Source organism: Loxodonta africana, chromosome 16 (assembly GCF_030014295.1).
Source record: "Loxodonta africana isolate mLoxAfr1 chromosome 16, mLoxAfr1.hap2, whole genome shotgun sequence".
Classification (NCBI taxonomy): domain Eukaryota; kingdom Metazoa; phylum Chordata; class Mammalia; order Proboscidea; family Elephantidae; genus Loxodonta; species Loxodonta africana.
Window position 1 is genome coordinate 18034872 of NC_087357.1, and position 144179 is coordinate 18179050.

Sequence of the window (144179 nt, forward strand, 5' to 3'; positions counted from 1 at the left end):
TCTATGTTTATTATGGATATCGGTTATGTAGTTTTGTTGTCCGTCATTGGTTATGGTGTTAGGGTGATGCTGCTGTCATAAAGTTTGTTAGTGTCCCTTCCTTTTCTATTTTCTGGAAAAGACTGTGTAGCATTGATATTATTTCTTGCCTAAATCTTTAGTAGAATTCACCAGTGAAAACATTTGGACCTAGTTCTTTCTATTTTGGAAAGTTTTAAAAATTACAATTTCAATTTCTTTGATAGATACAGCACTATTAAGGATATCTGTATCTTCTCAAGAGAATTTTGCTAACTTGTGTCTGTTGAGGAGTTGGTCCATGTAAATTGTCAAATTAATGGGACATAGAGTTGTTTGTCCCTAGGACTCCTGGTGCTGCAGTGGTTAAGCATTCAGCAGCTAACAAAAGGCGGGCAGTTTAAATCCACCAGGCATTCCTCGGAAACCCTATGGGGGCAGTTCTACTCCATCCTATAGGATCATTATGCATCAGAATTCACCCGATAGCAATGGGTTTGGGTTTTGATTTTTCAGAGCTGTTCGTAGTGTTCTTTTATTATTCTTTTAATATTTATGGGTTCCTTAGTGATATTTTCTTTTCCATTTCTGATATTGATAACTCAGGTCTTTCTTTTTTCTTGGTCAGCATGGCTACAGGTTTGTCAATTTCATTGGTCTACTCAGAGATTCAGCTTTTATATCATAATTAATGTTACAATAAATAGCCCTTTCTTAGGATAGACTTTCCTATGTGAAATTAGTGGATCAAAGGGAATGAATCTTTTTTTTTTTCTGACTTTATTCCAGTTTTATTTATATACCTCAAAAGATTACAGAAATAAAGTAACTTTAATTTCCTGAACATGCAAACATTAAAGATAAAATCTCTTTTGACCACTGTACTGTCCTATCTTACCTTTTACCCTGCCACCCCTTGGGCCTCTTCATTGTTCTCTACTTTCCATTTCTAGAGGCAGGCATAATCCTGACTTTGGTATATATACATCCAATTAATTTTTAAAAACTTTATCTCTGTATATATATATATATATATATATATAAAACATATACACTCATACACACACACACACACACATACATCTTTAAGGCTTTCAATTACATGTTATTTGGAGGTTAATAATCAATCCGCTATGATGCCTGCAACATAAATCCCTCTGTGCATTATTAAACAGAAGGAAAACTAATTATATCACTTCTATCCTTTCCATCAATATTTATATTATATAAATAATCCATAGTGTAATAGGAGATCTGACTCCCAATAAGTGACTCTAATAGCCATCCTAATAATTCATGCCATGCCCTCAAGATAATACCATATTATATTTCAGAAGGTTATTTCAATTTCAAGAAGGGTAAACTGGGTAACTTTCAAGAGGCTACAGATTCAGTATGGGAACAAAGCACTCAGTTTGATTATAGATTTGATAATTCATTGTCTCACTCTTAAACTCCTCAACTGTTACCTAATTGCTGTGTAATTGGAGTAGACAATTAAGTTAGCCATTTAAAAACTGCAACTTTGTGAACTAATCCAGATATGTAATGGGCACTCTGCTTATATTTGGTTGAGTGTGAGAAAATACCTCAGATTACTTAGGTTTGGAGGGGGCTTCTCAGCATTGCCCAAAAGTGAGGTGACTGGTCAGGTTTAACAGGTTTCGGGGCTGCTGTATGAAAGCCAAATGGCCATGATTCGGCATCAATCTCTTGATTTTTCTGGAAAGAAATTCCTTCTCTTCAGATGTAATACCTGGCAGCAGCATTCATCGTTCATATTTTCACATAATTAAGTCTGAGCTGTCTCTTCTTATTTTGGACCTTCTCACTTGAGTCTGAGGATGAAAGTGTAATCCCAGGGCAGAGGCCATTTGGTTATCTCCTGGAGATTTTCATGGTAGCTAATCTGCTAAACCACCCTATGAAAAACTAGGGAAAGGATAGAATAATAAAATTCCATGCCAAGATTATTTTTAAATTTTCATAATTTTAACTCACTCTATTAAAAAATACAATGTTGCCCTTGTAGATCATTCTACCATTAAATCTCCCATGGTAAAATACCATATTAACTTTTTAGAAGAGAAAGAAGTGCTAATGTTTCTTCACAGTTTGGTTGAGTTAGTAACGAGTCCAACCCAAACCAAACCCACTGCCATCAGTAGATTCCAACTCTTAGCGACCCTATAAGACAGAGTAGAGCTGTCTGATAGTTTCCAAGGAGCACTTGGCTGATTCAAAGTGCCAACCTCTTGGTTAGCAGCCCTAGCACTTAACCATTACACCACCAGGGTTGCCTAGTAAAGAGTATCAGAAAGTATATACCAGCTCTCCTTCCCCATCTGTCATGGAGAGATTGGAGAGGTAAAGAGTTGAGCATGTGCATGAAGTAGCAAATGGGCAATGTGGACAGGTACTGGGCTGGTGCAGTGCCCAAGCTAAGAGCTTAGAGGTGGTAAGAAAAACCAAGATGAGCAGTAAGCCTGATCCAGGTTGGATTTATTTTGGATGCTTAACGATCAGTGTAAAAGAGCTGTTTCTATTTTAGCTTATAGTTGGCATCCACAATGCCTTTCTCACAGACCTGTAACCTTCATTAAAAAACAACAACAGCAACAACAACAAAAACACACCTACTGTACGTCAAGTTCTGGATGTGATATCTTGTGTGTCTTCCTCCACCCCTTTAGTCCTCACAATACTTCTTGGAGAAAAGGTATTATCATTCCCATTCTTTAAATGAAGTTTAAAGGGGTCAGGAGACTGTCAAAGATTAGCCAGCAAATGGGGGTGGGGAAAGAGCGCCCTTTGAAACCAGGCAGGCCTGCCGCCTCTGTTCACCCAGAGCTGCGTGCAGAAGACTGTGAGGTGCGACACATGCTGGGCTTCCCTCCGCCAGGCTCTGCCGCCTGGTCGTTGTGTGACCTTGGGCGACCTGGCTGCAGTGCCGGCTTCCCCAGATGGAAAGTCCTCCCACCGAGAAGGAGATGACTCCAAGGGCCCTCCAGGCCGGCAATCTACGACCGTGGGGCCGGTGTTCAGACCACCTCTCAACCCTGGCGTGGGGTCTGTGTGTGTCGAGGTGCCTACTGAGGTCCTCAGGATCTGTTAACCTACTACCACGGCCTCTTTCAGTCTCTTCGTGGTAGCTCAACTAGCCAGGCAGCTCGAGAATGCACTTTATGGGCGGGACAGCCTGATTCGGTCCCTGTCTGCTTTTCGGGGGGCAAAAGGTTCGCCCTTGAGCCGGCCCTTGCGAGCACCTAGGTTTCCCACAGCGCCCCCAGAGCGCACTCTGCGAGAATGGGACAGCCTGGGTGTTTATTGCCCACCACGCCACGCTCTATCTCGGTGGTTTTTGGGGAGCGGCTGTGAGAGAGCGTTCAAAGTGGGGTTCCCAGAGACATTGCGAACCCTAGGCGGCTTTGTCATGAACGCGCGTCTTTGTGTCGGGGCGAGGGGTGGCGGAGAAAGGGGTGCGGGAGCCGCAGAGACCACACCCAGGTCCCCACGTCCCCCCGCCTGCTGCCCTGCGGACCGGCTTCTTCCGCGGAGCCGAGCAGCAGCGGGAGCCGAGGGCGAGGGGCGTCCTGCGGCCCGCAGCGCCCGCCTCGGGCCTCCACTCACGCGTCCCCGACCTGCGGCCCGGTGCCGCCTCCTCGGGCCTCCACCTCAGGCGTCCCGGGCCTCCGGCTGTCCGTGCGTCCGTGCGTCCGTCCGCCCCGCCCGCCCGCAGGTGCAGCCCCGGCGGCGGCAGGGAAGGTGCGCGGGGATGATCTCACTCGCGCGCTCCGCGCCGGGAGGAGGAGGAGCGGGAGCCAATCCGACTTCCGGGTAGCGGAGCCGCAAGCCACCGGCATCTTGCCTTTCCTTCTCCCGCCCCCTGTGCACCCCTCTCCGCTCCCACCTCTCGGTCTTTGCCCGGCCCCACCCGCCAAAATGAACAGCTCGGACGAGGAGAAGCAGCTGCAGCTCATCACCAGTCTGAAGGAGCAAGGTAGGCGGGCGCCCAGGTGCGGGTAGCGCTGCCCTGGTGCAGGGACGGGTCCTGGGCGCTGGGTCCCGGCAGGTGGAAGCGGGCGAGGGGGTTGTGGCCGCCCCGGCCACCCCAGTTGTCCCGCCAGCCGTGGCGCAGCGTCCTCAGTGCCTGGCGCGCACTGGAGACCCCAGGGCCCAGGGTAACATGCGGGCTCCGGGTTGAGTCCGGCCCAGCAATGCGGGAGCGCTCATTGGGGCTGCGTTAGCTAGCGATCCGGGATCGTGGGGAAGGGACAACGATTCGGCGCGGACAGGGTCCCCTGGCACCACCTCCTGCGCGGGAGAAGCGGGTGGGACAGGATGTCTTGGGGGCTCGGCAGCCCTGCTGGCCCTGCTCCCTAGCCTCGGCCCCACCCTGCACGTTTGTTGGCGCTAAGAGGCCTGCAGCGCTGCTTCACAGCCTTTCCAGCTTTTCATTCCGGTTTGTCTAGTTCCTTTCTCCCTACCCAGCTGGGATTTTCAGGCCATAGTGTGTTCTATCACTTCCCATATTTAGCAACTCCTTAGTCAGTGAGTCAACACCCTGCCTGTTTTGGGCTCCCTGAGTTAACAGGGTTGGCGGTGGGCTGCAGAAGGCCAGGCCATGGCCATGCATTTCCACACTTGTCGGTGTGGGGATTATGCCTCAGTAAAAAGCTGTTGAAATCAATCATTTTCATCGGTCACCACACTTCTGAACAAAGCCAGATCAGCGATCAAGTGTGAACCTAACGGACTGTTTTAAATCACCTGATCAAAGGGTGGCCTGGAAATATGGGTCAAGGAAGAGAGGAACCATGCAGATTTAGGAAGTAAGACTAGGTAGGGCCATGTGTTTTTCAGGATGACTTCTGACATGGCCATAGAGTGGAAGGGGCCCTGCTCTGTGACTAAGCCTGGTGCCTAGTTCCAGTTCTCACTTTTCTGGGCTCAGCTCACCCAGTCTGTGAACTCGAAGGGGTCTCTTCCCTTCTGTGGGTCTTGTGGGTAATCAAAGCTTACATGACTAAAGAGGGTTAAACCAGATGATTCCATGAGGTCCTGGACAGCACCTTGACCTGTTGCTCCTTGAAACCATAGGCAAACCATTCCTAAGGGGCAGCCTTCTGGAGTCCATTCTCCTGGAAACAAATCTCAGGTTACTGTTTACTAACTGTGTGTGTGACCTTGGTGGGAATTACTGTACCTCACTGAACCTCTGTTTCCTCGTTTATCGAATGGGTACAACACATTCTCTGCAGTATCCGACATCTAGAAAGTACTGGAGAAATGCTAGTATATTTACTCTTACCAGTACCCCCACCTCCTATCCCAGATTAGCCTAAAGGTCTTAAATTCACAAACATCCTTGAGTGACATCTAGCGAGTGGGCAGAATTTGGAATTTCTCAAATGTTTTAGTGAGGGGCTGGATTCTATTAGTATTTTATTTTTAAGCTCCATCCGCCAATAACAAAGACTCTTGATTTGTTTTCTAGAGTTGTAGAACTTTTGTGGTTGATAATGTCTGTCAGTGGATACCAGATCTTTTGATGGATGGTTAGTTTTCAAATAACAAAATTAAAAAAAAATTTCACCTCCTTTTAATCTGCATATAATTGCAAGGGTAGATTGACAATGCCCATCATCCACAGATTGTTTCCATTTTATTTTGGAATGTGTTTCTTCCCTATGTTGGATTGAGGGCTGAAAAAAAGGGAGGATTCTCAAGTTTCTGGCTTTTTTTTTTTTGTATTGTATTGGAAAGCAAGCAAATCCATGGCATTGATACTTTTTTTTTTAATTAACTTTTATTAAGCTTCAAGTGAACATTTACAAATCCAATCAGTCTGTCACATGTAAGTTTACACACATCTTACTCCCTTCTCCCACTTGCTCTCCCCCTATTGAGTCAGCCCTTTCAGTCTCTCGTTTCGTGCCAATTTTGCCATCTTCTCTCTCTCTCTATCTTCCCATCCCCCCTCCAGTCAAGAGTTGCCAACACACTCTCCAGTGTCCACCTGATATAATTAGCTCACTCTTCATCAGCATCTCTCTCCCCCCCGCTGACCAGTCCCTTTCATGTCTGATGAGTTGTCTTCGGGGATGGTTCCTGTCCTGTGCCAACAGAAGGTCTGGGGAACATGACCGCCGGGATTCCTCTAGTCTCAGTCAGACCATTAAGTATAGTCTTTTCATGAGAATTTGGGGTCTGCATCCCACTGATCTCCTGCTCCCTCAGGAGTTCTCTGTTGTGCTCCCTGACAGGGCAGTCATCGATTGTGGCTGGGCACCAACTAGTTCTTCTGGTCTCAGGATGATGTAGGTCTCTGGTTCATGTGGCCCTTTCTGTCTCTTGGGTTCTTAGTTGTCCTGTGACCTTGGTGTTCTTCATTTTCCTTTGCTGCAGGTGGGTTGAGACCAATTGATGCATCTTAGATGGCCGCTTGTTAGCATTTAAGACCCCAGACGCCACATTTCAAAGTGGGATGCAGAATGTTTTCATAATAGAATTATTTTGCCAATTGACTTAGAAGTCCCCTCAAACCATGTTCCCCAGACCCCAGCCCCTGCTCCGCTGACCTTTGAAGCATTCATTTTATCCCGGAAACCTCTTTGCTTTTAGTCCAGTCCAATTGGGCTGACCTTCCTTGTATTGAGTGTTGTCTTTCCCTTCACCCAAAGCAGTTCTTATCTACTGATTGATCAATAAAAAACCCTCTCCCTCCCTCCCCGCTTCGTAACCACAAAAGTATGTGTTCTTCTCAGTTTTTTCTATTTCTCAAGATCTTATAATAGTGGTCTTATACAATATTTGTCCTTTTGCCTCTGACTCATTTCACTCAGCATAATGCCTTCCAGATTGCTCCATGTTATGAAATGTTTCAGAGATTCGTCACTGTTCTTTATTGATGCGTAGTATTCCATTGTGTGAATATACCACAATTTATTTACCCATTCATCCGTTGACGGACACCTTGGTTGCTTCCAGCTTTTTGCTATTGTAAACAGAGCTGCAATAAACATGGGTGTGCATATATCTGTTTGTGTGAAGGCTCTTGTATCTCTAGGGTATATTCTGAGGAGTGGGATTTCTGGGTTGTATGGTAGTTCTATTTCTAACTGTTTAAGATAACGCCAGATGGGTTTCCAAAGTGGTTGTACCATTTTACATTCCCACCAGCAGTGTATGAGAGTTCCAATCTCTCTGCAGCCTCTCCAACATTTATTCTTTTGTGTTTTTTGGATTAATGCCAGTCTAGTTGGTGTGAGATGGAATCTCATCGTAGTTTTAATTTGCATTTCTCTAATGGCTAATGATCGAGAGCATTTTCTCATGTATCTGTTGGCTGCCTGAATATCTTCTTTAGTGAAATGTGTGTTCATATCCTTTGCCCACTTCTTGATTGGGTTGTTTGTCTTTTTGTGGTTGAGTTTTGACAGAATCATGTAGATTTTAGAGATCAGGCGCTGGTCGGAGATGTCATAGCTGAAAATTCTTTCCCAGTCTGTAGGTGGTCTTTTTACTCTTTTGCTGAAGTCTTTAGATGAGCATAGGTGTTTGATTTTTAGAAACTCCCAGTTATCTGGTTTCTCTTCATCATTTTTGGTAATGTTTTGTATTCTGTATATGCCCTGTATTAGGGCTCCTAGGGTTGTCCCTATGTTTTCTTCCATGATCTTTATCGTTTTAGTCTTTATGTTTAGGTCTTTGATCCACTTGGAGTTAGTTTTTGTGCATGGTGTGAGGTATGGGTCCTGTTTCATTTTTTTGCAAATGGATATCCAGTTATGCCAGCACCATTTGTTAAAAACACTATCTTTTCCCCAATTAACTGACACTGGTCCTTTGTCAAATAGGCATTGATACTTTTAGAAGATATATTTCCTTGACCAAGGGTATACCAGGAAACCCTGGTGGCGTAGTGGTTAAGAGCTATGTCTGCTATCCAAACGGTTGACAGCTTGAATCCACCAGACATTCCTTGGAAACTCTATGGGGCAGTTTTATTCTAATAGTGTTGCTATGAGTTGGAATCGACTCGATGGTAGTGGGCTTGTTTTTTTTTGGTGAGGGTATACCAAAGGTAATAGGACAGTTAGACTTTGAACCTGTGTTTCTTAAAAGGTACATGTTCTTTTAGGATACTGAGTTTAGATCCATAGGTGTTAGGATTTTTTTCAGCACACAGTGTGATTTTTGTGCGTCTTAAAGCTAGGGCATTCATTTGTCATTAGATCATGTACTGTGAAACTTATTTCAAGAATATTAATTGGTATTTGACCAATAGAACTAACTGGAGGGCTAGGGCTTTGAGATGGAAAAACACAAGGTGTTTGAGCATACTTACCAATGTTATGGTCAATTTTGTAAACTGATGGTGCGTGTGCCTCATTTTTGAAAAAAGGCAGTACCTTTTGCTATTTGTTAACATTGGATGTGATAATTCCACTACTCCTATTTACTGTGAATAAGAAGATCCATTATTGATTAAATACTCTCTTTCCCTTTTTAACACTGCATAAATATTCATTCCTTCAACAGATACTTCCCAAGTACCTATCATGTGTTTGACCCACATGCTAGACACTGGAGGGACAGATGGTGAACCACACAGACACAGTCCTCGCTCTCATCAAGTTTACCGTATAGCGGAGAAGACAGTCATTAATCAACTTAGTATTCAAATAAGTGCATGATTGCACAATGTTCTAAACAAGCATTTTTTTCTCTAGGGTAGATTCTTAGAATTGTTGGGTTAGAGGGCATATACACAAAGTTTTGCTACGTGTTGCCAAAGTGTCTCCCAAAATGGCTGTATGAGTTCCTATTCCCACCATCAGTGCCCATTTCCCATGTACTGGTCAACATTGGCTAATAGGAGTCTTTATTAATTTTTGACAGCCTGCCAAGTTTCTTAACTTTTGCCAGTATGATGAGCAAAAAATGATACCTTTAAAAAAATTGTATCACCCTGTTTATTAGTGAAGTTCAAAATCTTTTTTCATGCTTGGTGGACATTTAGATTTCTTCATGTAGTTCCTTCTGTAGGGAGTTTTAAGTCTAAAATTTGAACTCATTCCCCAGGAGGGTATTCAGAAAGAAGGTTCCTATGTGTTCTGAATGGCAGAGCTGACAGCAGCCTTCCTGAATGTGAAGGCTTCAGTGGTGTGGTGAACAAGGTTGCTTTTGACAAAAGTTGTGAAATGTAATGACGGAGTCTGTCATAATATGAACAATCCCTAATTTATACTTACCATTCCCTAGACTCTATGTCTTGTAAATCACACCCACTTCTGAATTACTTCAAAACATTGTATATTCCCTTCTAGTGAATGGTATAATTAGCTATATTATGTCTTTCTAGAAAGTTATATTATGCCCCTTAAAAAAAAAAAAAAAAAAACTAGCCAGTGTGCAATTGCTTATGTTCAAGCAGATGTTGAGGTAATGAGGTAATTCTTCTTTTGTTTTTTGGGGGGACTTTTTTTTTATTTTATTGGACTGATTGACATCTTTAGTGCGTGGTGAAATGACAACGTTGGATTCTATTTCCAATGCATGTTTCCTAGCTGCTGAAGTGGACAGTTCCCTTACAAAACATCTTACAATTTGCTCCCCCTCCAGAATCTTGTTGGAAAATGATAGACTTACTTTAGCATTTGTTTAAGGTACATGATTTTCTGTTTAGTAATTCATTCAACACCACATGCATTGAATATTCATAGCCAGGCGCTGTGCTAGACATCAGAGATAAAGAGATAAATAAGTCCTTGTCCCTGCTGGTGAGCAGTTCTCAGTCTAGAGATTGTGGCAGGCATGTAAATGCTAGGAAGAGTATCTGATTTAGACTAGTTTGGGTCACGTGCTTGTTTCATTTGGCTAAGGGAGGGCAGAGCACTTTGATTGGCAGCCCCAACAAAGACCAGTGGATTGGAGTAGTTGTCCAAAACAGAATAGGGTGCTGCTACCAGCAGAGGGGAAGCATGTTGAACAGGCACCAACAGATGTCCACTAAACTGGTCAGCATAGCAATACCATGAGAACTTGTTGTCATTTGGAACTTGTTAATGAAAGTTATTTTTTTCTAATTAATTTTTTTAACTCATTTTTTTGAGCCAATTTGTTATTTAGCTACAAGGTGACCTCAAGGGTTAGTTTCAGTTCAAAGTTTGAAGAGTATTTCTGGGCAGTCGTCCTCCAGTCCTAACCAGACCGGTAGGTCTGGTTTTATTTTGTTAGGAATTTGAGGTTCTATTCCACATTTTTCTCCCATTCTATCATAATTTGTCTGTTGTGGCCCTGATTAGAACAGTCGGTAGTTGTAGCTGGGCACCATCTTGTTCTTCTGGTCTCAAGGTAGATGACTGATGGAGTTTTGAAGAGAGAGATTGCTGCTTAATGAGGATGCTCTTCATATGACCAAAGGGGAGGAAAAAAAAAACCAAAAAAAACAGAAAATTATGGGCTATTCTTGGGCTAACACTATCTAAAGTGAATTTCCTATGGTAAGATAATTGGTTTTAAAGCAAGTTAACCTCCTTTCATCTTCAGAATTTGTATCATTTTCCCCAAGATTATTGAGATGGTACTTAAGGGTATGATGGAAATTTAGTAAGCTCATTCTTAGAGCTGAGTTAATATTTGAAAGATACTTCCAGTGTTCCTTTGCCTTCTGGGCTAGAAAGTAGCTAGAAGATTAGTTTTTGTTTATTTTTTGCCAGAACATTATTTTGACAAAAGAGGCTGCAGCTGTTGCCCACCACAAGGACCATATCAGTCTGGAAGAGCTGAAGCATTGTCCATCTTAGATCCATACAAAATCGGTCAGTAGAGAGCAGTTTGGAACTAAATAGTTGCTGTAGGTTTTAAGTACTAACCTGGTTTCATACCAGTATTTTTCAAAGTGTGGTCCAGGACCAGCCCCATCTAAATCATCAGCGTACTTGTTAACAGCACGGTTTCCCCCTTAAGGTGAAGATACCAGTTGGGCAGCCTCTGGAAGATGGACACTCAGCATGAGCTGAAGAATTTTGTCTTCCAGGCAGAATTTCACTATTTCCTTAACACTTCTAATAAGTAGACGAATCTTATATTTACTTTAAATAAATTTAATTTTGTAATAAACACATACTCATATTTAAAAATACAAATATATAAAGTGAAAAGTACAAGTACTCATTCCCTCTAACCCAGTGTTTCTCAAATTTTATTTCATTATCACCTCCAAGGAACATTTTTAGGCATTGTCTTAGTTACCTAGTGCTGCTATAACAGAAATACCACAAGTGAATGGCTTTAATGAAGAGAAATTTATTCTCTCACAGTCTAGGAGGCTAGATGTCTGGATTCAGGGCGCCAGCCAGGAAGATTGTCATCAATCTTCCTCTGGTCTAAGAATTTCTCAGCATAGGGTGATGAGATCCTCCTGTCTCTCTGCTTGCTTCTCTCTTTTATATCAAAAGAAATCGACTCAAAATACAGTCAAATCTTGTAGATTGAGCCCTGCCTCATTAACAGAATTGCCTCTAATCCTGCTTCATTAATATCAGAAAGGTAGGATTTACAACACATAGGAAAATCACATCAGATGACAAAATAGTGGACAGTCGCACAATACTGGGAATCATGGCCTAGCCAAGTTGACAACACATTTTTGGGTGATACGACTCAATCCATAACAGGCATTTTTTTCCCTAATCACCCCCCTACATGGAATTTTAATACCAGAGATATACTATATATCTGTTTATGTACTGTGGCCTTTTGGAGGACCAGAAACCATTGTAACATCTAAGTTTTTTTTTTTTTTCTCCTCTGAGGGGATATCATTCTTGACAATGTATGCTCTAACCCCATATGCACTCCACAGAATTTTTCATTGTTAACCTTTTGTTGTATCTCCTTCCAGAAATTGTGTTTGTATGTGCATATATATTTTTTCACTTAATATATATTGTAGAATTTTTCATACGAGCTAAATCATTAAAATTAATTGTACAGCATTCCATCGTACAGACCGACAACAATATATTTAATATCCTCTGGGTAAACATTTCTGTTTCTCTTTTTGTTGTTGTTTTTACTAAAAACAATGCTGCTGGTAATGGATTGCAGTTGGAAACATTAGTGTGAATTCATATTTGGCATAGATACAGATGGTGACATACAGAAATATTTATAGATAAGTGTGTATATACTGGTTAGTATGCACACATATATTTCCTTGCTCTGTCAGCTGAGAGGGTGTAGTCTCACCAATAGCAATGAGCACACCTAGTACCAGATCTTGGTTTCTATGTACCATTCTCCAATAAGAGGAACCAGGGCTCCTTGGAAAAATGGCCAATTCTAGGACTGGGGCAGGAAATACACGAGATGAACATGGAGCATCTTGTAGTGCCAGAAAGTAAGGAAGTACTCAAATAAACAAATGAACAAACCCACAGTGATGGGAGTATGTCAAAGGGACACAGGAGCCAATGGCCAAAGCCGAATCCATTTTAACAGCAAATTAAAGTAGTATTGGATTATAATCCAAATTATAAAATAATTATTTCTGAGTATATACCGATATAATAAATATATGTGGAGAAGAGAAATTGTCACAAAAAAATTCCAAATAGTTTTTGTGGCTATTCTGCGCTCAAGGAGGTGAGGCATAATTTCCTAGTCCTAAAGTGTGGACCGTGTATAGTGACTTCCTTTCAAAGAGTACAGTATGGAATGAGGGGGAAAGAATAACTTTACAAATGAGAAAGCTTTTTAACAAATGCTACCTCAGCCAGGTGATCAAGGTCAATATTAATAGTGATGACTCATATTCATAGTGTATACCCTTGATATGAGGTGATGAAAATGGCACTTTAGCTCTGTGGCCTTCCTCCCCAAAGTCTATCACCTCAGTCTAGTCATAAAAAAAAAAAAAAAAATCAGATAAGTCTCAATTGAGGGATATTCTACCGAATAACCCATTGCCATAGAGTCAGTTCCGACTCACAGCGACCCAACAGGACAGAGTAGAACTGTCCCATGTGATTTCCAAGGGTGTAATCTTTCTCACATGGAACGGCTGGTGGGTTTGAACTGACGACCTTTCAGTTAGCAGCCGATTACTTAACCACCACACCACCAGGGCTCCTTATTCTACAAAATACTTAATTGATATTCCTTGAAACTATCAAGGTCATCAGGAACAAGGAAACTGAGAAAATGTCACAGCTAAGGGATGCCTAAGGAAAGATATTTACCAAACGTAATGTGGCGTCTTGGATGGGATCCTGTAACAGAAAAATAGACACTAGGTAAAAATTAAGGAAATCTGAATGAAGCATGGACTTTAATTAGTAAGAACGCATCAGTATTGGCTCATTGATTATAACAGATGTATCATACTAATGTAAGATGCTAATGGGGAAACCGGATATGAGGTATATGGGAAATTACTATCTTTGCAATTGTGCTATAAAATCTAGACTCTTTTAAAATTAAAGTTTACTAAAAATAATATTGCTTGGACACACATATCCGTAGGAGAAATTGTCAAAATTGGGGTGGTTGGGTCTAAAGGGTATGTGTATGTTAAACTTAGTTGTGTTATAGATTTTATTCTATAAAGTTGTTACACCATCAAGCTTTGCTTTAAAATGTAGTAGAAACAAAATTTTAACCTTTCTCTGCTTCCCATGCTGGCTAAACATTTTTTAAACATCAAAACACCAGTTCTTAAACTTTTGTTCAGTAGCATGAACAGTAATAGGTCAGGATTTTTTAGTTACTTGATTCAGTCTCAAGTCCTCTGTGGTACAAGTCAGGTTATGATTCTGTTATATTCGCATTTTAAAGTCACTCAGTTTCTTTGCTCTCCTGTTGGCTACATTGAAGTCATTAATGTAGTTTGAGAGTACTTTTAAAACATCATTAATTCATTAATACTGGACAGTGTTTGCTAACAAATAATGAGTGAATTTCAGGTTTGCCATAATTTCTTTTCAGATGTGAATTCTGTCACCTTTGTTTTTTGTTCAGCAGTGTTTTCCCTGGTTTCTCTAATGGTTTAATTAATTAACAAGTGAAGTATGAATGACTTTCCTCTTTTTACTTCTGGCTTTAAGAGCGGGACCCATTGGAACGTGTGCTGAAGGGAATAATGTCCTAATGGAACACTATCTTTTATGACTGATGTCCTCATTCTCCATTAATAAGAGGTGTTTAAAGGCTCCATGAGTCTCAAAGATGCAGACTCAGTGGGTGAGAAGCTACATTAGAAGCTCTCATGAGGCACTGTGTTTCTGGTTACATTTGATGGCTATTTAAAGCTTCATTTTTATTAAGTATCCTGAGTAACACCATGTAAGAGACTCCTTTAATGTGGGGAAGGTGGTTTGTTGTCTTGGATGATTTGCTTATGTGAAGACCTAGCTTTGTTCTTCCTTAATTTAACACATGTTTATCAAGTGCCTGCTTTGTTGTCTGGCATTGTCCCAGATCCATCTGGGCGTCTTGGATAGATAAGTGAAGATAGAGTCCTTGCCCAGGTCAGGTGCTTTAACAGATTGCTCACATAGTAGGTGCTCAGTAATATTTTTTGGATGAATGACTTTGGGAATCAATAGACTAGTTCTACCATCACCATTTCTGCCTGTAAGATTGGACCTCCTGGTGGCACAATGGTTAAGTGCTCGGCTGCTAACCTAAAGGTTGGCTGTTCAAACTCACCCAGGGACTCCACAGGAGAAAGGCCTGGAGATCTTCTCTTGTAAAGATTATGGACTAGAAGATCCTATGGGGCAGTTCTCCTCTGTTATGTGGGGTCTTTACAAGTCGAAATCTACTCAGTGACACCTAATAGCAACAACAATGCATTTGTGTCTTCATTTGTAAAATGGGGATGTTAATATTTGGCTTAATTGCTCTACCTCAGAGAACAATTTGATCCATTCCCTTACTCAACACATGCACCGACTGTGCTTGGTATTCTGCTGGGCGTAAGGCATATAGCAGTGAATTCAGTGGGAGAGAAGCCAAGAAAACAGACTTAGGTGTAGATAATTTATAATGCTACGTGTAGATGCTCTAATAAAAATATATGAGCAGTGTACCCAGGTGGTAGCTTAGAAACTTAATTGCCGACTTTGTCTGCAGTGTATGGGGGAAAACTTCTTGAAAGAGTTGACAATTAAATTGCAATGAAGGAGAATGTTGTTGTTGTTGAGTGCTGTCGAGTTGGTTCCGACTCATAGCGACCCTATGCACAACAGAATGAAACACTGCCCAGTCCTGCACCATCCTCACAATTGTTGCCATGCTTGAGCCCATCATTGCACCCACTGTGTCAGTCCATCTCATTGAAGGTCTTCTTCTTTTTTGCTGACCCTCTACTTTATCAAGCACAATGTTCTTTTCCAGGGACTGATCCCTCCTGATAATTTGTCCAAAGTATGTGAGACGTAGTCTCACCATCCTTACTTCTAAGGAGCATTCTGTTTGTACTTCTTCCAAGACAGATTTGTTCGTTCTTTTGGCAGTCCATGGTGTATTCAGTATTCTTCGCCAACACCACACTTAAAAATCGTCAGTTCTTCCTTGGTGTCCCTTATTCATTGTCCAGCTTTTGCTTGCATATGATGTGGTTGAAAACACCATGGCTTGGGTCAGGCACACCTTAGTCCTCAGGGTGACATCTTTGCTTTTCGACACTTTAAAGAGGTCTTTTGCAGCAGATTTGCCCAAATGAAATGGGTCTTTTGATTTCTTGACTACTGCTTCCATGGCTATTCATTGTGGATCCAAGTAAAATGAAATCCTTGACAACATCAGTCTTTGTTTATCATGATGTTGCTTATTGATCCAGTTGTGAGGATTTTTGTTTTCTTTATGTTGAGGTGTAATCCATACTGAAGGCTGTGGTCTTTGATCTTCATCAGTATGTGCTTCAAGTCCTCTTTGCTTTTAGCAAGCAACGTTGTGTCATCAGCAGTGATATCCCTGGTTGCACGTCCTCTTCTAAATGTGGCTTGAATTTCTGGCAGCTTCCTGTTGATATACTGCTGCAGCCACTTTTGAATGACCTCCAGCAAAATTTTGGTTGCATGTGATATTAACTATATTGTTTGATAATTTCCACATTCAGTGGGATCACCTTTCTTGGGAATAGGCATAAATATGGATCTCTTCCAGTCAGTTGGCCATGTAGTTGTCTTCCATATTTCTTGGCATAGATGAGTGAGCACTTCCAGCGTTGCATCCTTTTGTTGACATAGCTCAATTGGTATTCCATCAATTCCCGGAACCTTGCTATTTGCCAATGCCTTCAGTGCAGCTTGGACTTCTTCCTTTAGTACCATAGGTTCCTGATCATATGTTGCCTCCTGAAATGGTTGAATGTCAACCGATTCTTTTTGATATAGTGACTCTGTGTTTTCCTTCCATCTTCTTTTGATGCTTCCTGCATATTTTAATATGAAGAAGGATGAGGTAGGGAATATTATGCAGTAAGTCCTTGTAGGCAGAGAGAGAATTGTTTGCAAATGGATTTAGGTATGAAAGATCTTGGAGGGTTCAGGGAAACAATGGGACTTGGGCATAATGGGGTGAATTGTATTCTCTGAGTCTAGAAGGGGGAGGGATGGGTAGATTATGTTTCCAGGTTGTGAAGCTGAGGTCATTGAAGGTTTTTTAAGCAAGGTTTTTAAGCTAACTAACTACCATGTAAAGAAACAGATTGGGGTAGGGGAGGCTAGAGGGTAGATAGAGGGTTTTGCTGTTGTCAAGGGTCTGAATTTGGGCAGAGATACTGGCTGCAGAAGAACAGATTGGAAAGATATTTTTAAGTGGTCTGAGCAGTTTAATCCTTTGGAGGAGGGGGAAAGCTGGAACCCAGGGTGATCCCGAGTATACTAGCTTGGGGCATGGGTAGATGATGACACCAGTGAAAGGAGATCTTCCAGGCAGGAAGTAGGAGGTTTGGGTGAAAGTGGAGTTGATGAGTTCAATTTCTGCCATACTGCAGGGCATCTGGACAGAACCATCTAGAACAGCACTGTCCGATAGAACTTGCTGCTTTGATGGAAATGTTCTATATCTGTTGTCCAGTATGGTAGCCACTAGCCACTACTGAGCACTTGTAGTAAGACAGTGTGACTGAGGAACTGAATTTTTAACTGTTTCCAGTCGGTCTCTATCCACTTCATCCCTTCATTTATTTGGCGGAGGATAGCAGTACCTAGGGTTTCAGATTTTCCTGTCTGCCATCTTTCGGACCTTGTGGAACAAAAGTAAGCTTGAGACTGAGGGCATTAGAGAGCAGCCTAAGCTATTTTGTCATGTGCACAAGATTTGATGTACCTTGCTGCATCAGTAATGATAGCCACGGCTAACATCTTTTGAACCCTTACATGCCTAAGCACTGTTACACATATTAACTCATTTACTCCTAATGACAACACTTTGAGGGCTGTATAATTATTATTCCTATTTTCCAGATGCAAAAATTGAGAGATTAACTAACTTGCCCAAAGCCCCCAGCCAGTAAGTGCCATGACTGGGCTTACTACTGCTAGTACCCGTTGCTGTTGAGCCGATTCCAACTCATAGTGACCCTGTAGGACAGGGTAGAACTGCCCGATAGGGCTTCCAAGGAGCAGCTGATGGATTTGAACTGCCAGCCTTTTGGTTTGCAGCCATAGCTCTTTAACCATTCTTTGGTGCACTTTTTAATTACTGTGCCATGTGGCCTGACAGTGCAGGGAAATATCCTGTACTTGTAGACCTGAGAGATGAAGTCTTCTCAATGCGTGGATATCTTTCATGTGGGAGCGAATTGGCTAAATTCATCTTTTCTTTTGCATTGGTTACTTTAGGGCTTGGGAGATCTCTCTTATCAAATCATTTGAGCTGTGCAAGTTCACTTTTTTTTTTTTAAACTGTAAGCCAGTTCTGAAGCAGTAAGAATTCTTTCTCTGTGACCCTTTAGCATTGCCAAAAAAAAAAAAAAGTAGCTAAATAAAAAGGCCACATCAGTTTTTTGCCAATTTTAGTGAGGATGGGGCTATATATGTATTTGCTATGATATATATATTTTTTAAATTAATGTTATTTAGGGCAATGAGCTTGGCTTTTTAATTTCAAAGAACTAAAAATCTAAGTAAACCTTCCAGCCCCTTTCTTCCCTTTTATGCCCCACCCCTAAATAGCCCCATCTGGCTACCAAGAGGTTGAATTCTTCCCATACTTCTCTCTCATTTCCCTGTACTGGGGGCTGCTGGGGCTTTATTTATTTACTTTAGGTTGCATATAGTCACAGGAAAGCTTATTTTCTGTGGATTCCATTAAGATATGAAAGGTGTAGCGTTCTTAGTTAATGCTCTTCATAAAGACCCCAGTCAACGGGAGTCTACAATGTTTCATCTGGATTCTATTGGCAATATAATGGAAGAATAGTATTTGTGTTAAAAAAAAAAAAAAAAAGCCTTCAAAGCTGTTACCTGATATTTTAAATGGAAAAAAAAATCTTAATGTCAATATGACATCATAGTTTTATAAGCCTTTATTGTTTGTTTTTTGTTCTCTGTAAAGTAGGTCACCAAGAAGAGAGTGTTAAATCACTCAACTTATTGTTGTCTTTCAGTAAAACATTTATGTATTTATGTTTTGAAACATCAAATATCGTAATAAGATTTGGAACTATTGCTCAAATGGTGTCAGTGTGTATTTTTAGGATCTCTTCTTGTTTCTTTCTGTTAAAAAGGGGGAGGGGGAAATTGTTGTGATTTTTTTTTTTTTTTCCTGAGCCAAAGACAATCTGGCTTACTCAGTGATTGGGATGGGGTTTGAGGGGTGGGCTGGTGAGGAGCTGGTGTACAGAGGGCTTTATGTGTTGTCAATCAAATCTTTTTCATTGAAGGTTCAATTATTTTCAAAAGGGCTGTATCTTTATATGTATACACTCAGCTATTTTATGAGCTGTCTGATTTTAAAGGATTCCTTTGGGGTGTGGCTTCAATAAAAATGATCCATTAATTCTTATTTAAATGGTCATGGGGTGCTAACAAAACTTCTGGGCACTGGTGGTAGAATTCCATAAATATTTGTTAATTTGAACTAAATTTTGAGATTTTGGTCCAACCATCACAGTAGCTATTCTGAATGCTTTGAATCAGTATTGGAGGAAACCAGACATGTACTTTACGATGTTAATTGTCTGGTTCTGGGATGTTCTCTATTTCAGTGATTAGAATCATGTATTTCTAGAATATATATATATATATGGCTACTGGTTTCAGATTTTTTATTTCTATTTTCAGTTTATTATAGGAAGAGGAAGCACTGTTATTCTTTTTTAGAATCTGAGCTTTTTGTGAGTGAATCCCACCCACATTTAAATAAATAAATAAAAGTATGAAAATCCAACGTGACGAGTCATTGGCTCTCATCGCCAGTCCAGGTGCTGTTCCAGGGGGTGGGCAGCAGTCCTGCTAGGCTTACCTCTGCTGGTCTGCTCCATGGGTAACCCTGGGTGGGTCTCTTCCTTCCCATCTAATTTACGGAAAAGTTCCCCTTCTCAACTTTGAGAAGATCTAAAAATGGTGCTTTAGCTCGGAGACACATGGGGGCGGGGGGGTTTGGTTACTTTTCTTGTAATAGAGATTTTTAAGTACAAACTGCTGTTTTTTTTTACTTTTTTCCCCCACATAGTTGAAAATATTTCCAAAACAATTCATGCACTTACCCAACTTGGTAGAATGAGTCTGGTGGGTAACTGGCCATGGCTCGGTGATTGATGATCTTGAAGTGCCTGAAAATAGTTTTTCTGAGCTGAATACCCAGAGCGTAAACTTGTTCCTCTGCGCAAAAAGCAAATGTGTAAGGGTGAGATGGATGTGTGAGCCTACTTTATTTTCTGAAGGCTGGTTTTCAAGTAAACCTTTGACTGTAGCACCACAGGTCAATAGTGGTAGAAGAAACTTCCGGGAACACTCACCTGCCTCCTTTCAGAGACCCAAGTGCTGACCATCAAAGGGGAGAAGCAACATGTCATAGATGACTTATCATGAGCCTGCCCCATAGAGTTTCCAAGGAGCGCCTGGCAGATTTGAACTGCTGACCTTTTGGTTAGCGGCCATAGCATTTACCCACTACACCACCAGGGTTTCCTCATGAGTCCTAGGTCTCCCTAATGACCTAGGAAGAACCGGAATTCAGCTTAGTGGGCCCACAACTGCTGTGATTTCTTTCTCTCCTCACTCTCAAAAGCAGAAGCCCTTCCCCTGTGGCCTCTTCTCCTGTCTAGTCAGTGGACAGTAGGGGTTGGTTGGGTTCCCAGGTTTTCCTACAGTAAACTTTCGATAGTGTTTAATGTTGCTCTCCCTTTTTCTTTTAGCAATAGGCGAATATGAAGACCTTAGAGCAGAGAACCAGAAAACAAAGGAGAAGGTTTGTACTTTACCCTTTTTTAAATTTATTACATGTGTAAAAGCTTAGCCTGCATAGTGCATTGTTCTGCTACTAATTTCAGTGAAACGTAAGTGAGGGTTTTTTTCCCCCTTTTTTCTTGCCTGTGTGGTTCAAGCTAATATCAACTCCAGGTTCCAGATGGTAAAGAATAGGAGGCATGCCACAGTGGGCACAGCTCTGAGGGATTAACTCCATGGCTAAATGCAGCAAGGCACCAGGCCAAGCAACTCAAGCCCCCAAGAATTGTACTTTTTTCCTAACAGTCAGATTTGGTATTCTGGGGATAGAATTGAAGGCCTGAGACATTTAGCCTTAGGACTTAAACATTTTGGATTCTAGAGAGCTTTCTGTGTTTAGTCATTGGTGTTTAGCCTGGATGCTTCCATAAATCTTTTGTGTGTTTGCTTCATCTATCTATATGAGTAATATACTGAAAGTTGAAAAAAGACTGGAAGTTAATATTTTCAGGGGCTCTGGCACTTTTGTTTTTTAGCTGCTAAATAATTGAATTCTACTTACCTTTAAAAATTGTATCTTTTTGTCTCAGAAAATGTTCATTTAAGCTTTGCAAACATTTATTTGTGTGTTTATATGTGTGTGTGTGTATTTTTTTTTTTTTTAAACCACCTGCAAATTTAGGAAGGGGACAAATGGAAGGGCTATAATTATAGACATACTAAGTTGGAAAAAGGAGTCCCTGGGTGGTGCAAATAGTTAAGCACTTGGCTACTAACTGAAAGGTTGGTGATTCAAATCCACCCAAAGGTGCCTTGGAAGGAAGGCCTGGTGACCTACTTCTGAAGGATCATAGCCATTGAAAACCCTACGGAACACAGTTTTACTCTGAAACGCATGGTGTCGCCATGAGTCAGAATTGACTCAACGGCAACTGGTTTAGTTTTTCAAGATGGAAAAAAATACCGTTAGGTGCTGTTGAGTCAGTTTTGACTCACAGTGATGGTATGTGATAGTAGAACTGCCAGTAGGGTTCACTGCGCTGTGATCGCTATAGGAGCAGATCTACCAGGTCTCTCTTCTGTGGAGCTGCTGGGTGGGTTCAAACCCCCAACATTTTGATTAGCAGCTGAGCACCTAACCATTGAGCCACCAAGGTTTCTTTCTTGGAAAAAAGTAGAGGGATTGAATAGGAAGCAAAGAACAGGATTATTGTTTTTAGATGTAAAAAAGATCAATTTATATTAACTCCACAATTTTAAAAATTTTTTGATAGACCAAATATTTCAAAATATAACATCCATGATGAAAAACTAGTAAGACAGGGCCTTAAACCACAAAATCAAACCTGCTACCATCGTGTTGATTCCAACTCATAACAACCCTCTAGGACAGTGTAGAGCTGCCCCACAGGGTTTCCAAAGCTTAAATCTTTACAGAAGCAGTCTGCCACCTCTTTCTCCTGTGGAGCCGCTGCCAGGTTCGAACTGCTGGCCTTTTGGTTAACAGCCAAGTGCTTAACCCCTGTGCCACCAGGGCTGCTAGTGGTTATTAAAGAAGATGACCCTCATCACTGCTGTAAATGATAAAGCTTCATCTTTAAAATTTCAGAGGAAGAGCTGTAATGAAAATTGCCAGTGAGCTAAATATTTGTAAAACTCGTGGCATATTTGTTGTATTTATTTGGCTCTTAAGAACCATGTTCTACTTTTTCACTTATGTTAATTTGACACTTAGATGGCTGTGTTATGGCTGGTGATACTTGTGGTAACTTTTCTAGTTCAAAGCAGAGTATAATGGATTTTTAGATCACTGGTTTTCATATAGTTCGTAAGGCTCCTTTGCTCTGTTGTGAATAAATCCTTGGTGTTCTGTGAAATCTTAAGTGTCCCCTCTTCCCTTCATCAGGCAATCCAGGGAATGGTAGGTAGGAGTGATGGGAATATCCATGGTAGAAGGTGCTTGATGCGTGCATCTAGAATTTCATAGAAAATAATTTGGCATTTCTAACTCCATAACCACCAAAAATCACATACATCCTGAGCATGTAAACAGGTTGGGAGGTTGTGGTTGGATCCTGGGACCTTAATGCCCCCCAAATTTCAAAGTAAAACTGATGGGTGACACTTAGGCCAGATGGCTTGGGCCTCTTTCCCTAAGATACTCTTCCATCGTCCAGCTCTCAGAAGGAGAAAGAGGCCAAGAAGTTATTAGCCAGCTGAGTCTCTTCCATGACAGTTCTTAGTCTAAGAGGGAAGGAGCAAAGCAAGTTGGAGGGGTTAATTCCAGAAAACTCTTTGACTTAGCCTAGAAGATGTGAGGAGGGAAAGCAAACAAGTGTATCTTTGTATGATGGAGAAAGATGGGTGTAGAAGAGAAGGAATAACTTAAGAAAAAGAGTAAATTTTTTTTTGTTTTCTCTTTTTTTCTCCTTCTTTAATCCATTCTAACTTGTAGACCTAGCAGTGTCCCGTACATGGTAGGTGCTTGGTAAATACCCATTATTGGTGGTGATGATGGCCATTTAGCTAAGAGCTTCTTTCTGTCGTGACTTTTTAAGTGAACCATTGTTTTGAAAATGAAATTATAGGTAAGATGCATTTGATAAAAGAAAGATTGTAAATTACTTCACCCCATTAACTGTTTCTATGTTTCTCTATATAGAGTATGGCCTAATACTTTTGTAACAATCATATGCCTTGTTTACCTGCCTCTGTTCTAATTTTTTTAAAATAACTATTAACAGAAATGGGAAATGAAAGCAGTATGGAATGCTGTGTGGTTGGGTCAAACCAAGTAGAGTGATTTTTTTTTAAGTTCACAGCATTCTGTTTATCGTCCATTAAAAGACTAACAGGCTTATTGCTGCAGATTTTTCCCCAAAAAGAGGGACCGTATTACAAATGAGAGAAGCACATAATAAGAGCCTTTTATATAGCATAGAGCAAGTAAGAGCAGCTTTCGTTCTGGCATTGGTAAATGGAGGACACCGTTTTCACTGACAAAGTGCTTTCTTGTGCCTAGCTGGGTGAGTTGTGACCGGTCTCCATCAGTACATGTGTGTGGCATCCTGGCCACATGGTCCCAAGACAGTTCAGTGAATCCACTGAAATCTGAAGACAGACTTCTTTTGCCACAGTTAATTTGATGTGGGGAAATTTTATACAAATGGGGGGAGCAGAAAAATACATTGTAAGTTATTTCTTCCCTCCACACGTCCACATGAAGTCTAGCTATCTTTGTTGCCAGGCCGTGAACCCTATCAGTGGGAAAGGCAGTAGATGGATCCTTCTGGGTAGGATCGTTTTCTGCCATGTTTGGAATGTCATCTGTTGAGACAAGTGGTAGGCTTGCTGCTTCTCAGGTCAGGCATTTGCGTAAGAGGCTGTTTATTAAGAAGAGACTTTGGGTCATGTGCTGTTGGTTGTCCCCTTCACCCAATACCCCAGACAGTCCTGTGTCAGCCATATTTCGCAGATAAGGAAACAGGCCCACAAGGCTTAAATGACTTTCCCCAGGTTGTACAGGTAGTTAGTGGCAGAGTGTAGGTTCAAATATGGGTCTTATGACCACAAAGGTTCTTTTTGAGAAGGTGGATTTATGGGAGCTTATCAGCTCTCTTTTTCCCCACGAAGGCCCTGGCTTTATTTTCAATTCTTTTTTGTAAGCTCATGAATTTTTCATAGCGAATTATCAGACTCTATACTTTTCTATGGAACCCTGGTGATGCAGTGGTTAAGTATTGGCTGCCAACCGAAAGGTTGGCAGTTCAAACTCACCAGCTATTGCTTGGGAGAAAGATACAGCAGTCTGCTTCTGTAAAGATTTGAAGTTTGGAAACCCTATGGGACATTTCCACTCTGTCCTATAGAGTCGCTGTGAGTCAGAACCAACTTGACGGCAATGGTTAAGAGGGGTATACTTTTCTGAATCATTTATATTTATTCCACATTGGTTTGTATTTAAGATCTGAAATTTAAATATAAAGTCCATTTTATATCAGAAAAATTCATATATATATATTGTTTATATGTGTGTGTGTGTATGTGTTGTGTGCCATCAAGTTGATTCCAACTCATAGCAACCCTATAGGACAGAGTAGAACTACCTCATATGGTTTCCTAGGCTGTAATCTTTATAGGAGCAGATCTCCAGGTCCTTTCTTCTGTGGAGCTGCTAGTGGGTTCAAACCATCAACTTTTTGGTTAGCCACTGAATAGTTAACTATTCTGCCTCCAGGGCTCCTTATATATCTATATCTACCTATAGGGTTGCTTGAGTCAGAATCGACTTGACAGCAACGGGTTTGTTTTTTTTGGAGATACATATATATTAAAAAAATGCATTCTAGGGTTTGACAGGTAGGAGATTTTTGGGGGGTGCAGTGTGGGCCATTTTTTAAATTGATCTTTTCCTTCGCAGTTCTCCCTTTTTAACAAAAATGGAATGTTGACCATTTTGTGGTTTTTAATCAGTGACTTTGAGGATGGAGTCAGAGTCCGTTTGAGTTTATAAGGAAAGCTATTTTGAAGGGAAAACTTTTTTCATGAATCCCTTCTGAGTACCAGGAGTATAAAGAAAAATATATGAAGATTCTCCCCTGGAGAAAGCCCACTCTAAGGAGGGACACAGACAGACTAACAATGACTGTGTCGCATTGCGAGTGAGTGCCTAGAGCTGGGGGAGGGATGGGAAAGGACAAAAAGACAGGGTTCCCACTCCTTTCCGTGAGGCAAACTCTTTTTAACCTTAAATGCCTGGCTTAAATGTCGCTTATTTTTTTCGTGGTCTTCTCTAACTCTCTCACGAGCAGAATTAGTTGCTTGCTTCTTCTTAATAGCGGGAGAAAGATGTGGCAGTGTGCTTCCGTAAAGATTGCACCCTTGGAAAGCATATGGGGCGATTCTACCTTGTTCTGTAGGGTGGCTGTGAGTTGGAATCGATGTGATAGCAACAGGTTTGGTTTGGGTTGGTCTCTTTTTAATAAAAACACCTGCTTGTTACTTATGGATGTATCGCATTTTAAACCAAAATTTATTATCAAAATATTGACTAGAGTAAAAGTCACCGGTGTACATTGGATTAAACTGTAAATACTTGAGGTTTTTTTTTTCTTTTTTAAACACCAGGATAAATGGGGATTATGGAAAGAGTTCTACTTTCTGTTATTTTATTCATTTATTTTTTTATTGCCTGGCTGCTAAATGGCATTATCAACAGTATGTTAAAAAATGGAAGATTCTATCACACTGAAGTCAGCAAGCCTTCCGAATCTATATCTCTGTGGTATGGAAAAGTAGAGGACTGTCTATTTTGAAATCGGCCAAATATGCTCTACATTGGAGCACATTCTCTTAGGACTCGTCCAGGACCTTTGTCATAATTGTTTGGGGTTTATTTCCTGGTATGGGGGGAAAAGACTCATTGAATGTTGAGTGGAATAGCTTTCACGGTTCTCAGAGCGGCAGGGTGTATGTGTGTGTGTGTCGTATGCATTAAAAACAGAAGGAAATCTGTATAATAGAAGAGTGTCTGCCTTCAAGTAATAAGTATTTATGTTTAATATTATGTTCTGAGATCGAGTTTTGAAGTGCATCATTGTTTAAGTGGCTGATTAGAAGTCATTTGGGTGAGCGGCTGTAACAGTACATCAATCAGGAGGCTCCGTCAGGTTGCCAGGAACAATGAATGAAAAGGGAACGAGGCAGACCCTTTCCAAGACTTCCGTTTCAAGAAGCAAGATATATGATATTGTTTGCATCTTGTTCATTTTGTCTATTGTTGAAATTTCTTCCTCTTGTGTAATTTTCAGAGGTGAAGGTCCCAAAGTATTTTATTTAAAAGAAATTAATAAAGAAGCCACTTTGAAGAGCAAGATATGCATCCATTATGCTAACTGTTCATGCATAATACATCCACATACATGCCGTTTCTTTGAGACAGAGAGTGGCAAGTGGTTGTGCCAGAGAAAAAGTAATTACTTAGCAGTTTGAAAGTGAAAATGAGTCTCTTATTAACAGCAATCTATCCAGAAACAAAGAGCAAGAATCTCTGTTCTGATGACATGTGTTCCCATCTAACACACAATACCTAGAATTTGGAGAATGCTGCAAGACAGCTTTAAGGGGCAGCTACTACTTCTTTATTGCCTGTGAAAATTGAAGGGAAAGAACTTTGAATTGGAAGAAAGAACACCAAAAAAGAGAAAGAGAGTGAAAGGAATTCCATCCCAGTAGGAACGATTTAATTTATTGTATTTTTTAAGGGTAGCACTTAACCACTACGCAACCAGGGTTTCCTTTTTAAGGGTAAGTATGTATTTTTTTTTTTATGTATAAATCCAGAAAGCCCTGTTGAGTTCCAGCCATACTAACCCAGGTGGAAAAATAGAAGTATCGATCATAATTAAAAATGATTTGATGGTTCTCTCATTGCATCACCAAGGATTCTAAAGCAGGTAAATATGCACAATTCGGACGCCATACATGTTTAAATTTTTAGAATATTGTAACTAGACATAAAAGGGATGAAAAGTACTTGGAGAAAAGTAAAAGTGGTGTGGGGTTGTGCCCTCCTCAGACGTAGTGGTATGGCCTGTGCTATATGTGTCTATAGTGTGGTATTTTTCCTGGTATAGCAGCTGTCCTTTTAATTGCTTCTTTCATTGTTGCTCCTTCTTAGTAGATCATAAGTTTGTGAGCACATCGTCTGTTACATTCCACACAGTGGCTGGCAGGTCTAGGTGCTCTATAAATAATTCGTTCATTGCTTGAAGGACAGAAAAAGATGTTCTGTGGCATAGGAAGACCAATGATTACAGTAGGTACTTGCTTCGAAGTAATTCCGCCCCCATTAGGTACTTGCGTGCAGATAGGTTGTCTTCTCTCTTGGCGGCGTGTGTGCGTGGTGCATGTGTGCTTCTTGGGCCCCAAACTGGCCTTTCAGTAGGATATTAACCTGCCATTGCATCTGTGTGCCACAGAGATAAAAATCAATGTTCATATTAGTGGAAGTTAGACACAAGTTAGTTTTTTTTTTTTTATATAAAACATGAGTAGATCACCCTGCAAAATACAAAGATTTCTTGGTGTCTACATCAGTTACCTGTACTTCTGCTGAGCCCTGCTAAGCAGATACTTTAGTGTTAACTGTAGTTGGATGATATATGGGGAAAAAAGAACTGAGCTACCCATTTTTTAGGGGGGAAGAGGGAAGGTATCAATTCACAGTAGAAGGATTTCCCTCCACAAATCAATCAGCCAGTGCTTTGATATGCTGGTTTAGTTTCAGAAGCCAGGGACCTGCCTGGATGAAGCTCAAGGAAGAGGTCTGGAAAATAGCCAGGGCTTCTAATATTAAGGGCTTTCAAAACCAGCAAGGCCATCCTCCAGTCAATTCACCACTTCATAAAGAGCCAAAACAGAGACTCTAGAGTAGATGTAATATTATCCAGCTCGCTTCAACCAGCCAGCACTTGTGCTGCTGGGTTCTACCCCAGCCTTGAGCCACAGAGAATCGCTGGGCATCATAATTAAGCGAAGTGAACCCAGGCACATCTGTTGCTATTGCAAGGTCCTCACGAGCAATTCTAACACAAAAAGAAGCAGTTTCTACAAATGGTGCAGCTGCGTGGGCAGGGTAGAGAAAGGGGAGGGTGGGTGAGGGGCTCCTGTGGGGCATAAAGATAGGACATTCTTCCAAAAAGGCCCAGAACCCTCGCTGACATTTTTTCTCACTGCTGACCGAATGAGAGAGAGCTTACGAGATATTTTTCTGGGTTCACCTAAAAAAATAAAATAAGTGAGTATTTGGAATCCTGGTTAGTAAATATGTACGTCCTTCATATTTTGTTCAACTCCGGTTTGAAATAAGTAAGCCACGTTTGCAGCATGTGTTGATTCCGTCCCCCAGCCCACACCCCTTTCAGTATCCATAGCAGATGGTCAATTCTGTGACTGCCAGTTCTGTCATAATGCAGTTGCAGAAAATAGAAAGCAAAGCAACATGGAGACCCCTGGTAGAACACAGCTGGGTTTGGGAGACGGTCTGTGAATCTGTTGGTGATGACTACAGCATTAGCCTGAAAGTATGTAGCTAGGCTGTGGAAACTAGTTACCTGCCTGTTGTGATGAACTAAAACCTGCCTACCTGGGCCTTATGAGCAGAGGGCAGAGACAGAAAATCTGTCTTCTGGGTGACTGGCTACGACTACCTAAAATTGTCACAAGCTGACGATAACCAGCAAATGGTGACAGAGTTAGTGGCTTGTGTGTCAACTGGTGGCCTTTTTCAGATCCGAATAGAGATCGACCTAAACCAGGCATCTCTGTTTAATGTTCTCATCATGCAAAGTCTCAGTGAAAACTCTGGCTATTTGAAATAAGTGAGAATTGAATTATCCTCAAATTCCTCCAGGTGGTACTTTGAGAAGCAGAGAGAAGGACACAAGTGGCATTCCATCAGGAGCAATGCTCCCAACTCTTAGATGAAGACAGATTTTCATAGGGCATCTTACACCTTCAGAAATGCCTGATTACAAAACATGAAATTAATTTGAAAGTGAAACACCAAATATATCTCATTTGCAGTCATGACTCAGGAGTTTGTCTAGTCAGAAGGCATGTATTAGGCTCCTTTTTGTGTCCTTAGATCTACTGTGTATTGATTAGGTGAGGTAGCAGGCTGGCAGGGAGGGTGGGGAAGTAGAAAACCAACAGAGGCCAAGTTCTAGAAAACAAGAGGAATAGTCCTGAAACAGCTGGCCAGCTCTGTCATAGAAATTAAGTGCTATACTGTCTGGTATAGTCAAATTGGGTGAGAGGAATGGTCTGGGAAAGCTTATTTGAGAGTCCAGAGTGCTAGTGTTTAGAAATGTAAACACCAAAAAACAAACAAACAAAAAACACTACATGCAATTTTTCTGGTAAATTGGAACTAGAGACTGTATTAGACAGGACTATTTTTTCAGAGTTTGGATTCCCACAAGGAAACTTTAATGCAAGAGTACACCTTCTCCTTTAGGAAATGGCCCTTGGTCCATCCTGACCCATTTGGTGGGAGGTCTGAGTCAGGATTCAGTGGACAGCTTTGCTGCTTTAGCACTGTGTGTACTTGTTTCATGTGCACTTGCCAGAGTGGATTTGCCCATATGAAAGGAGATCAGGTTTTTAAAGTTTCTGTGGTTTTTTGGAAGCCAAAGGGGAAAACAATGAACTATTTAGAAGCACAGAAAAAGGCAGAGAGTAATAAAACAAGTACTCGCCACACAGAATTAGCTGTTATTTTTTTAATTAAAAAACAAAAGCTACAGATAAGATCCTGTGTTGCCCATGCCTGGTCTCATTTCCTTCCATATTTCCTAAGAGACGATCATAAATTTTGTATGTGTCCCTGTATTTCATGATGTTATTTTTCATATATGCCATGCATATCATGAAATAGACATAAATACAGAACAGACACATGAAATATTTTTGTGTGCTTCAGGTATCATTTGATATATGTTCTACAACTTCTTTTACTCAGCATTATGGTTTTTGAGGTTTATGTTGATACACGTAGCTTTAGTTCATTCCTTTTCACTGCTCTGTAGTGTAGTATATGACTATACCATGATTTCTTATTCTTTTAAATGCTGAACCTTTTTTTTGAGTTCATTTTGTCTACAATACTGGAGAGTCTCTCCGAGTGTATACACCTAGGAGTAGAATTACTGAGTCATAGGGTTTGTGGGTTTTCTATTTTGATAGAAATTTATTTTCCAAGTAGTTCTACCAGTTTAGACTTCCACTAGCAGTATGTGAGAGTTTTCAACTCCTGGTATCAGATTTTTTCAGTTTTTTGCCAGTCTGATAGGTGAGACTGTCTCACTGTTTTCATTTGGATTTTCCCAATTACTAAACCAAAGAAAACCAAACCTGTTGCTGTCAAGCCGATTCCGACTCATAGCAACCTTGTGGGACACAGTAGGACTGCCCCATAGGGTTTCCAAGGAGCGCCTGGTGGATTGAAACTGCTGACCTTTTGGTTAGCAGCTGCAACTCTTAACCACTACACCACCAGGCTTTCCCTCCAATCACTAGTGGTGTTATAATTCCCATAAGCCACTAAAATTTGAAATTAAGAATATCCAAATGGATGCAATCCCAATATATTGATCTGGCATGCTAGGAATCAAATAATAGTTTAAAGTTGTACTTTATTCATATGATACCTTGGAGACTGAGGTATTTCCAAGAAGCTAAAATTTCACCCTAAGAGCTAAAATTACTGCTTAAAGTTTTAGGTGTTTTCGATGAAAAATTCTCTAAAATGTATTATGCTTCCCTGTTTTGTGAAATTCAAGGTGTATTGAATTCAGTCCTCATAATCAGCATTCGGTTTTGTTAAAATTCATTAATACCTCCAGGGCCTGTTGAAACGAGAGAGATTTGTGTCTATACCAGGTTTCCTAAAAGGTCTTCGTGCTCCAATAGTTATTTTTGCCTTTTATCATCTTATTTTTTCAGAGGTTTTCCCACCTTTTAAAATTAACAGTTTATATAAATGATACAAGCTTATCATGGGATATTTTGCCTTTAATTTGCTACCTTCTTCTGTTCAGAATGCTAAGGACACAGGGATGATTGTCCACAGGTGACAGAGAGCACGGGTTATGTGGCAGCAGTTTTCCTTCGTCCAGGGGTCTTTCCATTTGCTTCCAAGGTGCACCAGTGTCTGGATAGTTGAAACTGCTGGAAATCTGACCTGCGGATGAGTGAGGTGTTCATGGCATTAGGAAAATACCTGTGTAAAGAGAGACACAAACGCTTTCCAAAGAATGAGTACATTTTAACTCAAGGTTGTTAAACGGGTCTTTTATGGAGGAGATAGAGAACAGTAAGCTGGTTCATTATTTTAGAAGGTCAGAGAAAATTCACTAGGTACCATGCTGGTTGAGCAGTACAATTAACCATGTGACTGCTGTTTTATTTATTTATTTATTGTTTTAAATGTTTTGTTTTCTGAAAATTGCTGTTGCTTATAAGCTTGCTATTCCTTGCCTTTCCAAACTTAAAATTTGTAATACAAATTTTAACATTTCCTTTCTTTTTTTCTAATTTCAGTGTGACAAGATTAGGCAAGAACGAGATGAGGCTGTTAAAAAACTGGAGGAATTTCAGAAAAGTATGTAAGCATTTCAGCGGAATGGTTATAACACACGTAATTGTGTATTGGGAATATGTGGGCAGACACAGGCCCTGTGTTTAGTTGCTGATGCATCGGGCCATCCAATCAAGAAAGCGAGAATTGTCTTCCCATTTGCCCGTGAAATGCCCTGGCATTACTGTGATTTTTAAAGGAAGAGAATGAGCATTGTTTTATGTGTGTATTATTATAAAAGATGGTTTGTAGTTGTTATAAGAAGTTTTTTGCTATGCAGAAAAGAGAACAAAAATTACTGTTTACCTTGACTCCTTGAGAAAAACCAAAGTTAGCATTTTATAGTACATCCTTCCTGGTCTTTTTTCTGAGTAATATATATGCATCTAAGCAGCCCTGGTGGCGCAGTGGTTAAAGCGCTTGGCCACTAACTGAAAGGTTGGCTGTTCGAACCTACCAGTGGTTCCATGAGAGAAAGATGTGGCCGTCTGCTTCCGTAAAGATTTACAGCCTTGGAAACCCTATGGGGCAGTTCTGCTCTGTCCTGTGGGGTCGCTCTGAGTTGGAATCAACTTGATGGCTGTGGGTTTGGTTGTGGCTTTATATGTATCTACAAAAAATGCATTCAGTTTATAACCTGCTTTTTTCAGTAAACAGTATATTGTCATCTTTGCTTGTCAGTAAAAATGTCTATCATTTTTAATCATTGCCCATAGTATTCCATTATATGATAGTACCATCATTTCTTTAGATATTTCTTCACTGATAGATGGATTATTTCTTGCTTTTCGCTATTACAAATAATGCCGTGGCAAGCATTCCTATATATATAATCTTTACGGTGGTCTCATTAGTTCCTTAGGTTAATTCATAGAAATGGAATTATGGGTTCAGAGAACTTCCACATTTTTAAGAATTAGAATGTTTGAAATTGCCTTCTCGCCAAGGAAAATTATATTCCCATGAAAGCTATAGGTAGCTGACTGACTCCCCAAAATCTTTTCTGAATTTTTGCTATTGATTTTTTTATGTGGTGTAAATCTGTTATTATTTTATCCCCCAAGATAGAATATAGCTGCTTACTCTCAGAAGGATCAGATGGACAAATGTCATGGAAAAAAGCCCGGGCCTTAGTAGGGAGAGCAGGCCTTCCCCTGGAAGCAAGGTCTTTCTCCATCATTCTGCAGATGCTGTAGCAGTCAGGCAATTTGGTGATAACATAAACTGTTGACTAGGTAACTACACGACAAAACATTTTATTCTTGTTGAAGGAAAGACAGCCATTAAAAATGCAGCATGGTAGTTAAATTTTAATAGGCCAGTTTATTTTCCAGCATCCATCTATACAAAGAAAAGCTAACGGGAATATTGTTGGTACTACCTGTTTTTGGAGGTCAGTATGCTATGATAGAAATCCTCTTATTGGTGAATGTTGTAATTGCACTTGCAAAGGGCTTTCTTGCTCCCTCATGCAGGATTAATGGAATGTTCTTACACTTGGGCTGACACTGAGTCATGTCTCAAAGCGTTATACCATCAGCATTGCTACCAGTTAATGTGCTTGAATTACTGCTAGCAGATTGGTGTCCTTTGTGGAGTGAGAATAGTTCAAGTTCTTACGCTTAGACTTATCAAATATTTTGGTCTAGGTAGGTAGTTGGAATTTTGCCCCTTTCATTCTGCAAAAATGGAAGCAGCTTCTTCTCAAATCAGCTTACCTTCAGAGTAACATGTAAACTCTACTTTTATCTACCATTTCCCTTTCTTTGTCTCTTCTTCTAAATACCTCGGATAGCTTAAAAATTTTGCATTTTTCCTTATGGGCAGCTCTAATTAAGCCTGAAAGGATCAGTTGAAAGGTTAGTACAACAACCTCAATTGTCGTAGTTGCTTCGTTTTTACCTTTACTAAGTTTGCTTAATTAATTTAAAGTTTGGATGGAAGGAGAACAGAGTACTAACCCTTTACTCAGTCTCAAGAGAACAGAAAATGGGGAATAAGAAGTCTTTTGAAATATTTGTTAAAAAACTGTATCAGGGTTAAATGGTTCACAGCTTTGGAACAGAGGTTACAATTTCAGATTTGGAAAGGAATGAGGCAGTATCCCTGGTGGCATAGTGGTTAAGTGCTACAGCTGTTAACCAAGAGGTTGGCAGCTCAAATCCGCCAGGCGGTCCTTGGAAACTCTATGGGACAGTTCTACTCTGTCCTATAGGGTCGCTATGAGTTGGAATCCACTGGATGACAGTGGGTTTTTTAGTTTTGGAGGCAGTATCTGCAGAGAAGAGCATCACCTGGTATGAATTCATGTAGCCCTGAGCAAGTTTCTGCATTACTAAAATTAGGGTTAATGGCCCTGCCTCATAGGGTGTTCAAGGATTAAATGAGATAATCCATGTAAAAAGTGCTTACCACAGAGCCTGGCACACAGTAAGTGCTCAGTAAATTTGGTTGCTGCTTCCACCATCTCATCTACGGACCCACCCCGTGTCTGCCTGTCCTTTAGTGTTAAAAGTTCCCATCATTTACCTTTAGTGAGTTTGTATCATCTACCTTTAAGTGGTTGCCAGTCTCCATATTTGGACAGTTCTGGAGGAAAGTGTTCTTTTGTGCTGAACTGAGATCTGCCTCCTATAATTTTTATCTACTAGGATCAAATGGATACCCATTTGTAAGTGTCTTAGTCATCTAGTGCTACTAAAACAGAAATACCACAAGTAAATGGCTTTAACAAAAAGAAATTTATTTTCTCACAGTCTAGTAGGTTACAAGTCTCAATTCAGGGTGTCAGCTTCAGGAGAAGGCTTTCTCTCTTTTTTGGCTCTGGAGGAAAGTCCTTGTCCTCCCCTGGTTGAGGAGCTTCTCAGGCGCAGGGACCTGGGTCCAAAGGACACGCTCTGCTCCTGGTGCTGCTTTCTTGGTGGTATGAGGTCCCTAACTCTCTGCTTGCTTACCTTTCCTTTTTATCTCTTGAGAGATAAAAGGTGGTGCAGGCCACACCCCAGGGAAACTCCCTTTACATTAGGTCAGTGACCTGGGCAAGGGTGGTGTTACAGTCCCACCGTAATCCTTTTAACATAAATTTACAAGTACAAAATGGAGGACAACCACACCATGCTGGAAATCCTGGCCCAGCCAAATTAATACACACATTTTTGGGGGGACATAATTCAGTTCATGACAGTAAGGTATGAGTAGGCCTGGCTCTTGACGTGTAGGAAGAGCAGCTGAATAAGGCTCCAGGATGAGCTTTGTTAGGCCGTAGGGCCTTCCTCCCTAGCTCTGCATGTGTTACCTGTAGTTCCACGCCATTCTTGATTCTCTCCCAGCTCTTCCTAAGCCTTTCTCCTGGTCTTTCTGCACAAAGAATGTCACCACGTAGCAAAGCCATGTTCTCTAGAAAGACAGATCCCAGTAAAGGACAAGCAAATAAAGTCATTTTGTGTCTTTCAGGCCCAAATCTTAGATCTTTTGCACTTTTTCTAGGGTACACCAGTTTTCCTGTATGCACGCCAGCTTTCATGGCTCCTTTCTTACCACAGGAAACCTTTCTAAGTGACCTGATGTTGACAAAGAACTCGTGGTATGCTCCCTACATACGCTGGAGAGGCGCCCTGCATCTAGTTGTTGCTGGGAGTTGGCTAGATGGAGAGGAGTTTTGCTTAGGAAGCAGTGTCATTGCTGGTGTCACCTTTAAATATGACAAATTAGAAAGGAGCACAGAATATCGGAGTTACCTAGAAATGGGTTTGGTTCGGCATCACTACTTACAACCTGTGATTTGAGATACGTTACTTTATTTTTCTGGACCTCAGTTTTTTTAAACGTAAAATTGCTGTGGTAATACCTAGCTCATTGAATTGCGAGGATTTATGAGACAACACATAAAGGGTTTAGCACAAGGCTGGACACATAAATGGTGATGGTGGCTGTTTCCTAAGCAATGCTGTACTACATGCTTGTAAAAGGGTGTTAACAGATGAACTTGGGCACTCATTCTGACGAGCACAAAAATGAGCACCTACTTTGTACACGGCTTTGTGCTAGGTTCAAAAGAATCAAACACTAAGTAAAACAGAAGCCTTGCTCTAATGCTCACAGTTAGTAGAACACAGAAATAAGTGAAAAACAGGTTTCCTACAAGAATGCAATGAATGCCACTGAACAGCATGCATAAAAGTTGTGAAATGAGAACCTAATTTCCTGTGTAAGCTTTCACCAAAAACACAATAAAATAGTTAGGAAAAAAATGCAAAAACCAGTTATCTGATGAGATGTGTACTGTGATGGTGCGTATCTAAGGGTTATTTGGGGTCATAGAAGAGCAGAGACAGACTTTGCTAATTCAACTCGACTGAAAGAAGCCATTGTTGATGTGTGTTTAGGATACACTTCTCTGAGTTCTTGAGGTCATTAAAAACAACTTTTAACTATGGAAAATCTCAAACTTATCCAAAAGTGAGAAAATAGCACCTATCATCTGGCTTTAACAGTCACCAATTCATGACCAGTCTTCCATCTCTACGCCTACACACCCACTCTCGCTGACCCCCTCCACCCCAGATTATTTTGAAACTAATTCCAGTCATATTGTTTTACCTGTAAATATTTCAAAATGTATTTCTAAAAGAAAGGAATTCCTTTTCTTGTTGTTTTTTAACAGTAGCTGCAGTAGTAGGGTCACTTGTTTGAGCCTTGTCTTTTTTCTTTTTTAAACCTCCTGTTATCCAGATAGGTCCCTGGGTGGTGTAAGCAGTTTGTGATTGGCCACTAACCTGAAGGTTGGCAGTTTGAACCCACCCAGCTGCACTGCAGAGGAAAGGCCTGGTGATTTGCTTCCATAAAGATTACAGCGAAGAAAGCCCCACTGAGCAGCTCTGCTCTGTAATACAGGGGGTCGCCATGGGTTGAAATCAACTCAATGACAACGAGTTTGGGATTTTTTTGTTGTTGTTTGGTCATCCAAATATGTAAATGGAGTAGGAATAGTGGTCATGGATAATGGATATTATGAGACACGCCCAAGTTCAGGTCCATAAGGGACATCATAAAATGAACAACTAAAGACTAAAAACAAAAACAAAAAAAATCTAGCATCCCTTGAAAGGTGCACGTAAATTCATATGTCAAATAATATTTCTGTTTTGGATCATGCGACCTGAGTTTTGGTTTGGCAATGGAGTCATGTTTTATAAAGATGTAAATGTCCCGTGAAACATAGTCTTACCTTCTAAATCTAGAAAGTTGGTAAGTAGGTTTCTGTGCTACCAATTTAGCATTGGGATAATTTCTTTAACAAAGAAAGCACAGTGTTTAATTTCCATCGTTCCCCCTTCTGAGGAAGAAATAAAACTTGTTCCCAATGGAGTGCGCCATGTCAGCGCTGGAGAAAACGGGGCGGTGCCACCTAGCTAAGTTCGTCAAGTTAAATTACACGGCAGCTTTTTACAAAACGTTTAGAAAATAAATGTTGTTGTTGTTTTCCCTTTTGCCAGGCCTGAACCTTAATTGTGGAATGATTTTTCTTACTCTTCTGTGAGCAAGAATGTTATTGAATAAAAAGTCAAATTCCTCTGAAAAACGCAGAGTGTTTATGTTTTTGTGATGATAGTGGAAATACCAGAGTGTGGCAGAAGATGTCAAGTAGTTAAGGCTAAAAATTCCAAGTAATATTTGATGTTGTAAAAATTGTATAGGTTTCTTTTCTCTTTCCTGCACATTTTTGAAGGACCTACCTTGTAAACATAGTGATAAAATGCCAGGAATATTAGGATTTTAAGGAAATAATAGAGCCTATTATTTAAACTACAATATAAAAGGCAATTATATTGATGAAGAGCTACATGGGCTTTGTCTGTGTGAATAAACTTGGCCTGTGTTCAGCTTCTATTTGTTCTTCTGGCATAAACACATATTGTGTGTGATTCCAGTTTAATGGGGACCCGTTTGTATGCCAAGCAGCTGCATTTTAGGGCCTATTGCGTGATTTCATAGCTCTCTGAAAATTGGTTCTATTCAGAACAAGAGATAGAAGAGGAGGAGGGGGCGGCGAGGAGTTTGTGGGGGGGGGAGCTTCAACACACAATCATTTCTTTTCAATTGGAGCCAGAAAGGTTGATGACAACATGACCATTGTGTTATAATGATAAGACCACTAAGGCATCTGTACCTCTCATCAAGGCTTTCACACAACAGCAGATACAATTTAATTCACTGCTCTGTCAGCACTGCTGATACCATTATGCCGTCTGTCTCCACAGTTATAATCACTGTCCTCTGAGAAATGCAGTTGAAATGATCTTGAGCAGTCAAAGAAACTCTCAATTAAGGCTGCCACTTCCAATGTGTCAGATTGTGTCTTATGCACTTGGTACAATTTTCACTTCCAATCCTGTTTATTTACAATGTCTACCAGTAATTACGCTTAACGTGTCATTTAGTGAGGGGGGCCCCTGCCAAGCCGATTGTTGGGTGCTGCTGTACCACTGAGTGGGAGTTTCTCGAAGTCAATGCCATCAGCAGCTTTTAGGCCCTGATGGGATGCAGTAGTAATGTTGATAATGCAAGTATCGTGCTCATCAAGTCATAATTAGATGCCACTCAAATGTGCCACTTGTAATAACAGTGTTGATTCATGTTTTTCTCGGTGACTGCAACTACTAATTAGTTAAGTGGTTTTTGGTTGGCCTGCATTTGCTGCAGGTTATTATTACCCCTGAAAAAATGTCAAGGTTAGAGATGTTTCTGGCCATTTAGTGCTGCTTTATGAATTTGAATATTAACATAATAAGAACTTTGGACAGACTTAGGAAGTAATATATTTTTGTATTTAATTTGGAGAGAAATTTTTTCCCCTGAGTTTAATCATAATTGCAGGTTAATTAAGCTTAAATGAAGCAAAAGTAATCTCTCTTTGTGTTATGTGAGCCCAGTGCTTTTTACCTAACTTTGTTGGTTTTCACTTTTGGGTATCCTTTAATTTTTTTTTTTTTTTCAAACCAAGCAAATGTCAATAAGTATACATGTCTACAGTAAGCTTTGCAATTCTGAGTTGAAGTATGGATGGGAATAGTTGGCATTTTTCTTACTTGGACTTGAAAACATAATTCAAATTCTCAATAACTTGGTACCTTTAAATCTCAATTTATATAAACCAGGTACCAGAAATCTAAAAAGTTCTCTTTTTCAGGCATTGTTAAAATCTCAAGTAAATCTTTTATGTTTCTTCTAATCCTCCTGAGAATTGATGATGCAAGAAGCAATTGGTTAGCATCCGCTTTCATCAGCATGTGATACCTAAACCTTGTTGCTGTGCTTTACTGCCCTGGAGCTTAGTAAATGCTAGGAACTACCCTCAGTAGAGAGTACTGACCCTGGTGGCACAGTGGTTAAGAGCTATGGCTGCTAACTAGAAGGTCGGCAGTTCAAGTCTACCAGATGTTCCCTGGAAACCCTATGGGGCAGTTCTCCTCTGTCCTGTAGGGTCACTATGAGTCAAAATTGACTTGACGGCAGTGGGTTGTTTTTTTTTTGGTTGCAGTACTCAGCTAAGCTGCAACATCGTAAGATCCATCTAAGATTTTTCTTTTATTTCTAATTAGCTGCTTTTCCTATTAGCTCTGTGTGTTATATCCTGCTCAGAAAAGGAAATCCGTATTTGCCATTTCTCTTTATGTGTGAGGTATTCTTTTGGTTAAATTAATAGATATGTCTATGGATATGCACATGGCTACATGGATAATAAAAAACAAAAAAACTCATTGTGGTAGAGTTGATTTCGACTCCTAGTGACCCTATAGAACAGAGTAGACCTGCCCTACAGGGTGTCCAAGGCTGTAAATCTTTAAGGAAACAGACTGGCACATCTTTCTCCTGAGGAGCAGCTGGTGGGTTCGAACTGCTGAGCTTTTGGTTAGCAGCTGAGTGCTTTAACCAGTGTGCCACCAGGGCTCCTTAGACACTTCTAAAAAGTCTCCTAAATAGCTTTCTTCAAATGTGTGTAATAGTAGTAAAGGTTCTTCATTGTCTTCTTTTTTCTTTCTACGTTCAAATGTTAGCTAAAATTTTATCAGGACGCTTTGAAAAAGCTCTTTTTCAATGACAGCTAAAGGTCTGGCTAGCTAAGGAATTGAAGTCTTCGTAATCACGGGACATGATGCGTGGGCCTCTGGAATAGCTGACTAATCTTTGAATGCTGAGTTTTTTTTGTTTTTTTTTTCCCCTCATTCCTAGTTTCTCACATGGTTATAGAGGAAGTTAATTTTATGCAGAACCATCTTGAAATAGAGAAGACTTGTCGAGAAAGCGCCGAAGCTTTGGCCACAAAGGTGAGACTATTTAGCTGCAAGGGTTTTACCTGAGCGTTTTTACTTCAACTTACTTTTCTAAACAGTGACTTCAATCCTGTTTTGCTTTTCTCTTTCTCTAATTGGTTGTCTGCTTTCGTAACGAGGAAAGTGTTGTGAGGTCTCAGGATCTGGAATATCATTATGTAAATATCTGCCTTATCGTAAAGGTTATTTTGATGATAAAACGAGCATGCATATATGTGTGTTTCAGCATTTGTCCTTTTTGCCTGGGAGATACAGCCCCAGAGGAGTCTGCTCAACTGGACTTGCCAAGTGTCTGTGCGTTTGGTTTAAATGGTAAACAAGTCTCTAACCTGTCGTGGCACAAAACAGTGATGAGTGTTTCATGTTTGAATCAGATGAAAAAGTCTGCCTTAAGTCTTACATTTCAGGTGATTATTGGTGAAAGCAGAGCGAGAGCTTGCTAAAGGTGACCTCCAGGGCTCCACTGATTGCTTCTAGCTGACGAATTTACCAAGTGTGTAATTTTCTAGATTCTGTCTCATCAGAAGTACATTATTATTAAAGAATTTTTTTTTTTTTAAATCTCTGTCTTATGTATTTTGGGTTGGGTAAAATGCGTCTGAACCACTTCATCAGAAAATGGATTACAGCAATTTTCAACCAAAATTCATTACTAATGCTGGTCATATTTCTTCTCCCCTCTCTCCCATCTCCCCCCTCCGAAGTATTTCGTTGGATATGAGTGAAATCCTACTGCCATTAAATGTATGAATAAACAAATCTATTTAATTTGTCTGCATTAGCAGTGTTCGCGCTGGAGGTATTTGCTTAATTGTTTGCATAACGACACTACATTAGAATTCATAAGATATTCAGTCAGAACCTAGCCAAGAAAATAAATGTGTGGATGTAACTTCTCTTACTTATCTGAAGAGCACCTAGTAATACAAGCCATTGCCTTAAAAACAATGGCAACATGGGTATTCTCATGTCATTTTCACTCTGCTGAATATCACAGCACTTCACTGGTCCATGGTATTGTGTGAATTCTCTTTCATTTTCTTCATTTCTTCTTTTGGAACAAGCAGAGAAAATCGTGCTTGGAGCATAATACTCGCTGCTCAGAATCTTCCAGTGTCTAAGGATAGTCTCTGGCTATATTTTCTCTTATTAACGAGTAGTGCAGTGGTACAGCCAGAGTGGGAACACTGACTACCGCTCAGGTGTGGCAGAGTTTATGGGAAAGAGCAATGGTTTGGAAAGCAGTATATGCAGATTTTGTTCCTGGTTTTGTCATTTTGGGCATATGTGACTCTGGGCAATTTAGTTCTCCTCTCTGGGCTGCTGTTGTCTCATCTTAAGTGACAGGAGGGACCAGAGTTAGGACTGGGGTGGGAGTGGGGTGGACTTTTCTTTTTCTGTGATACAGTTTAATCATTGGTCCATATCTGGCCCTCTTTTAAGAACTATTTTTATTCCCCTTCCCTTTTTTTCTAACTAACAGGTGACTTTGGGCAAGAGAATTCTGGGCTGTAATTAATCGTCTTGCTCTAAATGTCTGAGCAGACCCAGACTGGCTCCGTGAGAATACCCCAGACCCAGTGTCTCTAGAGTTGTGGCCCAGGCATGTGTATGTTGACAGATTTGCCTGGTGACTATTATATTCATCCCTGGTTACAAACCACTAAGGCCATTTTTACAATTTAATCTTTGCGATAGGCTCCTCTGACTTATACTGTCACCTGTTCCTTAAGATGCCTAATTGAAAATGAACATGTAGTTTGTCTTTGAGAGCATATTATGGACTCTTGGGCCCTGGAGTAAGAAACAAACAAACATACTCAAACGTTATAGATATGCTCACTGGATATGGAAGACACTGCACCTTTGAACGGAAAATTTGGATGCTTCATTTATATATGTATGATCAATAAATGGTAATTGCATGTCCTGTTTTAGGTATCAGTTGACATTTTTTAAGGTAGGTTCCATTTTTTAAGCAGCAAAGTTTCTATAAATTCTTATATTTCTAAATCTTTGACATCAAATTCATGACAAATGGAATGTTTTAATTCCTATGATTCAGTTTGACCTTACAATAAAAAAAAAACCAAGTGTGGATACTTCGCCTCACTAAAATGTGGAGGTTAAACTCATAAATGTAGACCAACTATTTAAATCATATGGTCCAAAGCCATTTAACGTGCTTATTTTGTACCTTTAAATATTCATTAAAACACGTCCAATATAAAAACTCTCATTTGCATTTGAATGTAGTGGAAGGTTTCGTTACTGTGGGGTTATAAAAGATTTATTTTTGCCTTGTGACTAAAGATAGAAGGATTCCAAAAAACAAGCGGCATGCTCTTAACCTGTAACTCAATGAAAAAATAACTGCAGTGAAATTGCTTAGCCAAAATTTGTGACTGCAGAGTTCTCAGAAATACTCAGTTAGTATGTACATAAGACTTCGTGTGTATATGTGTTATATTTCTTCTTTCAAAATATGAAAATGGTGTTTAGAGAAGACTTAGGAAAATTTCCGGCTGACATTTTCTTGAGCTAATAACTTTGTGGTACAGTGGTTAAGAGCGACGGCAAGCTACGACTGCAAACCAAAAGGCTGGCAGTTCGAATCCACCAGCTGCTCCTTGAAAACACTATGGGGAAGTTCTGCTCTGTCCTGTAGGGTCATTAGGAGCTGGAATCGACTTGTTGGCAATGGGTTTTAGTACCTTTGTTAAACAGGGTAGTTGTAACACAGCCAGGTGGCGCACACAGTTAACGCGCTTGGCTGCTAACTGAAAGGTTGGAAGTTGGAGTTCACGTAGAGGCATCTCAGAAGAAGGTTCTGGCAGTCTAAACTGAAAACCAAACCCAGTACCGTCGGTTTGATTCCGACTCACAGTGACCCTATAGGACAGAGTAGAACTGCCCCGCAGAGTTTCCAAGGAGCGCCTGGTGGATTCAAACTACCGACCCTTTGGTTAGCAGTCGTAGCACTTAGCCACTACGCCACCAGGGTGTCCTACTTCCAAAAAAACCCCAGCTATTGAAAACCCTATGGAGCACAGTTCTTCTCTGACATACGTGGGGTTGCCATGAGTGCGGTCGACTTAGTGGTAACTGGTTTGTTGTAGCCAGATAGCAGCTGGTGGATTCTGGTGTCTAGTTTGATAGAGGCATTAAACTCTCTTGAGGACAGAACTGTTAACTATTTGGTTATCAAGTATTATTGTGATGGTTCCCTGGGAAGTAATATATTAAGCATCAGATGGCAAAAATTAGTATTTATACTTTTTCGTGAGCATCTTGGAGAAAATAAAAATGCGTAGATGAATACCTTGGTTGAAGAAAACTAGCTGATATATGATTTCCAAAGGGAAGTTAATAAGACTCAAAAACTATACCTCTTTTGGTACCATTAACAGCTAAGCTTACTGAATTGTTACTCTAGATCACTGTATTTAGTATTTTATATGTAATATCTCATTTGATCTTCGTATTGCCCAATGAATGGAGACTATTTTTATCTCTAATTTGTTGATGAGAAAACTGAGACACTGAAAGATTGAGTTCCAAAGGCAGAGACAGAATTTGATTACAGAGCTAGATGCGTCACTGTCTGTTGTATCAACGCGATAGACTTTACACTGAAGTGCTCCGTTAGGCTCATCAAGGGCTCTGAGTTTCGACGTGCATCAGAATCACCGGAGAAGCTCTGAAAAAGCACTATGCTGGGCCCCATCACCAGAAATTTTTCCAGTGGGATTTTTAAAAGCTCCCTCGGGATTCTGATGTGCAGTGTTGAGCACTGTTAGTTGAAATTTAAGGAGGCAGAATGATCCATCGTGTTGAGCTTTTTCACTTTGTTCTCAGTTTGGTGTTTTCTCCTAACATTCAGAAAAACTGGTATAGTTCAAGAGTTGACAAGAAGGCTTCCTCGTGCCTCTTGTGCCATGCCACAGCATTCAGGCTTCAGACAAAGACCCCACACGGCATTACTTGACTTTTCCGTTTTAAGGAAGAGGGGCTAGGAAAATCATGGGCCTCATCTCTAGTCCCTGACTCTCTTCATGGAATTTGGGGCTCTGGAAACTGGAGCTATGGGCTGGGAACAGGAGATAAAAGAGCGATGTCTGATTCCCTGAATAGAGTTCCACAGGTACCCTAGGAAGAGTCTACGAAAAGGTTTATAGCTATTTCCAAGAGGTTCTTCCTGATTCTCTAGAGCAGTCAAGGGAACCTCTCATGCGCCAGACCATGCATGCCCCTTGGGATATACAGCAAACCTGGGAAATCCGGAACCTGTGTAAGGTGGAAACCTGTCAGAGAAGGAAAATGCAAATGTTTGCCACGAAAATAGTGATAGAAAAGTGGTAAGACTGTCAAAGGTGGAAAACTTGCAAGACCTGGAAAAACAAGGCAGTCCCGTCAAGGTCCAGCTCTCACAGGTTTCACTCTATTTATGTTTCATATTATTGAAATAAGAATCAGATCACCCAGATTGAAGTTGGCTGGGTTTTCCCTGTGAGAAACCCCAACCAAGAATCCAAACATGTTTCTGTTGAGTTGATTCCGACTCATAGCAACCCCATCGGACAGAGTAGAACTGCCCCACAAGGGTCTCCAAGGAGCAGCTGGTGGATTTGAACTGCTGACCTTTTGGTTAGCAGCTGAAGCTCTTAACCACACCCCCACCAGGGCTCCTGAGAAACCCCAAGGGGCTCTAATTATGAGCACAAATGAACGGCCAAAGCCAGAGAAGCACCTTACATCTTATTCTGATGTAAGATTTGTAGTAGCAAAGAGTAGTTTTCCAATGAATTCTGTTTCCGTTTGTATTTATTTCCAATGTCAGTGATTAAATTCAGAATTTGTCTTGATGGCCTGTGGCCCGTAGTAAAGGGAATGTGTTTGTATTTCTGTGTCTTTCACATGTTCAAATAAGAAAAGACCTTTTATTTTTCAGTCTTGTGAAACATAAGCAAAACCATGTTTTCTTTCTGTGGACACTGGACAGTTTTGTCTTTGTGTGTGCTTCCTACTAATACTTATATGCAGATTTTACACACATAAACTCATTAGCTAAAGACAGTGATGATACTTGAGTAACTCAAGCTGAAAACATTTCATTCCACAGCAGGAAACAATAAATAAATTAATGAATTAGGATTCTTTTTTTTTTCCTACTATGAATTAGACATTTTATAGAGATAATAAGGAGCCCTGGTGGCTCAGTGGTTAAGCACTCAGCTGCTAACCGAAAGGTTGATGATTGGAACCCCCCAACTGCTCTGTGGGAGAAAGATGTGGCAGTCTGCTTCCATCAAGATTACAGCCATGGGAACCCTATGAGCAATTCTACTCTGTCCTGTGGGGTCACTGTGCATTGGAATTGACCCAACAGCAGTGGGTTTGATTTTAGGTTTTATAGAGATAACAGAAACATATCTTGAACTTCCTTTTACCATGTATTAGAGATCTATGTGCGGACAGTAGAAACACATCTTGAACTAGCTTAAGCAAAAAAAGAAAAAATTTGTTAGAAAGGGACATTGGAGTCCCATAGAATCCATTAGAGCAGTCCAGGGATGGACTGGTACCAGGGTAAACCCTTTTTCCGTTGCTTTTCTCTTCCTCTCTCTACATATCAGCTTCATTTTTGGCTTTGCTACAGAGTACCTCAATCCAGTGGTGGAATGTGGCTGACATCAGCTTCTGTATATCCAGATACAGAAAGAAACTCGTTTCTCTGTTCCAGCCTCCAAATTCCTAGAGAAGGGATCTGATTGGCCAAGCCTGGGTCACATGCCCAATCCCTGGACTAATTAGCTGTGTCCACAGGGATGGGATATACTTTGGGGTATAAGGTTGTTTGCATAGAAATCATGTGGAACAATGAAGAGGAGTGGCAGTGTCCAGAAAAGAGGGGGTGCTGGGCAAACAGACTTTTAAAAGGTATTCAGAGCACACCATCAACCAAATATTTGCTTGAAATAAAGTGTCTTAATTCAGACTGTTAATGACTATGAATAAATTGAAATTTGTTTTCATCTAGACTGGTTTGCTTTTTCTTAATTTCTCATCAGTTATAACTAGCATTTTCACATGCTGCTGGCTGTAATCCAGGCATCAGGTCTTACTTAAAATAATAAGTTTAATATTAAAAAGTGTAAATAGGACCTTATTTAATGAATTTGCTAATTGTTATTTCCTGCTGTGAGTGTTGATGGATACGTAAGACAAAAATACACTTAATCTATTGTTTAAAAATCCAAGACACTCATTTGACTGCTGTTAAAATAACCGTTTTTATATTTTGTCTTAGCTAAATAAAGAAAATAAAACACTGAAAAGAATCAGCATGTTATACATGGCCAAGCTGGGACCAGATGTGATAACTGAAGAGATAAACATCGATGACGATTCAGCCACGGACACAGACAGTGCTGGCGAGACCTGTATCTCAGTACAGTGTCAGAAGCAAATCAAAGGTGGGACTGTTGGCTTCATTATTGAGGGTATTTTTGATTCCTGATAGGTCAGTGCTTCTCAACCCCGGTGGTACATTGGAATCACGTGGGAACTTTTTAAATAGTGATACCTGGTCCTACCCCCACAAATTCTGGTTGAATTGGCTCAGGGTATAGCTTGGTTCAGAATCCTTGTGGGAGGGTGTAGCATCTGTGCTTTCTCAGTTACTTTGTTGTGTGGGTTTAGACACTTTTAAAAGCTTTGTCTTGATAGAAATAGCTGATGAAACTATTAACTTCTTAAGAATATTGGCTATGGGTTAAGATATTTTTGTTAAATGAAAGAATAAATGGAAAAAAATGTATTTAGTGAACACCTCCTGTTTATCTGGTTCTCTGTTGGAATCTTTGGGGAAGATTCTTTCCCACTTTGCTTAGTCTCTGCCCTCAGAGAACTTCCCATCTGATTCAGGCAGTGAGCTATAAGCAATATGCAGTATTAAACAGCTGTGTTGGCCAGAAAGCAGTGCTGTCAGGCAAAAATCACGTGATACACCTGTTTAATACACATTAATTTTATTCATGCATATACATACACTCTGTTTATGTTAAAGATGTAGGAAAGCAGTTTTTGGCTCAATAACTATTGTAACATTTTAACTTCGTGCATATGTCAAAAGCAGTATTCCTTGTTTGATAGATCAAATTTCAATTGGAGGTATAAAGAAGAATGGATGTTGCAAGCACTGTCTTTTACCTAGCCCTCCATCCCCTTAAACCTGGTGCCATGGAGTAGATTCCAACTCATAGCCACCATAAGGGCAGAGTAAAACTGCCCCGTACGGTTTCTAAGGCCGTAATCTTTGTGGAAGCAGACTGCCACATCTTTCTCCTATGGAGTGGCTAGTGGGTTCTAACTGCTGACCTTTCAGTTGGCAGCCGAGCGCTTAACCACTGTGCCACTGGGGCTCTTTCTGTCCCCTTAACTAAGACAAAGTAGAATTGGTAGGGAAGGAGAGGAAGTTTAAAGGATTTCCCTTTGCTCAGAATTCTCCCATCTGTTAGGTCTTGAACAGTATGGCCTCTTGTTCGTCCTCAGGATTAGCCAGCCAGTGGAGAAAGTGATTTAGAAATAAGTCTCTGAGAACCTCAAGCTGGGTTCATGTTAAAAGTTGGATTTAATTTATAAATGACCACATAGCGAGTTTTTTATTGCCCCTGGAGAAGGGTAAGAAATTAAAAGCAGTTAAAAACCAAGTAGCAAAACAGCAGGCCTGGGTATAAACTTTGTGTTAATCCGTGTATATTTTTTGAACATTTGAACGGTAGAAGTAACTTTAATCTAAACACCAGAAGCTTTTAAGTTACAGTGGCTAATATTTTCATTCTAGTAGCATGTTTTTCATTAAATCTCAATAATAAAAAATATGAAATAAATTAAGAAACAAAACATCCACAATTCTGGAGAGAAAATTACTGGCATTAACCCTTCTTTCAAACAGGTTATATTTTGAGTCAGTTCAAATAATGTTTAAGGGCTATAAATTGGCAGTAAATCAGGATTTTTTTCTTCAAATAAAAATCTCCAAATTATTAACTGCCAAATTGTTTGTTTATATTGCATTGTGACAAGAGCCCATGGCCGTTACGAAATAATAAAGAAATTAGTACAATGCTTTAATTTGTATGTCTGAAAGCTTAAAATAAAGTCTGCTTTCAAAATGCCAGATAGTTTTCTAGAATATGGGTTTGATAGAATACAAAGAAAACAAGATCTAGTATATTGAATGTAGTGAGATTACCTGACAGAAAATTGCTACTAACCATGGCTAATGGTGGGGAGGCCTCAGTGAGATCCCATTGGCCTTTGCTTCTTCATTTCCCTTTTAATTGTTGAATAATCTTGACCATGAACTAACTATACATGGACTGGCATTTTAAATTCTTCTGATCGATTTGTTTTTTTAAAGATAACTTTATTTCTATTGTGCTCTCCCACCGCCACCTTTTCTTTAAAATGCAGAGCTTCAAGATCAAATTGTATCTGTTCAGGAGGAAAAGAAGACGTTAGCCATTGAACTGGAAAATCTCAAGAGCAAACTCGTAGAAGTAATTGAAGAAGTACGTACCTTTGGCCCAAAGGCAAGACCTTTGGTGTTTTTAAGCTGTTTGGAGACTGGCTAAGTTAAAAACTTTCTACTGGGAGCCATTTAATTTCTGACGTGAGAACCATGTACCAATTTTAATCTTCTCTTTTCCCCCGTTTCAGATATATAGGCGGGTATAGAGAATAAAATCATAAACATTCGTGTACCCACTATCTAGACTAATAAATAAGACACTAAAACAGCACTGAAATGTTCCCTGTTGTCCCCATTTTTGATGATGTGAGGCAAATTTGTGAGAAGGATAGCTGTGGTTTCCGGTCATACACTTTATTGCTGGTGGTGAAGAAGAAAGTATTTTGCTTCTCCAGTGACTGGCTGGCTCAGTCGGAAGGACTTTCCCCTAGCACACCCTCAACACAGGCAGATGTGATAGATGGTAGAATGGGTTCCAGTATTTGGAGAATCATATTTCAGTTCTGAACTATCTTAAAGAGCCAGAGCACATGCTTGCCATTCTTTGCATGAGGCTTCAAGTAAGCTCCATCTCTGCAATCTTGATTTAACTTGTGTCTCTGACTAAATGACTCCAGTGGTGAGCTCGATTTGGATTTTTGCATTAAAAATAGCAATCATTTACATTGAATGGTTAGAATACTGTCATGATAAGGGACTGATACCAATGCCAATTGAAATATGAGAGTTTAAGTCCTGTATCAATTTGTACCTCCTATTTTTTTTTATCTTAAATAGCTGCCTTAGAAGAACTTTAATAAAAGGCTCAAACAGCGAAGCCAATTTCTTCTTTAAATTGTAACTTCATGTTGAAATTTGAACGGCGCTTTAAGTATCACACGTTGCCATATGTTGGATTTTACAATTCTGGGTGTTTTTTCTCCCCTCGAATTCTCACATTTTTAGGTAAATAAAGTCAAACAAGAAAAAGCTGTTTTAAATTCAGAAGTTCTTGAACAGAGAAAATTCTTAGAAAAATGCAATAGAGGTATGTGTTTCTGGTCTTTTTTTCTCAAATACATATGCAATTTGTTTTGTGTATATTTTGTGTTGCTTCTATTGGAAGCCATTTAATTTCTTATAGCAAGAATTTCCTCTTATATTGCTACAAGTCTGTCTCCTGTTATTTTGTCACTCATCTTAGAGTCTGGGGACGTTTAAAAGTGCTTTCATTTGAGGAACTTGGGACCCACTCATTTTGAAACTTCAACAGGATATGCTGCTTCTGTCCTACCTGTATCCTATGACCATGTCCATATTGACTGTCTGCTCAGCATTTGTATGCTTAGTATGTTATTTAGTATATCTCAATCCAGAAGAGGTTAGGGTATTTATACAAATATGGTATGATAAAATTTTAAGTTAAGAGGACGTGGAAAATGGGACAAAGGGAAAGTGAGAATGTAGAGTGATACAGGGTGTGTTCTTGCTCTGAAGTCTTGCACAGTGCCTGCCTGTGTGCCTGAAATCTGGCTCTGAGCTGCCTAGGGGCCAGTGCAATGAGGGATTCATGATCACTTATATGACTCACGCTGAGGTAGGCAACCTCAGAGCTCAGCCCTTCTGAGAGACACCTGCTCTGACTTATCCTCTTACACCAAGCAGAATAAGCTGCCCTTTCTTCTGAAATCGTTCTTGACAAGATAACCACAGAATGGGCCATAGACGGTCTCAACCTGCCTCTGGGTGGAGACTTAACATCCTAATGAAAGAAATTTAACCTCTTTCTCCATCTTGGGGGATCGAACTCCTGTCTAAAAAAAAATGCATAATCATCCCCAAGCTCTGAGTGCTTGCGTGAAGGTCACCCCTGGATATTCATGATGAATTTACATTTCCTTGTGCGCTTTCTATAAAAGCCCACCTCCCCAAGCTGCCTGAGAGCAGTCTTTGAGGCAGCAGCCCCGATTGCTCTTGTCCTTGTACAATGAAATAAAGGTGGCTTTCTGATCTCCCACCTCACCCTCTTGTTTATTGGCTGTGACAAGTCACACAGAGCAAAACCTGGGGTTTTCACCTGGCAACAATGCAAAAACCCACTCATTGGTCAGGAGAAGCTGACTTGGTACCCGAGTGACAGGGAAATTTCTCCCATGGCTACTCCCAGAGAAAACTCTGTAATATGGTCAAAAGTGACCTTATTCTTATCATGAAACACCATTGAGTCTCATAGGGCTGTTTCTTATGTCCCCCACTTTAGACCAAGGGAGTGATGCCCAAGCACAAAAACAGTTCTAAGGAAGGGGACTTGGTACGCTTTTTCTTGTTTCTTTCTCCTTCAGCCACTGAAGAGTGGTTTGGGGTTTAATAGCACTCTCTTCCTCCTAGTTCAGAAGCTACAACCCTAACAGGAAAACCATCAGATTCCAGGGCCTTCCCTGTTGTCATGGGTGGTGGCTTTTACCCCTTTTTGTTATTTAGGAATCGAGATTTTTTTTTTTAAATACATAAATAAATAAAGGACTTTGTGGTTAAGTGTGGAAGATGCACTAGATTGGAACATCTCCTCAGCTCTTTCTTCATTTAAGAAGGTAGAACTGGTGTAGGAAAATTTTTAGTTTTGATGAACCACGCTAGAACAGAGGGATCTACAAAGATTAATCACATGGACCTTGCCCTTAGAGCACCCCCACTCTAGGAGAGAGAGAGAGAACAGAAATAACGAGTCGGTTATCTTGCCCAGGGATTCAGGTAGTCATAGTCTTCTTTGTTTTCTTCATGAAATTTCTTTTTTCTGTTTTTTTTTTCAATAGGGCTGAAAATCATTTAGCCCTCAGGCACCTGTAATTCACCTCACAAACCACTACTTACGTTGCTCTACTTGCGTAAAACTGTTAGCCTTCCGTCTGAGGAGGCAGTAGATTTTCAGAGGACAGAGTTTGAAATTCTATGTCATTATCACACAGCAAACCAGTCCTTAGTCAGTTAGGATTGAAGTGCTCTGGTGGAACAGTGTGTGAAAACAGCCATTAAGAGAGTCTTTTTTAAAGATTTTATTGATGTGACTCAGCTCAGGTTTGAGGTGTTTCTCTAGAAGCTGATGGAGAGGCTAGCGTGCTAGCTGCCCACGTTGTGCCTGATTTCTCACTGCATCATCACTCCCTCTGGCCTGTCTGTATCGTTCGTGAACAAAACAGACCACAAAATGGCAAAAGTTGCAGAGAATTCATGTTGCTCTTGTTTGACAGGACCGTCTTCTTGAAGGTTTCTGTCCCACAGCGATTCTTTAGCTCTGGCTCTTTGGACCTGAATGAATCCATGGCTCTTTCTCTTCTTTGTAAACACAGAGAACATGTAAAAATAACATACTTTCTTTTTTTTCTTTTTACTCAGGTAATGCACTTTTGAGGGGGTGAGAAATTTAGAAGATTCCTACTGTTACTGTTGTTGTTAGGTGACATTGAGTTGGCTCTGACTCATAGTGACACTGTAGGACAGAGTAGAACTGCTCCATAGGGTTTCCAAGGAGCGGCTGGTGGATTTGAACTCCCGACCTGTTGGCTAGTTGCCGAGCTCTTAGCCACCACACTACCAGAAGGTTCATATATGAAAAGAAAAAATAAATCTCAACCTTTATAATCTAGAGATAAACATTGTTAATGTTAGTGTCTGTTCTTCTTTATAAAATGCTTATATATACATTGGAAACCCTGGTGGTGTAGTGGTTAAGTGTTACGGCTGCTAACCAAAAGGTCAGCAGTTCACATCCGCCAGGTGCTCCTTGGAAACTTCGTGGGGCAGTTCTGCTCTGCCCTATCGGGTTGCTGTAAGTCAGAATCAATTTTACAGCAACAGGTTTGTTTTGGTTTTATATATGCATTAAATCTTTTTGTTAAATATGTTTATAATATTTATGGAAGACAAAGAGAATACCAGGAAAAAATATTTCTCTAGCTCCTGGTGCCCTATAGGCCCCTAAGTCTCTGTCCCTGCTCACAGCCTCCCTTGAATTTTTATCATTTCCTCTGTTTTATTTATAGTTTTGCCAAATACGTATTTATCCCCAAACAGCATATTATTTAATTTTGCATGTTTTAGAACTTTATATAAATGGAATCATTTTGCATATGTTGTTCTGCATCTTTTTTTGTGTCTGTGAGATTCATCCACATTGAAGGGTGTAGCTGTGGCATGTTGATTTTCACTGCGTTGTAATACTCCATTAGGCAGCCACACCAGAGTTCATTTATCTACTATTCTGTCGGTGGACGTTTGTGTTGTTTTTGGTTTTTTGCTATTCAGAGTTATGCTGGTGTGAAAATTCTTATACATGTCTCCTGGGGTACCTGTCTGAGAGTGTCACTAAGATGTATGCCTAGACGTAAGATTTTATTTTCAGCTTTACTACATAATGCCAAACTACTTTTTAAGTAGACCTAGTGGTTTATGTGACTATCCACAGTGTGTAAGTTCCCATTGTTCAGTATCCTTTCCAGCTCTTGATATAGCCATACTTTTTGCCGGTTGTGTCTTCGGTGGGTGTGAAAACATATCTCTTTGTGTTTTACTCTGTATTCTCTTGATTACTAGTGAAGAGGAGCATCTTTTCACATATTTGTTGACCTCACGTGTTTCCCTCTTCTGTGAAATGCCTGCTCAAGTTTTTTATATGTGGTTTTTAAAAAACAAACATGGGCTCATTTTGCTCTAATTTTTGCAACTGAAAAAAAAATTTTTTAATATATCATGAATGTTTTTCTGTCCACTAAATATGCTTCTACAACATGCTTTGAGTGGAAGCATGCCATTCCTTGTATATTGAGTAATTTACTGATCCTTCAACGTTAGACCATCTGTATTATCGCACTGTTTTCAGCAATGATGCAGAGAACATCCTTGCAGCTAAATCTCTGTCTGGATTCACAATTTGTTGCCTCAGCGTATGTGTTCCTAGCAGTGGGACTGTTGGGTCAAAGGGTATGAATATTTTTAGTTTTGATTCATATTGCCAGGTTGTCCTCTAAGAAGGTTCTGTCACTTTATATTCCAACCAGCAATGGATGAAGGTATGAAGAGCCTTCTAAACATTTTTTTTTCATCCTCATCTCTGATAATTTATGTGACATATGGTCTGTTTTCTTTTCTTCATCCTCTTAAGTATCCATGCTGGCGGTAGAAGAGTATGAGGAAATGCAGGTAAACCTGGAATTGGAAAAGAACCTTCGAAAGAAAGCAGAGTCGTTTGCACAAGAGGTGGGTATCTTGCAGGGATCTAGGTTTTCACTTTTTTTTTTTTAAATTGCTGATGATGTATCAAATTATTTTTTGAAGTTGGATAAGAACGTATCATTTGGAATTAAGCTGATTTAGGGGGGCAGTTATGGAATAGTATCAAATGTGCTGCTCTTGGAGTCAGGAGATCTGGGTTCAGATTTTGTCCGTGTTAGTTACTAGTTGTGTGACCTCAGTGTAAGTCCCTTAGCCTCTTGGGGCTTCACTTTTCCTTTTGACTTTTTTTCATCTGTAAAATGGGCCATGAGACCAACCTAACTAAATGGATTTTAGAATCAGGTGGTGCAAATTTTAAAACGTATTTTGCAAACTGCAAAATGCTGTATAGGAGAAAGGAATTATATTTAGGGATAACCATAACTTGTGATGGAAAGTCCAGCTTCTGCCCAGATGCCTGTGAGTTTCAAAAAGCCTTAAGAATCTGGGGCACATCTCCGTATGCCATCTCGGATAACAGTGTCATGGTATCAGTATTTCTCTTCAGCTACTGTACGGTGCTCTCATTACGTGAGTTGATTCTTCCATTAGCTGTGGAACATTGCCATGTTATGCATCCATTAGCTCTGCCTGTCACCAGTGTAACGATTTTCCTTTCATCTGAGAGATAAGCCCAGCACTTCTTGTGTTCCAGCTTACCTTTGTTGACATGCAGGCACTGGGTTTCCATGGCTTCAGGGCTGGCTTCCTGGGATATGATGAGGCACCAGTTGGCTCCACTCTAGCATCTCATGGTGTTGAGTTGACTCCATGAGATCTCCATTCTGTATACCTGTTTTGTATCTGTACATACTGTGAGTTGGAGGAAAGTAGCTGAGGAAATGAAAAGCAGTCCTAGGTGGAGGAGTCTGAGATACAGAAGGAAGACAAAGCACAGGGTTATGAAAATGACATTTGGAAATCAGATTATGGTTTTGTGCAAGAGGTCTTTCTGTGCTTCAGCGTCCCTGTGCTATCAATGAACTCTACAAAAGGTTTCGTCAAGCAGATCTGATTTGAAGTATTATGATTCATTTTGTTCACAGAGTTTAATGAAAGGTGAGTAAATATTTTCTCCTATTCTTGGAAGAAAGAATTGAAGTATGTCAGAGTCCTCTGGAAAAAGCTGCAGCGATATAAATAATAGAGCTAAATAAACAGTTGGGAGGAGATGGTGGAGATAATGTGAAGATGTGTTCATTGCAGAACTGAAGAGGTTGGCTGACTTCGACCTGAATGCCAGGGCCTTACTTCGAGAGACATCTTCAGTTTTCCATCTGGTGTTGGTAGAATGATGTTAGAATACAAAGCTGCTTGAAGAAAAACTTGAAGGCCGTATCAACAGAGGAGATAGATGGAAGAAGCAAGATTGCACTGAGAATATGAGCATGAAGATTTACTCTACCGCTCACCTGGTACGGCCTTAAGCCTTAGAGATTGGTGGGAACTATGATGCTGACATGTTAACCGGAATGAGAAGGAAATAGAAGATAGAGGAGGGAAAGCAAAACCACGACACTTAGGTTACTGATAGCATATGTGTTTGCAATGGTGCGCAATATCTAGAGTCAGTCAACACAGAAATGAGAACAAATCAGTTGTTTTTTTTTTTCATACTAGAGCTAGGTGGGAACCAGGGTTTTTCCTTTTTCATGGCTTAAAAATTCTCAGGTTTTTAACAGATAACTACTGCTCAAAGGCGCATGGCTTAGTTTAACAAAAGGGTACTGCTCTCTGCATCTTGTTCCTTTGTGCACTCAGCAAACCTCTTAGGAGTCATCTGCTCTATGCCAGACGCTGTGCTGATACTGGGACTACAAAAGGGAGAAAAGCAAGCATGGTCCCTGTCTTTTGGGAGCTTAGAGTCTAAAAAAAAAAAAAACCAAACCCATTGCCGTCAAGTCAATTCTGACTCATAACGACCCTATAGGACAGAGTAGAACTGCCTCATAGAGTTTCCAAGGAGCACCTGGTGGATTTGAACTGCAGACCTTTTGGTTAGCAGCTGTAGCACTTAACCACTACACCACCGGGGTTTCGGGCTTAGAGTCTAGAGCCTTAGAAATAATTTTTTTTTAAGTTAATTTGTTTTAGGGTTTTAATTTCAGAAGGAATATATATTGTTGTTGTCATGTGCTGTTGAGTCGATTCTGACTCTTAGTGACCCTATATGACAGAGTAGAACTGCCCCATAGGGTTTCCTAGGCTGTAAGTCTTTTCCGGGGCAGATTCCCAGGTCTTTTCTGAGAGCCACTGGATGGGCTCAAACTGCCTAGCTTTTGGTTAGCAGACTAGTGCTTAACTATTGTGCCACCAAGGCTGTTTAGGAATGAAAAAATAAAAACAATTCTCAAATGTGTAAAATAAAAAATGTCCCCCATTCCAATCCCACTTGCTCATTTAAAACAAAAACATGATCCCCCTCATCATGAAGGAAACAGGCGGTATCTTCACAGCTATGCTAAGTTTTTATATTTCTTTGATAAAATTTAAATTTTTAATGACTTTCTTGTATGTCTTGAGTGTATTTCTCTTGCTATTGAGTGTAGTTTTTTTTTTTTTTTAAGTTTGGATGCCTTGTTCAACATGTATCCCAATATGCATGTTTCCCAAACAATTCAGATGATATTTCAGTGCTGTTTTGGAAAGAATGAATTATGCATGAGTGATATAAGATCTTCTTGTTTTCATTCTTCTTTGGTAAGATTTATATATTTTTTTCTGAAATTCTGATACCTATTTGTCTAGTACAGAAATTAAGAGACCAGCTTCAAAATGCCAACCAGTAAGTTCTTATCATAACTAAAAATCAAATTCATTAGTGTTTGGTAACTTTGAATTCTTTTGAAATACTATCTTTAGAAAAGGAATTATGTAAAAGTATTTTATTTTCGTATCATAAAGTTTAGCAAAGGTGGTCTGATGATTAATTTTTTTTTCACATCACCATGCTTATTTATAACAATTTCTTTCCTATATATATTTTTCGTCTTATAGTGTTACTATTTAGGGACTTGAACCCACCAGCCACTCCTTGGAAACTCTATGGGGTAGTTCTGTCCTGTGCTATAGGTTCGCTAGAGTGGGGATCAACTCTATAGCTATGGGTTATTCAGGGACTTAGTTTTGCAAAAGAAATTCACGTTTCTACCATCCCCAAGATTTGATATATTTCTCCTCAAAATAACAAATCTGAGATAATTTATAATCATGTATGGTTAAACACGTTTTCTTGAGTGATACATGGAAAAAGAGCACTAACTGTTTTTCTCAAAGAGAACCCAAGCACAGAGAAGGAGTGCAGTGAGAGTAATAAAGCCACCCCTCATGTTGACTTGGTACAACGTGGCCTGGTCTTTGATGGTGACTTTACCGCCTCTGTCCTGGCCACCCCCACTATCTGCTTTTTCTCCGCCTACTCCTGCTGGTCAAGTGTGATTGGTCAATGGCTTTGCTTGCTGGAAAGCTAGGGACTTAACTTCAGCTGCTGTCCTCAGGCCTGTCATGTTGACTACTTGAGGTTCTTCCTAAGACGCCTATAAGGGACCCCAACTTGTCAAGTTTTAAATGTTTGTTAAAGGAATTACTGTAGTAACCTGGAATGATTCATTTTAATTAGATCATTGGTCTAAAATTTAAGATACTGTGAGCCCTGGTGGTGCAGTGGTTAAGTGTTTGGCTGCTAACTAAAAGGTCAGCAGTTCGAATCCATCAGCTGCTCCTTGGAAACCCTATGTCCTATAGGGTCGCTATGAGTCGGAATTGACTCTATGGCAGTGGGTTTTTTTTTTTTGTTTTGTTTTTGATGAAATATTGATCATTGTTCCCTAATATGCTTAAGCCTCCAGTCTCACTCTTTTTGAGCCTGACATGCACATGTCCACACACACAAACACACAGGTGCTCACACGCTCACTCATAGTCTCCCTTTACCACTCAGTCTCACAGAGAACTGTGGAGTCGGGTGAGAAAAAAGTGTAGATTTCATTTAACATGCTGTTAAGAATCTGAAAATTGAAGCCATACTATAAAATAGTCCTAATTTCTGACATCGTAAAATACTTCACACTTGGATTACCCACTGGCCAACTTGTGTAGCGTTAGGAAAAAGAAATAACAGATAAATAGAAAATAATGTTGTTTTCAATCATGTAACATTGTAAGGATTAAATGAATATGTAAATTGCTTCATAAGGTGCTCAGTAAATGTCGTTATAACTTCTTTCCTTTACCCACCTACTGTTAACTGCTTACACTACTGGGTTGGTTTAAAGCGAAACTTTAGGTCTAGTAAATGGTGAAGGTGATTAGCCAGGTGGTTAAAACATGGAGCTTGTAAATCAGGCGGACCTGGGTTTAAACCTTGGCCTTGCCACTGTGTCCATGGGAAAGTTGCTTAATTCCTCTGAGCCTCATTTACCATATCAATAAAATAGGGGTGATAATAGCATCTACTTACAGCGTTGTGCTAATGATTAGATGATATTATGAATATAAAGCAGTTGTGGTAGTATATCACAGGGAACTGCCAGAAATTTAAGCTGGACTCAGAAGCTGGAACGATGTCAGATGGATCTTGGCTGAAAACAGGGAATACCAGAAAGGTATCTACCTGTGTTTTATTGGCTATACAAAGGCATTCGACTATGTGGATCATAACAAATTATGGGTAACATTGTGAAGAATGGGAATTCCAGAACACTGAATTGTGCTCATGAGGAATCTGTACATACACCAAGAAGCAGTTGTTCAAACAGAACAAGGGGATACTGTGTGGTTTGAAGTCAGGAAAAGTGTCTGTCAGGGTTGTATCCTTTCATCACATTTATCCAATCTATATGCTGAGCAAATAATGTGAGAAGTTGAACTATATGAAGAAGAACACGGCATCAGGATTGGAGGAAGACTCATTAACAGCCCACGACATGCAGGTGACACAACCTTGCTTGCTGAAAGCGAAAAGGACTTGAAGTACTTACTGATGAAGATCAAAGACTAGAGCCTTCAGTATGGATTACACCTCAACTTAAAACAAAAATCCTCACAACTGGACCGATGAGCAACATCATGATAAATGGAGAAATATTAAAGTTGTCAAAGATTTTATTTTACTTGGATCCACAATCAACACCTGTGGAAGCAGCAGTCAAAAAGTCAAACAACATATTACATTGTGAAATCTGCTGCAAAAGACCTCTTGAATGTGTTGAAAAGCAAAGGTGTCACTTTAAGGTGCCCCTGACCCAAGCCATGGTATTTTCATTTGCCTCATATGCATGTGAAACCTGGACAATGAATAAGGAAGACTGAAGAAGAATTTATACCTTTCAATTACAGTGCTGGCAAAGAATATTGAATATACCATGGACTACCAGAAGAAGGAACAAATCTGTCTTGGAAGAAGTACAGCCAGAATGCTGCTTAGAAGCAAGGGTGGTGAGACCTCGTCTCACATACTTTGGACATGTTATCAAGAGGGACCAGTCCCTGGAGAAGGACATCATGCTTGGTAAATTAGAAGGTCAGTGAAAAAGAGGAAGATCGTCAACGAGATGGATTGACGCAATGGCCTCAACAATGGGCTCCAACATAACGATGGTTGTGAGGATGGCTCAGGACTGGGCAGTGTTTTGTTCTTTCATATGTAGGGTTGCCATGAGTCAGAACTGACTTAATGGTTAGGCACCTAACAGTTATTATTAGTATTAATGTATTTTGAAGCAATAATAAAGTAATAAAACTGAAGTATAACTAAATTATTGTGTATATATATCTTGTTGACAGCTGAGATAAAGGTACTAAAGATTGTATAAAAGTTATGAGTGAAATTTTAGCCTTTACTACTTCTAAAACTGTTATACTATATAATTCAGACATTGTCTTTAACTTTTTAATAAAACTCCATGTACTTTTCCTTTTGTTCAAGTTACAGTTGGGTAGCTCTGTGGAATTGTTTGGTTTATACTTTCTCATAATTAACTTTTGTAGATGTTCATTGAACAAAACAAGCTAAAGCGACAAAGCTACCTTCTGCTACAGAGCTCTGCTCCTGACCAGCAGCTTTTGAAAGCTTTAGAAGAAAATGCAAAACTCACCCAGCTCCTTGAAGAAGAGAGAATTCAGCATCAACAAAAGGTACTATTAGATGTTCTTCTGGCATCTCAAAGATACATATATATTCAATCCAGTCGTGTATAATTCCATATTTTGCCTTAGTTACTTATTCCCTCCTGTGACTTTTTAGGAAAAAATCCAGCAGATGAACCTGACTTAATGCCCAACTAAAATTTATTGTACATGATTAGACTTTATCATGATCCTTAAGCTGGTCAAAGGATCAGAAGAAGTCGGGAAAAGAGAGATGACTCAAAAAGAGCTTGGGTAATGCATAGTCCGGAAATCCGTGAGCTGATTGTGTTTTTTGGGAACTGCATACACTAGAAGGGTGTAGTTGTCTCAAAAAGCTTGTTTGAGGGCATAGGTTTTATTCAGAGAGGGAGGAAAAGAAAAATCTATGTTAATAGTAGGTGTTTGCTTGGGAGAATTTCTGATTTTGTAAACTTGTACAAATGTGTATGTTTAAAGACTTCTTCAGTGGTTATTTCAATTTGTATGTGTGGAGCTGTCCCAGCTGACACAGCCTACCTCTGTGTGCTGGGCAGAGAAGGGTAGGCATTCTGGTAGGTGGGAGAGGAGGAGAGGCAGAGGTGGAACAGAGGCTTTCAAATTAAAGAAACCACTTAAGAAAAATTACATCGATATTTATGCTGCTTTCAACGCACCTAGCTTGTGAAGGAGAGGCTATTAGCGGCTATTTGCTATCACCTGTCAAAGTTTCTTTCAGCAACAATATTGTCATTTAATTTTTGGACATTCTGAAGTTTGTTTACAAAGTTGTTGGTGAGATAGAGTTGGGCATTTTTTTTTCCCCCTCCTTTGTAAGAAATGCTGGTTTATGCACAGAGTACCTCTGAATGGATAGGGAAGAAACTGGTAACAGTGGTTGCCCCTGGGAAAAAGGACTGGGGAACAGCGTGGGAGGAAGGGAGTTTCTGCCCCACACCTGCCAAGTGCAAGGATAAGAGCTCAGGCTGCTAACCAAAGGGTCGGCAGTTTGAATCCACCAGGTGCTCCTTGAAAACCCTGTGGAGCAAGTTCTACTCTGCCCTATAGGGTCGCTGTGAGTTGGAATCGACTTGACGGCAATAGGTTTTGGGTTTTTATGTGCAGGAAACACCATTTCAAATAAAGAGAGAAAGGAAGAATGTGTTTTTTATTCAGTTTATCTAAAATTTAGCTTTTTGTTCTGAAAAGTCCAACCACTTGCAGTTATCTCACTTAGTAAATAATATATGCCTGTAGCCTACTGAATTGAACTAAGGTATAGGACTGAATTACTGTGTATACACCTTGTTGGGAGGAACCCTAGTGGCACAGTGGTTAACGTGCTCCACCGCTGACCCTAAGGTCAGGAATTTGAACCCACCAGCTGCTCCATGGGAGAAAGCTACGGCACTCTGCTTCCGTAAAGATTTACGGCCTTGGAAACCCTGTGGGGCAGTTCTACTTTGTCCTGTAGGGTCACTATGAGTCAGATTTGACTCGACAGCAGTGCATTTGGTTTATACTTTATTGGAACGTGTATATAAAAAGTTATGAGTGAAATTATAGCAATCACTACTTCTACAACTATTATACTGTATAATTACTCTGGAAACTCTTTCATTTGTGTGGTTTAAAATATTTCTGACCTGTCTGTAAATTCCCTTACAGCTTCAACAGTCTTTAAAACATAGCCGTTGTGTATTGTTTTTGTGATTTTAAAAATAACATACACTAATTGTAAAAAAAGAAGTTTAAAAAATATAGAAAAACTTAAAGAAGAAAGAAAATTAAGATTACCCAAGAATCTCGTATTTTGGTCAGATCCAAAGTATGTAAATATATGTTATGAATACATGTATATGTATGTGTGTGTATATGTACATATATAGAGAGAGATAAAATGGAATGATGCCAAGCATACTATTCTATAATCTGATTTTTCAATTGATAATGTATTTTCCCATGTCACTATATAGTAATAGTAAGCTATGTGATTTAAAATGATTTTGTAGTATTTCATTTAATGGACACACAGTAATTTATCAAATTAGTAACATTTATATCGAATCAAGAAGGTGATAATTATTTTAAGTATCATCTTGATCACAGAATTTGCATGATTTTTGAGATGGACTGAGATGTACTATGAAGTGCAAAATGAAAGGGAAACATTAATTTTTTCCCTTTCTTTTCGTGACAAAGGAAGAAGTACCAGCACTTAAAAGCTTGTTTATAACTTACAGGTCAAAGAGTTAGAAGAAAAACTAGAAAATGAAACACTCCACAAGGAGATCCATAACCTCAAACAGCAGCTGGAACTTCTAGAAGAGGATAAAAAAGAATTGGAATTGAAGTATCAGAATTCTGAGGAGAAGGCCAGAAACTTAAAGCATTCCGGTAAAAGCATTGAATAGGCTACTGTGTCTTTTTATTAAACTGTGACTCTCTCATGCCCAGTTCAAAACCTGGCATCGAGGTAGCCCAGGACATTGATGAATGCTATTGAGAAATACCAAGATTTATTTTTAAATTGCTCCATTTTTAATTATTGTAATTTAGTAGAGCGGCCACTCTAAGTCAAATGATTCATAAATATTTAGATTTCTCTTTGGACTCAGAGCCTTTGTTACTATCCCATGCAGAACTGAGAGACAGAGATACCACTGACATAGGATCGCCAAAACCTTCAGCACTTGCCAGTTCCTTAGAGGAGAGTGTTCATTATGTACTTGCTTTATGCATTTTAGGGTGCATTTTAAAAAAGAATTAAACTTTTTAGGTTTTAACTACCTTCATCTTTGGTGTCTAATTATACACATGAAATAATACTTTCAATATCACACCTAACAATGAAACAGGCAACAATATATATATTAAATGGAAAAAACTTTTAAAACACCAGGGAATACTTAAATCAAAGAATTTATTCATTCAGTTCTAGAAGGCTTACCAGGAATCTGTGAGTTAGATTACCACATAGGCATAAGTAATAAGTTTCTGTTGGAAGGCAGGTAATTTAAGGAGGCAGGCCATTCCCTTTATAACAGCTTCAATATTCACGTCAGATATTTTTGGTTAATTTTATACTAGAATTTTAAAATCCATGCTGAAGAACCATGTAGGCTTTTTCCTTTTGAAAAACATTCAATGCTTTCTAATCTACAATGAAAATTGATTGGAATTTATTTTTTAAAAATTGATTTCAAATCAAGAAATAGTCCCCTGTTTTTAGTGAATAGTGACTATCAGGGCAGCATGTAGGCAAAGCTGTCTTTATTATGCATGGAGGGGAGTGGACACTGGAGATATTTGAGGTTCAATTGTGAACGTGTTTATTTAGTACCTGCTGTCTCAACTCTATGGCAGTGGGTTTGGTTTTTTGGTTTTTTGGGGTCTGTGCTACCAGCCCTACTCTGGGATGCTATAAAAAATACAGAAGAAAAGAAACCATACCTTCTGTCCTTGAAGGACTCAGATTCTCTCTGGAGAGATGGACTCATGCATATGGAAATAACTAGAGGATTCTTGATGTCCAGCGCATAGCCCACACTGCCTATTTTAAGTGGTGAGGGTCAAAACCAATGGCAAGATCACTGGGAAGTCATCCTGCATGGAGTGGCTGTGGAGCTAGCTTCTGAGCACAGACACAGAGCACTGAGTACCCATAGCCTATTCACCCATATTATAGGTGTTTGCATCTGTGATAGAAATTTTAAATTAAGCTCCTCAAAGGCAGGAAGAGTGTCTTAAATAGCGCCAAGGATGGGCCCTTTCACATTGCTGGTACTTATAAATGTCTGTTGAATTAATAACTTGAATGAATGAATTGAGTGAATAAATTACATCTCCAGAATGCTCTTTAAAAGCCCAACGAGCTTCGGAGTTTCAGACATTTGGGAGCCTGAGTAAATTTAAAATAATGAATAAATACGGTAAAATGGTTAGAGCCAAGTTTGTGAAGGAAATTAAGTGGGGGAGGGAAGTATGCAACTATTAAAATTCACTTTTAAATGTTACCTTTACAATTAGTTCTTAGTCTATACACTTCTAAAGTCAAGTATGAACAATTTCTTAGTGTTTGAGTAGTGGATTGTATTGTTACAAATATTTCTTCAACCCACTCAGCCCTTATTCTCCCACCCGCCCAGCCGTCTTCTTGAATTTTTTTTCTTTTCTGTAGTTGTATCTATAGCAGATGGTATTTTTTTTCTTTTAACAGATGGAAGGCCTCTCTTGCGTTAGTAATTATAGACTAGATAAAAAAAAGTCTACAGTTTCATATTGAAATTTCTATCTTTGCCTTAAAAAGTACTTGATGTTGAGGGAGGTTATGTTTTTCTTCCTTATACATGCAAAAAAGATGTTCAGTTGCCTATTTCAGCTGTCTTCTGAATGCATGCTCTCTGTGCAGTTGATGAACTCCAGAAACGGGTGAACCAGACTGAGAACTCAGTTCCTCCTCCACCTCCTCCTCCGCCACCACTCCCCCCGCCACCTCCCAATCCTATCCGGTAAGCACATCTGGGAAGACTGTTCTCCGTCAGATGTTATTCCTCGACAGAGGACCTGACATTTATGTCAGCGATGTCCTTTTTTTTAATACTAGCTTACATTGCATTATTAACCCTAACCAAACCCATTGCTGGTGAGTTGATTCTGACTCATAGTGATCCTATAAGATAGAGTAGAACTGCCCCATAGGGTTTCCAAGGAGCAGCTGGTGGATTCAAACTGCCAACCAGTTGGATAGCAGCCATAGCTCTTAACCACTACACCACCAGGGCTCCGTTGCATCATTAGGGGGTCGGTAAAAAGTATGAAAGATGTCACCTAGTGTTTCCCTCAGGGAACTTTCAGAAGGCCAGTGAATACAGTAATGAACATATACAACCAATACTCCCTTCTAGTTATAAATTCTTGTGGCCTACAGCATTCTTCTGCTATATAGACATTTAGATTCCATGTAGAGCTTCTGGATGAAGAAGCTAGACATTTTTTTCATCTCACATACTGTAAAAACTTTAGTTCATGACATTAGGATTTCCTTTTAACTGTAAAGACCAAGGAGTTTTGAGCTGCCCTGGAATGTTTTTATCTTTTTCTCTCAATAATTTGAATTTGAAAAACTCCCGTTTGGCCAGTTATTTTTAAAATAAAAGTACTAATTATCGTAAACTAACACTTAACTGAAAGTACTGAAATTGTTTTTTTATCCCTAACCTCATATTTAAACCTTTGTAATGCTGAACGTTCCATAGAAGAAGGAATGGTGTTTGAATTCTTGAGGCAGGAAATCATCTATGCAGACAGGAAGGAACTTTTTTTCTGAAGGTCAGCCAAGCTGACTTGATGGTATTGAGTGCCCAACTTCCGCATAGCACGTACTGGGAGGAGACCTTGGGTCAAAATTCCTGCCTTCTTTGTCGTTCTGCATTCCACCATCCACAATTCCATGAGACAACCTGTGTGTCCTGGTAACAACTGACTTCCTCGTGTCATGATGCCAGCTGCTTCTGTATAATTTATTCCTGAACAAATGGCATTTAAACTTCTGCTAGACTTTTACCTTTCATTAACTCATGTGATTTGTTTAATCCTTTCACACAGCGAGGCCATTTATTGGTACTTTGTACTTTTGCTGACCCATCTGAATAGAATGTGTAGTATGTTCCTCCCACACAACTATGAAAATGGGCCTTTGCCTTTGAAAGAGATTCTCATTAGTTTTCCTTACTGAGCAGGCTATGACATAATCTACTTTAAGCCGTTGAAGTAGTTAAGGCAAAATAATTTTTACACGTGATCGATCCAGGACTGAATTGAAAGAATTTCAGGTATTTTAAATTCTTTCTCTCCTGGGTAGCTGAGTCTGTAGGAGATGGTCTGAATTTGACATTTAAAATGGGAAATTCATCACTTTGATCTTTCTGCCAAGGTCTAGAATTTTGAACTGATAAGAAAGGTCACTTCTGTCTATGATGAAGAGAGCTATTAAAAGGAGATTACAGCCTTGCTGTTGGTCTTTAACTTCTAGTTTCAGAAGCCTGGAGAACCTCTAGAATTAAAAGTTAAGTATAACCTAAATGGAAGTTTTTCCCGAAAAGCACTTTACAGTTAAACTGAAATGAATGTAGAATTCAGGACTTTGGATGTCTAAAGCATGGACTCTTCTGTAAGGCTCTTTCAAGAAAAAAATTCACTGAATAATATGCACGATTTTTATTTGGAGGTGAATTTAAATAATATAGGACATAATTTTTCAGTAAAAAGAGATTTTTGGAGGGGGGTAAGGAGTGCTTTCTTCTCTGAGAACATATTTGCAGATGTATTGCATTTCAGCGGACTTTAAATCCACTAATCAGGATTTTCCAACTTTATTACTGAGCAGCTTATTTTACCCTGATGTGGATCATGGATAGAAATGAAAGTAGAGAAGGAAAAGAAAAAAACATGGGGGCTTGTGGCTTTATTACTTTTCCCTCCTTTTTCCACTCATTGAATCTAGAAGACACATGGGAGAGAGGATGGAGGAAGGAGGTCTCCCTTGGCCATTTTGTGTGAGTGGTAGTGAAAGCGGGACAGGCCCGGGGCAGGTGTGGTTCATGCGGAGAGGAATGAAGATTTTTCAAAGAACTTTGAGGTGAAAATTGTCCATTGAATAGTTCCATCTCAGCGTGGCACTTGCTTGAAGTTTTTATCCATTCAGTTGAATATGGCTGTGAAATGGGGCAATGAGGGCCAGAGGTTTGGATTATTGATCTCAGATGTCTTGTCCTAGTTTCTCATCTGTCCTGTGAGGTGCACCCCTTTTATTCTCTTGATACTCTAAGCACCATCTTGACAGATGGTTCTTTTTTAATATTATGGATAGTTTTTCTCTGGACACAGAATCAGTCTCCAACCTATGCTTCAACTCAGACCATTTTAAACTAACATTGCCTTTCACTTACCTGGTTTACAATGATGAACACATATTCTTACTTCAGACGTGTAAATATGTAAATACCCTGAGCAGTACAAATAATATACTCCTTCGTAATCTTTACGTACAGTAATGTATACTCTCAGAGTTTCCTCTCAGAGGTGGCATCATTGCGGAGTGTTGTGTGAGGGTAAGGACAGGTTGTTGTTGTGCCATCAAGTCCATTCTGACTCATAGCGACCCTATATGACAGAGTAGAACTGCCCCATATCGTTTCCTAGGCTGTAATCTTTATGGGAGCAACTCGCCAGGTCTTTTCTCCCAAGGAGCCTCTGAGTGGGTTTGAACCACCAACCTTTAAGTGAGCAGCAGAGCTCTTAATCATTGCACCACCAGGGCTGAAACGCCACCCTGTAATGGAATGTTGGTAACAAGTAGACACTGGGATACTTCTGGCATTCAGTTGGCTAAAATGAAAACTGAGCAAATACAGCTTTTGTTCTTCGTACTTCTAGAATAAAATGCACCTATTGCAAAGGCTTATGTAAATGGGAATTTCTAACTTTTGTGGAAATAATTTAATGCCATTTTGGGCCATTATGAGCTCAAAGAAGGTAAACTAGATGAAGTCAAAGCCCAATGATGGGCTGTTTCTCAGTTGATAAGGCCTGGGAGCTTCACAGGCTAGAGAAGGATGAGATTTCTTTTTACTGGGCTTTGTAGAAGGTTGGCCAGAATGCTTGGAAATTGTAAGAAAAGGCCATTAGAAAAGAGATTAATAATATAACCAAAGGAATAGAAGTGGGAAGACAAAAATCTAAAAATATATAACAATTAAAAACCTCAGCTTGTTACGTTCTCAGAGCAAGTATTTCGCTGTACATTTGTCCCTTTTCTAAAGACAACATCATGCCTTTCCTATCCTCCAAGTATTTGTTTACCATTGCTAACCTCCCACCTTGTCTTCTTCAGGAATGTACTTTGTCAGATCCAGTTCACCATACTGAGGACATTTACAATAGAGTTGAAAGGACTCAACAACTCTTATTTATTTTTTTTTTGTAAATTTTTTTGGGGGGAACATCCATACAATCACCATCCAAGTCAAGAAATAGAACAACACTGCCATCCTGTGTATTTTTTCCCCGATATAACTCCCTCCCAATCAATCTCATATATATACACACACACATATATACACACCCACGTATACATGTATATGATATATACACATGTATGTGTACATATGCCTGTTTTCGAACTTTACATAATTGAGATTTTGCTGTATTCATTTGTGTCATGTGCTTTTCACTCTATTATTTTGTAAAATTCATCCATGTTATTTCATAAAATTGAAATTCATGTTCACTGCTTCATAAACCATTTTATGAATGTCCCAACATTTATTTATCCATTATGGTGCTAAGGCCAGGGCAGCTATGGAAATTCACTTGAACATTCTTGTACATGTATTCTGGTACACAAGCACTCATATTTCTGTAATATATAGTGGAATTGCTGACTCTTAGTATATGTGGGCAAGGACTGGTGGCGTAGTGGTTAAATGCTGCGGCTGCTAACCAAAAGGTTGGCAGTTTGAATCCACTAGGCACTCCTTGGAAACTCTATGGGCAGTTCTACTCTGTCCTATAGGGTCGCTATGAGTCGGATCAACTCTACAGCAATGGGTTTGGTTTTTTTTGTTTTTTAGTATATGTGTTTCTTAACTCTGATAGATAATGCCAAACAGCTTTGCAAAATGGTAGTACCAATTTAAGGAGCCTGGCGCTGCAGTGCTAAAGTGCTTGGCTGCTAATCGAAGGTCAGCAGTTCAAACCCACCAGCTGCTCTGTGGGAGAAAGATGTGGCAATCTGCTCCCATAAAGATTAAAAAAAAAAAAAACCAGTGCCGTCGTTGCTAGGCGGCATCTTTATGGGATTACGGCCTAGCAAATCCTGTGGGGTAGTTCTGCCTAGTCCTGTAGGGTCGCTATGAGTCACAATAGACTCGATGGCAACGAGGGAGTACCAGTTTATATCAGTTACACCAATTTATTCCTGCTGGTCCACAATCCCACCAGCATTTGATATCATCAGACTTTGAATTGTTCGATGAATGTGTAGTGGTACCTCAGTGTGGGTCTGATTTGTGTTTCCTGGTAACTAATGAGGTCAAGCATCTTTTTTGTATGTGTATTGATAACGTGGGCATCCTCTTTTATGATGTGCCTGTTTAAGACTTGTGTCATTTTTCTGTTGGGTTGTCTGCATTTTCTCATTGATATGTAGAATCTCTTTGTATATCCTGTAGCTTATCTTTTTATTCTTTATGATGCCTTTTAGTATATGGAGGTTTTAAAATTTCAGTGTGGTCACATTTTTCATCATTTGGATTTTGCATAGATGTTTCATACATGGACCAGAAAAACAGTGTGGTCTAAATAAACTTTATACCTAAGTATTTGGTCTATTTCATGCAGATTCAGATTTTTTATGCACATATTTCACAGATAGATATACTAAAACATACAGTGCTTTTTTATATGAAACCTCTCCTGATTGTTTTATCCTTCTTTCTCCCTCAGGCATATTACATAGATAGCTGTGGGTTATTTGTGAATTTTAGATATGAATATTGAAGTTTTTTTCTGTGTGTATTTTACTTTGAAAACGTGTACGAAGTGAATTAGTAGTTGTAGCGGTTCCCTCCCTTCAGTATTTAGTTTAGTTTTACACAGAAAGGGATAAGACATACTTCTCTTCCTTAATGTGATTTCCATTAAAAATGAAATGTAGGCTACTTAAATTTTAGTTATGCATTCAAATGCACCTGGAGAACAGTTGGATTTTTACCGATTATTTAGATTCTCTACATTTTATTTCTTAGATCATGAGACATCCAATGATTTCCTGTTCGTCTTTCTCTTTCTCCTAAAGATCTCTCATGTCCATGATCCGGAAACGATCCCACCCCAGCGGCAGTGGTGCTAAGAAGGAAAAGGCAGCCCAACCGGAAACAAGTAAGCTTCACCTCCACTTGGTTTACCTTAAGCAGCTAGTGGTGTGTAATTTTTCAGCATTTAACACATACATGTATTGAGTTCTTCGACTATGAACAGATTGTTGGGGAAAGTGTAAACTTAACAGCTATAAAAATGAACCAAATACAGACATTGCCTTCATGTAGCCTATAGAGGAGATAAACATGAACACACCACTGTAACGTGAGGTGTACTGGGAAGTGTGTTTCAGTAGAGGGACAAGGTGCTGTGGGATTGTAAGGGAAAGAGAGGGAGTTAATTCCAAACAAGGAATTTGGGAAAGGCTTCTTAGAGTTGGAGCCCTGGTGGCCCAGTAATTAAGAGCTCGGCTGCTAACCAAAAGTTTGGCAGTTCAAATCCACCACCTTCTCCTTGGAAACCCTATGGGGCTGTTCTGCTCTGTCCTAAAGGGTTGCAATGAGTCAGAACCGACCCAATAGCAATGAGTTTCTTAAGAGTTGGTAGCATTGAGACTGTCAAGCACCTACTATATGTCAGGCTTTATGCCGTGTACTGGAGATATAAGTAGTGAGGGAGACAGGAAGTAAACAAACAACTGTCTAATTAAATAATAATTAAGTACAATTTTTGATGAGTACAATGGAAGAGGTTCTAAGAGCTTATGGAGGTATACCACTGATGTCTGAAAGTGATGTTTTAATTGCGTATTTGTAGATTTAGAAAGTTGGGGGGCAGGTTTTTAGGGTGAAAACAGTTCAGATAGAGGGGCAGCAGATTCAAATACCATGGGGAAGGAGCTTGTCATATTATAGAAACCGAATGTTGCTATGGGTAGAACGCAGTGGTTGCAAGAGAGGAAGTCTGATAGATGGGCAGGGGCCAGATCCTGGAGAGCCTCATAAGCCATGCTCAAGGCTGTAGGATTTATCCTGAAGACAGTAGAAGTTGTAAGCAATAGTATAACATAATGAGAATCACTCTGGCTGCAGTGAGAAAACAGAGAACAGACTAACAGAGGAGACTGCTGCAGTCATTAGGATGTAAGTTGACAGAGGCTTAGATGAGGGGGGTAGCAGTAGGAATAGAAAGAAATGGATAAATTCAGGAACTATTTAGGAAGTAAAACAGATGAGACTTTGAGGTTTGTTGAGAGAATAATCTGAGGAGATGGGAATGGAGGGAAAAGGGCCTTCTTTTTGGGCAGAGGCATCAGGTCACTCAGTTCAGAGTCAGTTCATAGAGCTGAGAGTAGTTTGGTGCGTAGCCACAGTGAGGACAAAGACTTGAATGCTAGGGCCAGGTCTCAGTCCTTTGGGGTGAGAGCTGTAGAACCCAAATTCAACTCAACAATGTTTGCTCAATGCCTGCTAGGTACAAAGCATGGTGGATTTGCCTGGCTCAAGCCCAGACTGGTGAAAGCTTCTTCTTGGCCCCTCTTCCTGCCTCCAGGTGTCTTGGTCCAGTCCAGCCACTTCCACGTATTTTGCAATGTGGCACTCTGAGATCAGAGGTCTAATACATTGTCCTACACGTCATGGCATGTCTATGCTCCTCACTGTATCCAAACATTCCAAACTGTGATCTGCTTACAGAAGGTTCTCTGCTTTTACTTCAGCTTCATTTCTCATTACATCTGTCCAGCCCCTCATGGCTGGACATTACCTAAGGCGTCTGTCTGTGCATTCGTTGCTATTTTCACTCATTCCAGAATTTCCCTCCTGCCCTTTCTTTAGTCCAAGCCTCTTCCTCTGGCAGGGTGCTGATCTGATGCCATATCCCCTGTGCAGATTCCAGGCAAAGTACCTGTGTGAATCACACGTCTCCTCTTCCTCCTATTTGCCCGTATTTACTAATAATCCGAAATGAATGGCTCAATGTTGGGTGTTGCTATAACATTTTGTTTCAACTTCTGTTACAGTGTGGATTTAATGCCTTCTCATCCCGCCCCCTGCCCTTACACAATTTCCACATCTCTCCTCCTGAATAGATTGCAAGTTCTTTGAGGGTTTGTTTACCCATCGCTGCAGCCTGTATCAGCTTTCCCGTATAGTGAATGAAGTTTGGACTTTGTGTTTTTCTTTCTTAGCCAGGATCCTCCCGGCACCATTACAAACAGAGCTGTTTAATTTCACCTGTGGTTGCTGTGCCTACCTCTTGCAGACTTTCGTTGTCCTTCCTCCGAACAGCAATGGGGCTGAAAGGCAGATTCTGCTTTGCACAAGGCATTGCTGGATTCGGAACCAGTCCTGCCTGTGGTGGCTTGCAGGGCAGCCAGGATCCTAGTTAACTCTCAATTCCCCTGACACTGTAATTTAAATGTTGCTTGTTTCAGTCTCATTTTGGGGCAATCAGTATGTTTTAGAGGGTCAGGAGGGCAGTCAGGAGGAAATGATTTTTCCCTTGAAGTAGATTCCATTATCAGTTTGTCATCCTCAACAGCCCCCTTAAGTGAAAAAAAAAAAAGATTCTAGAATGTCTCAAGCCCCAGTATTAGGAGTCATAGCATTTCCCTTACAGAAATGGTATTTCATTTACAATTCATGAAATGTGGTAATATTTTCTCTGATATCCTTGGGCTATTGGACTGTTATTTTGAGAATCTAAATAGAAATACTGACACAGAAGTATAATTCTCTGTTGCTCCAGGAGCTTTAGACAAGCAGCCCTAATATCATACTGCCTTCACTGTTATGTGGTGGAGCAGCATAGCTGCCTGGAAGGCAGTTATTTCTAATGTCTTGTTCATAGTTCACACTGAAAAATAGCTGTTGAATGAGTAAACCAACCATGATCAAATTCATGACAAATGAGTAAACCAACCCATGATTCAATCCATGATGAATGCATGTAGGGCATTCCACACTGTATCATCTGTGACTCTTGTGGGCTTGCATTTATGACATAGGGACCAGTCTTGCTATCATAGTCTATAGTTGGTATGCTTTTCAGAGCATATGAGGGAAAAACTCTTATTGCTTGATGTCTTAGTCACCTAGTGCTGCTATAACAGAAATATCACAAGTAGATGGCTTTAACAAAGAGAAATTTATTTCCTCACAGTAAAGTAGGCTAAAAGTCCAAATTCAGGGCATCAGTTCCAGGGGAAGGCTTTCTCTGTCTGTTGGCTCTGGAGGAAGGTCCTTGTCCTCAATCTTCCCCTAGTGGAGGAGCTTCGCAGGCGCAGGGGCCCCAGTTTCAAAGAATGAAGTCTGCTCCCGGTGCTGCTTTCTTGGTGGTATGAGGTCCCCCTGTCTCTCTGCTCTCTTCTTTCTTTTATCTCTCAAGAGATTGCCTCAAGACACAATCCCAGTCTTACAGATTGAGTCTTGCTTCACTAACACAACTGACACCCGTCCTCCCTCGTTAACATCATAGAGGCAGAATTTACAACATATAGGAAAATCACTTAATACTGGGAATCATGGCCCAGCCAAATTGATACACACATTTTTGGGGGGCGTAATTCAATCCATGACACTTGGTTATGGCTCTTAGAACGCTTGATTGTGGAGGTTTGTGGAAGACTTTAGATGTAGTTTTATGGTCTGAATGTAAGAAATCATTTCAAACTTTGAAGTTAATAGCTGTAATCTTGACACCACTGTATTTATTGGGCCAGTTCTGGGACTTGGAGGTCTGCCGGCTGTTTACCACACATTTAAGCCCATTACTTTGTTAATATTTTCTTGCCTCTGTGACTCACTTTGCTTATCGGTAGAATGGAGACAGTGATTGTACCAATGCCATAGGGTTGTGAGAATTAATGAGTCTCACAACATGAAAAGTGTTTAGAATAGTGCCCAGCACATAGAAAATACTCAAAATGCTAACTGGAAAAAAACAAAACAAAACAAAGGAAAGGTACCTATGACCTCTGGAGGGTGAAAGGGGTCCTCTTGCTGCAGGTTCCCGTGATTGTTGTAGTTAAGGGAATTCCTTTTACTTCAGGCTGCTTCATACTCATCCAACCAGAATGGGTCCTTAGAGATTGATGCATCGTGAAGTAAAATTTTTTTCTATGCCTTTTTAAAAATATTAGTGAAAAAGACTGAATTCCTGTGAAATTTAAAAATTCATTGCAGTTTCTTCTAGTTAACAGCCAAAGGCTTTTCTGAGCAACAAGATGATGGTTTTGCCTGTGGGTCTTTTTTTTTTTTTTTTAAGGAACTCACTTATTTTTCAAGTGGGTCTTAAAATTTAAGCCTCATTTAATTCCATGTAGCTTTCTGATCCAAGGCTGACCTTGAAGCACTAACTCAAAGAACGTTTTATTTTATTTTCCTGTGGCAGTTCAGTAACATTAGACCTGTTGTCTTCATTTGTCCCTTTTCTTTAATCTCCAGTATCCTGCATATTTCTATTGTCCCCCTGATTACAGGCCTTTGTGAGACAATTACTAACTGCGTGATTGTAGAAAGAGTAACAAAACATACCATGAGCTCTCTGTAGGCGATTCTTGCAGATTTATTAGAACTGCTTAATAGTTTGGGAGTTCATATAGATTGCTTTTTGCTAGTTCAGAAACAGGGTCGGCGAGAGAGAAGGCTTGGGTCGCTAGCATCACCCATGTATTGTGCCTGAGTAGGGAATCTGATAAGAGCGATTTCTTAAAACCAGTTAAGCTTTTACATTTGAAAAAAGGCTGAGAAATTAAAGCCTGGTTTATAATCTGCCCACAATACAGATAGTGGCACTTCTCTGAATTATCACTATGATTCTGGCAAGCAAATATAAAAAACTACTTTAAATTCCTGATATGTTAGATGCTGTAGCAGATTTGAATGGTGTTGACCATAATTCTCCATCTGTCTGCCTTAATTAGTTTTTGTATGGTGCATTTAATTGGGTTTCAGTCATTCCTTACAGAGTGCTAATCTGTTTGTAGGCGGTGTTCCTATTGCCATTCAGCACTTCTCAGTCTCACTTAAAATGGCAGCCTCTCTGAAAATCCAATGTTTTTTGAAGATATTTTTTAAATTCCCATGAATAAATCCCATACCCATACCAGGTGCCTGAATGGCAGGTCTAGGTTTTGTCACTCCTGATTACGGATAGGGTCAGCACAAGCACTTTGTAGAGCAGACTAGGTATTCAGATATGGTGGAATGAATGAATGAGTGAGTGAGTGAATGAATTTCCTCCCATAGTAATTTCCTTGTGTGTTGCCTTGTTGATGTTTGTGAGCCATCAGCAGAAGCTGCCCAAGAACATTCTACTTATGGGCACATGGTTGATCAGCCCACAATTTTGCCTTTCACCTACTGTTGGGTGAGTTCTTGCTTTGGTGGCCATATTTCCCACACTGTCTGGCAAAAGATACTTTTTGGGGGTCCAGAAAATGTTTGAATATTGAAAAATGTTAATTCCCAGCATCTGCAGTGGCTTGTGAAGATGACCAAAGAAGTATTTGAAGTCAGGACAATTTCAGAAAATCTAGGTTGTACAGTAAATAAATACAGCAAAGATCCCATAACTGTGGGGCTGCAGAGGTGAGAGAGATAGAACTTTCTGGACTCTCTTAGTTGCTCTTCTAGGCACTTGAATAAGAGGAATGACTGCCCGGGCTTAGAGTGAAGCCTGGCCGTGTAGCAGAAGCAGCAGCTATGATTTAAGCCTCCTTAACACAAAGCTTGATAATACTGCTGATTAGTTTGGGGATGTAACGTGATTACTTCCATTTAGAATCGAGCCTTTTAGGGCTTAGTCAGTCCTGCTCAAATGGTAGAAATATTAATAGCCATTTAAAGGCAAAACTTTGGAAGAAGTCAGTCAGTTAGTAGATACTTGTTGAGTGCCCACCATATGCCCGGCAATGTGGAGTCTTTAAGGATACTAATCAGAAGGCCTTTATGAGCTATTTAAACTTAAATATATTGGTTGGGGGTGAATTAGGTGGAGATAAACACAAGATCTAAGGGTCCCTGGGAGGCACAAATGATCTGTACTCTACTACTAACCTGAAGGTAGGCAGTTTGAACCTATCCAGCAGCACCAGGGAAGAAAGGCCTCGTGATCTGTCCATAAAGATTACGGCCAAGAAAACCCTATGGAGCAGTTCTGCTCTGTAATGCATGGGGCCACCATGAGTTGGAATTGACTCAACAGCAATGGGGTAGTTAGTTAAACACAAGATCTGGACCTGTACTAATTGTGATGAATGTTGCAAAATTGTTCTTTGCTTTAGGTCAAGCTAGTCTACGAGAGAGAGAGTTCACTATTCAGATTAGCAGGGCTGGGGTCACCTCAGATGCACTCACCTAATTCATGTACATCTCAGCAGCTTTATTGTTTCTGAAGCCAAATAACGCAAGTAACGCAACTGAAATTTTTTTTCAGATTTAATTGCAATCATTTCTAGATGTATGTTTTCTTTTAACATTGACAATTTAAAAAGACTTGAAAGAGGTTTGCTTAAATGTTTCCTTTCCATGTGATTTCTAAATAAAAGATGGCAATTTAAAAATAGATTTTACCTATTTGCTGCACATCTTTTGACTACGGATTTTTTCCCTCAAGGAGAAGATCTCTTTGATCTATTTTCAGATGGGTTTTTTGATGGTTATTCCTTCTCTGGGCTAATTCTTTGACATAGGACATACTGCAAGTCATAAAAACATCTTTGAAGCAAAGATGAATGATTTTTTGGGACTAGGTACAAAGTTGCATTTTTAAAGCCCTAAAGTCTATACATTCTGACAAATAGAACAAAATGCATTTTAATTGTGTTCTAACACAGGTGAGCCATTATTGACTTCGATGCTATGAATTTGATCTTAATTTTTATAACTTATTTTTCTGATATTTTATTTAAAAAAAAAAAAAAAGTTGCTACCTGGTAGCTATGCTAACCTTAGTAAATGGTTGGTGATCTGTGACTCTCTCTGAAAAATGACTGAGATTAATTCCGTAGTGCAGTCTAAGTCAGCTAATGTAGGATATAGCCGGGTTTTTTTTTTGTAATAGAAGATGATTTATGTGTGTGTTCTTTGAACAGCTGAAGAAGTCACAGATCTGAAGAGGCAAGCGGTTGAAGAGATGATGGATAGAATTAAAAAGGGAGTTCATCTCAGGCCAGTTAACCAGACAGCCAGACCGAAGGCCAAGGTATGGAGTAGTTAAATGCCTCTTATTTTTCTTTCTCTCTGTCTTTGCTGTTTCTATTTTAAATGTAAAAACATGAAATTTGATGAAAGCTACATCAGGACTGATTGTCAAGAGTTACTTATTCCCGGTCATTTCAAGGAGAACGTTTCGTCCGTATCTAATCAGCTGTCACCTAAACCAGGCAACAGTGAGTGCTCCAGGATCTATCATGGCTCCGAGAATCTATTCAGCCCTCCTTTCCCTTTCTATGTGTGCCCCATTTAAATCAACCCAATATTAGAGTTTTTGATGTTTTTCTTGAAAAATGTTCTTTCTTTCCTCGCTCTGATTAGGTGTCAATAGGCTGGTTCTCTTTCTTCTCCTTTTACTTCTCTCTCTCTTTTTTTTTCAGCCAGACTTCTATGGTTCTTTCTTTCTCTCAAGGCTGTCCCTCTTCTTTAACTACTTGAGTGGCCCTAAATGTCATGCCTGCTCACTGCAGATTCCTCCGGGCTTCTAAAGTTGTGGCTTTGTTGTAGGCAGGCAAGATGGCAGGCAAGGCAGGCGTGGCCACGGTGTGGCCCAGCAGGGAGTTGGTGTTGGAAAGAGGGAAAGAATACTTCTGAGCTGCAAGAGCAGATTTTCGTCTAGTGAAATGGAAGCTTTGGCCAACCATATAGAGTAATTTTTGTGCCAGCAATCTGAGAGCAGTTTTCTAAGTAAGGGACAGAGTGTAAAACTGAAAGAGAAGCTGAGTGTGTGGGACCAGCTGGCACAGCTGTTTCAGAGCTGGTGTCTGGTGGGTGGGTGAGGAACACTGTTGCTGATGTGGGAGCCTTTGTGGCATTGCCCAGCTCCCCCCGCCCCCACGCAACCTTTTTTCCACAAAATGAGCATAACACCCCTGACTTACAGGGTGGTTGTCAGGATCAAGTGGAAAAAAAGGACGTGAAAGCACCGTAAAAATGCAGTGTCTAAACAGAACCTTTGAAAAGAGTACATTTTTATGACTCCCATTTCACAACTATTATGGAAGGAATAAGCAAAACCAAACTATTACTAGAGAAAAATGCAATGTCATAAAGGCACGTGAAATTAGGAAGAAAAAATGTTGAAAAACTCTTAAAATATAAGCAATCGATGTTCCATACTTGCTTTCGTTTTCAGAATATCACTTTGTACTTTTTGTCTCTTCTCATGAATCTTCCAACAGTTACACATTCTTTAATGTCAGTTCAAAATCTGGAAAGCAACTGTACCAGGATCAGTGGACAACTGGGTTTTTTGCTGGTAATCATTAAACTATGTAGATGTGGTGCTGAACGACCTGGTCAATAACCTTGAAAGCAAAGGGTCACTGCATGCTCGAATCTCCGTTACCATGGGCGCTTTCCTGAAATGGCTCACGTTAGGAGAGTATGCCGTCCAGGCTTCCAAGGGCTGGTGCATTCTGAGCGCAGTCTGAGTGGCATGGTGGCACTTTTGAGAATGCCTTTTGGTGGGGCACTTGCTCAAAAGTCACAGCTTGCCACCTGAACAGTTTATCTGCACAAGTCAAGGCTGTCTTGAAAATACTCATTTAACTGCATTTTTTGTAAATTCCTTGATGTTGTCGGTGGTGCTGGGGTGGTTAAAGTTAGCACTCTAGAGCTTGTGACTGGCACAATGGCATGCATATTTCACAGAAAACCTGTGCTATGAAAGTTTAATTCCTTAGTCTAGTTTACACGTGAGCAGCAAACCTCTCTCTCTCTGTATTTGTTTTTTTAATTGAAATAAGATTTTATTCTTTTATTATCTATTGAAGGGAAAGGATTATAGGTTGCTTTTGATCACCTCTAGTTTCTTGATGGGGGAGAAATAACCCTACTTCTATTTCAGGAATAAGAACCTTGGAAAGTTCCCTTCACTGTGTCTTTCAAGATTAACCTTCACCTCTATCCTTTGTGAGAGGAAGTGGTACAGGGAGGTCAGAGGTCATTCTAGATCTTCTTTTTCATGAGGGCCTGGTACCAAATTTTCCTTACATTAGTTGAGGGGTCCACTGACCGAGACTGTTAGGTATTGTGGGGCAGACAGGCAAATATTACTCACAACTTCGTTTCAAATTACTTTGTTTTGGGGCCATAAGAGAACCGTCTTGTAGCCAAGACACCTGACTGAACTAGTGCCTTTCTCAAGGCCTAACTTTCCTCATGAGTAAGATGGAGTGATTGGACTGCACACCTTCTGAAGCCTTTTACTGTTCTGACAGCAGACAATGCTAATATTCTCCTGTAAGCAAGATTCTTCACCATTCCTGGCTCTGACTCCGCCGTTGTGAAATAACTGAAGCAAGATATGCATGTCCTCTGTAAGCTGGCCTTCGCCTAAAGCTAATGGAGCTGAGAGAGGTTTCCTGCTTGTCGCTCACTTTCTGCTCTGAGCTGCCTTCTTTCTGTTCCAAGCTTGCTGGCGTTAAGTCCAGCAATGCAGGTGGAGAAAAGTTTGTTTTAAAAAGTTGTGAATCATTTGGAATTGAATCTTTGAAATCTAGTGTTTACCAAATCTTTTCTATCCGTGATGATAACTGAGGGGTAACAAAACGATATTTAGAAGACACAGTAGCCTGAGTCCTTTTACTTTGAACATAACTGCTAATTTTCTGTTTAACTGCACCTGGCTAATATTGTTCCTAACTGTAAGACATAGACCTAATGGAAAAAAGTATAATCGTACATATCACCAATATAGACTACCAGCACTTTGCCATGTAGCAATCTTTGTTTAATATTTTAAAATGGAATTATTCAGTAATTTTTTTTTCTTTTTTAAAATTGTAGCCAGAATCTCCCAGAGGCTCTGAAAGTGCAGTGAATGAACTGAAAGGAATACTGGTAAGAACACAGCTTACTGCTTAGCTAATAGGGAAACTAAAGGAAAATGTTTTATGATGTTTTTATAAATCACTGTTTTGGATATGTTTTATTTCCATTTATAGTAAGCCTCATTTCTTTTGACAGTTTACTTGATTGTATTTATGGACTTCTCCACCACAGGTGTTACTAATGTATCAAATAACACTTTGCTCTTTCTACTTGAGGATTTAGCCGTGATCAGTTTCAGATAGTGGCTACGTGTTTACCAAAATCGTCATTCCCCATTCTTGCCTTTCAATCCTGGCATAAAAGCTTGCAGATAAAGGATCTGACTCCGTGTGAGGAACAGGTCGTGTTTATTCATAACATAGATAGAGCAGAGCCCCTGGAATGGATAGTGGTTTATTTCGGGGCATGAGAGTGGAGTTCTTGGCACCTAAAATGTAAATCTGAGCATCTACCAAATATGTTACTCTCAGGGGCACAGTCTGCCTTTTCTCACAGTTTAAAAAAATTCTGTGACGATAAACTGTAGAATAAAATAAGAGTCCTTCTCTTTATGCTACCAATTTCATTTCCTTGGGGTAATTCACACACACGCGAGAACATACCTAGTGCCCGTCTCTGCTCATATTTCTGCTTTCCAAATTGTGAGTTTTTGCCGGTGAAATAAATGGCTGCTACCCTCTCCAACAGTTGCATTCAGAGACAAATGCCTCACTTAGAAAATGTTTCAGAGACTAGGAGCCCTGGTCTCAGATCCTGTTCTAGCCCCAACACCAGTTACTGTGCACTGTAAGTCAGCAAATGCAGGGGCGGAAGTAGAGGACCAAATACGCCCATGTTTGTTGTTACTGTGCTAATTATGCATTGCATATAGATATCCACATAATTGTGGTAAACAAAATTATGTTCATCAAGCATGTCTTTAAACAGTAGACTTAACTAGGAATGGCTTCATTAGTTTGCTTTAGTTTTAGGTGGGTGGGATTAGCGCTGAAGAGCGATGTATCACTGGCTAGCAGTGGTGATCTGCCTGCAGAATGAAGTATTAAAGCCTTTGACAAAGTCCTGTTGTTATAACTGAATGCGTTCCTTAATCGGAAGGCTTTGTCGTCCAGCGTGGTGTTAAGAGCTCCCTGTCCTCAGTTCCTTCAGTTGTCTCTGCATCGTAATGATAATTCATGTTCAGAAAGATGCCCCAGGGGCACTGTGAAGTTCTGGATCATCAGTGAGAGAAAATCGTACAGCGTTTGAACTTTTTAAAACTTAGATTTACTTGAAAAATTAGATATCCATAGGAGATCCCTATGATAATATTCGATTACCTAAGATATCCCATTCTCAGCCTATAATGCTGGCTGCTAGCAAGTTTACTGAGTTACAGCCTTGCTCTTGAAGATCAGATTCATTATAATTTTGTGCCACTTCAAGGAGAGAAATCTGTGAAATAGATGTTTGTGTAATAATTTAAAAATTATGAATTTTTATAAAAACATCTTGATTTTCTGTAAATCGCTCCCCTCCTCCTTGCCCTGGATTAATCATTATGGTGCTCTTCCTTACCTGGCATTGACGCATTATTCTGTAAATATCCATTCTCTGCATTAATTAAAAAAAAACAACTCCAGCTCATGATTGCTCTCCTGCTTTCGTTTGCCAGACGGCACATAGAAGTTTCCACTGAGGCAACACTGGTAGTTCCCAGTCACCTAGGGCCAAGAATACTGTACGAATTCTTCTAAGATAGAAAGGAATCCCCTAGCTTAGCCCACCAAACAGATGGGGCTTTATTGGTGCTTCTTGCTGGAGATCAGATCATTAGGGTTATCAAAGTTCATACACAGTAAAGCACACAATACCAGCCTCACAATGTGGCATGGGAGGAACAAACCTGGAAGAAAGAACGTGAAAGGCCTACAGATTGCGGCCTGGGTGCTTGTATGTTGAACCAAGTAACACTGTGTTCAGTTCTGCTGTAGAACAGAAACCAGGAAAAAACTCATTGTGGGAGTGTTTTTGTTGCAATAGAACGTGACCTGAGTTGTAAAGTACATCCACAACCTGGAGATTTGTACTACCTCTGAGAGTTAACCCATGCATAAAACACTCTCCGGTTTACGGGGAGATGGAAAACCTCACTCCATTTTGAGTTGTACAATTTTCAAACTAATTTTTAAAGTCTCAGTGTTGACTCAACTCATCCTTCCAAGCCTGTTCCCACTTAATTTTTAAGGCTGTGTATTTTGTAAATAAAATATACGTAGTCTATTTGTCATAGTCACAGGGGTTTTAAGGTCTAGGAAACCACTTGAGTCACCTCAGTCATTTAAAAGCCACTCTAAGTGGAAATGGTGATTTCTGAAGAACAAATCAGTACAAATTAATCTAAAATTCTCTTTCCAAATTCATTTCACTCTAAATCAAAGAAGCAAAAGCAGCTTTTATATTGTTATAAAACCTACATAACACAACATTTGCCAATTCAACATTTGTTACTTGTACAATTTAGTGATATCAATTTATTAATGACGTTGTGCAACCATCACGCATAGTCGTTGCCAAAAGCAACCTTTAAAATAATTCTCCTGTGGGTCTTTTTCAAACATTGTCAGTTTTTCAAAGTACTCAGAAATTATCGACTAGTTAATTTTTCCGCTTGACAGTTAGATTAGTCGTTATTATGAACGTTTAACTGACGTGGAAGCTAAGATTGATAAATAATCAGTGTTTTAAAGTAGAAAATGAGTACTGGTTTGGGCACGAGAAGATCTAAATTCTAGGTCCGGCCCCATCACGAACTTGTGGGACATGGCCCACACCCTGAGGCTTACTGAGTTTGAGTTCTCTTACCTGTATAGCAGAGGAATTGTGTGTACTATGTGGTTTCTAAGGTAATTTTTGATTCTTAAATTCTATGATTCTAATATAAATAGATAACTAAGATAATCTTGATGCTTTATTTGCTGGGGTCCTTCATCATTTCAGCTGACAGTCATACAGAAAGCTTCCTTTCATAGTTCCCTATTTAAAGTGTCCTCATATATTAACTGAATCAACCACACTAATCAGTAAGTGAAGGAAGAAGCTTGGGATTCAAGGATGAGAACTTAGTAGGATTCCTTCAGTATCAGGTGTGATGAGAGGGCAGCCTACCAGCCTGGAATTCCGGGAAATGATGCAGTTATCCACATGAAAAATAGAGAATTTTGTGAAAGATAGCTTTATTAATTAAAAATATCCATGGAGGGTATACGTGTATGTGTGTGTATTATGTGTGTGCACACACACACATCGTTTTTTTGAATTTACTACAGCCATTGGGAAAATCATAAGAATGTCCTTGACATTCAATTATTATTTTTATGAGTTATTCTAATAGTAATAGCCATAAGATGTTCAATTATTCGTCAACGAATGATACAGAGGGTACAGTTTTAAAAATTATAAATTTTTAAAAGTTCTAATACATTTGTCAAATTTACCCGAAGTGGCTTTAGTTCTGTTTTCTCTTCCTTGTCAGGGTCAGTCCTACCTTACTATGTGACTGTTCAATGAGTAGATGCAGTTCCGCATTGTTAACCATTAGATAAATAAACCAAATCATCTCAGTTTTCAATTATAAAATCAGTAGTTAGAGTGTTACATGTGATGTGATATTCCTTTGAATTTGTCTTATGGATTTTTGCAATAAATGAAGCAAAAAAGAAGTATTTCCAGGAGGAAAAGCATCGTATGCTTGATTAAAATGTGAGACTTACCTACGTATTTTGCACATCAATTTGGGTTAGGCAGCTGACAACAACAGAATGCCATCTCCTAACCTTGTTAGCAGTTTCTCCCCTGACAACAGGTTGCTTTTCTAGGATTTTGTGCAGTTGGGGGCCGGGAGAACCTTTCTAACCAAAATGACGTAATAACCTGTATCATTTGAGATTTGTAACCACCTGATTCTCCAAGCAACTGTTTTTGTTTTATAGGCTAAAGAAGAATCATGGATTACCAATTTGTAGGTAGTAGAATTCTTAGAATCCTTCAAGAGGTCGGCAGGAGGAAGGGAGCAGGAGGAAGGCAAACACTTCAGTAACTTTAGAAATTACAAAGGCAGGCCTGGTTGTCAGTCTTGGACAAAAGCAGCCTTCTGACTTTAGCATAAAGTCTGGCAAATTACACCAGACTTGAGGCTCTGACTTGCTGTAATCAAAAGATTGTGGCTCTCCTCATTTTTTTTTTTTTTAAGCCTGGGCACAGGTGACGAGGGCCAATAGTAGGTCTTAGGTCTTTATTACTTAAGAAAGGTTAATGGGCCACTTGTGATGGTGTGGTGCCAATCCTACGTCTAACTGTGAAGAAGTACTTCACCCAGTGTTCTGTACAAACACTTGACTGGTAATGGAGATGGAAAAACCATAGCTCTCCCTCCATAACAGACTTCCTAGGGGGACAGGGCAGTGAGCCTTCGCAGGGGTCTTTGTCTTCTTGAAAGCAGATATCTGTTTTATCAGGAACACAGCTTTGTGGCATCTCTTGTTTCCTTCAGTATTTTCTGGGCCCTGGATACATTCACTGACTCCTCTGTTAAAAAAAAAAAAAGTTGCTGTCAAGTCAATTCCGACTCTTAGTGACCCTATAGAACAGAGTAGAACTGCCCCCATAGGGTTTCCAAGGCTGTAAATCTTTATGGAAGCAGACTGCCACATCTTTCTCCTGTGGAGTGGCTGGTGGGTTCGAACCACCGACTTTTCAAGTAGCACCCAATTGCTTAGCCACTGTGCCACCAGAGCTCCTCTCCTCTGTTAAACCCATTGCTGTTGAGTTGATTCCAACTCATAGTGACCCTATAGGACAAAGTAGAACCGCCCCACAGGGTTCCCAAGGAGTGGCTGGTGGATTCGAACTGCCGACCTTTTGGTTAGCAGCCGAGCTCTTGACCACTGTGCCGCCAGGGCTCCTCTCCTCTGTTCCAAAAATAAACCAAACCCATGGCTGTTGAGTCCATTCCAACTCATAGTGACCTTGTAAGACAGAGTAGAACTGCTTCATAGGGTTCCAAGAAGCATGTGGTGGATTCAGACTGCCAACCTTTTGGTTAGCAGCTGTAGCTCTTAACTACTACACCACCACAGTTTCCTTTCCTGTTAGGAAGTTGGAATTAAGAAGCCCAGCTCTTCCTTCCTCCCCGTATGACTATAGCCTTTTGTCTTTCACACTGAAGTCAGTGTATGCTCAGGGCACCGTTTCTTTGGGTGGGCCACCGGGGAGCATTTCCTGCCTCCTCTGGCAGCCATAACAGCACGTCACCAGGTGTGCGGTAGTGGTCACGCTGTCTGAAAAACCAGCCACACGTTTTTCATTGCCACAAGGATTTGGGTTCGGTAGTACATGGCGGCCATATCAAGATGTCCTTCTAAGGTGAGTTTGATATAGCTGTTCTCTTCTCTGTGGGATCAGCACACATCAGAATCTTAATCATCAAAGGTGCGAGTCCCTTCCCACGCTGAATTTCATGTCATTAGTTCATCAAGAGGTGTTCTTGCACTGTTCTTTTGATACAAAAGCTAGAATTTATATCATCATTTGTAGCATCTTCTTAAATGATCCAACACTAAGTGTTGCCGAAGATACGCACAGTAATATGTATACCAAATTAATTTTATTCCTTAATTCCATTCAAATTCAGGTAATGTTTTGGTGGTTTGATTTTTTTTTATATTCTTTTGTATATTGTATTAAAACATTAACCTTTTTGTTTTTGTTTTGTTTTCACTTTAGGGGACACTTAACAAATCCACTAGTTCAAGAAGCTTAAAATCCCTTGACACTGAAAACAGTGAAACTGAGTTAGAAAGGATTTTGCGTCGCAGAAAGGTGACAGCAGAAGCAGATAGCAGTAGTAAGCTGGTTTGAATTCTCCACAATCTTCCTCTTCTTCTCTGAAACCTCTTCCTTTAAGTCCCTTTTTAACATGCAACCATCTTTTTTATTATGATTAAAATACCTTTTTTAATGTGAGTGAGAAGTACTGGATGGGCAGAGGTCCTTAGGGGTATCTCATAAGAACTCTTCAGTATTTTAATTTATTGGTATGTTTGTTTACTTATTTATTTGTGGGTGATTAGGCTTTTATAGATCTGGTTTGCTTAATACAAGATGCCCTTGTGTAAAGACATTCAGCATGGGTTTGGCAACAATACAGCATTGAGTTCAGGCTCTGGAACCAGAGGGCTTGAGTTTGAATCCTGGCTCTGCCGTTTACCAGCTGCTTCCTCTTCAGCAAATTACTCAACCTCTCTGTGCCTCAGTTTCTTCATCTATAAAGTGAGGCTAATAAGAGCATCTACCTCATAGGATTATTGTAAGGGTTAAATAAGTATTTGGCACGGTGCCTGGCACAGAGTAGGCACACAGTGAATGGTAATGAATTATCAGGAGTAATATGAGTACTTACACATCAGTTACAAATGCAGAGAAATCAACTTTACTTTTCATATCCATTTAGTTTCTTGTCTCTAAATCTATTTCAGAACTAACTTTGTATGACTTCAGTTTTTGTTTTCTCTTACAGACTTAGTCACAGAAATTAGCAGGAACGTTTATGATGTTTCAGGCCAGGTAGGAAGCTGACTTTGGAAAACTACCATAAAATTTAAATTAGTCAGCAGCCATAGCTAATGGGATGAATCTTTTAGACTCAGTTTACATAAACTCTTCCCTTCATTGTTTAGTCAACTCTAGTGAGTCCACTTCAACAGTTGAAATCTGTAAAATACTGAGTCATGCATTTGGGCCTTGGGTAGTCAAGCTCTAGTTTTCAAGTAGGGATTTCTTCAAACAATTGAGTCGATATCCATGAATCAATGACAGTGCAATGCCAGCCAAACTCTTTTATTACTAAAAGCCATAGCCTTCGTTTTCTTCTTCAGATAATTCAGGTATTTAGTTTTTACTTTGGTCTGGAAATTCTTTTGCTAGAAATCCTACAAGGATTTCCCCCTTTAGAAAAGTAGCCACCTCTCAGGAAAATTAAGGGTGCCATATAGTGCTTGAGGAAACCCTGGTGGCATAGTGGCTAAGTGCTACGGCTGCTAACCAAAGGGTCAGCAGCTTGAATCTGCCAGGCGCTCCTTGGAAACTCTATGGGGCAGTTCTGCTCTGTCCTATAGGGTCACTATGAGTCAGAATTGATTCGATGGCAGATGGGTTTGGTTTTTGGCTGTTTTACAGCGCCTGAGATTTTTTCTTAAGATTGCCTTATAAGCACTTACTCACCCTCCATAATGAATCATTCATTTTATGATTTAATCAGAGCTTGAGTAAGCCTTTCCATCATTTCTTCCTTGAGAAGATGCCTGCCCACATAGGTGTCATTATTATTTAGGACTTTGTGGATGCCATCTTAGTGCAATGTCATTTACATTTTGTATTTTGGCACTGACTTTTTTTTTCCCCCTCTAAAAAATTCATCTTCATGAACTTGTTTGAAAAACTGCAGTATTCACTGTTTCAGAGTTAGATTTCAACGGGAAAAAGAGGGAAATACTTTCCTTGGGGAAATTTGAATATTTCAAAGAGTGGGTAAAAGTAGGCACACATTTATAGGCATGGTGAGAGCCTTTCATTTTCTTTATTATACCCCAAACCCACCCACTGCCATCAAGTTGATTCTGACTCATGGCGACCCTATAGAACAGAGTAAAACTACCCCATAGAGTTTCCAAGGAGTACGTGGCGGATTCGAACCGCTGACCTCTTGGTTAGCAGCCGTAGCACTTACCCACTACACCACCAGGGTTTTCTTATTTATTTTAGTCCACCAATATACAAATTTTCAATGTATCATTTGAGGGAACTTAGAAAAAAAGATATAAATTCAATAGATTCTACCAGTATACAAATACTCATATCATTTGAGAGAAGTTATAATAAAAGATATAAATTCAATAAAATCATTAGAATATGAATAGAGAAGTAACAACTATGTAATTGGTAGAGTAGAGGAGAAACATACTAAGAGGAGTGACTTGTAACTGAGCAGAAATTTTCTGTTGAGCTTCCTAGTAGCCAAGGCAAAAGAAAAAAGAAGAAACATTACCTAATAAAAGAAATACCATTATTTTAGGTGGTACACACATTTCTTAGCATCAAACTTGAAGAGGTATTTACTGTGTGAATCTTTTTATGAAGGTCGTGGAATGACAAAGGATGGTAGTGAGAATTCCTAGAAAACAAAGAAAGGAAGAAGCTGGCGGTAGGCAAATTACAGAAAGACTTTGATAGGTTTGTGTCTCAGTTACACCTAAATCTCGGAGACTTTTCTTTTGCACACAAAGGCTTATGAGAAAGCCTAAATGTGAGATCCCAAGCAAAGAAAGGAAGCATTTTAAGACTGGCAAAGGGAAGAGCCTGAGGTTTGTAGTAGAACTCGGATCCCAGATTAGTGGGTTTCTCCTCCAGGAGCCTAGGGGCATCTTTTTCTTTATAATTCTTCTTATGGGTTTAAGTGATGTTCCCTCGTTATACCTAGCCTTATGGCCTACCAAACTGACATTTCAAAGAGTGGCAGGCGCCTCTTGGAAAACACTGAGTGGCTTAAACAGGATACAGTAATAATAATTTGAACACTGTACTTTTTTTTTTTCTTTTTTTATATGTAAGAAAAATAAGCGCTCTGCTCAGCTCACTCACTGTCCCATCCCTTTTAATGTGGCTTCAGTTTCAGGACAAGCGGCAGGCGTTGGTGTATTCAGAAGCAGATCTTGTCCCCGACAAGTTTGTTTAAAGCCATTTTTTTTTTAGTGTTGTAGTCAACAATTATCCAAGGGCAGAATAGAGCTGATCTCAAGCAAACCTTGAACTCAGCTTCATGTTTGTATTTTCAGGAACTTTCCTTCTTGATCTTTCTGCCCTTTTCTCTTTACTCCCACGTCCCCATGCTTAACGTAGCTGGAAGGGAAAGGCCTTTTAAACCAGACTATTGAACAATGTCACAAACCTGTCTGCCTGAATGGTATAAATGAAATGGATAATGAAGAAGACAGACACTAATGCTTTATGGGCTGGGGCTTTCCGCTAGACCAGAGCATATCTGTGTCTTCCTGTGGAGTCAGGCTGAAGGAGGTGCCCAGCAGAACAGTGAAGTAATTTTCCAGCCCCTCATAGGTAGGTTTTTCAAATTAGAACTTCATTTTGGAGTTGACATGTTATGCTGTTATAGTACATCAACACATTCATATGTAAATGTAAGAATAAAATTCCATTGCTTGATATTAATGATCAGGGATCAACTAACATTTTGGACTGTACCTTCCAGAACTTTCCATCCTGGCAGATAATCTGACATTTCTTTCAAGATTGTCTTCTAGCTTCATTTTTAAGGATTCCCCATTTTATTTGCACATTTGTGACTTATTTCATAACTCTCTTTGTTTTAAAAAGGGTTCCTACTGAAGTTCTAAAAAAAAATACTAGGATCTTGCTTTGAGAAAAACTGCTCAGGATAGACTCTTTCTACATAATGACAGAAACAAAACAAAAAAAACAAGCCACGATGGTACTTGGCTTCAGTGCTCAGAATTTTTATATTGGTATGCCAGTAATTTCATTTAACAAGCCCCATTATGGTTTCTTAATTCTGTCCCAAAGAGCTGAAAAATCCAAAAAGGTAAACAGCCAAACTTTTTGGCACTTAATTTTTATAACCCTATATCTGCATTTTAAAGAGGAAATAAATCCACTTACTTCTCATTCACATTAAAATGAAAATGTTCATAAAAGCTGTTTAATACTGAAGAAGCCTTCCTGAGCCTTTTAAGAGAACCTTTTGACTTCTTTCCATCTTCTGTTGAAAATGAGGAGCTGAGTTTTGGGAAGAAATAACTCTTGAGGGCCAAATGGTTCGAGCAGGCTGTTAGAAAGCCATACTCTGTGAGAAGAAAAGAGTTTTCACAGTTCCAGTTTCACTGACGACTCCGGTAGGTGAAGAACCACGGCCAGGGGTTTTGTGATTTTCTTAAAGGTCTATACACAATTCCTCAGTGTCATCCCAGTTCATTGAAAAGCAGTGGGACCACTAAAGCAGAGCAAATGTCCAATAGGAACATTTTTCAGCATGCTCTGGAGGTTTTAACAAACTTGGCCTTTTCACTTCCTGAGGGATTTTTCAACTAATCTGTTTTTCAGTAGCGTATTAATAAGCATCGCACGGAATTATTAAACTTGAGGTATGTGTTTGGTTTTAAGGTCCAACCGGGATATTAGCCACCTCAGAGTCCAAATCCATGCCAGTGTTGGGTTCTGTATCCAGTGTAACAAAAACAGCCTTGAACAAGAAAACTCTGGAGGCAGAATTCAACAGCCCGTCCCCCCCAACACCTGAGCCAGGTGAAGGGCCCCGTAAATTGGAAGAATGCACGCGTTCCAAGGTTACATTTCAGTAAGTAACGACGCCTCTTTATTAAGTAGCGTGTAGAAGAATCTGTGATGACTAACTTGTGTGTTACTTCGGTTTGTTTCTCTTTGGAGACAGATTGGTTTGGTTAGCCAGTAAATACTTCCTTTAATTGATGAGCCAACTTTTGAATCTAGGCCTCTAACCTAGAGGTCTCATTCAGATTCAAAGCAGACACCATGTTTAAAGAGAATTCCTTCCCCTAAACTGGTTTGGTAACTAGGTTCTTTTTCTACACAAGGAATTGACCTGGATGATATTTATTTTGCATCGGAAGACTCTTAGTCGTTCTTTCAGGATCAGATGTTTAGATCATCCCTCTTAATGGTTCACGAGCCCCCAAGATGAAACTAGATCTTTCAGAGGCCACTTCAAAGGATACATTTTTACAGCCTCGTTTTCTGGTCCTCAGTTAAAAATGGGCCTTCAGACTGCTGAGGAAGAAAGCATACTACTGTGTGGAGAGTTACCTGTATAGACTTGAATCTTCACAGTGGCACTTCGATTGCCAGAGAGTTAATCCTGCTCTTCACTGTTTCAGACAGCTCTGGTAGAGGATCAATTTGTTTTATAACAATGGCAAGAAGCTCTTTTTGAAATTAGTCTACCGTTTTGCTTTAGTTCCCTTGCCAGGATGTCAACTAGTTTGTCACTTGAAGAAAAGGAAGAGGTGAGACAAATCAGATCAGCCAAATATTGTAATCATGGTTAATTAAACCTCTGATTTCCTGTTCTATCAGGAGAGAAAGAACCCCCTTTTTCTTTTGTAGCTCTTGCTTTCTTAGCTGAAAGGGTGAAACCTGGACAAATGAAGTTGAAATTCAGTTTTGATCTATTTTTGCCAACTGGTATTTTCTTCCACTCTTATATTTCTCTCATTGGTACTATTAAGTTCCCCCCCGCCCCTTTGGGAATGAATGGCCTTCTTTGCTGACTTAAGTTTTATCTCATTTCGTTGTGTTTAAAAGGCACCTTCTCTTCTGCGGTCATGTGTTTCCTCTCTTTTGCCTGGAGCCATTTGAATAGTTTTAACAGAAAGATGATCTATATTCATTCTTCATCTTTCCTATTAAATTTGTTTAGCACCTAATTTGACATCAACAATCTGGCTACATTTGAACCAATATCCAGACACAAAAGCAATTTGACTCAGACAAGTTTGATTCTGAGAAATGCTTCACTGTGTGTGTATAGATTTTTTTTTTTCCGTTTACTATTTTACACAGATAATCTTAATCAGAAAATACTGCAACTCCTTCCTCCTTTTGTCTGCCTTTTATTCTCCAGAAGTAAGTGGAAATTACATTTCCAAGAAAGGAAATGAAATAATTGCAGGCCCAAGGTCTGCAAAGTGTGTGTTGAATTGACAGTGAAAAGGATCCGTGTGTTGACAGCCACAGTTGTTAGGTGCCATAAAGGCCCGTGTGAAGCTCAATTTATTTCTCATCTTGCTTGTTCAATGACTGCTTAAGAGACACATTTCAATTTAATTTATCTCCTTAGAGCACTAATACAAATACTGTGTGCTGCTGTATTAACTTTTAAACTTTGCAACCTAATGCACGCGATTACTCAGTTCTTGACATTCTTTAGCTGGAATAACTAACACCATGGATTTTCATATCGACAGTCATTTAGCAAATAAGAATGCCTTTTTGAAAAGTCTGTTTCTTAAGTACAATTAGACTATCCAAATGAGTCCAAGAATTTTGTATGTGTGCATGGTAATTGTTCTCTTCCCAGATAGGCAGACTTCATTCATTCATGTTTAAACTTAGCCATTTTTTTTTTTAAATGACTAAAGGAAGTTTTAACATAGTTCTAGAAAAGCTTTAAAAATACAAATTCATGTTATTTAAAAACTTACTTGTCAGGATCCCTTGAAGCCGGCCTAGCTGCTGGGAATGACAAGGGCTGTTTCTGACTGGTTTTAACTAATCGGTCCACCCTGCTCTTCTAACCAGAAGGTGAAGGCAACCACATTGTCTTACCTCATAGACCTGAATTGTCAATGCCCTTTGACGTCAGGTCAGCAATGAAAAAGTGAAATGTTCCCTTTGCTTTTTAAAGCTGCCTTTGCACTCTAGTTCTTGCACCTTTATTTTGACCTGTAGGGACACCACTGTAGTGTTCCAGGTGAGCATCACTATATATGTTGGTAAGGAGTCAAGGTCAGGGGAGAACTCTGGTCACAACAGCCTCTAATACTTACACTCTTGCCCTGACACACACACACACAGCAGCCACTAATATATACACTATTGCCCTGACACACACAGCAGTCACAACAGCCTCTAATACATACACTATTACCCTGACACACACACACACACAACAATCACAACAGCCTCTAATGCGTACCCTATTGCCGTGACACACACAGACAACAGTCACAACAGGCTCTAATGCATGTACCCTTGCCCAGACACACACACACACACACACACAACAGCCAGAACAGTCTCTAATACATACACTATTACCCTGACACACACACGTATACAACAGTCACAACAGCCTCTGATGCTTACACTATGGCTGTGACACATACACACACATACAACAGTCACAACAGCCTCTAATGCATACACTCTTGCCCTGACGCACATACACAACAGCCACAACAGCCTCTAATACATACTCTATTGCCCTGACACACACAAACAGCCACTAATATATACACTATTGCCCTGACACACACACACAAGTCACAACAGCCTCTAATACGTACACTATTGTCCTGACACACACACACACCCCAGCACCTACCACTCTACCGTGGCACCTTTGGCAGGTACCTTTCCACCTTAGGCCCTTTGTTTTTCGTGCCTCCTCTGCCTGATATGCTCTGCCCCCGCCCCCGCCACCATCGCCCTATAGCTTCATGGCTTACTCCCTCCCCTCCATCAATTCTGTGCTCAGATATCACCTCAATGAGGCTTACCCTGACCACTACCTATTTAAAATTGCAACCATCCCTCCCCTAAACCTTACTCCATTTTCCCCACAGCAGCTGTCATCTTCTAGCATACTACAGACTTTATTTATTGTATCTATTGTTCATTACCTGTCTCCCCTGCTAGGTGAAAGCTCTCTGTGGGCAGGGATTGTCCTGTTCACTGGTGTATCTCAGAAACACCTGGAACAATGCTTGGCATATAGTAGGCTCTCATTAAATACTTGTTGAATAAATTAACACATTTTTAGTATCAATAAAACAGTAGAAGTCAGTTAATCAGAATATTCAGTTAACCAGCATTCCCCCTTATTCAACAGTCATGCATACACACACCTAGATGTTAGAGGTTTTTGTTTGTTGGTTGTCCGATTTGCTTATATGTTTTTTAAAACAGCATTTTTAGGTGTCAGGAGTCATTTACATTCAGTTCAATCTTTGATCTGCATCTTTGTACCTACACAAGATAAAGTTATCAAAGACAACAGAATACTCAGTTGTGAAAGAAACATTCAGCAATGTTCATTTGATTGGCCTCAGATGGACAGGAAAGTTTGCTGTCTAAGAAAGATTTTATGTGAAAGGGTACAAGGAAAGATGCAGTCTGCGTAAGATCTTCACTTAACCAAAAAATTAAATAACACCAAGCTAGCCCTGGAAAGTTTTTTTTTTTTTTTCTGTTAATAAATTCCTAAAATCAACGTATGTATGTATTCCAAATAATTGAGTAATGCTCGTCTGGCAAGTTATAGAGTCAGAGATTTACTGATTTATTTCCTAGGGACCTTTGAGAAGGCAGGAGAGCTGAGGTACTTTTAATAGTTAATTAAAAAAAAATAGTTAATTGCAAGGCATAATTAAAATGAGCGTTCTTGTCACCAGCCTAAGCAAAGCAAGGTGTTTAACTAAAAAGAAGAAAAAGAAAAGATAATCAGAGCTTGAGGAAACCTAATTGTTTCTATTTCTATTTTAATAATAGCTTTAATAATTTGCATTCTATTAATTATTTTTAACAAATATACACTACTTAGTCATAATATCTTAACTCTGACAGTGAGTTTGAATTTCATTAATTCCGACTGGTTAAAATTCAGACAGGAATTATGCTGGGAATCTTCCTTTATGCTATTAGGGATAAAGATTTGGCCAAGCAAATGAACAATGGTAAACTCGATTTTGGCTTTCATGTCTTTCCTGTTGCTGTAGATTAATCTGACGATGTTAAAATATGGTGAAACTCATTGATTCAAGCTAATCAATGGGTAGTATGGCCAATATAAAATAGAAAAAATTCTAAATCATAGAAATTTTAAAAGATTCTATTTTATTACTTTCAGACAACTACTGTTCCTGGAAGTAGGCTAACTGAGCGCTGCACAGGGTCAGAAAAACTAGAAGCGTTTGTATTTTCATCAGTAAGAACCTGTAGACAAGAATGGAGAGTAACAAGGAAACAGTGTGAATAGTTTTCTGAACCAGTGCCTTTCCGGATAGACACAGAGTGGCAAGCAACATAGGGCTATTTCCAGAACTAGTCTACTGTCAGACAGACTAAGGTTCAAGATCTTGAATCTACCACTTACTATCTTTGTGGCCTTGGGCAAGTTATTTAATCTAGGACTCTGTTTCTTCTTGTGTAAAATGAGGGTCATCATATAAATTAGGTAACATATGAAAAGTATTTCAGTAAATTCCTATGTTAAAATTATCATGCTAGGACATTAATGGATAATCAAGAACAAAAGTCAGGGTTGAAAGTTAAGATACAGGACACCTGAGATGTTGAATAGGCCAGACGACCTTCAGCCGGTCTTTTAACCTCTCTGTTTTGTTTTCTTTTTGTTTGTATTTAAGTTTTTCTTATCTAAAATTGAGGCATTTAGATTAGATACTCTCTAGAGTCCCTTTCAGCTCTAGAACCGCTTGTGTCCTAACAATTCCTAATAAATGTGGTTACTTGGTAAAGGTGTTTACAGTTAGGATAAGGTACATTGAGGTAAGTACATATTTTTTACCAACATGTCTCTTGGCATAAATTTGCAGTAAAGTATACATATTAGAAATGTAAAATAATTAATTAAAAAAAAACATCAGAACTTAAAAGTCCAAATCAAAATGATTGTTATCTTTCAGAGTATTACTCTTAAGAGTCAAGATACCTATTCTAACTATGTCACTATTGCCCCAAATGGTTTTTTTACTTTGGATTAGGGATACCTGATTGCAAGGGAAATAACTTGGCAGCCCCTTCTGTCGGTTTATTTTGATATTTTGAAGTGGAGGAAGGTGAGAAGTCAGGCAGCCTTCGGAGCCACCCTACTTGTTGTGTAACAGAATTAGTGTCAGTACCTATTTTGATCAAAAAACGGTATGGTCCATTATACGCATTCAACATTATGTTTCCCAGTGACTTTGGCTGAAAGTGGATTCCATTTTTGAATATAGCCTTCGGTTTGCCACCATTACAGATATTTTTTTAAATGTGACACGAGACTCTTAATGTACTTCCCAACCGCAATATACAGAAGAATGCTGTACAGTAGAGCCAAGGTGAAGCTAGTAGTTACTTAGCCTTTCTTCTTTCTCTCCAATTAGGTTGACTAGTCCCAAATGTATACATTCTGAGACGTTAATGGAAACTAGAAAATGAATATTCTAGAAACAGAAATATAAGTTGAATAATAAATAAAACAAACCAGCACACCTAGATGTGAGTAAAGTTGTCCTCCACTTTAATCCTATGCTAGGTACCTGAAACACATTAGCTCCATTATCAACAGAATACCAAAGTCTGTTGTTTTTGATTGATTTTTTATCCCAACTAATTTGGGAAAAGATTTTTTGGGGAAAAACCCATGACATTCCATGGTGTATGTTTTTCTCTTTTTTTAGTTAATATTTTATATTACTCTTCATCAATATATATTCATGTTAAAATAATATCTATCCAAGGGGAAGTGTGCTTAAATTGCAGTAGGCAGGATGTATGTGTTGGATTTATAAATGGAGGCTGTGAGTAATGGAACTGGTTTCCAATTTGGACATTGAGGATTTTGAAATTTGCTTCTGTGACACTTTGTTGTTGTTGTTGTTGTATTTCACCAACATTTTTAAAGTACTTTTGAATGTTAATTTTATTAAATTCTCACAACCCTATAAAGTGAACATTATCCCCACTTTACAGATGAGAAAACCAAGGGTCAGTGAGGTAAACAGCTTGCCCAAAATTATACTCCTGATCAACAGTTAAGCCAGATTTTGTTTGAACCCTTGCTGTTTTATATCCAAAGCCCATGCTTTTTGAACTATGGAATACTGCGTTATTAAGAACTTAAAAGAATGGGAGTGAGGAGAATGACCAGACGATTTCTTCTATAGGAAGCAATGATTTTGCAGTTAAATTTGCCCTGTGATACCCACATCTTGTTTCTCTGAACCTATATACCATAGGTAGTGTCACCTCTACCTTTTACCCTCATCTTCCCGCAGCTAACCTAAGCAATTAAAGGGTCTCTTGCCAAGGGAAGAAAATGTTTCCCAGTAAAACATCAAGAATTCTGAAAAGGATGGCCAACCTGAACCAGCAAAAATTCTTAAAGAATAGTTGGAATCATAGTTTTAATGTTTTACATGCCAAATGTTCAATAAAAAGGCATGCTTCATAAATAAACCTTAGAAAACAGCATATCAGAACACCAGCCTAAGCTACTTCAGGCTTCTGCCCTAATATTATTTATGCTTTTTTTTATTTTCATGGACATTTCAAACATGGTGAAGAATAATTTACTCCCAAAAGTTCAACACCTTGAAACTCTCTGACTCTAACGATTGGATTAGAAAAGTGCTTTGCTAAATGATAAGATAATATTAAGTTGAATCACCATCTGCGAATCCAGTTTTAAAAACATGCACTTTAGAGCCCAGAATCAACTTTATTTATCATGTCCACTTTACTATGCTATAGCCGTTTGAAAGCGCTCCATCTTTAGGCAACTACCAGTTAGCTCCTATGAGATTGTGCTTAAGTGTTCATGGGTCACCATGTTTTAGAACATCTTTAATTATAAAAAGTCAGGAGAAGTAAGTCATGCAGTATAATAGAGGAAGAGATGGCCAGATCTTAAGATTTTTCTGCATCACAATCAGGCAGGTGCCCAAAGTATCTTGCGTTCTCACCATCTTGCTTTTTTTCTCTGAATGGTCTCATCTAGAAATGGCTCTACTTGTCTGTATTGAGCTTTGTTTATTCATGTTCACTTTTCCTATTAATTACTTTCAGAAAGGTGAATATCCTTCCAACAGTTCAATGAGACAAAGCAGTCAGCTTCAAATGACTTTTCATTTCATCTAGTAACTTTTATGAAACCTTGCTTCCAAAGGGAGAACCCATTTGAAGGGGAACTTAGGTTCCATTGTAATTGGCTAATTCACAGTAAACTTCATAGCTGTGTCCTTATCTTCATTCTCAAAGATTCCTGTAAGCTTCAATGGCCACAAACCCTTCCAGGAATCACTTCTCCAATTTATCACGCTTCCCTTCTACTCCACACCACCTCCCAAACTGTAAGCTTTGTCAGGCTCTTTTAAAATTCTTTTTTAACCACCAGACAGGCAGTTAGCTTGCTTTTGTATTTAGGGGGTCAGAACAGGTCACATTCTGTCCTAGAAGAATTTTTTTTAAAGCCTACGTTGCAATTATAGGACTTCGATTTCAATAGAAAAATGTCCATTTCCAGTCAAAACCATTTTTATTTTAATTTGCATTTAATTTCTAGATCTGTGGTGTCTCTAAGTACATGTAACTTTTGGCCCCACTCAGATTTATTTTTCTAAGAGTTCATCTTGTTTGGGCCATAAACTGAATACCAAAGAGTAGTTTATAAAAGATAAATTTTAGATGTCTCTTGGTTAGTGTGAATCAGTCAAACATTTCTATAAAAGAAAAAAAAAAAAAAAAACCTGATTGCCTTTCAGGTTTTCAATTAAAAGGAAGGTTGGTTTTTATCATTTTTTGACCTCTAATTGGTCTCTCCAGTTTTTTTTCATTATTTCCAGTGTGAAACTAATGTAGAAAAATTTGATTGGAAAGTGCTGGTTAGTTTTACCAGAGCTGGAGAATCTGAGGTTTTGGGATATGTTACCAAGTAGAAATTGAGATTCTTAACTTACTTTCAGGGAAACTTGGTGTCAGATTATTCTCTCAAGTGCTGTTCTCAACTGGAAATTAATTTGGTTGGCCATCGCCATTCCGTAAGAGAGGTTGGGGTCAACATTCTGTTGAAACAGAGACCAGCGAAGTTCTTTTAGCCCCCATGGTGGAAAAGGCTGGGTTTTCTTCCTGTTATTCCTACCTTCATCATTTCCTCAGCTCCTCCTCTTTCTTTCTTTCCATGTGTGTGTGGGTGGGTGTATGTGTGTGTGTGTGTGTGTGTGTGGGTGGGTGTGTGGGTGGGTGGGGCGGGAGGCAATGATGTGTGTGTTGCAATGGTGTGTGTGAGGGTGCACCTTCCCTATACTTAACTCTGAGAGGAGACTACCAGCTAGCAGAATGAACTGCATGGGAGTTACTGCTTAATCTGATGCTCTTATACAATTAAAGGATTTGCCCTGCTCTCAGCTGTAATCTCAGTACTGCTGAATGGTGTACTGACACTGCAGGAAACAGCTCTGCCTCAGCAAAGCACTGCCACAAAGGTTCTCCGTGTGCGCCCTGTACATGGACAATTAAGTTTTAACAACAAAATTAGCAGAACAACTGGATGCTCTGGAAGTTGAGATCCCCTCACTTAGTGCCCCGCCAAGGAGTTACCCTGTGGACAGGCCGGAAGATCAGCCTGTCAGTATTGTCTTACAAGTGTTCCCAGTTGTGGTGCAGAGAGCAACTTCTCCCAGAGTAATTGTTGAGGATGCGTTACCCCTAGTGTAAAAATGACTGTTAAATGCTGTTGAGTCATTCTCAAGTCTCTCAAAGAATTAATTGCCTTCTAACAGTTGCTTCCAATGGCCAGCCCCTATGATTTTAAGAGACTTCCCATAAAATATGCCACTTTTGTAGAGAGAACAAAATTGCTTTTGGTGTCTTGTCTTTTTTGTTGTTTTGATTTAACTATCTTTCAATAGTTTGCAGTGTTTGCGTTTTTTATTACTTGTGTGTAGGGAGTAGAGGGGAGTTTGGTGATTTATTCAAATAGAAGTAGAAGTAAACACAACTTCAGATCTAGGGAGAAATCGACCTAACTTCTGAAACCCGATACACACCTTTCCTTTGAATTATACTTTGTCATATAACTGTGTGAAAAGTAGCAAACGGCATTCTTTGTGACTTTCCATCCTAAAAGACGATTTACAGTACATGATAGAGTAAATGTAAAGAAACAACTTAAAATATTAAAAAATATATATTGTCCTGAAAAAGAAAACATACGTATTTTTGAGCATGGCAGCTTTATTTTTTAGGAGCCAGTGTCATAGGTGGTGAATTTTGTGGGAGACTTTATGCCTCTTAAAATACGTCTTTTAAATTACACTGGGCTTTTAATGGCTGAGATGTGAATGGATTTTCCATGGTGACTTTAAGTTGAGCAGAATAACAAAAAGCTAACGGAGTAGCCTAGGAAAAGATGTCACACACGTTTTAGAATCTTTGAGCTAAAATCAGTTGCAATCTGTGCATGATCGGTGTTGATTTTGCTGGAGAGAATGGTCCAGTTTCCTGAATCTCCCCATGCCAGTGTGTTCTGGAATATCTAAATGTCTGCGGTCCAGGTTACACTAGAAGAATAAAAGATTGATACGAAGCACATTGTTGCGGATGTGAGCGTGTACTAGGATACCTGGACGGCAGTCACTCAACTCCAGGAATTATTTCTAAGTGTGGACACAGAGAGCTTTGCCTGGCCATTATTCCATATGTTAAAGAGGAATTCTTGTTAATCTTGAGGGCAAATCAGTATCCAGAGGCTGGCGCCAGATTTTCAACCATGGGTGGTATCCTGTTGTTTAACAGTGTTGTTTTCATAATTAAAAATTATATCTAGTTTTCCCTTAAATAGAAGCACACCCGAACTGACAAACTAATTTCTTTGTTGAGCTAAAATGGAGCTTCCAGAAGTGTACAAAGGCAAAAGACATGAGCTTTCCTCTACTGCTATTTAAAATTATTAGAATTAGTAGTAATATAGAAAGTGTCACCTAATGCTTGAAACTTTATTTTTGTGAAGTTTGGGGCAAGTGTGTGAAAAGCTCCCGAAAAATAGGTTTACTGAGAGAAACAATAGAAACTACCTCTGTTGTAAGGCCACTGCTGTAGAAACTATGTAAAGGACCTGGGGAGGAAAAAAAAAAAAAAAAGACGTTATTTTTACACTGGAGAAAATAGAAAACCAACTTCCTTTTTGGAGTTTTCCCAGGAAACTACTTTATAAAGACAAATTTAAGTCTTTCCGCTTTCTGTCCTTGAAGGTGGTAAATATGATCGTGGTTTTATCCATTTTTATTGTAAATGAAACAGAGTTCAGACCGTCAGGCTGTGCGTCATTTATTGGATGGCTGCCACAGACTAATGCAGACGTCCCACTGGGAGACCAGAGAAGAACTATACTTTGATTCACCAGATTGTGTTAAATAGTCCAGCTGTTGCGATTTGAAAGATAGTTACCTCAGAAGTGAAATAGAAATGAACTTGGCATTTATGCCTCAAACCATTTTTATACTGTTTGGCAATCAGCTTTTCAGAGGTAGCATTTTATAAAATAACTCTCACCGCTTAAAAGTTTCATTCACTGTAATGTTCAAAATGTCCCACCTTTATATTCTCAGTAAAATTAAGCTTGAGTGATACGCGGAATTTGCATGAAATAAGCATTTCCCCCTTCATTTCATGAGCTTTGATTGTATTCAATTCAGCTCAGAACCACGGCCTATTAGGGCTCTTTTGAGCATTAGTTAATTTGAATTGCAGCCGAAATGTTAGCTAGAATGTTGTTGAATATAACTGGAATGTGGAAAGTTGATTTTGAAAGGAATTTCATTGAATGCAAACAATGATGTGCTTTTTAAAAATAAGAATGCTGCATTTTCATCTCTTGTCACATAGTCGGAGAAATCACTGAGTCCCTTCATCAGGTTCAGCTTTGGCATAACCGTTTGCAATTGTTCTGATGCCTCTGGTACCAGTATGGCTTGGAGTCAGGTCTTTCACCGGCAAGCGGCCTCACCTGCCCGACCCCCACATTCTGGCTCCGCTGCAGTTGGGGAAAAGTAGCCGCTTTCTATAACCCACCTTGAACGTGGGCATCGGCCTTTGTAGAGAGGTATAGGTTGGAATATAGTCTTCTAGCTTTTAGTTTTGTCTTGAAATAGCCTTTGAGCACAGGGTCTAGAATCAGCCATGAAAAATATTTATTTGAATGGACCATAAATGACCACTAGTATCACATACAGCCAGGCAGTATGTTGTGTAGGAAAACAATATTGGATAGGAAATCAAGAGTCCACAATTGTAGTCCTGGATTTACTACTAACAAGCTGTGTGCCCTTGTTTAACTTCACAAATGAAGAGTTTGGACAAGCTCATAGCTGTGGTCCCTTTCGGCCTGAACATCCCATGATTTTCGTCTTCCTTTATATCACCCTTAAAGTTTATTTTACTTGAAGATTTTACAGCATACAGGAGAAGAACTGACATTACTCTTCATGAGTACTGAATTTTAATTCCTTATTTGTGGTTATTGTCCTTAGATGTTGAATTAAAATGGGGAAATTGGACAGAATAATGACAATTCCTATTGGATTTGAGCTTCTGGGATTTCTACCTGGGGGACAAGCTGTAGATTTGATCCTCTGGAACCTGCCACCATGGGTGCCTGGAGCAAGAGCCTGGGTCCTTGGCACCATCACTGGTGGGGCTCTCTGGCTGTCCTTGTGTGAGAGAAATGGAGTAGAATGAGGTCCAGGAGGAAGGCCCTTTGTTCCAGAAAGAGCCCTTGGCAGCTCCCCATGAGAGCCAGGAATGGGCCCACTGATGTCAAACTGGGAGGAGGTACAAATCACAGAAGGGAAAAAAAGAAATCAAGGAATAGCTTCAAGGGACAGATTTTATTTACAGACCTGAAAGAAGCAAATCAAGATGGATTCAGGGACAGGGATTCAGAAAGAAAGAAATCATCTAACACGCCAAAATTAGCCTATGGCATCGTCATCGTGTTTCTAGGAAAAATTGCCTTTCATGAACTACATGGGGCTATGGGAAAAGCAGGAATGGGGACCCAGGAGCCCCTGATCCATGCTCTGACTCTGCCACTGATAAGGCTGTGTGATTTTAGGCCAGCCTCCCTTTCCAAGCCTCATTTTCCTCCTCTGTCAAAAGGACGGGCAGGACCAGATGACTGCCATCATTCCTTTCAGCCTTAACCCAGTGGAACTCCAAGTTAGTGATCTTTACCCTTAAGAAGCCAAGTATTCTGGGTCTCGGTGCATAGATTCAGAGAAATTGGCCACCGTGCCTAGCTCAGTGATGATCAACAGAGAGTTTCTCAGATTGTAGCTTGTTGGTTTACTAATAGATTAATCTGCAGTTGAGAAGGTTACTTCTCAGAAGAACAATTCTTTACACTGAGATAATTTCAAGACAGTTCAGCCCAGCATTTTAAGGTGTCTGAGTTTCCAGTTCACAGAGGCATTTATTGCCTTCGTGGAGTGCTGAGGGCACTTTTTTGAAGTCCACCAGCTGACGAGGAGAGCTTTTTCTAGGATGTGTTCACCAACCCTTCACCTGCAGACACACGTGGACATGACAGCATTTGTGGTAGCTGTACAGACATGGTGAAGGTCAATGTAAGTTGATGGAAGTTACTCACCTTAGAATGAAATAAATACTTAACCTTTGCACACTTAGGTGGATTGGCTAGCATATGAAACAGTGGGCTTAGACCCAAGGTGGTGAGCTGGACTGGTTTTGAACTATAACAATTTAGTTGGGCTGGAATTTCATTTCCTAGATTTCCTCTGCTCAGGTGTTTCCAGGTTAGGATTGGCCACAAGGGAAATTTGCATGACATTTAGAAGGTGGAAGTGAAGTAGTAGCTTTTTGTTGTTGTTAAATGCTCTGAAGTTCCGTGTAGGGCAGGCGCGTTACAGCTCACGTGGCTTACAGCTGATATGCTGACTCTCCTTATTGGCATATGGTGGCAGCTGGGCCCACAGTTCCTCCACAGTTCCTCTAGCTTCACCCAGGCCTCCTCCCTCAGCTTCTTCAGATCCTGGGCCAGATATACGTGCAGCTAGCTCCATGGTGAAGGGCTCCGGCCTATCCTGCAGTTTGTCTTCATCATCAGGACTGGAGGTGGCAAGAGTCAGATGTGGCTCTGGTTTGTCCTGGGTCTCTCCCACTTAATGTCCATTCTCCTTCCCAGCTGCCAGAACTGCTGACTTCAGACCCAGCACCAGACGCCGACTGCCTAATTAGCTCCCTCCATTGCCTAAGGTCTCATTTCTGTAATAACTGCCTTATATCTCTTACAGTGTTCTGCTTCTCTCATCAACCCCTAATGCATAGGTGTCTCCTGGGCAGAGAATGTCAAACAACAGAAAGCACTGGGGAAACTACACCCAAGTCATGAGCAAGGCAGGCCACGAGGATGGTGTTTGGGAAAGGATGGCTTTTAAACAGCATCCAACTTCAGGCAGGGCTGTTGTGTTACAGTGAGAGAAACTGATTCTTCAAACATAGAAACTGACGTCTAGAGGAGGGGCTCCTTGGCCAGGGTGGGTGAACAATGTCATGGTGTTTTCCAACGACAAGGCATGACCAAATCCAGGCTAAAATAATCTGTCCTCACAACAGCACAGCTTTATTTCCAGGCTTCAGGGCATCTCTTTGCTTTTACCACCTCCAAGACAGACAGAGCTAAGTGTTAATGATGTTGATGACCAAGTTACACAGTTTGTATAACCCGATAGCAAGATGGAGTGGTATGCTACTGGTCAGAGAGTAATGAAACTGTGATCATTGGTTTGAGATTCTTGTACCTGTGGCTGGTCACACAGGCCACTTTCTCTCAATAGCTGATCGTTTGTTCTGTTGCTTTCATTGTGTAAGAGAGGCCCTCAGACCTGCTCGTACCGAAGCTGTCGTTTCTCCTCATTCGTTCTGAGCCTTTCACAGGTTATTAATATCCACTTCTTTCTTTACTCCAAAACACCAGGATCTGAGCCGAGTGGTGGGGAATATAACCGTGGACGTTACAGCATACATGTATATGCCCCGGCCTCATGGATGCTGTCTATTTAAAGAGACAGACACTAAAGAACTCTTTGCACATGCATTTAATTGTAATTGTGCGAAGTCTAGCAAGGGAGAAATACTTCCGGTGGTCAGAGAGTGTCTAACCAGGAGATCTGACCTGGAGGTCAGGAATAGTAGACGTTAACTCCTGGTGAGGATCTGGTAATGCAGCTCCCCAAGACGCGTCCTGACATCCAGAGGGAGGACCAGTGGTGTGCTGGTAAATGTTTAATATCTGGGGCAAAGAGCCTGAATCTGAGTGTTGGGTAAGAAGACCAGACAAGTCTGACTAGCCGCAGCCCTGCCCGCTCCAGTTACCTCAACCTTCAGGAATCAGGCCAGCAGCCCAGTACCTTCAGATGGTGGGCTCTGAGCATGACTTCGGAGAGGACTAGGTGCCAATGGCCTAATTTCCTGTCACGAGGTGAGAGAAGAGTGTTTCAGGGACATCTCTGTCTCTACAACAAAATCGCTATTCATTTACCTGAAGAAGCAATAGCTTCCTGCATCAGTAGAGAAGGAAAAAGAAACTACATCTAGATATAAAATCTCTCAAAAATCTGATTCTCCTTTTCAAAAAAAGCATGTGGTAACTTAGTAGCATTTTAGCTTCTTTTCTGGATTCTCCCATCTGCCCTGGCCCTCTACTGCCCCACCCCGGCTGTGACCAGGGTTCTTCTAGTCAGTAAAGGCAGCAGCTGGCACACCTCGCAGCTGTCCATCCGTGATCAGGGTGAGTCACTTCCCCTCATGGAGGCAGTCTCCTCAGAGCTAATCTGTAGCCACATGAGCCAGGGACACAGGAAAGGGGGTTAACGGGCTCCTTTCCGCTAAGTGAGGACTTGGCAGGAGTCTAGGCGCATACAGAGGAATGCTCAGTGCATCCCCGAGCTTTGCACTTCCTGAGAAGAACATGTAATTAAGGAGGTAGGTGCGTTTCGCTTTTTAACACTTGTGTAGTTAATTGCTCTGACTTTTTTGCCTTCTTTCTTCTCTCCTTGGGCTCCTAATATGTAATCTGATAGCTACTTTTTTTTTTTTTAAATGGCTGGCATCTCAAAGAAAACTTTGTGCATGTTGGTTAGACTTAGCACATATTGGTTTTTATGTTTGCCTGAATCCTGGAATATGAAAGACAAATATTTTTTCTCTCTGCTTTTTTGTTTGTTTAATTCTTCATTCCATAGGCCTCCCAGTAACACTGGCTGCAGGAGAAAAGACGTGAGCAGTGAAAACCAAGCTGGACCAGTTGTAGTTTTAGATCCTATTTCCACACATGCATCCCAAACCAAAGATCAGGTGGCTGACAAAGATCCAACTCAACCCAAGGAGGATGACGGCAAAATTAAACCAGAATGCAAAGAAGACAGCATTGAAAAAATCAGAGAGACAGACAGCTCCAGCTGCTGATCGGTAAACCAGGAAGTTGACATATTCCGAAGTCCTTTGCAATAAGCACGTGATTAGTTTTGCATATTGGCAAGGGCTATGGACATTCTGTTCTTGGAACTCTCTTCAGAATACAGGTTCTTTTTAAACGTCACTTTGTAAGTACGTAGCTCAACTATAAACATAAGTAAGCTACTTAGCAAACAAACTCACTCAAGTAGTTTTTGGTTTTGATCTTTATAGGGATAAGGTTTTTTCTAGTTATTGTATTAAGCGTGGCTTCTTTTTAAAGGGTTACAAAAAATCCAGATGTTGGTATCTTTTTAGGTAATGTGCATACCACTCATCAGATGTAACACAGAACATTTTTGGTACTTCTGGGTAACTGGACAAACAGAACTAAGTGTGACTTAAAGGTCCCCAAAGAAGCTTCTGTTTAGGATCTGATCCACGTTTGATGAGAAATTGCAGTAGCATGGGAACTGTGGGGCATTGTAGCTACAGATGACTTTCTTGGAGATACTGAGATAAGCTTAAAATCCAGGAGCTGGCATCAAGTTAGTGGTCCCACAGTCAATGTTAGTTACACACGTTGTTAACTCCGGGGTGACAATACATGCAATTGATCCTGTCCAAAGCTTCCCAGGGACTTTGGTGGGAATACTCTGGTGGCTGAAACAGAATAGAAGGGAGTGCCGAAGTCCAATCCTTGAATTCAATACAGTACAGTGTTATCTTGGTAAGCCATGTGCTCTGTGCTAGGTTAATTGTGTTTTCTCATGTATTAATGTGGCCCAAGTACCATATTGTACCACAGTTCTTATGTACAGCAAAGACAAGTGACAAGCACACAGTTTTCTTGCTTTGCTGCTGATCTACATTACACAGGAGTTTGTGTGTGTGTGTGTTTTTAAAGAAATTAAGTGGTAGTTAGTCTCTAAAAATACAATGTTTCAGGCTACCACAGTGGATAAATAGAAATGTAATCAGGGATTCTTTTTTTAACTTACACAGCTTTTCAAAGTTGATTGTTTCAAAATTGGTGTTTATTTAAAATATGTGGTAATGTACTTGAATGCATTTTTTTTTATGACAATGATTCAGTAATGGTAATTTTACTATTAAAGACAGTGAAAGGTTTACTTTTGTTAGCATGGCTCAGCATGTAGCTGTCAGGTGTTTCTCACCTAAGGGCAGAAGAAAATGATAGTAATAATTTCAGTCGTATTTTATTTTTGCACGTGCGTTAAAGCATAGGTTTGAAGAGGTGGCCAGGCGGGTAAATGTACTTCCTCAACTTGGAGATAATTATCTTTCTGTAGGTTTGTTAGCTTGACTCTTTCCATATTCTTCCAGTGATAATTTTACAGTTCCTTACCTGCTTACTCATGGGGAATTAAGATGTGATGTTTTTCAATTGTAATTTTTCCTAACTGAATAGTCCTGCTATATGTTCTGCTAACTACACACTGCATTGATTCACTCAAACGAGTTGTTTTGCTGTGATTGGAACTGTTCTCACCAGAACCTATTAAAAAGCACCAACAGTTTCCCACGAAGGGTCAGTTGTGGTTATTGACATTTTTGGTTTGTTTCCTCAAGCTTGATATTCTTCAATAGGGTAATCGTGTGAGAGTTGATAACTCTAGTAATTTTTAATAATCCACAAAATGGTTTATTTGAGGAATTTTGTTCCATGTTTCTTTATACTCTCCCCCGTGTGTCTCTCATCCATCTGCTGGCACACACCTTAGCGATATTTAGGAGTATAAAGCTACATACACTTGTCCATATTTCATCACACACATCGATAGAATGTTAACCATTATTTCTTGGGTAAGAAGTTAACCATTTGGTGAGATGTGTGAGCTGGACCAGGCCACAGCTGCTTAGTAACCATATTGTGAAAATGCTCTTGCTTCTTTCTAAGCTGCTTACTGTCCTTCACCATGATCACAAAATGTTTTAAATTAATCTGATGTTTAAAGGTATTTGAGGAAGGATATTTACTCACCCTTTCCACCTGAATTTTTTCCTTTTTCACCTCACCTTTGAGGGTATTTTTGCCCCTGGTAGGGTGCCATTTGCAGTTAGTCCCAGATGAGAAGACTAGTAGGGCTTGTCTCCTCAACATGTTTGCAGGGAAAATTGCATATCTTCTACTTATACTGCTTTAAGGCTGAAAGGGGCTGCCATCTTTATGTTTTTGTTTTCTCTAAAAGACTGTTTATTCTTCCTTTTGTTTTGGAAATATAAATTCCGTCTCATCCTCTACAGAGTTTTCTTAACTAATGCTGATACATTTTTATGGCCAGAGTGAGGCAAAAGAATAGAGGTACATTGTGCTCTTGCACAAAGAGTAATATAAGTAAAATTCTCGCATCCTTGTATATCTGGGCTAGTCTTAAATAATTTAATCTCCACAGTCATGTGGGCAGTTGGTCAGCCCTGTGGAAATGGATTGGCTAGGTCAGTAGGGCTATGCCCATCCAGTCTGGTTTGGCCTGAGTAGAAAGGATGGATATTTGGGCTGTGACGAAAAAAACCAGCTGCCACTGAGTTAACTACAACTCATGTAACCTAGTAATTCCTCCTTCCTAACCTTCTTTTTTAACAGTATAGGTAGTCCCCGATTTACGACATACTGGAGTTACAACGAACCACATTTACAACTGTTTGGTGTTTTTTTGTACATCTTATTTTTTTTATTGTTAGTAATGCAGGTTTCCCTTGCTATCTGAAAGCAGAGTGTAAGCCAAAATGGTGTAAAGAAGCAATTACCATTAATTTATATGAGAAAAATCTTTGATTGTCCCCAGACCCAAAAAGTAACCTACCAAATCATACCAAATAACACATAAAACCCTTATGAGCTCTCTTAGGCTTTTCTGATACCTTAGGATACATCTTGCTAATGGATGCAGAAAATAAATGGACATAAAGCACAGATGTTCACAGACACAGCTCAAAGCTATGGCAGCTTGATGCTGAGACGCTGAGTGTAGTTCCAGAGGTAGGAGCTTGGAGAGGCCACTCTTGCCTCGTTAATGGCTCGCTGCAAAATAAACACTGAGTGCTATTTCCGCTTTTCACCTTTTTCATAAAAGGGAAAATCGTCTTCTTTCAGTTAGCGAAAACAGGTACTAATGTAGGTCTTTTGTAAAAGCGAAGTGGCATAAAGCGAACTTTCGAAAGGTGGGGGATAACTGTATGCACAACATAGAATATTGCAGTATGTAATCTGCTGATGTTATCATTCTCAGATGTTCACTGGCAGTGTTCAAAGATTGCATTTACAAAGATATTGATAATAAAAGGCAGTGATAAAAACTAACAAAAAAAAAGATATTTCGACTTATGACAGAACCGACTTAGGACGGGGTTCCCTTCTGACAACCCCGTCGTTAAGTCAGGGACTACCTGTAAAAAGTTTGTTGGAAACAGAGTAGATCTTTCCAGACCATTTTTAGGTCATGTGTCAGGAAAATGATAGTCTATATCACAGAGTTTTAAAAACAAAATGTGGGTAATTTTTCCAAAGGTACAGTGTACATGTTTAATCATTTTCATCACGTAATGAGTTTAGATTACATGCCAGTAAGTTGTGGAGAGTAGATAGCCTTCATCGTCACCGACCTTGGAAGGCTTATCAAGCAGTCCTCCGTGAAGGATGCTATTGGTTTCACGGTTCTTCCCGGCATTAACATGTCCACATCCCACTGTCATTTTTAAAAATCAGATATGACTAGTTTCTTTCACCTCTTTTACAGATAACATTTTCCTCTTTATATTTATCTAGCTATAGAAAAATTTAAGTAGAAACAGTGCCTAGCACTTGAAGAAATTTACGTTAAAATGCTACCTATCTCAAGTGAGGATAAGGTAAGTAGGCTATGCTCTGTGTTGAAATCAAAGGTCATACCTGGTTGAGGTAATAAATCACCTCTTTGGTTAATTGGTTATTAACTTGGTTGTACATTTTTGCTATCATTTTCTTCATTTAATTATAATTTATATCACAGTTCTGGGGCATATTCCCATAATCCATTTGTGTGTGTGTTGGAGGACATGTGTGAGGGCTGTGTAAACAGTCATGTTCCTCCTGCCTTGAAAATGAATTTTCCTTCTAGGTTTCTCATACCCCATAGTCTGTTGCTAAGCATCCGGGGAGGGAAATAGCAACCACAGACTGAGATACAGTTCTCCCTACTTAGAGGAGACCAACCATTTCTCCTGCCCCATGTTCCGAGCAGGTCTGCCACTGAGCCAGTTTCAAGTCATAGCTTTGAGAGTAGGTCCTTGGCTCTACCATGAGGACATTAAGTTCCCTTGTTTAGGACTCTTCAAAAGGAGAGGTCTTACTGTGCTGAGGGAAAATGTATAGAATATATCAGAAATCTAAACTCAGCCAACTCTCTTATAGGTCAGTACATAGCAATCTGTATAATTTTGGAGAAAGGCAAATAGTAGCCCTTTGAACAAAGAACGGAAAGCCTGTAAAGCAGTTGGATGTTGTATGTGTAGGTATGTGTTTGAATGTTTATTTTGGGTACTCCTCTGTTATAATCCCAACACTAGCTTATACAGGAGACAGTTCAGTCCACATACACTTCGCATCTTTTTTAATCACTTGCTATTTCCTATTACGGTTAAATACCATAGTATAAATAATTGGCTTTTAGTAGCCTTAAGAATATTTATTCGTCCGTAGATATGTTTGTTCATTCCTACCCATTCTGGTGCCAAAAAAGGATCCAAAGAGACACACAAAGGTCTAAATAATACAAGGAAAACTGAAATTTAAAAAGAGGAGGAATGAGGGCAAAGAGAGTGAAGAGTAGGAGAAGGGGATGAAGCTGGGAGGCTGTTAGAGAAGACAGAGGCATGCAGGCTTGGGCCTGGGGCTGCCAACACACTGCTGTATCTGTGGTTTCCAGCAGACAGCCAGGAGACAAACCCAGATGTGCACCTGTTCCAGCACAGCACCTCTTGTTCAGCTAGGCCTTGTTTCGGAGATGTTCTAATTTGTAAAGTGTGAGGTGTTTTGCGCTGAGTTTGGAGTCAGTAATAAAGGTAACTGCCCCCTTTACTAGGCCATGACCTCAAAACTAGACAGTAGAGCTACGTACCAGACGAACAAAACCCCTGTGGAAATACAATGGCTATAAAACAAAGTTCTCGGGTGTAATTTTGGACAAATATGCCATATATGTATTTTATTAAAGAAGGAAGTTAAAGGAATAAGAATACACGCGTTAGCGACATTTTAGAGTCAAATCAGTATGGAGACATGCTTCACATCTCCCAGGCTATGAACTGGCGAGAAGCTAGCCTGAAGATGCTCGTGCGTTGGCTGGTTCCTCTGCAACTTCTGTGGGGAAGATGGGCTCCGGGGGCTTGGGCTGGTCACCAGCCATGGTAGCAGCAGCCTCCAGTGCCTTGGCCTCCTCATTAAAGTAAAAAAAGTTGTGTTCTCCATTGAGACCTGTTTTGTTAAAAAAGCAACAGTAAAATTTATTGTCTGCTCCAAGGGTGCTAATGCTAAGATGGTGTTTGTTAGATGATCTTAACTGCCCAGACATGTCACATAGCAATCCTGCCCTTGACAGTGCAAAGATGGCCATCAGAAGGGCTTCCAGAACCATTTAAAACTGGGCCTGCCTTTGGTTCTATGACATCCGTGCAGTGCAACTTCAATTTATCTTCTAGCTTAGTCCAACATTCTGGAACGTTCTGACGTGCAGTGGACTTTGGGGCAGAGTCTTCGCAGAAAAGGCTAAGAGGAAGGAGGTGGTCTGGAGGAAAGGCCAGTAGTGTACGTGAAGACACACTGGTGTCAGCTGACTATTCCAAGGTAAATGATCGCAGACTTGAATTGTTGTAGTCAGGTGATCGTAGGTAATGACCTTATTTCACCAAGATTTTCCACTCAAAAGTGGGGGCACAGGGAGATTTGTTTTTCCATTTTTTGGTCCCCTTCTCATTTATTGACCACTGGTGGTGTCACAAATTCTAGTGAATCCTTAAATCCATTCTCTAATGGTAAGGGGTGTGCACTGTCACCAAGAAGGGGGCTGGGCCTACGGTCACTAGTGTTCTTTCTGATGCCCTGAAGTAACTGCTCCCCTGGTAGTGAAATCTGACTGGAAATGTGATAGGTTAGCTAAGGGACCTGAGGCCACCACAGGTCAGGATGACATAAAACATAGCCAGGTGACAGGTGGAATAATACAGTTTCACCTATTTGAAAAAATAAGCCCTTGCATTGCGCACACACACAGACCAACACAAGCAGACTTCTGACGGGCTTTACATGACTCAGAACAGAAACGTCTCCCACTTACATCTTGTTTTCTATGAGTCAGCATGTTGTCAAACTCACTGCTGATGTCAAACATGGTAAGTTTAGAGTCACAATTTCTGTTGGTCTCTTTAACATGTCTCTGCATGCTAAGGACCTCCTTTTAGCTGTCACAATCAGTAATACCAAAAACAAAAACGCACATTTGGGGTATTTCTCTCCAGTGAGCCAGGACACGATGTACTTCTTCCTAGGACAATTTAGAGGCCTGATTTCATCAATGATTGGCTTATGTCTCTTGAGACTTTTGCCTTTCCAAGGCACAACATTAAAATTAGCATGCCGCCTCCTCCGTTTAAGGGGAACGAGTTGTTTCCAAGGCGCATGAGGAAAACATCTGCCTTTAACTTGCCTGGGCTGTGCAGAGGAACCTTAAAGTATAATCTGGACCATAACAAAAGGTAGGCTTAGAGATTCCAATCAATTAATTCTATTGAAAAGCATCACGCAGCCTATTCAACAAGAAGAAGGGCGAGGGTTTTAAAACATTCAGGTAAATAGATAATCCATTAAGACAACAATGTACATTGTGGCAAATGCCATCTTAGTTTTGTCAGCACCTATTTGTACTCTCTGGATTCCCCTGCCCTCCTGCCGAGGGACTTCTACTCCCCCTCTTCCAATCTTTGTTCTCTTTATTCATGGCTAAGTGAAAACAAAGCAGGAAAGCAGCGCATACCCAGTGTTCCATTCTGGACAAGTTCTTCCTCTATAGTAAAAAGGCGGTTGTATTTAGTCACCCGTTCGCCACGAGAAAGACCTCCCAACTTGATAAACCGGACACCCAGTCCAACAGCCTGAAGGGGGAAAACAACTTTCTTTAAATGCAGGCGTCATGTTTTGCTAAACTAGACACAATTCCTTAGAGAGGAAAAATTTTTTTAATAACTTAGTTTTTTATCTTTACATAAAAGTAGCCTGCCTACAAACTAAGCATGTCAAAAGGTAAAGAGATGGTGTACATTAGACGCTTTACTAGTCACATAAGCATGCTGATTTTATCTGAGCACAGGCTGGCCTTTCTCGCTTCATTTTAGGAGGTAAGATTGCAGGTGCGCACCCCGGTCATTTAAGTGGGCTCATCATTTGTCCTGGACTTCGATCTCTCTTCTTTTTTAAAAGTTCAGAGATTAGCTCTTTGCAAAAGGCAGCTGTCTGGGAGGAAGCAAGTCTCTTTCATAAAAGCTTACATGACTTTCTCCACCAAAGACTGCATTTCCCTGAAATACCAATTAGTGATAAAAGCCGTGTTTTGGCAATTCTGCAATTGACCAGCTTTCAGCACTTACCAAATCGACAAGGTTATCATCAGATGACTCTCCTTCTGTACTTCCAAAGACGGAAACGCGCTTCTTACCTGTCAGCAAGGAACTGTGTTAGTTTTATACAGTGTGGAAACAGCCTATATATGAACCTCTGGGATCAAAATTTAAAATTGGCCAGAGATACACATTTCTTGTTAAGAATCAAACAATTTGATCACCTAAGAATTCTAACCCAAACATTTGCATTGCCCTGGTTTTATCTGTTTACCCCTATTCCCACAGCTTAGATACTATATAGTAAATAAGTACGGTGTCCCATCAAATTTAAGGTACCATACCTTGTAAGATGCACCATTTTTATTACCACTTGGGGGGAAATGTTCAAATTAGATTGGCATATTTGTAAAACCACAGCTCTAAGACCAGATTCAATTTCATCCGGGTTCAACATAGAAAAAAATGCCACCTCTGAGTCAATGAAATATGATAAGTGCAAGGGCATTGTATGGGAAGTTCATGTGTATAAACAATGGCTTTCACACTTGCTGGCGTAGAATTTTTTTCAAAGGAAGCTGCCACTCTGAATGTTTACTTATTAGATGAGTAGTGTTGATGGTATTTCATCAAGCATTTGAGGATCTCAATCCCTTGAAATCTGCCCAAATCTACAAAGAGTGCAAGCCAGCGTTCCCCCTACAGTGATGGCATTTGTGTTTTGAAGGCAAGGATACAGCTGCAGTCCAAGGTGGATGACAGGATGGCTGAGGAGTGGGAAGACCAGGAAGAAAAGCCACAGCTGAGCCTCCCAGTCTACCACCTGTAGGCTAGCCCCACCTGGGGCCCTAGACAAGGGCGTGCTGCAGCCTGAGGGACTTCAGGCATTTCATTCCAGCCCTGACACCAGCCCAGGCCCCTGGCTGCCAGTCTGGCTCGAATCCTGCTCCAGGTCTGAGATTAACCTTCTGCCTAGTTCCTCACCCCCATGCATATTTATGTTTCAGGCACTGGCATAAGTGAACAAGACTCCCGTGAACTCATGGAGGTTTACAGTTTAGTGGGGGAGACCAGGCATTAAATAACGGTACAGGTAATTGTAGTGAGTACCGTAAAAAGAATGTATAGGATGCAATGAGAAAGGATCAGAGCAGAACCTGCTTGGGGTGGGGGAAGTCAGAGAAGGTATATATATATATATATATATCTGAAGAAATTTCATTTAAGCCAAAACATGAAGCATAAGCATAGGCCATATAAAAAAGTGTAGGACAAAGCACTCTAGGCTGGTGGAACAGCAGGTTCAAAGACCTTAAGGTAGTGAAGAGTTTGAAGCTTTTAAGGAATTAAGGGCTAGTGTGGGCAAGTGGGATCACTGTGGGGTCATGGGGGACTTTACCTTACCTCTCCAAGCCTCATTTCCTCAACGGTAAAATGGAAATGATAATGGTTACCCCATAGGATTGCTCTAAGGATCAACTCCAGTGGCTGACACATTGGCACTAAATAAAGACTCTCTCCTTTGGCATCCCAGACACACCAGTATTGGAGCTCTGGTTTTCACCTCTCATTCCCCAGTGTCTGGCATTCTCCTGAATCCCAGGCTGATGGCTAAGGATCTGCTTCCAGAAGCTTCCCTGATGCTACATGGCCTTGCTAACCTGCCTGCCTGCTTGCTTCCCAATGCTTCCTGTTAGTGGTGAACCCGTGCCCACCCCAGGTCTCTCTACTGACAGGAGACCACCTGCTGCTTCTGATCGGATCTTCTTACCCTGTTTGCCTAATTGCTGAAGCAGAACCACTCCCTGCAGTAGGTGATTGAGTTCCAAAGTTGGGCCCTTCCTCGACTTTCCCAAGTCACTGCAAATTAAGATGGCCTGCTGATGTCTTGGTAGATTACAACTAGCTAAATTTATTTTCAATCAAGTATTACTACATCCTTACTGTGTACTTGGGCTGCACCTCCATGGAAGGCAGAGCTGTGGTCCCTGTTCTTAAGATGCTAGGAGACAAATCTAGAGCATAAAGTGATAGTAAGAAATAGGAGAGAACTTACAATACCCTACATAGCAATGTGATGCAGGCTAAGCACATCTTCCCTGCTGCCCTGATGCTGTGTAGGAAGCCTTGCCCTTTTTGGATGGTAAGCTGTTTTCCTCACCTTGAATAGTGCATTGTGCCTGAAGACATGGTGAAGGCAGGTGGGCACCCAGGTGTTCTACAGACCATGAATCAAAGCTTGAGCCCTGTTCTTTACCAGTAAGGTTTGGGCTATCCCTCTGTGTTTCTCTAAAGTTTTTCTGTAGCCCAAACTTGAAGTCCAAACCAAACTGCTAAACCTGCTGAAGGTTACACTCTTTCAGAGGCCTTGGTCCTACTGTTAGGGGCAGAAGGCCCTCGCCCTGTGCAGCTGACAGGGCAACAGCCTTAGCTGCCCAGCTGTGGTCGCCCTCAAGAAGGGGATGACCTCGTGAACTGAGGCTGTTATTGGAACTCTATAAAGTGAACTTGTAAGCTGCATTTTGTTTTCCAGCACTAAATCTCTCACAAATGCGCAGAATTTTTTCTTCCAAGGTTTATTTGATACTTACATTAACTTTGAAATACTGCCTATTTTGGATGTCTTGTAAAACCAAGTTAAGTTCATTATGGGTCTTGCAAGTCATACTTTTACTCACTGTCAATGAGGTTGGTTATTCCCACCAAATCAGATATTGTCGTTTGATTTGTGTGTTTTATGATGAGCCCGCTGGCTCGGGGCCTGCTGATATCTCCATCCTCCAGAAGCTTAGAGATGCTTTTGGATGCAGTTCCTGCAATTATGTAACACCTGGAACCAAGAGCATTGTAGATGCTGTCCCACTGTTCCGAGTCCTGGGTAAATATTTAAGAATTGATAGTTACAATGTATTGAACATCATCTCAAAACAATAGGAATTACATAGCACATGATCAAAGTCACACACTTTCCTGAGAGATACACAAACCCTGTGGGTTTTTTTTTTAATCTCTGGCTGAATGACATCTGCTACCACAGCCACAAATCAGCTTCACAGACAGAAACAAAGTGATTTAGATTTGAGCTTAAAGGTCGAGTGAATAAACTGTAAATAGACGCTAAATGCTATTCCCAATATTGATTCCAGACTTCTTCATACAGGCTCTTCCCATCCACTGTATTATCTATAATGCTTCTAAAGACTACCTGGTTAGAAGATTTTGCTGTTATTTCTGGTAAACAGACAACCAGAAGAAAAGAGCCTGCAAGGCCCTCTTTCTCAGCATCCCTATTTTTATTGGTGAGGCCACTATGTTAAATGCTTATTATTAAAAAAAGAAAACAATATACAAAGCCATCCCAGCCATTCTATCAGATTTCAACCTCTTCCATTTGAACAAACCATGCAGGTACATCTACTGGATTATAAAAGCTGTGGTCAGATGAGACGCAGAATGGAGGATATACTGGAGAAGATAGATGCCACGTGAGGATCCTCCATTAGCCATGGAACCATGGAAAACCGGCCTACTGACAAAGGAATTGACATGGCAGAGACCTAGATAAGGCTTTTCAGCCTCCAGAAACTATGAGAAAACAAATTTCTGTTCTCTAAAGCCACCCCCTTGTGATATTTGTGTTACAGCAGCACTAGGAGGCTAAAACAGGGGGGTTAGGAAAGAGCTCGTCTCCTGTGGCACAGAAACACCCCTGGTCAGATGCATTAGTTTAAATAGATCAGAAATATCTCAAACTTTGACAAGTATGGCTTTGTTATTTCTATGCATATGTAGTCGCTGGATTTAGGTTAACAAGTATTTGGCCTAGCACGAGGCCTGTTTCCATGAGCACGTGAAAATGATATATGATTGACCTACTGAAGCACCAGCTAGCACAGCGGGCTCGGCTTCCCTCAGTTAGGTTGCTTGTAAATACACAGGTACACCTAAAGTGCTTGGGAATGGCTTGTTTCATTCTGTAGTCAGGCACACTCCTATGTAATTGTGCTTCTGCTATTCATTCGCTTCGTAAGTGTCTTTTACTCATAAATGGTGAAATAAAGCAACTCAGCCCCAGCCCAAATTATAATACATTTTGAATGCACAGAGGTCCAAAAGAACGAGATTGTATTGTTCTATGTTTTGTTACAAAATTCCAGGTGAGTCGTGCTTACCTCCTTCCTGAAAGGATCAATTAAGGCAATAATTGAAGGGTATTTGGTGATCAGATCCACATATAGGTCAACCATCTCAGCAGCACTTTTTAATGTTCCCGCCATCACTTCATACTTCCCTTTACTCTGGCGTGGGTAAGGAAAATATTAAAAGGTGGACAATGAATTCTTCAAGGGATGAAGATGGGATTCGAATTCAGATAATCATAAAAGTTGGTAAACAGATTCTTTTCAGGTCACATTCGCCTGAGAAATCGCTGCATTTTACTTTAAATATCTGTTAAATATTAACCTGGGGGAGTCAGGTCACCACTTAAAGAGAAACAGCTGCTCTCAGTCAGATTCTTATTCCTCTTGATACCCATATCGCTCTTCCCACTGACTTCTTGGGATGAAGCTTTTTGCACAAAGAACCAACAGGCCAGAGTGGGCCGGGAAAAATGTCTGATTTGGGTTTATGACCTGGTGCCAGCTACCTGGCGGCCTGGGTGGGTGGACAATAACATAAATTCATAAAACTGCAAACAGAAAAGCCATGCACATCTGCCCACTCTCTAGAACACGCCGTCTTTCAACTCGCAGTGAACAAGTAACTTCCTCTACTGTGAATAAATAAAATGTGAAACCAGGTCTAGGCTTTTGAAATACCAAAACTAATATGAAATGTAAAGTAACTTATGTGAAGGCATTTCTTTCTCAAATAGCATGTAACTTCTAGCACTCACAATATGGTCTTGAAAGGGGACTTTGAGTGTAATCAGTTCATTTAGGTCTGGAAGGCCCCCAAGTCATTAAGTATAGAAATAAGTGTGGCTGAAGGATCTAATAATGTCTTTCTGCAAAACAAAGCACTTTACTTCCAAGTCGGTGATTAGGGATGGCACCTGGGACATTTAGGTCCTGGAGGCAGGTGGGATGGACCAGAGAGGATGTTTGGTTTGCTAAAGCCTTCCTGCTGCTGCTGATGATAGAATGGATTCCACTGGAATTAGGCAGGTTCCTAAGACATCCATAACTGAAGGGCTTTTATACTTTTTTCACATTAAAAGGCACCAAGAACTTTTCGTTTCCAGAATGCAAAGCTTAAAAGGCCTATCTTGTCAGTGAGGAAGTGCTGATGACTTTGAACTAACATTATTCTAAGAATTATCTGATATCAAGCTAATACATTTTACTGAATATAAGCATGACATACCCATTCTAGCTAGCGCTAGCAGTCAGTATATTCATAGTTCTTGGTATACGCTGTGGATGAAAACATGCAATTTTTCTTAATGGTATGCCTAGGAACCAATCATTAAGTGAAGAAAAGGAAATTACTTTAAACATTCCTTTATGTACTTTAAACATTCCTTTATGGACTTAGTTTCTTTAAAAAAGAACCTTTAGAAATCATCTGAAATTTCGGATTCTTAGACATTGTTCAAAATTTCCTTCGTAGTTAAAGTAAGAAGTACACATCAAAGCAGACTATTTGGCCATATCCCCCTGAATTTGATATTGATAACCAAGTCACCATAAACGTACATCAATATGCTGAGCATCTGTGTACTTTTAAAAGGTAAGTATGCGTTTAAGACGTGTATAAGTGGGAGTAATAAGATAGAAAGCTTCTAATGGTTTCCCTAACACACTATTTTGCCAAGTTTAAAGGTTAATTGTTGGTGCATTACCCCCAGGAAGTGAGGACTGCAACATTTTCTGATGAACCTGTTCGATGCATGGCTTGAGTTTTCCATTCTGTCTCTCTCTCTCATAACTTCCTCCAGGTAGTGTGGTTCCCCTGGTGAAGCTGTTAAGGCCCTGCCCTCCTAACCCAGGCTGTGAATACCTCTTTAATTAGATCAAAACATTTTCTGCATAAATGTCTATAACTTGGCAATATTTTTATATCTACATAGCATAATCTTTGAGAACCGCATGTCTAAAAGAGCCTAGCAAGTCACAGTTAGAACTGTGCTTGACTCTTCATGCTTGACAAATATAGTATTTATCAACCAAATGACTCTACTCAGGGGACGAGACCAGTTTGTTAAATTATTTTGCAGCAGCTGTGGTGATTACAATGTAACCCACTCATTTTATTCATTTTTATTACAGAATTTTTATATCTAAATTTTATTAAGAAATTCTGTTTTTCATTTTTTTAATTATATGGTTATGTTATTCTTTGGTCATTGGGTAATTTGGCTGTCTCAACTCCATATTTTGGCTTCCTCACACAATATTAATAATAATAAAAAAAAAAAAGGTCTGCTTGAGAGTCAGATTAGCCCCTCTTCTGAGCACTCATTTTAAAAAGGACCTTTACAGTAAAAGTTCTGGAGTGAAAACTTACATAGTCCATCAGCTCGTGTGCAGCACAGTTGATGGCCAGATGCAGGTTTGTTCCCAGTTCCAGCCCCAGGTTTGCACAGATTCCTTGTATTAGGAGGATGGGCTGCTCTATGGTGTCAAAGCTAATGGTTAAACAGCCAAGATGGGACATCTTACCAGTGATTTGCTGCTGCAAGATCAAAAGAAAACGATGTATGTAAACACAGTGCATTAAAGTTCTTGGAGCTTTCATTGATTGGCATACTTTACACCAAGACCCAGCTCTCCAAAGATGAGGCCCTCTGATTCTTGATTAGCCCTGGGTCCCATTCATCTCCACGTGACTTTTGGGCATATGATTCCTCTGCAGTTATCTGGGAGTGATCTTGTTACTCCAGATGTTTTCAAGTTTGGCCTTGGAGCACACTTGTCTCCCTTCAGTGTGCCTACACTGTCTTTATTAGCTCTGCCATTGTCCGTGGGGCTAACCTGAACCACAGCCACACGGCTGGTGAATCTTGAGGCTATCCCTATAAATGTCCCTCCTCTGTCCTGAACTCCACCTTTCCTCCTCCTCCATTCCCTTCTCCAAATCTGTTCTTCACTATCTTCTGCTTTTCTTTAGAAGGACATGACTGTTAAAGCCTAAAATGTAACCTTCCTTCAGGAAATCGTGTATTTTTTAAAAGATTGGAGACTTCTGCTCAAAGTCTACAGTACTGAGGATGGATTCTGGGAAAGACAGCCGTGTGCCTCTAATACAAGGTCAGCTTTGATGTGCCCTTGCCATAAATTGCTACTATACAATGATAGTATGCTACTATGCAATGATTCGGCAGTTCAAATCCACCAGGCGCTCCTTGGAAACTCTATGGGGCAGTTCTGCTCTGTCCTATAGGGCCGCTGAGTCGGAATCGACTCGATGGCATTGGGTTTTTTTATGCAATGATAAGATACAGAAATCTCAGTGATTTTGAAGGCTGCAGGGTGTGTGTGTGTACCAAACCCAAGAGTAAACATGAACTCAGGAATAAATATCCCATTTTTACTGGTGAGAGCCTTAGTTAATTGTGAGAACCATCCAACATTTTTAATGTCAATGAGTGGAAACTTTGATTCAGCAAACAAAGGAATAGTTGGGGAAATTTCTGTGTATCAATTGAGGCATTTTATTCCAGAGTCTTCTAAACTATGAAAGCATCACTTCTTGCTGCTTACTGAATGCCAGCTGCTACTCTAAGTGCATAAAGTAAATACATTTACTCCTTACAGCAACCCCATGAAGAAGGCACTATTATTGCCTCCATTTAACAGAGTTAAATAACTTGAGGAAACCCTGGTGGCATAGTAGTTGAGTGCTATGGCTGGTAGTCAAAGGGTCGGCAGTTCAAATCTGCCAGGCGCTCCTTGGAAACTCTATGGGGCAGTTCTACTCTGTCCTATAGGGTTGCTGTGAGTCGGAATTGACTCGATAGCCCTGGGTTTGGTTTTTTTTTTTTTAAAGTAGCTTGAAACAGAATTCAGTCCAGGGAATGTGGCTCCAGAATATATGCCCATAACTCTAGCATGGCTGCCTCTCGAGCATCTCTATCTAACCTGTTCCTAATGGAAAAAGTAAAGCCGATTGGGAAGCGGCTGATCGTGGTCTGAGTTTCTCAGGACACAGAAGACAACCTGGCTGGAATGAAACAAGCAGCACTGAGACTTGGTTACTGTTCACCATCTCCCACGTCTCTTGCAAAGCCAAATGTTCTCATTCCAACATACACGACTGTCAAGTATTCTACTTATGGCTGCACTTACGTATTGCTCTTCTCTCCCAATTTTGGGGAGGAACTTTATTTTTTTTTTTAAATCTTGACCCACTCCTTCCTTTAATAGCCCCTATTGCTGATGACAGATTCTGAAGTCCCTGCCATCAGGTTAGGGCAGTGACTGCAGGCTTCACAGAGCAATTACTGCAGGTGTGTGACCTTCCCTCATCTTCATTATCTGGAGGGTTCTTTTTGGCTGTTCTGTTTATATTGTTGAAAGTTCAACCATATAGTAGGTGAATATGTCGGAGCACCTACAATCAACAAAGTGATTGACTGACCAAGTCCAGTGGTCTCCCCAGCCTCCCATTTTCAGACTGTTTGCCTGGCTCTCCTGACACAATCTAGATTCCTGCAATGGATCACCTAAAATGGACCAGATGGAAGATCACCTTTTTGTGCCTTTTCTTTCTTTCTTTCTCTAATAGTAGTAAAATGGCTAGTGGCTTTGAACTGCCAACCTTTTGGTTAGCCTGAGCTCTTAACCACTGTACCACCAAGCTCCAAGTAGTAAAGATCTGAAACATCCTATATGCCTTTCAGTTAGTTATCAGAGAAATTCAACTTCCCAAACACATCACTTCAAGACAAATCCTATTGCTCATAAGTGCTTCTCCCAGCCCTCGCTAGGCAGCCAGCTGGGGAGAGGTACGGACCAAATTAGATTCCAGCTCTGAGGCTGCCTTGGTTAGTGCTCTGAAATATCGCTGCGTAGTTTCCATTTGCATTAGCCCTGTGTTGGAGCAAAAGGACTATGGGAGAGGAATGGGGGCCAGGAATATATAGATGAATCCTATCACATAGAAGGGTGATAAATACATATACTTACTTGACCCCTTTTGCCTCCATTATGCCCTTTTTTCACCTCTGGTTTTGGAGGAGGGGGCTGTGAGACAGAATACAAAAACATATCACTGGGGATCTCAGACATGTCCCTGGCTGCTTCAGAAACTCTGGGCTGTCCATTGCTCTGGGGCCAGGCCAGCCATACTATGAGTGGTGCATTCTCACACACCCACACACATGGACGATGCCACTCACTTGCACAGCTTCCCTTTAGTTCATCCTTCTTCCCCCATCACATATATGGGGATGTATGTGTATATATGGAAACTCTGGTGGTGTAGTGGTTAAGTGCTACGGTGCAAACCAAAGGGTTGGCAGTTCGAATCCGCCAGGCGCTCCTTGGAAACTCTATGGGGTGGTTCTACTCTGTCCTAGAGGGTCACTATGAGTCAGAATTGGCTCGACGGCACTGGGTTATGTGTATATATATATTCATGGCTTTCTACTCATATAAAAAAACCCATTGCTGTTCAGTTGATTCCAACTCATAGCGACCCTATAAAAAAACTACCAGGACAGTAGAACTGTCCCATGGGGTTTCCAAGTGTGTAATCATCAGGGAGGCAGACTGCCACATCTTTCTCTTTAGAGCAGCTGGTAGGTTCAAACTGCTGACCTTTTGGCTAGCAGCCAAGTGCTTCACCACTGTGCCACCCAGGTCCTTTCTACTCATATGACTAATTATTCCTACATGGTATATTGAGCTCTTGCTGTCTGTGTACTCCAGTTCCCTCCTTGCCCTTAAGAAGTAACATCACTGTGGGATTTGCTTTTGTAGGCCTAACACATGGCTTTGAATATCCTCACAATAAAAACACTTTTTCCTGCCAGGTGGATTTGACTTCTGGAACTAGCCAAAGGTCATTAAATCTGGTAAGTCTGGTGGGTGTGATGTCATTGAGGTGAAAAGCAAAGGTAATTCCTAAAGAGGAATTGCCACAGCGTTTCAATAGCATACTCTAGGAAGCCTCTAGTCTTCTACAGGATGCACTTCGATGCCTAGCATTTACTGGCTTTATCGTCTGGGGCATGTTTGTCAAGAATCAGTATGGTTCACACTCAGGTTTGTGCCTGTGTTTCCCATGGCTTCCCAACCAGATTTTAAACTGCCTGAGGGCAGAAACTATCTTTTAAACCCTGTGACACCTAGTGTAGGGCCTTGTAATAGCAATAAATCACTGAGAAAAACAACCCATAACATTTTTCTCTCTAACATAGTAAGGATATAACTGTTCAATAGTGGTAAAGAGCCAAAATTTCCAGCCTTTATAATCAGACAAGATGCAATTTGTTCTCCAATGACTGTTCTCCGTCTAGGTGGGTTTAAAAATAGCTAAACATCCAAATAAACAAATACAGCCTTTCCTTAGCAAGAATTAGTTATCTAGAGGGTTCTGGCAAAAAGTCAGTTTACGCTAAAATAAATCTGGCATGAAGTAACTTGCTTATCTATGCCATCAGCCAAACGATATCATCAGGAACAATCATATTTTATTGCTAAACCAAAGTAGGGTGATTGCAGTAAACCCTGGTTCCAGTACTAGCATCTTGCATTCTGAAAATGAAAGCCATGATTTTAGCTAAGGCTTTCTACAAACATGTTTTGGGTTTTTTTGTCCCTGAGGAAATGTATCATTTCTTTAGTGATTTTTTTTTTCCTCAAAAAAAAAAAAAAAAAATTAAGATTTAATGGAAGGATTAAGTTAAAGTTGGGAACAATCTGGTATCAGTATAACCTACAATCACCTGGGAAGATTAAACATCTTCTGTATTCTGTTAGTGTTATATCAATAGGTGCCATGCCACTGGCGAGACCAAGTCAGCTTCTTTCCATACGTTGCTTCCAATCCTTCTAAGGGAAGTATTTTTATTTTACAAAGGAGGAAACTGAAATACTGGCAAGTTATATAAGGTGTTCGTAGTGATGGCTAGTAAGTGGTCAGCCAAAATTGAAACCCAAATCTCTTTACCTTCAAAGACCACATTCTTTCCACTGTGCTACGTGTTGTTGGAAACCCTGGTGGTGTAGTGGTTAAGTGCTACGGCTGCCAACCAAAAGGTCGGCAGTTTTAATCTGCCAGGTGCTCCCTGGAAACTCTATAAGGCAGTTCTACTCTGTCCTATAGGGTTGCTATGAGTTGGAATTGACTCAATGGCAGTGGGTTTGTTTTTTTTAACGTGTTGTTGGCAACTAAAATTTTTTCACAGAAATTCATAAGATTGATGGTGTAGTGATTTTTTTTATGCGTAAGCATACTCTAAATGCTTTATTGCTTTTTATTCAAACAAAAATGAGCTAGTGGGAGCTATTACTAAGGACCCCACTGCAGCCCTCAAACATGTAACTCCATGTGGAAAGTCAGTAGGAATATGATCCTTGCTTCACACCATTCATATAAATGCCAATGAATTTGAATATAAATATATTTAAAAAATTATAAAAGTGTTAAAAGTATCCTATGATTTGGGAGCAGCCTACCATATGATTAAGATCACAGACTCTGGGTCTAGACTTCCTGGGTTTGAATGCCAGCTCTACCACCTATGAGACAATGGATAAGTTAGTTAACTTCTCTGAACCTCAGTTTCTTAATTTATAAAGTGGGGATAATAGTAGTATCTACCTATAGAGTTGTGAGGATTCAATGAGTCAAAATGCTGAAGCATTTAGAATGGTGCCTAAACCAAACTGAACCCATTGCCATGGAGTCCACTGCAACTCAGAGTGACCAGTGGCTCTTCATTCTCCTGAAGAGCCACTGGTGGTTTCAAACTGCCCACCTTTGGTGTGCAGTTGAACGCTTTAACCACTGTGCCACCAGGCATCCTTGGAGTGGCACCTAGTAAGCTTAAACAGTACTCGTCAATTATTAGTATTATAGGAAGAGGGTGTGCCATATTAAATAAGGAACAAAAACTAAAAGCCTTAAAGCAAGGCTTCTCAACCTTGGCTTTACTGACACTTTGGGCTGGAAAATTCTTTGTTGTAGGGACTGTCCTGTGCATTGTAGGATGTCTAGCAACATCCTTGGCCTCTACCCACCTCATGCCAGTAGGAACCCTCCCTCCAAGTTGTGACAACCAAAAATGTCTCAGACATTGCCAAATATCTCCCTGGGCAAAATCACTCCTGGGTGAAAACTGTCACCTTAAAGATCAGACTGACACAACTTATTACATGGAAAGTAAAAAAAAAAAAATAGTATGATGTGAAAAAGTGAAAAGGCAAGCAACATGATAGACAAAAATATGTATAACATATTAAAAAGGATTATATCCCTTATGATATAAAGTCCTAGATATCCATAAAAGATAAACATTCATTAAAAAGGGCAAAGAAATAACAAGCAAGTTGCTGAATGATTTGTACAGAATCATGTTGTTTTTATATTAAACACAAAAAACACAATGGTTTGTGTTTATCTATGAGTGTATAAATACAAAGAAAAAGGCAGAAAGGTGACACAGTACATTTTTAACAGTGGTTACCTCTAGAGAAAGGATGGGATCGAGAGTGGTAGTGGGTGGGGGCAGTGGGGGGAGCGAGAGGTCTGTCAGTATGAATTTTTAAGAGAACATTGGTGAGTTAGTTGTACAACTGAAAATCAGTAAAATATTTAAAAGTCAGGATGAACTGCTAAAGCTCAGATATCCTGAATTTCCTACTATTTTAACCTGAATGTCTCCACTTTCTCTCATAACCAGCACTATGCATCACTCTCTGTTGTGCTAGCCCCTGCTCTAAACACATTACATATACTGAACTCATTTACTCTTCACAATCGTCCCATGAGATGGGTACTCATCATCTCCGTTTTATGGACGAGGAACCCAAGGCGAACTCCTTATGAAACTGGCCCAAGGTCACACAGCCGGTAAGTGGCAAAGCAGAGTGAAGATCAGGGTTAACTTGTCCAAGTTTGATCCTATGCAGGCAGGCCATGCAGAAAAGGAGCCAGCTTCCTGAAAAGTTCCATGGAAATTAGTTCCAGCCTCGTGCTTAGAGTACCTGATGCTTGGACCCCAGAAACCCACCCCATCACTGCAGGGGAGTGGCTGGTGCTGCCTGCCTGCAGTTGCAGACTCTATGCTGGTAAGATGACACTGGAGCCAAGGTTCCTTCGTGCCAGACTGCTGTTGTATCCTAGCCACACTATACAACAGATGCGTCTCATCATGAAACTTCAAAGCCTCACACTAAATGCAATGTAGGATCCTGAAGTGGATCTTGGAAGAGAAAAAAGACATTGTTGTTGTTAGGTGCCGTCAGCTCATTTCAGACTCATAGTCACCCTATGTAAAGTGGAACAAAACACTGCCTGGTCCTGCACCATCCTCACAATCATGTTTAAGCCCATTGTTGCAGCCACTGTGTCAATCCATCTCGTTGAGGGTCTTCGTTTTGAGGAACCTGTACATAGACCAGGAGGCAGTCATTCGAAGAGAACAAGGGGATACTGCATGGTTTAAAGTCAGGAAAGGTGTGTGTCAGGGTTGTATCCTTTCACCGTACTTATTCAATCTGTATGCTGAGCAAACAGGCTGAGAAGCTTGACTGTGTGAACTAGAATGTGGCATCAGGATTGAAAGAAGACTCATTAACAACTTGCTCTATGCAGATGACACAACCTTACTTGCTGAAAGTGAAGAGGACTCGAAGCACTTACTGATGAAGATCAAAGACTACAGCCTTCAGTAAAAATTATAAAGAAAACAAAAATCCTCACAACTGGACCAGTAAGCAACATCATGATAAACGGAGAAAAGATTAAGGTTGTCAAGAATTTCATTTTACTTGAATTCACAATTAACACCTGTGGAAGCAGCAGACAGGAAGTCAAATGACGCACTGTATTGGACAAATCTGCTGCAAAAGACCTCTTTAAAGTCTTGAAAAGCAAAGATGTCACCTTGAGGACTAAGGTGTGCCTGATCCAAGCCATGATATTTTGAATCACCTCATATGCATGTGAAAGCCAGACAATGAATAAGGAAGACTGAAGAAGAATTGCTGCCTTTGAATTATGGTGTTGGGAAAGAATATTGAATATACCATGGACTGCCAGAAGAACCAACAAGTCTGTCTTGGAAGATGTACAGCCAGAGTATTCCCTGACAATGAGAACGATGAGACTTCTCTCACGTACTTTGGACATGTTATCGGGAGGGGTCGGTCCCTAGAGAAAGACATCATACTTGGTAAAGTAGATCGTCATAGAAAAAGAGGAAGACCCTCAGCGAGACAGATTGATACAGTGGCTGCAATGATTGGCTCAAGCATAACAACAATTGTGAAGATGGCGCAGGACTGGGCAGTGTTTCATTCTATTATACATATGGTCTCTGTAAGTCAGAACCAACTTGACAACATCTAACAAGAACAAGGCCTTATTTTGGTTTCTTAGTTTTAACAAATGTAAAATGATGATTTATCATGTTAACACTGGGTAAGATTTTTTTTTTTTTAAGCTAGGTAAGGTGTATACAGGAACTCTGTACTATTTTTGCAGCTTTTCTGTGAATCTAATGTTCCAAAATAAAAAAGTATATTAAAAAAAAAAAGCCCCACCGTCATGAATTGAATTATGTCCCCCCAAAATGTGTGTATCAATTTAGCTGGGCCAGGATTCCCAGTATTGTGTGGTTATCCTCCATTTTGTGATTGTAATTTTATGTTAGAGGATTAGGGTAGGATTATAACACCCTTATTAAGGTCACATCCCTGATCCAATGTAAAGGGTGTTTCCCTGGGGTGTGGCCTGCACCATCCTTTATCTCTCAAGAGATAAAAAGGAAAGGGAAGCAAGCAGAGAGGAAGTACCTCATACTACCAAGAAAGCAGTGCCAGGAGCAAAGCACGTCCTTTGGACCCAGGGTCCTTGCTCGGAGAAGCTCCTAGTCTGGGAAGATTAATGAAAAGGCCGACAGAGAGAGAAAGGCTTCCTCCTGGAGCTGACGCCCTGAATTTGGACTTTTAGCTTACTTTACTGTAGGGAAATAAACTTCTCTTTGTTAAAGCCATCCACTTGTGGTATTTCTGTTATAGCAGTACTAGATGACTAAGACACTCTCTGGCAAGGACAGGGTCTCTCTCCAGGAGTCTGAGATCAGCCTTGCCATATTACTGTGCCCTGCCCTAAGATAGACTCTGAGGGGAGAACTGCTTGCTCACATCCCTGCCTCTCATCCTGCCTCCAGGGCTTCCCCCGGAAGGGCTGCTCAGCCAAGGGCCCTTGTTTGCCCAACTCAGGCGGTCTGACTCCAGAGCCTGTGCCTTAACCACTATGCTAAACAGCCTCTCATCTGCTAGGGGCCAAATCCTTTCCTTCTTTGCAAATCCTCAGGGATGATTTTAGCATGGAGCCAGTGGCTTCAGAATCTAAATGAGATTGTTAAGTACTATTAGAAACTAGCCAGTGATGGAATGTGTAATGTTGGTTCATATGGGAAAATCAAGGCAAATGAATATATTTTCCATATCAATAAAAACAATATTGATTTAATTCCAAGATCAACTACCGATTAGATACTAGCAGATGTGTAAGTGTATGTTGGTAAGTAGATACAACAGAACCTCTTTACATACCATTTCAATAGTTCTGTTTACATGTTTCTGAATTTCCAGAAGCATCTCCACACCCTGTAAGTAGAATAACCATCATCTTCCACAACTGTAGTCTAGAAATTTCAAATATAAAAACTTATACCATACATAGCTATTCCTAACTCAGGATATTGGTAGGATCTCTGATAAGGCACCCTGCTTAGTGGACAACATGTTCTACAAAATCAGAAAATTATATGTTAATCTTTGACCCCCAATTTTCAATCAGTTGAAAGTGAATGACGGAGGCACTTCTTCCTTAGTAACCGCTCTTCATTGTTCAGAACTGACTCATTCAGTTGGTTGGAGCAAGTTAACTTCATTCTCTCATGGTCTCTTGACCAACCTGGATAACCTTGCAATACATGTCACTGGTCACCAAGGCAGTCTAGATTAGAGTGATTGAAGAGTGTGTTCTGATAATGACAGGGTCTGCATACTAAGATGAAGAATGGCACGCCAAGTGCTTTGGTACGCAGATAGCACAACAGATATTAACCAAGGGAAAGATCCAGGTCCTAGAGTTCTTACTAACAGACTGAGTTGCTAGGAATATGCTAGATTCCATCTGCTACTGCTGTAGTACATAGACCAGTAAATAAAGACATCCCACCTCCTCCCTCCTGCACAACCAAAGCCTGCAAAGTGACTCGCCCATGTCTTCTCCATGAGTCACCAGCATGAGTAAGTGCTCTAATGAGTCAGAGATCTCAGATGGTCTAAACACGTTCCCTTTTGCTTGAGGTCTTGACTTTCTTCCCACTTATCCTCATTTCCTAAAATAATTTTTCTTACTTTCTACTTCATTCCCACTCACCTGGTGTCATAAGCCTTAGGGACCTACACTAAAAACTCACTGATGCTGGAATATCTCTCTCCCTCTATCCATCTATCTATCTATTAAGGGATATTTTTTTTTAATAGAAAAAGCAGTTTAAGATAACGTAAGGTACTTGTTTGGTGCTCAATCCAGGATGGGGGATACAAATCACTTCTTTCATTAAATTGAGCTTCCCAGGAGATGACTTCCCACAGCTGATCAGAGATACCATCAGCAAAGGTACAGTTAGCTTTTTTGGCGGTTCCTGGAATATAGGAAAAGCAAGGAAAAATAAGAAACATGATTCATTCATATTGAGATACTAATGTGTTTTAATAATGGAATATAATAGATACTAACCTGATTGTGCTTCAGTAATGCAATATTTAAGTATAGGGGATTATTGCCCAGTATGGCACTGGTTTTTGCAACAGCTAGTGACACAGCCCCTATGGCCATGCTGCCACAGAGAATAGGTTCAGGAGGTTCTTCAGGTACGATAGGTTTCTCTGGAAGAGTATCCTTCCTTCCTGGGGGGTAACATATTGATAAAAGATTACTTCCTAAGAAGTTTGACTATAATAAAACTGTATTTTTAATGCCTTAATTACAGATGTGACAGCCCAGCAAAAAGTAAGGATAAAAAATGAGGTTGGAAGAACATATTCCCTATTTCAACCTCCAAGTGTTCTGTTTGATTTCACTTACTACCCCTAATGCCCAGAATAATCCTTAGCCATGGATTTTGCCTTTTTTTTTTTAAGAAATTCTAGGCCATTCAATATTAACTCCTTCAACTATCCCGTGGAGTAAACATTGTTTTCCCACATTCACATACCAGTAAACTGGGACTTAGAGGATAAGAGACTTGCCCAATATCTAACAGTAAATGGTAAAGATAGGATTTGGACATCTTCAAATTCCAAATCCTTTGTTTTGCTATATTCCACCACGTTGTTCTTGTTAGGTGCCATCAAATCATTTACAACTCTTATCGACCATACGTACAACAGAACAAAACAGTACCTGGTCCTGCACCAGCCTCACAATCATTGTTTTGCTTGAGCCCATCGTTATAGCCACTGTGTCAATCCATCTTGCTGAGGGTCTTCCTTTTTTTTGCTGATCCCCTACTTTATCAAGCATGATGTCTTTCTCCAGGGACTCGTCCCTCCTGATAACATGTCCAAACACCATGAGACAAAGCTTACCATCCCTGCTTCTAAGCAGCATTGTGGCTGTACTTCTTCCCTGTTTGTTCTTCAGGCAGTCCATTGTATATTCAATATTCTTCGCCAACACCATAATTCAAAGGTGTCAATTCTTCAGTTTTCCTTATTGTCCGGTTTTTACATGCATATGAGGTGACTGAAAATACTATGGCTTTTGTCAAAAACCCAACCCGTTGCCGTTGAGTCGATTCTGACTCATAGCAACCATATAGGACAGAGTAGAACTGCCCCATACGGTTTCCAAGGAGCGCCTAGTGGATTCGAACTGCTGATCTTTTGGTTAGCAGCCATAGCTCTAAAACACTATGCTACCAGGGTTTCCTGGCTTTGGTCAGGCGCACCTTAATCCTCAAAGTGACATCTTTGCTTTTTAACACTTTAAAGAAGTCTTTTTCAACAGATTTGCCCAATGCAAGATGTTGCTTGATTTTTTTTTGACTGCTGCTTCCATGGGTGTTGACTGTGGATCAAGTAAAATGAAATCCTTGACAACTTCAATCTTTTCTCCATTTATCATGATGTTGCTTATTGGTCCAGTTGTGAGGATTTTTGTTTTCTTTATGTTGAGGTGCAATCCATACAGAAGGCTGTAGTCTTTGATCTTCAACAGTAAGTGCTTCAAGTCCTCTTCACTTTCAGCAAAGAAGGTTGTATCATCTGCATAAGACAGGTTGTTAGTGAGTCTTTCTTCAATTTTGATGCCCTGTTCTTCTTCATACAGTCTAGCTTCTCGGGTTATTTGCTCAGCATACAGATTGAAAAAGTATGGTGAAAGGATACAATCCTTATGCACACCTTTCCTGACTTTATACCACACAGCATCCCCTTGTTCTGTTTGAATGACTTCCTCCTGGTCTATATACAGTTTCTCCATGAGCACAATTAAGTGTTCTGGAATTCCCATTTTTGGTAACATTATCCATAATCTGTTATGATCCGCATAGTTGAATGCCTTTGCATAGTCAGTAAAACACAAGCAAACATCTTTCTGGAGCCCTGGTGGTACAGTGGTTAAGCATTCAGCTGGTAACCAAAAGGTTGGCAGTTCGAATCAACCAGCTGCTCCTAGGAAACCTTACAGGGCTGTTCTACTCTGTCCTACAGGATGGCTATGAGTTGGAAGTGACTTGACAACAACAGGTTTGTTTTTTGTTTATTTGGTTGGTTTAAACATCTTTCTGGTGTTCTCTGCTTTCAGCCAAGATCCATCTAACATCAGCAATCATATCCCTCATTCCATGTCCTCTTCTGAATCTGGCTTGAGTTTCTGGCAGTTCCCTGTTGATGTACTGCTGCAAACACTTTTTAATGATCTTCAGCAAAATTTGGCTTGTGTTTGATATTAATGATATTGTTCAATGGTTTCTGCATTCTGCTGAATCACCTTTCTTTGCAATGGGCACAAATATGGATCTCTTCTAACTGGTTGGCCAGGTAGCTGTCTTCCAAATTACTTGTCATAGATGAGTGAGCACCTCCAGCACCGCATCCATTTGTTGCAACATCTCAATTGGCATTCTGTAAATTCCTGGAGCCTTGTTTTTTGTCAATGCCTTCAGTGCAGCTTGGACTTCTTCCTTCAGTATCTTCGGTTCTTGATCATATGCTACCTCCTGAAATGGCTGAACATCAATCAATTGTTTTTGGTACAGTGACCCTGTGTATTCATTCTATCTTCTTTTGATGATTCCTGCTTCATTCAGTATTTTCCCCGTAGAATCCTTCAATAATGCTACCCGAGGCTTGAATTTTTTCTTCAATTTTCTTCAGCTTGAGAAATGGTGAGCGTGTTCTTCCCTTTTGGTTTTTAACTCCAGGTCTTTGCACATTTCATTATAATACTTTACTTTGTCTTCTCAAGCTGTCCTTTGAAATCTTCTGGTCAGCTCTTTTACTTCATCATTTCTTCCCTTTGCTTTAGCTACTCAACATTGAAGAGCAAGTTTCAAAGTCTCTTCTGACATTCATTTTGATCTTTTCTTTCTTTTTAATGACCTTTTGCTTTCTTTATATATAATGTCCTTGATGTCATTCCACAACTCTTCTGGTCTGTGGTCTTTAGTGTTCAGTAAGTCAAATCTATTCTTCAGATGGCATATACTTGAAGTCGAATTTTGTCTCTCTTGGACTTGCTCTAATTCTCTTTAACTTCAACTTGAACTTTCATGTAAGCAATTGATGATCTGTTCCGCATTCGGCTCCTGGCCTTGTTCTGACTGATGATGTTGAGCTTCTCTATTCTCTCTTTCCACAGATGTAGTTGATTTGATTCCTGTATATTCCGCCTGGCAAGCTCCATGTGTATAGTCGTTATTTATGTTCTTGAAAACTATTCCACCATATCCATATACATATCCGATTTTCTGTTGACCATCTCTTCATAAGTATGTCTTACTTGCTGTCCTTCTTCTTAACCCCAAATCAACACCTAGTTCTATGTTGTTGCTGACTTTAGAAATGCCCTCCAGATCTAACTATCACCCAGAATTCTTACCCATGTTTCACTCTAATGAGTTCTTAGTCACCGTGTTGATCATATAATCTCTAGCATCCCTCCAATCTCCCACTGTCCTGGTTCAGGTCCCCAGTGGAGATAAGATATATAATTTTTTTTTTTAACACCTAGCACATAATAAATGCTTAACAAATTACTATCCCTTTCCTGGTTCTTCTCTTAAGTTCCAGATCCTATCAGAATAAAAGGAAGAGCCAACTGAACTATCATTGGTGGCCATTACCTATTACTCAGTAGTGGCCACTCCTGCTTTCCCAAGAAAAGATTGGTCTAACATAATTCTTTTGCCTTGAGCAATTCTCTTCCTCTCTCTGGACCTCAGCATCCACATCTGTGACAAGGAACCTTGTCTCCACGATATTTTGGTCACTGGTTCTGGTGCTCTCTTATTCAATGGAACCCAAATTTATTGAGTGGTTAGTTTGTGCCTGGCACCATGCTAGATACTGGCAATGTTGAGGTGACCAAGCCATGATTCATGCCCTCAAGGAGCATGCTTTAGCTGGGTAGACAGACAAACACTGTTGCAATACTAGCAGCAGCTCTAGAATTAATATACTGGAGGGCTAAGGTTAGCAATCTGTTGAAGGCGTGGAGAAAAGGGCAGCAATTACTTAGATTATTTGCTTTAAAATAGCAAAGTTTTCCAAAGAGAATTATTAACCAGGACTGAATGTTGGTGGTCCATATGATTATTCTGTAAAATATGGGGTGGCTTTTTGGTGAGATAATGGAAATGTGGGGGTGGGAGAATGTTCTTTAGAGGTCTCCAATGCCACACTCCCTGACATTGCCACTATTCAATGCAATGTGTAAGTGTTCGCCTCTGGGTGAGAAATTTTTTATTGTATAAATAAAAATAGAGGGTGGAATGGGGCAAAACCCTGCCCACTCAACATTGCATCTTCTAGAGAGGAAAGGGCATGGAGGATGGATGGCACCAGGTTGGGAACCTAACCTAGGTCTGCAACAAAGAAACTCTGACTCAGGAAGGCAGTCCAAGCTTCAGTCTTTCTTTCTCATACATTTGTCACTAAATTCTACAAAATGATAAGCCACCAACCTTGTTTTTGTCCTTTTTTTTTTGCAGGAGGTGGAGGAAGTAGTGGTAGTGGTACTACAGGTAAAGGTACAGGCACTGTTGAGTCTTCCACTGTACTTTCCAATTCTTTTCTCTCCTGATCTTCTTGCACTTTATTTGCAAAGAATGTCCTTAATGGCAGGAAAATACGGCTTTAGAACGGGATGCTTAAGGACAAATCAACGTCAATTTCCAAGACCAAAAAATAATGACGCTATTATATAACTGTGCTCAAGAGCTGAAATAAACTTAGAGATTTCAGGTGCTCACTTTTTAAATTATTTGAGCCCTGTTTGTATTTTAAAAGTAAACCTTGAAAGCATATTTTGATTAAGGACTGTCTATTGGATTTTCCTTTTTAACAAATGACCATCAAAAGACAATGAGTCAAGAGCAGTCAGTGACACGGAGCACTACATGCACTTTAGGACTTCATTTCCTTACTTTTGCTTAAAGGAGTAGTTAAAAACTTTGGGAAATCCCACTTAGGAGCATCCATTTAAAATTTCACCCCCGCCCTCCATAATAAAGAGAACAGGCTAAAAGCTTCCACAAATAAGAACAAGGAAACAAACAATAAGGACATGGGAATCAGATTTGCATCAGACTTATCAATAATCCAGATGCCAATGGGGCAATGACCTCAAAGTACTGAGAAAAATTGACTTCAGCCGAGAAGTCTATACTTAGCCAAACTATCAACCACATGGGCAGAGTACTGACATTTCCACACATATAAGAACTCAAAAATTTATATCCCACATACCCTTTCTCATTCTTGCTTTTAAAGGATGTAATCCAGCAAATCAAGAAGAGGGAAGATATAGAACCTGGGAAATAGCAGACCAGGGACAGAAGTCTTTATGGCATCTTTCTAATTCTCCAAGAGAGGAACAAGTCCAGATGGGAGATTTGGAGAGGCAAAACTCCAGGAAAAAAAAAAAAAAAAAAAGGATATAACAGAATTATTGACTGGGAGCTTGGAAAAAATTAATATGATAATAGCAAATAAGGGCAAAAATAAATAAAATGAATAGCATTTAGGAACTCTAAGGAAAACAAAATCTACTCAAAAAAGCTCTTTACAAAAGTCATGCTCTACTTCTGAAGCAAACGAAAATGTGACATTATGCAAAATTGAGCAAGTGGTGAAGCTTAGGGAAAGAGAATCCATTTGACCTTTGGTTGGATTAGGGGTTGTGGCATGAGACCTGCACAAAAGGAAAAGTAATTCTAACACATTATTTGGTTGGCCTAGTAAGGTAAACATGTCCTTGGTTTTCCATTTTTAGAGTTAATCTTTGGACAAAACCTGGAAGGCTTGGTTGTGGTTGGAAGACAGAATGTAAGTGTGAGCAATGGCAACTACATGAAAGGATATGAGAAGCTCAGGAAGTGGGATATGAGGAATGAAGAGAGGGAAAGGACCTCATCTGGATTCTTCACTTGATCCTTTTCCTGGGATACTTTTTACTGAATCACAGGAAATCTCTTTGCATGAAAAGAGGCCGAAAGGCCTAATGTAGCCTTACACAGTAAGATTTTAATAAATCGGTTTTCAGAAGAAAAAAAATTATGCTAAATTTTGGAGTTTCTTCAATTGACTTTGCAACTCTACCCTGCTGATATGACAGACCCATTATATTGGCACGTGAAATGGAAAAAAAACAGATATAGATTTATATTTCACATTTATATTTCAAAGTAGAAGAGTTACCGCAGCAACTGATCCACTTCAGCCTGGTTGGAGGGTTCGATGCCCTGAAGCTCTGCAGCAATTGTTTCGTTGACCCACTGCACAGCGGTGCTGAGGGCGTCCTTCCTCTCTAATTCCTCTGCTTCCACTAGCTCAGGCAAAGCGTTCTCGTGTACTTCAAAGTGAGATGAGATCACCACAGAACATATGTGCTGAAAATAATACGTGTCTACATTGTCCTAGCTCTCACAGAAAACAGGAAATTCAATTAATCCAGCTTTTAATGTGCACAATACTCTATTACCAATTTCAAGGGGAAAATGAGAATATATAATTTTCTTTGAGATATTTCTATAGCTGTTGAAACACTGTAGAACCCAGCTTCAAGGAACATTTAAAATTATTACCTTGTTAAAATGCCCTTATAAAAACTCTATGTTGAACTTCATTTTTATCACTCCCTCACCAATAAATAGCTAAAAGAATACTAACAGATTTAATTACAAATATTCTCCAAGAGACTGTAGCAAAATTATTTCTAACAACAAATAATTATTTCTAACAACAAATAAGCATGCTAAACACAAAAGTACTTTTAGCAATAAAACCTGTTAAATTATGTACATCAGCCTACCCATAAAAAAAAAAAAATTGCTGTCGAGTCGATTCTGACTACGTATCTATAAATCCATATAAACTTACATATAAATACATGAATCTATAAATCTACATGTAGATATAGAACTGATTGCATTGATAATGTCAGAATTTAAAACTATGTTTGCCTCACTTCCTTCCTCCATCTTGGATCATCTTCAGGCAGCAGTCAAGTCTGTACGAAAATTACATTTAAAGATAATGAAGCCATCATAGTTGATTATAGATTCATGGTTTCTATACAAGACTACCTATGAATAGTATTAATATATATTTTGCAAACACTGAATTTCAAAACCGATCATTTTCTACAATTTCGACAGGGTGTTGTCAGTTGCCTTTGAGTTGGTTCCAACACACGGTGACAATTTAGACAAGAGTTGCAAATAAATGCAGTGGTGCCAGAACATACTGAAGAACGCATTTAAGCTTCCTCATACCTTGGGAAAATTTTGAATGGTGCAGAATATTTCCACTTGTAGGGTTGGAAGGCCCAGTCCATCCAGCACATTTTTCCCCACTACTTTGCATATGGTAGGAGGCTTTGCAAGTTTAGAAAAGCAGTTTGCCTTCAACACAAAAAACAAAAAATTACAACGCTACATCTAACTGATCTTCAAAAGATCATTCACATTTACCCTTTTTAGTTTTTACCAAGTGTCTGAGTGTCATTCCTGGTGCCAAGGTTAGACTAGTAGCTCTGTGGGAACTGCCCTTCCATAATGCGCTCACACTTGGATTCAGTTCGACGCTGAGTCTCTGGTACACGGGGCAATTTGTCTCTCAGTAGAAACTTGCATCTTTTTTTTTTTTTAATTTAAATGACTTGTGTCACTCTTTACTAAGCCTTATTATAGTCAACCCAATTCCCTAACCCATCCCTCTGTCCAAGATGCATAAATCAGTTGGTCTCTAGAACACTATGATGCATTCAAACTTAAGAAATCTGAAGTGGACTGCTTTTTATTCCTCCTAGCAAGGCATCTGGTATTATAACGGTGAAGACTTACACAGCAGCTGTATTTCACTTACTGCCAGTTTATGCATAGTCCTAGGTGTTCAAAAGGATTGTTGGGGATCTTACTAATAGCAGTTTCATAGATGTGGAAAAGCAGAAGCCATTTGGAAATAATCCAAGAAAGGAAATGAAGCTGGGGTAGAAAGCCTGTTCAAGGAGCCTGAATAAAAAGATTCAAGATGGTGTTTCTATGCAGAGGAGCGAGGAGAGGAGAGAAAGGCACGTGAAGACACGCCCACCTCAGATTCTTTATTACCAGGTAGTAATATTACCAGACAAAAGAGGACATGGAACCAGGGATATCACTGCTGATGTCAGATGGATCCTGGCTGAAGGCAGAGAATACCAGAAGGATGTTTACCTGGGTTTTATTAACTATGCAAAGGCATTCGACTGTGTGGATCATAACAAATTATGGATAACATTGCGAAGAATGGGAATTCCAGAACACTTAATTGTGCTCATGAGGAACCTTTACATAGATTGAGAGGCAGTTGTTCAGACAGAACAAGGGGATACTGATTGGTTTAAAGTCAGGAAAGGTGTGCGTCAGGGTATTCTTTCACCATACCTATGTAATCTGTATTTTGAACAAATAATCCGAGAAGCTGGACTATATGAAGAAGAACGGGCATCAGGATTAGAGGAAGACTCATTAACAATCTGCGTTATGCAGATGACACAACCTTGCTTGCTGAAAGTGAAAAGGACTTGAAGCACTTACTAATAAAGATCAAATACCACAGCCTGAGTGTCATTCCTGGTGCCAAGGTTAGACTAGTAGCTCTGTGGATTGCATCTCAACATAAAGAAAACAAAAATCCTCACAACTGGACCAGTAAGCAAAATCATGATAAATGGGGAAAGATTGAAATTGTCAAGGATTTCCTTTTACTTGGATCCACAATCAACAGCCACGGAAGCAGCAGTCAAGAAATCAAACGACGCATTACATTGGGTAAATCTGCTGCAAAGGACCTCTTCAAAGTGTTGAAGAGCAAAGATGTCACCCTGAAGACTAAAATGTGCCTGACCCAAGCCATGGTATTTTCAATCGCATCATATGCATGTGAAAGCTGGACAATGAATAAGGAAGACCGAAGAAGAACTGACGCCTTTGAATTGTGGTGTTGGCAAAGAATATTGAATATACCATGGACTGCCAGAAGAACGAATAAATCTGTCTTAGAAGAAGTACAACCAGAATGCTCCTTTGAAGCAAGGATGGCAAGACTGCGTCTTAAATACTTTGGACATGTTGTCAGGAGGGATCGGTCCCTGGAGAAGGATATCATGCTTGGCAAAGTACAAGGTCAGCGGAAAAGAGGAAGACCCTCAACGACGTGCATTGACACAGTGGCTGCAACAATGAGCTCAAGCATAACAACAATTGTAAGGATGGCGCAGGGCCAGGCAGTGTTTTGTTCTGTTGTGCGTGGGGTCACTATGAGTCGGAACTGACTTGACGGCACCTAACAACAACAACAATATTACCAGATAGTATTGGACTCTTATTTAGTAGAGCAGGTATCTGATCTTTCAGTTCAAAAATCCAATGACCTCAACTTACGCAACAGGTCCTCTAACACTCATCAGCAACATGCCAGCTCAGAGGTGGCACTCCAACAGAACTAAAGCAAAAACCAATTTTCCCATGCATGCATTTTAAGGATGGTTTGCATGTTAGAGTGCCCAACTGAATTCAGACAGAATCATAGGAAGGAAAAATGTTGTCTAGCTTCCACTTTGTGTATCATCGTGAGTTCAGTTCAACAAGTATACAACACCTACAATGTGCCAGATACTACATTAGGAGGGGAAGGGAACTAACATTTTTTGAGTGCTTAATGTGTACTTTAAAATAGTGGCTGTGTCTTGTTTATCACTGTATCACACATCACAGTACCTGGCATATAAAGGATTCCATAAGTCTTGTATAAATAGATGAATGGCAGACACATCCCTTGGTACTTTGTATACAATCTGTCATTAAATTCAAGAAACAACTCTATAAGGTAGGTGGTATCACCTCCATTCCACAGATGAGCAAACTGAATTCCTCAGAAGTAAACTGTCCAAGATCACACAGCCAATGTTTTAGTTATCTACTGCTAGGTTTTTTACTGCTATGTAACAGGCCATCCCAAAATTTAGTGGCTGAAACCATTTATTTGCTCATGACTCTGCAATCTGGGCTGGGCTCAGCTGGTAATTCTTTTGCTGGTCTTGCCTAGGGTCTCCCATGCAGATGCAGTCATCTGGAGACTTGACTGAGGCCAGAATATCCAAGATGGCTTCCCTCACATGTCTAGTGCCTCAACTGGGATGGTTGAACAGCTAGGGGTACACGAGTCTCTGTCTTTCTCATAATCCAGAGGTCTCAAATCTGCCAGGGTCTCTCTCTACATGGTCTCTTGTTCTCCAGCAGAGTAATCAGAGTTTTTTCAGAGCATGATGACTGACTTCCAAGACCAGGTGTTCTAAGAGGGCAAGCCTCAATGTGCCAGCACTTATGAAGCCTGTTTGAATCATGCTTGACAAGGTCCTATTGATCAATGCAAGTCATATGGCCAAGTCCAGGGTCAACGTGGGAGGGGCTTATTTAAGAGCATTCATACCGGAGGCGGGTTTCATTGGGCACCGTCAAAATAATAGTCTAGTACAACCGGTAAGTGGCAGAGCCGAGGATTAAGCCCAGATCTGCTTGATTCACAATCCCAAACTCTTTTCAACCCTAAGTTTTATGGTGAAGGAATAAACAGTATTGCAATTGCCTACAGGGATCTTCCCCATCCCCCAAATTCTTTAATAGGTAAAAGGAAAGAAGCGCATTTGAGCTGAACATTGGAAGATGTGCATTTCAACAGCCTGAATGGGGAGAAGTCCAGGGCGGGTACTTCAGTTAGAGGAACAAGATAAGCAAAGTGGAAGATAGTGGGAAACTTCAGCCTTTATCAGGGAATGGTGAGGGTTCTGTGAAGGAGCAGTAGAGGGGGTGGGGGCTACGCCTATTACCAAGGGTAGGGGCCAAGCACTATGAACCCCACACTAAGGGATCTGGTCTTTCTCAGCAGCCCAGGGAGAAGCCACAGGAAGGTTTCTGAGCAAGAGAATGATGATCGGGCTTGAGTACTGGGAACACTGTTCTCTGGTAGCACTTTGCGAAGGGAATCAGTGGAAGGATGGTCCGAAGGGGGCCGCTGAAGCTTTTTAAGCTGAGCTATTTGGTGTTAAGATCTGTGTTTAAAAAGACAACTGGCAGCCACCGCAGACCCGCCTGAAGGTAGCGAGGCCCTGAGCTTTCGCCGTAGCTACAAATCTGCCGCCGAAGCAGCGCAGTAGAATCCCTCTTCCTCTGGCTGCTTCCTTCCCACTGCTTCCTCTCTTCAACATCCTCTCCGCGTCTCCCCTTCAGGAGTCGCTGCTCCACAGACCCAAGGCGCCGCCCGCCCAACCTCACGGCGGCAGCTGTGCGCGTGCGCGACTTTGCAGCGCGTGCGCACTGAATTGTCGCAGCGCGGGGCGGGGGGAGAGGGGCTAGAGGGAAAAGGGTGTCTGTCCCAGGTCCCTACCAGGTGCCCGTAGACATCGTCAGGCTGGAGGTAGAAGGTGGAGTTTAGCAGCTCTTCCAGCCTGCGCGGAACGTCGTTCTGCTGGTAGTACTTCATCGCCTCCTGCTTCAGCTTCTGCAGCTCCCTAGGGGTCCCACAGCTGCGGCCGCCGCCTTCTTCCCCCATGGTAGGAGATTTAAGCCTACAGCGGGGGTTAGCCTGGGGGCCCGCGAGCGTCCTCCCCGTCGCTAGGCAACACAACGAGATCCCGACCCCAGATCTCGCGAGGCATCCAGGCCTAGGTTCTTGCGGTAAAGCCGCGCGCTCTCACCGAAGCGGGAAGGTCTCCTGACCTCTCCGCCCAGCCCTGTCCTGGAGGAATTGGGCCCGGGGTCGGCGACCCCTCGGCTCCGGGGATCAAGGCCCTCCCGTTTTCGTTTTTCATCACCTTCCCCCGACTGTTTTCCAGACGAGGAAACATCGAACGATCTTATAAAGCTCTTTTTCGGTGTCAAAGAGCTTCCATGGGCTTGCGTCTCGACCTCCCTGCGGAGGCGTAGCGTTAGCCCCGGCTTCCAGCTGGGGGCTCGAGCCTCGTACCGAGTTCCCGGTGGCCCTGGGACTCGGGCTACGCCGCCTTTCCCACCTGCGTTCATGCGGTTAGGGAGCGCCCCCGCGTGCGAGGGCGGCCACTGCGGAGAGGCCCACGCCATTGCGGGAGGGATGGAAGAACCAGGGTATGCTTACTAAGCTGTAGGGGCCGGAGGAACTCTTCCATCCGGCGGGTACTGTTAACCACCTGCCTTGAGCCGAGCAGTGGGTTAGGCTGGGCGAAGTGTCGTGTCCAGGAGAGAAACGGCTAAGCGCCCGTCCATGGGTGCTTAACATGGGTGAAATCAATGGAAGGAGAAACCAGTGTGGGCCGAGAGTATTTGGGGGTAAACCTTAAGGGATGTTTAGGGTTTGGACAGGCCTGGGAGTGAGGGATGATACAGGCAAGATTTGGGAAGGAGGAGTGGGAGCGAAGGAGTGTCACTGGGTCCTGTTCCCTCTCCGATTCCTTCAGAGCTGCCCTTTTACATCCACACTGCCTCACCTGGTTTCACTGCCTGCCAGGTGTTACAGGCAATTATAGAACTTCTTACCGTGCATCCTCTGCTCTAGAGTCTTGTGCTGCAGGAATGGGCCCAGAGGGACAGGGTGTTCTTATTCTCCTGCCTGTTTGTGTTCCTGACCTAAGCAGATCTGAAAAGATGTATGCTTCACTTTGCTTAACTGGAAAACATGATCTTACCTACTCTTCTTGCTTCACAAGTCACTTAGGATAGAATGAGAAAGTGAGGGAGAAAGCACTTTGAAACGGGTAGTCATGTTTAGTACCTGTACGATGTGGGTGTAGAGGTATATAAATACGTGATTCTGTGGATACTGTTCGTTATATGACTCCAGCCATGCACATCCCCCAGACCATCCTCTCTTTTCTCTGCATCTCTCTTACCGTATGTCTCACGTTCTGTGGTGTTATGATCACCATGGACCTGCCTAATCCTCTGTGCTAGATGGAAACCCCTAGATGGTAGGATCTGAGTCTGAGTCATCTGTGTATCCACTGCAGAGTCGGCCCCACAGGGAGAGAGTGTGTTCTCTGCTGAATAGGTGTTGAATGGACCTTTATACAAAGTAAGCCAGTACCATTGCTGCTGTTGTTTCCATTCCACCTTTCTGCCTTTCCTCATATACCCCTGGGTGGAAGGCACCCCTTTGTCTCCTATGCCCATCCTTTAATGCCTGAGTTGAGTCCCACATCTTCAAAGAAGCCATGTTCCAGACTCCAGCTCTCGCCCTGCCTCCCTTTCTCCCAAACTCCTTCCTGAGGGCCACAGCATTCAACCCTTGGGGCTATCTTAACTCATTTGGCATTTGAATGGAAGATCGGAAGTATTTTGACCTGAAACCACTATGTCTTGAATGTGTCCCCTCTATAACCCATTGACCTGTAAACTCAAAGGACGGGGACTTAGTCTGTCTCGTTCACCACTGTGTCCCCAGCATCAGTACATTACCTGACAGAATAGATGTTCAATAAATATTTATTGAAAGAACGAATGGGCTTTTTTCACATAATGTTTAATAAGAATGTGACTCACAATCAAATGTTTTTTAAGTTGGCTAAATAATGGGTACACCAGCCCAGCCAGAGCAAAGAGTTTGTTTTCAGGAATAATGAGAAATAAGGATGGGAAAGTAGCCCGAGGCTAGATCTAGATCGTGAAGGGCCTGGAATACCCTTCTGTAGGAGTAGGAAGCAACCACACATTTCTGAATATAGAATGAGCAAGATGGAAGCTGTGCTTTAGGAAGTTAACAACAGTGGGTATTGTTGATGGGGGGAGTAGTGTTTAGTTATACAGAAAGCAGGAGACCCATGTAGAAAATAATATAGATGTGAAGGCCTGAACTATCATGGCAGCAAAGGGAAGAGATGGATGAGAGAGAGAATAATAGA

The 144179-nt window shown here is 40.4% G+C and overlaps 2 protein-coding genes across 2 annotated transcripts; one reads left to right on the forward strand and one right to left on the reverse strand.

Moving 5' to 3' along the window:
- Positions 1-3855: 3855 nt before the first annotated feature.
- Positions 3856-107699, forward strand: SHTN1 (shootin 1). Its single transcript, XM_010588965.3, has 17 exons — positions 3856-4018; positions 20399-20451; positions 31533-31593; positions 39802-39896; positions 46213-46378; positions 48381-48478; positions 49384-49465; positions 53576-53670; positions 59674-59820; positions 62034-62187; positions 64202-64301; positions 69650-69732; positions 76709-76818; positions 79620-79673; positions 85428-85548; positions 89895-90087; positions 105530-107699. The coding sequence occupies exons 1-17, from the start codon at positions 3961-3963 to the stop codon at positions 105750-105752; spliced, it is 1893 nt and encodes a 630-aa protein (XP_010587267.1). The 5' UTR covers positions 3856-3960; the 3' UTR covers positions 105753-107699.
- Positions 107700-110741: 3042 nt separating this feature from the next.
- On the reverse strand, positions 110742-141881 carry ENO4 (enolase 4). The gene is made up of 14 exons (XM_003408936.4): positions 141695-141881; positions 137545-137673; positions 136469-136659; positions 134734-134882; positions 130284-130453; positions 130057-130188; positions 129086-129139; positions 122483-122539; positions 119862-120029; positions 117524-117649; positions 116030-116225; positions 113382-113449; positions 112772-112889; positions 110742-111216 (listed from the first exon to the last, which is right to left on the reverse strand). Exons 1-14 carry the CDS (start codon positions 141857-141859, stop codon positions 111059-111061), a joined length of 1881 nt encoding a protein of 626 aa, XP_003408984.1. The 5' UTR covers positions 141860-141881; the 3' UTR covers positions 110742-111058.
- Positions 141882-144179: the final 2298 nt, after the last annotated feature.

Bases quoted from the DNA above. Each gene is read 5' to 3' on its own strand.
- SHTN1 (XM_010588965.3), top strand. From the start codon at position 3,961: ATGAACAGCTCGGACGAGGAGAAGCAGCTGCAGCTCATCACCAGTCTG. The intron at 46,379-48,380 runs GTGGGACTGTTG...TTTAAAATGCAG, and splicing joins GTGTCAGAAGCAAATCAAAG to AGCTTCAAGATCAAATTGTA. The intron at 90,088-105,529 runs GTAAGTAACGAC...TTCATTCCATAG, and splicing joins CGTTCCAAGGTTACATTTCA to GCCTCCCAGTAACACTGGCT.
- ENO4 (XM_003408936.4), bottom strand. From the start codon at position 141,859: ATGGGGGAAGAAGGCGGCGGCCGCAGCTGTGGGACCCCTAGGGAGCTG. The intron at 134,883-136,468 runs GTAACTCTTCTA...CCTGCCATTAAG, and splicing joins GAAGTGGATCAGTTGCTGCG to GACATTCTTTGCAAATAAAG. The intron at 111,217-112,771 runs GTATGCGCTGCT...TTAACAAAACAG, and splicing joins TGTCCAGAATGGAACACTGG to GTCTCAATGGAGAACACAAC.